General features: G+C 39.3%; 1 protein-coding gene and 1 non-coding gene across 4 annotated transcripts; both read left to right on the forward strand.

Moving 5' to 3' along the window:
- The first annotated feature begins 17 nt into the window (after positions 1-17).
- Positions 18-138, forward strand: LOC122112917. The gene has a single exon (XR_006148298.1). It is a non-coding gene; the product is annotated as a small nucleolar RNA SNORA26 (small nucleolar RNA).
- Positions 139-41,857: 41,719 nt separating this feature from the next.
- On the forward strand, positions 41,858-107,550 carry Rnaseh2b (ribonuclease H2 subunit B). 3 transcript variants are annotated; one of them, XM_042685645.1, is made up of 11 exons: positions 41,858-42,204; positions 65,630-65,701; positions 67,681-67,788; positions 71,020-71,096; positions 73,411-73,525; positions 82,604-82,668; positions 83,944-84,046; positions 88,871-88,952; positions 90,871-90,913; positions 95,020-95,100; positions 97,684-98,163. In XM_042685645.1, the coding sequence occupies exons 1-11, from the start codon at positions 42,141-42,143 to the stop codon at positions 97,798-97,800; spliced, it is 927 nt and encodes a 308-aa protein (XP_042541579.1). In that variant the 5' UTR covers positions 41,858-42,140; the 3' UTR covers positions 97,801-98,163. The 3 variants fall into 3 exon arrangements, with proteins under 3 accessions (XP_042541579.1, XP_042541581.1, XP_042541580.1); XM_042685647.1 differs by lacking the exons at positions 95,020-95,100; positions 97,684-98,163 and adding an exon at positions 105,692-107,550; XM_042685646.1 differs by lacking the exon at positions 41,858-42,204 and having other exon boundaries at positions 65,648-65,701; positions 67,668-67,788; positions 97,684-98,157.
- The last annotated feature ends 14,046 nt before the right edge of the window (positions 107,551-121,596 follow it).

Here is a 121,596-nt window from a genome sequence, read left to right on the forward strand (position 1 = left end):
AAATGCTTAAAAATGCAGTTTTGTTTTAAGGTTGACCCATGTCTTAAGAGACTAACACAGAAGGGTAAATGAAATCTCCATAAAACCCAGAGATGAGGCAGCAAAACTCCTCTTTGGATCCTGACTGGAGTTACAACTGAATCAAGAAAACCACAGTTAGCCGGGCGCTGGTGGCTCACGCCTGTAATCCTAGCTACTCAGGAGGCTGAGATCTGAGGATCGCGGTTCAAAGCCAGCCCGGGCAAGAAAGACCGTGAGACTCCTATCTCCAATAAACCACTAGAAAACCGGAAGTGGTGCTGTAGCTCAAGTGGTAGAGCGCTCGCCTTGAGCTGAAGAGCTGAGGGATAGTGCCCAGGCCCAGAGTTCAAGACCCACGACCGACAAAAAAAAAAAAAGAAAACCACAGTTACAACATATTTGTAGACGTTCCTGTTTTGAAGCAGGGAAATGTAGACGTTTAGGGTATTTGGAGGAAGAAAAATCTAGAACACATGTACATAATAAGGCTTTATCGATAATAGCATGAACAGCAACTGAAAACAGCTCTGCGTTTTTAATAAAATATTTTCATTCGTAGAAAAAAATACAGTTTTGTTGGATATGACTGGAGTTTCTCTTGTCATTAGAGGAAAACATTAAGATATTCTTAAATTTATGTTTATGTAAAAATATGTTATATATTTTAGCACAAAGGATATCTTTTTTTTTAAATCTCTTCATCTGTCTCTCAGTTGGATAATTTTTTGTTATTCAGGTGAGTCTCAGAAAAGTTGATTTAACCATAAAGCACGAAATGATCTATAGAAGTGGTCAAATTTTAATTTGTTCAAGAAGTCATATTCAAATTATATTTGGGCTATGCCCCTCATTCAAAAAAAATTGAAACCACATTCCAAAGGACTTTTTTTTGGGGGGGGGGGGTCCATTCGTAGGGCTGAACTCTGGGCCTGGGCGCTGTCCCTCAGCTCTTCAGCTCAAGGCTAGCACTCTACCACTTAAGCCACAGCGCCACTTCCAGCTTTTTTCTTTTTGCTTATGTGGTGCTGAGGAATCGAACCCAGAGCCTCAGGCATGCAAGGCAAGCGCTCTACCACTAAGCCACCTTCCTAGCCCCCTCAAAGGACTTTTTAGGCTTCCATTCAAGTATCTAAGCTTTCTCAAAAGTGTAATCATAGGCTTCAATGGATCATTCCCAGACAATGGTAGATTTGTTAAAGAAACATTGAAGGAATTATTATTGTCAAATTCATTTTACCTAAAAAAAAAAAAATCTAGTATTTCTGCCAATTCTGTTTATCAGTCATTTATTTTTAAAAGAATTTTGAGTAACTGTTATTTTAATATTAGGATAAAATATCTGACATAGAAGTCTCCTTTGAAACCTTTTACTTACTTAATACAATTTATACTATTCTATAAATTACTTTTCTGTAGCTTCCCTAAATTTCAAGCTAATGTTTTCAGTTCCCAATTTTAACCATAACTGTTTTGCAACACACTGTAGAAACTAACAGGTTCTGTTACTGTCTGTGCTAGAAATCTGTCTGAAAAATTAAAGAGAAGCTATTGAAAAATAAATGATATATACCATCAATATTTCATATAGCTTTCTTTTTTTGAGTTTTTGAAAATTTTATGATTATAAAAGTGATATAAAGAGGGGCCACATGGGCTGGGAAGGTGGCTCAGTGGTAGAGCGCTCGCCTTGCATGCCTGAGGCCCTGGGTTCGATTCCTCAGCACCACATAAGCAAAAAGAAAAAAGCCGGAAGTGGCGCTGTGGCTCAAGAGGTAGAGCGCTAGCCTTGAGCTGAAGAGCTGAGGGACAGCGCCCAGGCCCAGAGTTCAGGCCCCACGACTGGACCCCCCCCCCCCAAAAAAAAAGAGGGGCCACAATTACATAAGTCAGGTAAAGAGTGTATTTTTTGGATGATGTCACTCCTTCCCTTGCTCTCTCATTTCCTCCCATCTCCCCCCCCCTTCTCCCCCCCCTCCCACCTAAACTGTATAGAATTTTTGTGTGTGTGAAAATACCATACAGAGGAGTTACAAGTACACGGATAAGATAATGAGTACATTTTTTTATCAAGCATTGTTGCCTCCTCCTTTGTTTCCCCTTCCTATCCCTTCCCATCTCCCCCACTGCCCCCCCATATCCCCTCCTATAGCTTTCTTAAATACCATAATAACCAATAAAATATGAGAAGGAAAATGATCTAATTTGTGATAATAACAAACTGGAAATAAACTAATAAAACATTTTCATGAACTACAATCTAAAACTATGTACATAAAATTTCTAAGAACTATAAGCCAAAGACATAAGTATATGAAGAAAATATCCTCTTTCTTGTTGAATAAGCTGTTATAAAGCTATCAAAATTTCTCCAAATTAAACTAGAAAGGCAATGTAATTCCAGTGAAAGCCTAACTAAAGCTTTATGTAATGTATGTAAGCACACTCCCAAGTTCATCTAGAATTAAAGTGCTAGGGAAATTTTGAAATGAGATTAATTAGGAAGAACGGTCTCCACCATAAATAAAAATTCGTGCTGTTGTTGATGATCATGGGGAATGAACTCAGAGGCTCGGCATTATCCCAGAGCTTTTCTGACTCAAAGCTAGTGCTCTACCACTTTGAGCCACAGTGCTACTTTTGCCTTTCTGTGGCTGATTGGAAATAAGAATCTCACAGATTTTCCCGCCTGGGGTGGCTTCAAACCAAGATCCTCAGATGTCAGCCTCCTGAGTAGTTAGAATTACAGGCATGAGTCTCCAGTGCCCAGCTTGTGATAGTTAATTTTGTTTGCCAAATTAATTGAATTAAGATACCTAAGTGATTAGTAACGAACAGTTCTAGATGTGACTGGATGTTTCCACAGAGCATTAACTAAGTGGAGAAAATCTGCTCTGAATGTGGATAGTCCTTCGTAAAATAAAAAGAAGAAGATGGAATCTCTTCTCTCTCCCTCTCCCCCCTTCATCTTTCTTGGTCTCCATGAGGTGAGCTATGCTGCTCTGCCATACCCTCTCATCTATACTGGACTGACACCTCTGAAACCATGAGCCAAAATATCCATCAAAGATCGATTACATTGTTTCTCACAGATATTTGGTCATTGTGACAAAAATATTTTACAGGAAAGAAAACTGGTACCAGAGAAATAAGGTCATTACTATCTGTGGCTCCAAAGCATTTGGACTAATTTGTTGGAAGACATTTGGAGGGCTTTAGAGAAGCAGACTAGAGAAACATTAAAATGATGCAAATGGAGGTTAATGGACAGTTTTGGTGCAACTCAGAAGACCAGAATGCAGACAATAACGATTACGCTCATAAGGTTTCAAATGGAAATGAGGACTCTTGGGATTAGGACTTGAAGTCCCTTGCAAGAGGACAAGAGGAAAAATCTCTTGAGAACATCTTGTGAGTTGCCCAACTTCCAGACATCACAAGTTGAAGCAGATAACAGTATAAATTCATATAATAACCTTCCATTGTATTTTTTGAGAAGGGAACATCTTTTGAAAAAGCTCATCTGTTTGCACTGGGCCAATTAAGAAGTTTATTAACATCTTTTGAGAAAGCTCATCTGTTTGCACTGGGCCAATTAAGAAGTTATTTCTCTAGGATTCATTCTGCTGTGTTCAAGCACTCAACCAAGGTCTCTAGACAGTTAGAGTTGGTGGTGGACCTTGCCATCAAACATATGATGCTGGTTTTTTCAGGCATGCAGAGTGCAAGAGTTTTGTGGACATAAAGACTTCCACCCAAGCCGGGGGCTGGTGGCTCATGCCTGTAATCCTAGCTACTCATGAGGCTGAGATCTGAGGATCGCGGTTCAAAGCCAGCCCGGGCAAGAAAGACCGTGAGACTCCTATCTCCAATAAACCACCAGAAAACCGGAAGTGGCACTGTAGCTCAAGTGGTAGAGCGCTCGCCTTGAGCAGAAGAGCTGAGGGACAGCGCCCAGGCCCAGAGTTCAAGCCCCACGACCGACAAAAAAAAAAAAAAAAAAGACTTCCACCCAGATTTCAAAGGAAAACCTAGAAATCCAGGCAGTGATGTGTTAGAAGGTCAGCCTACCTGTAGGTATCCCTGCGAGGACACTGCATGAAGCTGTCAGAATAAAGGCACCCTTGGAAATTTCCAGTTACATGGAATATCTGCTGAGCAAAGCCATAGCAGGTGAACAATGCTGGGTCTAGAGAGAAGCAATATGAGCAGAAATTAGCAATGTGATAGAGGGGTCCCAAACCCTTGGGAGAGAGGTAAAACATGGATCAAGATTTTGATTTTTACACTGCTGAGTTTCAGTTTTGCTTTGGTGCAATTCCTCTTTTCTGGGCTCCCATTGCTCCTTTTTGAAATAGGAATTATTACTATATGGCATTATATTTTGGTAGTATGTGTTTTGTTTGTTCTTTGTACCACAGGGGGCTAAGCATTTGCCTTGAGTCTCAGAGACCACTTTGAATTTGGACTTTTGGACAAGGTTGAAAGGGGATTCGTGGAAATAGAATGAATTCTGTATTATGAGGTAAATATGAGTATTTGAGGGCAAGAGGCAGAGGGTCATTGTTTAAGGAGATGTGTTTGAGTGCATTTCTCTTCTCTTTCTCCTCTCTTTCTCCCCCTCCCCGTGCCCCACGCCTGCCCTGAGAAGTGACTGCTTGAGTCATGCTCCAGCTCTTTTTGCTTCAGTTACCTTTCAGATAAGGTCTTGTGCTGGGCATTGGGACTCACACCTATAATCCTAGATATTCAGGAGGTTGAGATCTGAGGGTCATGGTTCAAAGGCACCAGAGGCAGCAAAGTCCATGAGAATCTGATCTCCAATTAACTATCCAAAAAAGCCAGACGAAGATCCGTGGCTCAAGTGGTAGAGCACTAGCCTTGAGATAAAAAGACAAAAATGCTCATGGACATCACCCAAGCCCTGAGTTCAAGTCCTAGGACTTTCCCCCACAAAACAACAACAACCAGATAAGGTCTTGTATTTTTGCCTTGAGCTAACTTCAAACTATGATCTTCCTACCTATAGACTTTCACATAACTGGAGTCACAGGCATGTTTCACCATGCTTATTGATCGAAATGGAGTCTTGCTAACCTTTTGCCCAAACTGATCTCTACAATTCTCCAAATCTCTTCCTCCTGAGTATCTGGGATTAGACATGAGCCACCATACCTAGCCTGACTTCTGATGGTTGTTCTTGATTGTTAGCTGGATGGATTGGGGGATGCTGGGAAGATTAGAAAAACAATTTCTAGGTGTCTGTACATCATTTTTCAGAAAGGATTAACTAAGCATGGAGCCTACATTCAGTGACAACAAGACGCTCCAATAAGCTTTGTGGAATAAAGGAGGAAGAGCAGGAAGTCCATACATCCTCCCTGCCCCTGACCCCTGTGAGGTGAGCTGCTCTGACATGCCCTCACTACCATCCCGATGGTCTGCAACCATTAGCCAGAATTAGTCTTTCCTCCCTTAAGATTTTGGCTCAGAAATTTTGTCACCGTGATAAAATACTAACACATGTTTTAAAAGCTATCATAAATGCTGAACATGGGGAAATGGTACAAAAATAGTCTATATACATATGTGGTTTTATTTATAATAACTAATGGTATGATCATTGGGTATTACCTTAATCTGTGTTGCTATGACTTAATACCACAGACTGGGCAATTTATCTTAGTAAACAGTCTAAAGGCCAGGAGCCCAAGGTCAACATGTTTCAATGCTCTCACATAGCAGAGGGGAAAGGGCTGGGGAGGGGGGGGGTCACGGGGGGGAGAAAAGGGATGAATGCCCCATTCAGCTGTTTTATAATGACTCCTAATTCCATCCATGAAAGCAGAGTCTTTATCATATAAAAAATCTGTATTACATATAACACTCAAAAGTGTTATACAAAAAAAAATACAAACAAACATGCTTTCCTTTCATTTTTTGTTTGGTGCTATTTCGAGACATTAATGATTTATAAGTATAAAAGTATTACCTACCCTACACCTCAGGTGCCAGTGAAAAGACACTGCTATGGGATCTTGGAATATCCTGGTACCTCTGAAAATGCTGTGGAATATGCAAAATTAAAGTATTAAGGACATTGACATTGTCTGTGTATTCTATAGAGATACAAGGAGATTTCGGTTATAAAATTTTAGCTGCAACTTAAAATTTTAGTACTTCTTCATGGGTTTGAATATGTGGCTAGGTATTTTGTTTAAAATAAAATGTTAGCATGATATGGTATCTGTCAGATAAAAGTTAAAGTCATCCTTGTTCCAGTGGCTATAATCCTACCTACTCAGGAGGCTGAGATTATAGTTTGAAGCCAACCCAGGTAGGAAGTCCATGAGACTCTTTTCTCCAATTAATTACCAGAAAACAGGAAGTGGCACCATGTGGCTCAAAGTGGTACAGTGCTAGCCTTGAGCGGAAAAAGCTCAGGGACAGCACCCAGGCCCTGAGTTCACAGGCCCCAGGATCACATACGCGTATGCGTGTGCGTGTGCACGCACACACACACACACACAAATGCCATTGCTAAGAAAAGACATAGAAGATATGGCAAAGAGCAGAGGAGAATACAGCAAATCTATGTCCCCTAAGCCACCTTTGTCTAAGAGGTGTATTAAATAGAAAGCTCAGGGACAGCACCCAGGCCCTGAGTTCACAGGCCCCAGGATCACATACGCGTATGCGTGTGCGTGTGCACGCACACACACACACACACAAATGCCATTGCTAAGAAAAGACATAGAAGATATGGCAAAGAGCAGAGGAGAATACAGCAAATCTATGTCCCCTAAGCCACCTTTGTCTAAGAGGTGTATTAAATAGCCAATATGAAAAGACATGTTGTAAGCATTTCTCTTATTCCTCTTTGCTTAGGTACAGCCCTTGGAAAAAGAAAGACAGTGAAGCCATGGAGAGTCAATTGATTCTGGTACAAAGAAGCCCATCCTCTTCAGATACAGACACAGACATGAGTATACAGGAGCATAGTATAATGTATTTTGGTTGTTATATATGTTATATAATAAATATACTATCTGTGTTCTTATATAACATAACTCCCAAATTATTAATGGTGAGTCATTTGACAATTTTTGGTTATTATTGTCAGTATCAGAGTTTGAACTCAGGGTCTTCCTTGCTCTATTACTTGAGTCATTTCTTCAGCCCTGTTTTTTTTTGCAGGTTATTTGGAGATGGAATCTCTCAAACCTTTCTTCCTGGTGTAGCTACAAACTGAAATCCTCTGATCTCAGCCTCCTGAGTAGCAAGGTTACAGGCCTCAGCCACTGGTGTCCGGCTTTTTTTTTTTTCTGAAACCAGGTGTCACTATGTAGAACAGGCTGAGCTTGAACTCAGCATTTTTTTTTACCTTTATCTCTAAAGTACTGGGATTACAGGCCTAGACGACCACATCTAACTGGCAATTTCTTTGTAAATTCTATTCTCTTTAACCTCATCTACATAATTGGGAGGATGGATAAATATAGTATACTGTTCTAAAGAAATGCATTAAAAAGAATATTAGTGCTGACATCAAAAAATATCCAAAGCCTTCTGCACTTTTGAAAAAGTCACAAAACTTTTATAAAGTCACATAGCTGGTGTACAGTGATTCCAAATATATATTTTTAAATTATACAGAAGACAGGTACTGATTGCTACTTCTGATAATGGCAAAGGAATACTTATCATATGAACCCTCACTTTACTCAGCATTTATAAAAAGTGGAAAGCAGAATAAAAACATTTTAAGATTGTTGGTCTGTCTTCAAAGTGTGTGTGACTAAAGCTGCAGGAGAATTAAGCTCAAAACACCACAATTAGAAAGGGTAAGAATTATGCGTTGTGGCTTTCTGGCCCAAGGGCAGTGCCAATGCCTGTGGCTATAACTGTGGAAAATTGTAGAAGAAACCACATCTTTATTAGTTAAAGGTGCCAGAGATAAGGGTTGAGGGATGGAAAAGCAGCTGAAATTTTAAAGGAAAAATCCTGGCAGTGAGAAATCAAGAGGAAAAGGAAAACACAAATTCTGAACATAAGTTCAGTCCAAATGTAAAAGCTAAACTCCAAAGACTTAGAGGAGCTGCTGGGGGTTCAAAAAAATAAATACACAATGGGAAACCTACTTTTGACAAAGTCCCTTGGGGCCAGATTTTTGAATTTGTCATACAACCCTATTCCCATATACATGTCTTAACAAACAACAATACGGTCAGCAGAAAAGGAAGGCCCTTAAATATCTGAAAAATGGGGGCAGGAGGAATCTTATAGTCAAGAGAGCAGATGAAAATTAGAAGGATCCCTAAAAACAAAGAAACCACCCAGGGCAGCAGTTGGGTGACCCCCATCAATACCCAAAGACTTGGCTCACTGGTAAATGGTGCAAAAGAGGCTAGGTTAGAAAGCAGCTATGGACAAGCCTAAGATCTCAGGTGTTGTATCATCAGGGGAAGGTACAGCATTTACTGTAAATTCAAAAGATGTAACTGCCTCAGAGAAAAAAAGCCAGCCATACTCAAAGAATGCCCCTGAGATCCAGAGTGACTACAATGTACTAAAGCAAGTGTCCAAAAAGTACTTGACACTCATAGACATGAAAGCGTAGCCATTCAAAGCATGGCCATTCCAAGGAAGTAAAGATAACCCATAAAATCCACTCCAAGTATGTCTTGGTGTTGGGTTGTAGCAAAGACTACAAATAACAATTATAGATATAAAGTTTTAAAGTGGCAAAGCCTGCTATATGCAAGTTGATAATTTAAAAATTCAATTTAAAAAATGGGGGAAAAAAGAATCCTAGAAAGTTTACCAAAAAGGAAAAAAGACATTGTGAACATCTGACAACCACAAGAAAAGTAGCTGAATATCATGCGAGTCATTTGGAAAATGCAAATTAAAACCACAATGTGATAGAACTTCACACCTATGACTAAAGAGGGATGTATGTGCTCTGACAACCACAAATGAGCAGATTTAGAGTTGTTGAATCTCCTACATTGCTGGTAGAAATGCAAAAAAAAAATGGTACAAGCAACTTGGAGAAATGTTTGATAGTTTTTTTTAATAAAATCAAACATACATGTCCTTTCTGACTAAGCAATTACATTCCTCGGTACAAAACAAAAGAAATACAAACATATGTTAATAAAAGATATAAATAAATAATCCTAGCATCCTTATATACAATAGCCTAAGACTAGAAAGCACAGGTCTGTCCACTGGAACATTAAATAAATGAACTAGGATATCTTCACAGAATGGAATCCTTCTCAAAGAGAAAAGGTATAAAATGACTGCTAATTGCAAAAACTGCATGATTCTTACAGATATTAATCTGATCACAATAAATGAACAAAGAGTACTTTTCAAAGAGTACTTTTCAGATTTTCAAATCTGGTTCCTATTTCCTTAGTTATATAATGTCTGTAAATATGCTATACCTGCAGTAAAAGGAACTTTGCAGTTATAATTAAGGTTTCTTACCAATTGATTTTAAGACACAGAATTTTCAGGATTTATTTGTAAACCCAGTTAATCATAGGAGTGCTCAAAGGAGAGATGGAATAGAAAGTCTAAAGTATTTAAAGCTTGGGAAGAATAAACTAACTTGAAGATGGAAGTTCCAAATGGAAAATGCTAGAAGGATAGAAATTGTTTTTACAACCAGTTCAGAGAAAAGGATTCTGATCCCCAATCAGGATTTAGATCAGCCAACATCTTGATTTTGGTCTTACAAGACCCTGAGTCAATAATTCACCCATGCTTTGCCAGGCTTCTGGTCTATAGAAACTATAAGATAATTAATGGTTGTTGTTTTGAGCCACTAAATATGTAGCAATTGATTATACAGAAATACATAAGTAACGCACTGTATGATTCTATTTGCTTGAGTTACTGGAAGAGGCAAAATTCCATGATGATCTAAGTCAGAAAAAGAGAAAACAAGCTGAAAAGAGGCACAAGGGAAATTTCTGAGACAATAGAAAAGTTCTGTATGTTGTTTTACATGGTGATTATTTGGTTTTATAAAATTGTCAAAACCCATTAAATTTTATATCTTCAGTAAAACACAAACATACAGAAACACCACTCTATCTTCATAATAATGGCTAAAACTTTTTAAAAGACTGACACACATTGCTATGGATTAGAAGAATCTAGAACCCAAATGCACTGCCATAAAATAGTATAACCAGTTTGGAGAATAGTCTGGCAGTTTCTCATAAAGCTAGTAGACATTGTCCCCAGAAGTGAGCATTGCCACTCCCAGGAATTTATGTAAAAAATATATATATTTAGGTCCACAAAAGAACTTGGATAACAATGTTCACAACACCCTTGTTTGTAACAGACTCCAGCTGAAAATAACCTCAGATACATCAGCAGGAAGATGGATAAACAAGTTGCAGAATATCCATACAGTGAAATTAACTCTGATAAAAATGGCTCATATACACAGCAAATGGATGGATCTTAAAGTTTTTATTTTGAGTAAAATGCTCCACATAAAAGAACACATATTTAGGGGCTGGGAAGGTGGCTCAGTGGTAGAGCGCTTGCCTTGCATGCATGAGGCCCTGGGTTTGATACCTCAGCACCACATAAGCAAAGAAAAAAAAAGCCGGAAGTGGCGCTGTGGCTCAAGTGGTAGAGCCTTGAGCTGAAGAGCTGAGGGACAGCACCCAGGCCCAGAGTTCAGGCCCCACAACCGGACCCAAAAAAAAGCAAAAAAAAAAAAACAAAAAAAAGAACACATATTTATCTACTAAATTTGGATTATGTTGAAGAGTAAAACTTATGCTAGTAGAAGTCAGAGACCGGTTGCCTCTGGGTTTCAAGGATGGGGAATTAATTGGAAAAGGTACATACAGGAACTTTCTAGACTGATGAAAGTGTTTTATATTTTGTTTTGGGTGGTAATGAGACAGGAATAAATAACTGCCAAGACTCAGACTGAATACTTAAGTCCTGTGAAGGATGTCTGTAAACCACATCTCAATTTTTTAAAAAATGAAAACAAGTGTTTTAAGGAATAGGCAGAGTATTTTTTAGTCATTCTTTGCTGTAGTTGCTAAGTTCATTATTGAGAGCCTACCATGTGCCTAACCCGGAGTGTAGGCCTTCAACTGGAAGACAGTATTAGTTTGATAGTCTCTGTCCTGTATTTCAATAGATATGTTTCAAGCCATTCATGTTATTCTTTTTCTTCAAGTTCATTTACAAATAGGACTTTGTTAAATTGATAGTGGAAAGTTACCTACTATAAATACACTTACTGACCTGAACTACTTCCATTTCTAACTTTTATATAGGAAAAAATATAGTTTCTTTTCATAAAATGAGTGATAATACTCCATAGATTTGTAAAAATGTAACTTTAGGGAATGTGCGTGGAATAGATGAGGAATAGATGTGTGTGTGTGTGTGTGTGTGTGTGTGAATAGATAGGAGAGGATTTAGGGTAGAGGTAACATTGAGCAAGATGCATTGTATACACAAATAGACATGTTGAATTGAAACCTTTTTGTACAACTATTTAAAGACAATAAAACATTTAATAATAACACTTTTACTAGCATTTTTTGTCCAATTCAAATTTCGTGGGTTTGAAAGCTTTGAGTTACACTAAAGGAAGATATTGGTTTATTTTTATTTTTCATTTATTTTTATTCTGGCAGCTTTTGCTTACTGGATATATGAACTCATGCTGATAATACATAAGATTCATTTTTAAGAATTACAGTGTGGTAATTCTAAAGATCTGAAAGTTTTATGGAGAGCTGAGGGATTGCCATAGAGAAATAAAGCTCATATTAAAATTCCATTTTGCCTATGCAAAGCATTTTGCCTCAAAATTTAAAGCAGTTTACAGTTCACCAAGGGATAAATACCAATGGCCAGCAAGCATGTAACAGAAGTTATGTCATTATAATAAAAGGAAAACCAATTAAAAGTTAAATACTATGATTTTTTTGTCTCTCAAATGTTTTACAAGTGACATTATCCAGGTTTGGCTTGGACATAACATAGGTTGCAAGTGGAAATGTAAATGAGCACAGTTTTTGGATGCCTTGGAAGTTTTGTGGTCATACACATTAGTAACCTTTAAATGCAGACAGCCTTTACTTTGCATGGTGCTGTGTTAAATAGAAAAGGAGTGCTGTCAGCATCATGGAAAATGAGAGCATTTGTAATGCTTTACATCCAGAAATTTCACATATAGAAATCTATTTCAGATAATAAATAAGCATGCACAAAAAGATTAAGATGCAAGTATATTTATTAGGACATTATTTTAATTTAAAAATGAAAAAAACCCACACACCCAACCATAAGGAATTGGTTAGATAGATTATGATGTTTCTATAGAGTATAATGCTTTGCTCCCATAAAAATCGTGCTTTTTAAACATAAGCATAGATATTTTGAAATACTCTTAACATAATACTCAATTTTAAAAAGCAGGATACAAAAAATTACAACAGAATGACCTCAGTTTTATGTGCCTGTGGGCAGTCAAGCACATCCACACATGATCCTAGTTTAAGTTGAATCAAAATGTTAAGAAGGTCCTTTCTGAGTGATAACATTATGGAAAATTTGTAATTTTACTGCACAGTTTCTATACTTTCTTTTAAAAAATCAGTGATATTTATGGAGTCACAATGAAGACTCTTTGTCCAGGCCATCTTGTTAGGGGAGAGACCATGGCAATGAGTCTTGTCAGCAGGGACAGAGATTAGACAGAACTCCCAGTATAACTTGGGGAAATGGGAACTTGTAGCCAAGAAGCAGGGTATGGGCCAGTGAATAGAAATCTACCAAGTAGAAGCATTACAGGGGAAGAATTCTGACTAAACAGAACTAATAGAATTTCTGCTGAAAACAATCTGGTCAGAGCAGACATCTTTTGGGAGATGATGGACAAGGAACCCAATACGATATTGAAGTCTTGACTGATATCAAGAGTGAAAGTTCTCATCAAACTGTCTTTGCAAATATTTTTTTTGCTAAAACTAGACTTTTAAAACTACAACAACAAAACAAAAAAAGTGCTCAGATGAGAAGTTGGGGAGCCTGGTTAAAATTTGACCAAGCAAAGAATCAATGTCAACTTCTCCAAACTTAGTTATAAACTGAATTGTTGCCTTTTAGGGTTTAATCTTTTAATACATATGCTAATACAGCTTATAGCATACTTGAAAAATGTGGAACTATAAAGATCAAAATGGTAAAGTTCCCAGTCTATTTCCCTGAAAAGAAGTGAGTGCACAAACTATTTTCTATGTATTTGCATAGGTAGAAAGGCATATTCACTTTTTCATTGACATACAACCTACATGCAAAATTCTACATCCACTTAAAGTGTTTGATAAATGCCTACAGCAACTAAATCTCCACTCTAATTCAAACACAGAACATTGCTATCACCCTGAAAAGATTGTTTATGCACCTTGTTGTCCCAGCGTTTCCTCCATGAATCAGTTTTTGTTAATTCAGTTTAATCTGCTTTTCCTAGAACTATATACAAATGGAACTTATAGTATACAAGTTTATAGTATCTAACTTCTTTTAAACATCATGATTGTTTTGAGATTCACCTATGTGGTTATATATATAAATACTTTCCTTCATTTCATTGCTGTATGGTATTTAATTATATAGATATACTATACCATACATATCTATTTACCTGTTGAAACATTTGAGTTATTTCTAATTTGTTACTATTATGAATTGATCTGTTATAGTCATTTGTGTACAAGTATGTATGTGGACATGTGTTTTCATTTTTCTTGGGTAAGCACCTATGAATATACATTCATAGTCCAGGCTCTTGAGAGAAACAGAACTAATAGGATGGATGGATTGCATTGTAAGGAATTGGCTCATGGGATTACAGAAGTTGACACATTCACAATCTGGATTTGGCAAGCTGGAGACCCCCAAGAGCCAATATTGTAAATTGTAGTCTGAGTTCAAATTGCAAAACAGGAGAAAGCTGTTGTCCTAGCTTAAAGCTGTCAAAGACAATTCTTTTTTAGTCAATGTTTTACTCCACTCAGACTCTTAAGGCCCTGAATGAGGCCCATCCACTCTGAGGAGGGTCATCTACTCTACTCAGTCTATTACAATTTGAATATTAATTTTATCCAGAAATACCACCATAGACACACCCAAAACAGTGTTTTACAATATATCCAGCAACTCCTGATTTAATCAAGATGACACATAAAATTAATAATCATAGAGTAGAATGATATGCGTAATTTTTTAATGTGTCTGTGTGTTTACCTCTTTAACAAAGAATCAAAAATTCATCCCAAGGTTAAACCACAAGAGAAATGTGTGTACTCCTTATTCTGCCCAAATACCTGATAGTCTTTTATAATTTTAGACATTTTAAGAGGGTTGGAATATTTTTTCTTGAAAGTTTTAATTTGAATATTCCTGATAACTAATAGTGTTGTGTGTTTTCATATAAGCTTATTTGTTATCTGTATGTGTTTTTTTTTTTTCTTGTGCCAGTACTGGGGCTTGAACTCAAGTACTGGTCCTATCACTTAGCTTTTTTATTCAAGGCTGGAGCTATACTACTTGAGCCACAACTCCACATCTGCACATTTTTTTCTGGTTATATATAGAGTGTCACAGACTTTTCTGCTTGGGCTGGCTTTGAACTGCTGTTTTCAGATTTTAACCTTCTTTGTACCTAGGATTACAGGCATGAGCCATGGGGACACCTAGCTCTGAGAATGCTCTTTTATGAAGTATTCAGAATTTTGCCCAATTTTTAATTTAATTCTTTCTTTTACTATTGAATTTTGAAAAAATCCTTGTATATATTCTGGGTTCAAGTCCTTTTCTTTTGGTTCAGTGACAAACTTTGAATTTAGGGCCTTGGGCTTTCTTGGCTTGCTTTCCTAGCTAGCACTGTATCACTTGAGCCAAACCTCCAGCCAGGCTTTTAACTGGATTGTTCTGTCTTGTTTGGCTTTGAACCCTGATCATTTGGATTTGAACCTCTTGAATAGCTAGGATTACAAACAAAAACTGCCCAGGCTCAGCTATAGGCATAAATCCTTTCTCAGATACATGCTTTGGATGTGTTTTCTACTAATCTATGTCTTGTGCTTTGGGAAGATAACAGTGTACATTGAGGGGCTCTTCTTAGTCCTCCTATCCTGGTATGAATATACAGTGTATTTCTGCACTGGGCTTAGTAGTTACTAGTAGGTATAGATTGTCACTACAACATCTTGTGACTCTAGCCTATTATGCCAGGCCACACACAACCATCCAGATTTGTTTATAGACTGAGTTCTCCCTTTCCTTTCTGTGTTCTTTCCAGTGTGTCCCTAGGGATAAAAGCCACGGTGGGTACTTCTCTTCCAGGAAGATGTGATCCTTTCTGAAATATCATTAATGTAATTTCTTTGTGTCTCCTGGGTGGTTTGTGGGTACAACACATGTAAATAAAAATAAAATAAAATAATACAATTTTGTGGTGTTTCTGGCCTGTTCTCATTGTTAGAGAAAGTATGGCATTGCAACTCTGCATCTTATACAAAAGTAAAAAAGCCTTATTGTCTCAGGTTTTATGCACTATTCTCAGGCTATAGGTTGTGTATTTATCACTGTTGCCTTATATGCTCATACACACATAACATATCATAACATCTCTCTTTTTAAATGGCTGAGGAATGCTTCAAGGCCTATAATTTTAACATCCTAACCAAATGTGACAGAGCTTAAACTTTCTTTAGTATCCAAAATTTCCCTCCTTGAGGTCCTCCATATCTGTGATAAAATTTACATATAAATTTACATAAGCTTTCCAACCACTGTATACCTACTTCACTGGGGATTGTTGCAGGATATAGGGATAAAGCTAAGAGTCCTGTGGATGCTACACTCTAGCAGACTTCTGAAGAAACTGAGTGCTCTCACAATATGTAAGTTCACCACAGTTTAACATTTGCCACAGACATTTCAGGAGCCAAATTATTAAGGATAATTTATTCCAGATCTCTGCTGAAATAAACAATGCTTCTGAGTTCTATACAGATGCACGGCCAGCAGGGAGCTGCCTGACTCCATTAGACTCCATTTCTTTCAGCAAAATCAGAGCTCTACATGGAAAACCAAGAATCTGGGGTGCTCTATGCTGGGAGCATTCAGCTAATAAGGGGATTATGCTGATTATGCTCTTCTCTCTGTATAACTTTTTTCCATTGTTGATGCTCACTTAATAAGCAGTCCAGTAGAATTTAACAGAAGTTACTAATTCAAGTTCAAAATGAGTTTTCATCTGTAATTTTGAGAGGGCCGTGTGTGTGTGTGTGTGTGTGTGTGTGTGTGTGTGTGTGTGTGAGGAAAACCATGGGTGAAGAGCTAATCTAGGAGCAGACCATCCCAAATGACTATATAGCACTCATTTCTACTGAATCAACTGGGGCTATGAAAAGTGGAAAAATACATTTCCTAGTAGTTATCATTTGGAATCACATTAAGAGCTTAAACCAAAGAACTGTCCAATATGTTTAACATAAGACACAAAATCATGTTTACTTACACTATTTTAGTTTTTGCAGCTAAAGCAGAGGTCAGAAAATGTTCTCAGGGTCTCCTATTATTCCATATGAACTTCTGGATTGCTTCCACTGTTGGTGGGAGTGTAAACTATTCAACCACTCTGGAAAGCAGTATGGAGGTTCCTCAAAAGATGGAGAGCTCCCTTATGACCCAGCAATCCCACTTCTGGGCATTTACCCAGCCCACACTAAAGCTACCAGCACAGCTATGTTTGTTGCAGCATTATTTACCATAGCTAAGATATGGAACCAACCCAGATGCCTCTCAGTAGATGAATGTATCAAGAAAATGAGGTATATATACACAATGGAATTCTATGCTTCCATCATCTCATTCATAAGAAAATGAAAAGACTTGTAAAAATAATATTAAGTGAAATAAGCCAGACCCAAAGGAACATAGACTCCATGGTTCCCCTCATTTGTAATAATTAGTATATATCTAGGATAGTCCTAGAAGAGAATCACAATAGCTCAATAGCTGTGCATATATGACCATATAAGATGATGCTAAGCAAAATGAACTACAAGATATGGAAACAAGGTTTTTCTTTATTGTTATTGTTTTTAATGTACTATGTGAAGTTATTTCTTTTTTCTTTCATTCTTTTTTTTCCTTCCCATGGTTGTCACTGTATCTGATTTTGGTACTTTGTGTATTGCATATACACTTATCTGAATTAGGGAAGGGAAATAACAAAATGATGAGTCAAAGGGCAAACCATGCAACAGCAATTCTCACAAGACAGTATGTTGGAAATGAACTTATGACTTGGGGAGATTAGGGGAGAAAGAAAGTGGAAAAAAATGAGGGAGTGGGTAACATTGCTAGACAAGAAATATACTCACTACCTTATGTATGTAAATGTAAAACCTCTGTACATCACCTTGACAACAAAAATTTTTAAAAAACATTCCTAAAGGATTCAGATTAGAAATAATTTATGCTTTGCAAACTATATAGTCTCTGGAACAACTATTCAACTCTGTTGTCATAGAGAAAAAGCAACCATTAACAATAAATAAGTAGATGAGCATGACTGTATTCCAATCAACTTTATTTACAAAAACAGGCAGCAAACTGACTTTACCCTGTGGACCACTGTCGATCAACCTTCAAAAAAGAAGTGATCACAAATCAGCCAACGACAAATGCTGGAGGGGATATGGAGAAAGAGGAACCCTATTACACTGCTGGTGGGAATGTACACTTATACAACCACTTTGGAAAGCAGTCTGGAGGGTCCTTAGAAAGCTAAAGGTTGACCTCCCTTACAACCCAGTCATACCACTTCTAGGCATCTACCCTGAACAACAGGAACCAATATACAAGGACACGTGCACCTCCACGTTTATTGCAGCACTGTTCACAATAGCTAAGATATGGAAACAACCCAGATGCCCCACCACAGATGAATGGATCCAAAAATTGTGGTATCTATACACAATGGAATATTATGCAGCCATTAGAAATGACAAAATAATGGCATTTGTAGGGAAATGGATGGAGCTAGAAGGAATCATGTTGAGCAAGGTAAGCCAAGAGCAAAGAGACAAATGGTACATGGTCTCCCTGATAAGTGGATGCTAAATCCAAAATGTTAGGTGATACGACAAAACTAACAGGACTTAAGAAACAAAGAACTCCCACTCATCTGGTCGAACCACTACTAAATATCCCCATGCTGCTGATCACATGTATGGTATATATGTGTACACCGTTATATGTTATAGACTGAGATAGACAATTTGCTCCAGGAAAGTTAGAATGAACTTGTGACTTTAAATGAGCATCATTATTCCACAATACTGTGAAATTTGGGAAATTATGTAATCACTTAATCACAATTAAAAAAAAAAAAAAGAACCTCGGGGAAGGTAGGGAGGGAAGGGATGGTAGGGGGAAAACAATGGAGGGGGTAACAATGCTCAATAGGAAGTGTACTCATTACCTTACTCATGTAACTGTAACCCTCTGTATAGTATCTTTACAATAAAAAATTTTAAAAAAAGAAGTGATCATTAGACTTTCCAAAAGAAAGTATAAGTCATACTCAAAATGAATTGACCTAGGACTGGGCTATTCATGGAATTGACATATTTTGCCTGTGTGTAACTATAAAATATGACCTTATTTTACATGCTTTTCAAGACCTAGCTAATAAGGTTTATAAATGGCATCAAAGCAATGCATCATAGCCCTGTGCCCATATGTGGCCAGGGAGAGAAGTCTCAATAGACTGCTGTAGGGATCTATTCTTTCGAATAGAACTGATTAGATTAAGATAACTTTAAAGCTGTAGATACTTTCAATGCCATTCATTGAGTCAGCATTGATGTTTCTACATGGTGCTAACAGCTGGGAATACAAAGAAGAATAAAAAAATCTGTTCTTAAAGACTCACAGTTTAATAACTTTAATACATTTAACAAATTCCATAATAAAATCATGGAAGAACAAGGCATTCTGGTTCGGGGAAGAGATGCTCTCAACTTTGCTTGAAGATATTAAGAAACACTTTGCAAAGTTCTCATTGACTCTATTTAAAGACTGTTTACTTTGTCAAGCCATAATAAGTTTGAAAATAATTCTAGGAATTATTCTCCATTGTCTTCTGACAACAATAACTCCTTGGATAGAAAGCAAATTGTGATAGCCACTTGAGAAATTAATTTAGTACTAAGTAAAGTTGGTGGCACATATAACCTATAACTGAGGTGGTTCCACTTTTATGTACAGACCATAGAGAACCTCTCACTGTATGCACTATGGTTATATTTATAGTCATTTATCACAACGCTTTTGTAACTGCATAAAAGTACTGATCACTTCACATGTAAATAACTAAAAGAAAAAAATGTGAGTGAAGCCGGGCACCCATGGCTCATGCCTGTAATCCTAGCTACTCAGGAGGCTGAGATCTGAGGGTCACAGTTCAAAGCCAGCCCGGGCAAGAAAGTCGGTAAGACTCTTATCTCCAATAAACCACTAGAAAACCAGAATTGGCGCTGTGGCTCAAGCAGTAGAGCACTTGCTTTAAGCTGAAGAGCACAGGGACAGAGCCTAAGCCCAGAGTTCAAGCTCTACGACTGACAAAAAAAATAATAATGTGAGTGATTATAAATTAGAAGATGATGCAATACTATGTACAACTATTGGTATAGTGGTACAAAACTGAAATTCTAGCATTTGCAGGCTGAGGCAGGAGGATCAATTATCAATTTGAAAAGGACAGAGAGAATTTTTGTTGTTGTTTTTGGTCAGTCATGGGGCTTGAACTCTGGGCCTGAGCACTGTCCATCAGCTCTTCAGCTCAAGGCTAGTGCTCTACCACTTGAGCCACTGTGCCACTTCTGGTTTTCTGGTGGTTTATTGGAAATTAGAGTCTCACGGACTTTCCTGTCTGGGCTGGCTTTGACCACAATCCTCAGATCTCAGCCTCCTGAGTAGCTAGGATTACAGGCATGAGCCACCAGCGCCCAGTAAGAGAATATTTTTAAAATATTTATTTTTTAAAAAAAATTTTATTGTAAAGGTGATATACAGAGGGGTTACAGTTACATGTCAGGTAATGAGTACATTTCTTTTTGAGTAGTATCACTCCTCCCTCATTTTCTCCTCATTTCTAACCTCCCTCCCTCCAAGTTGTATAGTTCATTTCCAACATAGTGTCTAATGATAGTATCTATCACTGCTGAATTGCCTCACCCTTTGCTCTACTGTTTCTGTGCTTCCTTTCCCCTCCCCAAATCAGATAAAGTTCTATTTGTATATAAGTTTTAAAAGGGTAAAGAAATAAAAAACAGTGACAAAAGGAAATAAACCAAAGAAAAGAGAAAAAAAACCCTGCAAATGGTACAAAACAAATCTCTCTTAGCTAGGTACCAGGGGCTCATACCTATAATCCTAGTTACTTAGGAGGCTGAGATCTGAGAATCCTGGTTCAAAGCCAGCCTAGACAGGAAAAACCACAAGACTCTTATCTCCAATAAACCAAAAGAAAACTGGAAGTGGTGCTGTGGCTCAAGTGGTAGAGTGCTAGCTTTGAGCTGAAGAGCTCAGAGACGGTGCCCAGGCCCAGAGGTCAAGACCCATGACTGACAAAAATAAATAAATAAAATCTCTCATTTCCATTTCTTGGAGTTCATTTCAATAAGCATTTTATACGATCATGTGCAAAGATATCTACTATTGAGCTCTTGTGATCCTCTCCTAAGAATATCCTCCTTTGTTCTCACTGTGTGAATGTGTAGAGTGCTGTTTAATTAATCATGTCCAAGTGTAATTATTTGTCTTATACTATCCATTGGGTTTACTATGCTACTTCACTATTGGTGGGAATGTAAACTTGCTCAACCACTCTTAAAATATTTTTGAGCTGGATACTGGTGGCTCATATTTGTAATCCTAGCTACTTAGGAGGTAGAAAGCAGAAAGATTGTGGTTTGAAGCCAGCTTGGTATGAGACCCCATCTCAACCAATAGTTGGGTGTGGTAGTATGTACTCTCATCCCATCTATGCAGAAAGCTGAGATTTGGAGGACCATGGCTGCTAGTCAGCCTGGGCAAAAAATGTTTTTGAGAACCCCGTCTTAACATGAAAAACTTAGAGTGACAGCATGAACCTGTTGTCTCAATTACAAAGTAAAGTGTGAGTAAGAGGCTCAAAGTCCAGGCCTGCCTCAGCAAGACTTGAGACCTTATCTCCAAAATAAGCAGACAAACACAACTAGAGGTATAACACAAGCAGCTGAGCACCTGTCTAACAAGTGCAAAGCCCTGAGTTCAAACCCAGTACCACAAAACAAAAGAGACTGAAAATATTTTTAAATAGCATTTTTAAAAATTGGTGAAAAACATGAATTTGTGGGTCCAAGAAGCTCAATTATGTCCAGGTCGAATAAACTCAAAGATATCTATACTGAAATATATTATAACCACATACCACAGAACTATGTAAGTTTCCATACATAAAGGAACAAGAAGGAGAAGGAGGAAGAGGAGGAATAGGAGGAGGAAGAAAAGAGGAATAGAAATGCACTGGACATATATAAATGTGAAAAAAATCTTTAGCATATGGTGTATGTTAAAATCAAGTTGTACAATGCTACCACTTGGGTTTCCTGGGGAAATGGTCCCATTCACACTGAGGCAATGTTTGGGGATAGTCTGTAAGGAATGAGAGAAACAAGAGGCAAAGGGAAAATCTGAACCACAAAGAACGTCACAATAGTCCATAAAGCAAAGTTAGTTTTCATCAGCCCTAGAATTGAGGTATCCCTTGAGGACTGCTCTGAGTAGAGGCAAGGTCAGGTCTCTCTGTTGACTCTTCCACCTCATCCCATCTGGCAGACACAGGGGAAGACTTGAAGCAAGGTCTTTTGCCAAAGGGAATTCTCAGAGGAACAAGTTGTTAGACTGTTGGACTTGAAGAGGTGCAATCAACGAAGGGGGGAAAAAAGACAGAGGGAATTTTACATATTAGAAGATATATCATTTGCTAGGAAATGCATGGAACTGGAAATCATGAGGAACAAGATAAGCCAAGCTCAGAAAGACAAACATTGCATGTGTTTCTCTCAGACATGGAATCTAGAACTAAAATAATAATAATAAGCTGATCCAAGAACTGTGCAAACCACAGTGATGCCAATGGGATAATTTGAAATTGACAGTACTGACAGTACTGGAGGTATTTACACTACAGAGATGGGCAAAGACTCCACAAAAAGCCCCACACACTAAGGTAGAAAACTGTTCCTGGAACAGAAGTTACAGCCAATATAAGCTCTGTGCAGGAGGGTAGATAACACCTCACAAAGGGTGTCCCTAATCAAATGGGACCTCTACAGCCTAAGAAAATATGAAAAGGGGGCCAGACCTTTCTACTTTATTCTACATCATCTCATGCAATTTTCATCAGTAATATTTAAAAGGTAATAAAATCTGGATATTGTGGTGTCCATCTGGAATCCCAGCACTGAAAAGGCTGAGGCAAAAGGATCTTGAAGCAAGGTCAGCCCAGGAGAAATGTGACCTCAGAGCCTTTGTCTTGGAGTCTCAGCATGACAGTGCAATATATGTGTAAAAAGAGATCCTGTTTTGAATCAAGAGGAAGTGAGAGCTGGTACAATTTCATCATAGTGCAAACGACAGCTTGAAGAAGCAAGAATCCAGAGATTGTGGTGACAGCCAGGGGATGCACAAAGAATGAGAAGGGCAAGGTGATCCACAAACTTTTCCATTAATTTTTTTAAACCTCTCTCCTTATGTCAGTTATCCCTGACAGAAAGCACCGAAAAATTAAAGATCTCTTTTCTAAATTGGATACTCAACCTAAATCCCACACCTCACTTTACATGAGGGAGGTTACAAAAATAGTTTTCAAGCCGGGTGTTGGTGGCTCACCTGTAATCCTAGCTACTTAGGAGGCTGAGATCTGAAGATCGAGGTTCAAAGCCAGCCCAGACAGGAAAGCTCATGTAAATCTTATCTCCAATTAAGCACCAGAAAACCCGAAGTGATGCTATGCCTCAATTGGTAGAGTACTTGCCTTGAACTGAAGAGCTGAGGGACAACACCCAGGCCCACAATTCAGGCCCCATGACCAACCCCCCCCCCCCAAAAAAAAAAAGTTTTCAAAAGATTTGTCTGCAATCTCTTAACATCTTCCTCTTCCTCCTCCCTTCCCCCTCCCCCCTACTGAAACAGACTCTGTTCTCTGGACAGGAAACAAGGGGCAGGGGGAAGAGGTGCTCCTTTGTCTTCTGGGCCTTGGATTGGAGATAAAATACAGTTCAAATGCCATCCAAAAAGTCACTACAATGTAAGAGAAAGGAAAGCAAGTAAGGGAAAGGAAATCGAGGCAGACAGCAGGAACGTGAATGAAAGAGGAAAAAACAGAGCCAGGAAACAGAAGGTCTGTGGTTTTGAAATGCATAGCCTAGAAACAAAATAGAAACAGACTAAAGGAATAGCACTTTAAAAGCTATGAAGTGAAGTTATGAGAGAAAAATCTCAAATCTGAAAAAAATGAAAGGATCTGATTTGTAACTAATAAGAGAAGAGTAACTCCAGAGCCCTCTGAAACTCCCTTGGTTGTAGCAGAGAAGCCTGGCCTGTGGAATTCTTGGTTATGGACACCTGATGATGATAGCTGTAAAATGTAAAATAAAAAATAACCTTGCTGGGTTTGTAATTTTAGCTACTAAGGAGGATGAGATCTGAGGACTGTAGTTCAAAACTGGCCTGGCAGACAATCTGAGAAACTCTCATCTCCAATTAACCAGCAAAAATCCAGAAGTGGATGAGGTGTGGCTCAAGTAGTAAAGTGTGAGCATGAGGCTGAGTTGAAGCCCAGTACCTGCCTCCTCCTTATTCTTCTCTTCCTTCTCCTCTTTCTACTTCTCTCCTTTTCTCTCCTCCTCTCCACTTTCTCCTCCAACAGTTGAGTTTGACCTATTGGCTACTGTAAGTTCAGTACATTATTGCATTAAGGTGGCTGAGATGTTCTGTCAACTTTTTACATTCTAGAGAACAGTAGGCTTCCAACTCTGCATGGGCTCCCTGGCTTGCTAGATGAGTACCAGTATGGTTCATGTAACACAATCAGTGATGTAAAGAAAGAAAAATTTATGAGAGCAATGACAAAAAATGATGCATATACCAAAGACAAGTGAAGGAAGTTATGTGAGGTGATAAATGTGAACATTTTCTGTCATGTGACAAATTTTTGGGTTTTTTTTTGGGGGGGGGGCAGGGGCATTGGTGCTGGTACTTGGACTTGAGCTCAGGGTTTGAGTGCTGTCCCTTAGCTTTTCCCACTCAAAGCTAGTGTGCTCTGCCATTTGAGCCATTCCACCACTTCCAGATTTTTGGTTGTTAATTGGAGATAAGGGTCTTACTGACTCTCCTGTCCAGGCTGGCCAGAAGTGTGATCCTCAGATCTCAGCTTCCTGAGAAGCTGGGATTCCAGGTGTGAGCCACCAGTACCAGACAATGTGACAGATGTTTTTAAGAAAAGCTCAACACTTGCAGTTAGGAACACACTTCTAATTTTACTTGTGTTCTGGTTTCCTTTTCATACTGACATCTATCCAATATCTTCAAAGAATTTGACAGGAGAAAGTGAACAACCAATTTGGGGAGGGCTTTCATTAGGCCCACATAGCAGATTGTTAACAAAAGTTTCAAATAGCTCTCCTCAGCCTCAACAGTAATCTTACACAAATCAAATTAGACCCAAACGGTTTGATTTTCTTTAAAGTACCTTACAGGCACGTAATATAAATTTAAGCCCCACCTCCATGCCTTTCCCCACTTTTAAAGTACAAATAGCATTGTTCAATATAACTCAAATACACAGCTAAACAAAAAAGTTAGCTTTTATGTTAAGCTCATAATGACATGGAGACATGGTTTCATTTTCTTCATCAGAAAACCACACTTAAGTGCATAGAAATTCATTAGACCCCAGCCAAGCTTGCTGTTGACATGCAAAGTGGGTGCTTTGAGAAAGGCTGGGTTTCCACAGATGGTACAACCTCTAATTGGTTCAAGCAGGTTGTGTTATTAAAGAAAGGAGCCATATGTAAATGGAATTAACATGAAAATCATTCCATGACAGGCACAAAGGTTGAACTAGAATATCTGCAATTCAAACCCACCTATCAAAAAACTGATTAGATGTTCATGAGTTGAAGTATTATGATACTACAAATCAAGGAAAAGGAAAAGAAAAAAAAACACTTTTAACTAGATCTCCAGCGGTCTGTCAAAAAGCATTTCTTGAGTTTTCATTCATCCTAAATCCCAGCCAGCAGGTTCCTCATCTGTACATTTGCTGTAAGTCTCCAATGCCATGTGTATTTCAGAACTTTTCTTAGATGACTTTCTTCTAGCTGCTTGGAATACAAATTCCGGCTGAAAACTATAACTGTGAATGAGAAATCCAATTCATACAAAGAATTGAAACCATTAGATTTAGCAGACTTTTTTTTTTTTTTTTTTTGCTGGCACCAGAGTTTTAACGCAGGCCTCATGCTTGTTTGGCTTGTTTGTTCAGCTGTTGCTTTACCACTTGTGCTATACCTCCACCTGTTTTTGCTGTTATTTTGGAAGAAGGAATCTCATGTATTTTTTTCTACTGGAGCTGGCTTTGAACAATGATCCTCTAGATTTCAGCTTCCTGAATAGCTGGGATTATAGGTGTGAGCCACCAGAGCCAAGCCCTAAACTACATTCTTGTTTGATGACACCTGCCCTTCCAAACTTCTATGAAAGTATTACAATTACCATCTTGTCAATGGTTCAGTTCTCTGGTGTCCTCAGATGAGCATCTTCATCAGCTAGTAGATGCCTATCTCTTCAGCCCTCATGCCAGATCAGTCATGGAAGGTGTCCATTGCCTGAAAAATATGCATGAGTATTTTCCAGAACTAAAGTACTTTTCAAAAACCTACTTTTCCATACATCTCAGAGTCCTCTGACTCCATCAGACTAACCGGGGATAAAATCTGTATAGGCCAAATCAAAGTTAATCCCCATCCACTGAGATTTGGACAAGGGTATGCACATAATCTGAAACTATTTATATGTATATATTGTATAAACTAAAAAAACAGATTCCCCCCTTTTCCCCTACCTCCCAGCCACGGGAAGCCACATTGTGAGCAGGAGGACTAGGCTTTGAATGGAGCCAATGTTATTCTACCTTTGGAATCTAGTTGTGTAGATAAGTGTCTCAGAATCCATTGAAACTACTCAATTTAAGTTGTACCCTGATGTTGGAATTTTTGCTAAAATCCAACCACTACTCCACAGGGAATGGACCAGAAGGAGGCTCTAAATAATGAGCAATATACTCCATATTGTCCCTCCCCACCCCGCCCCCTTTTTTTTCCAGTGCTAGATCAGAATGGATGTGCTCAATTCTTAGAATGAGTTATTTCCCAAGAGAATTCCATCTATTAAAAGAGAAAGACAGACAGACAGACAGGCAGACAGACAGGCAGACAGAGAGACAGAAAGAAAGAAAGAAAGAAAGAAAGAAAGAAAGAAAGAAAGAAAGAAAGAAAGAAAGAAAGAAAGAAAGAAAGAAAGAAAGAAAGAAAGAAAGAAAGAAAGAAAGGAAGAAAGGAAGAAAGGAAGAAAGGAAGAAAGGAAGGAAGGAAAGAAAGGGTTATTTCCCAAGAGAATTCCATCTATTAAAAGAGAAAGGAAGAAAGGCAGACAGATGGAAGGAAGGAAGGAAGGAAGGAAGGAAGGAAGGAAGGAAGGAAGAAAGGAAGGCAGGCAGGCAGGCAGGCAGGCAGGCAGGCAGGAAGGAAGGAAGGAAGGAAGGAAGGAAGGAAGGAAGGAAGGAAGGAAGGAAGGAAAGGAAGAGAGAGAATAGGAAGATCAGGCTGATCTTTTATCATAATAACAAATTCATATGAAATATCTGTGTTCAATTATGAAAATGTCTTCAACACTAAGCTTTGAAACGTGATTTTCAATATATTTCTGCCTTACCCAGGGACTCACATTGGCTCATTTTGCCTTCTACTTTCAAGTCCAGACATCTCTGGCTGGATTTCAAAGCATTCTGTAACCACACTCCACTAATTATTCAACGGTTACACTTCATCACCTCCTGAGCTCTCTTAAAGCATCTGCACTAAATCCCAAGCCTCCACTGAACAATGTGCTCTGATATTCATGAACATCACTCCCTCCCTCAGATTTTCACCCATAGGTAGCCCACATCTGAAATGCTCTCTACCATCTTCCCTGACTGTTCAAGTTCACCCTCTCCTCCAGGCTCCTCATAAATCCCTCCTCAGTTGCAATGGGCCCAGCCCCTACTACTATTTTCTTAGCTTTAATAGAACTATTGCTGTGTCTCCAATTGGTCTAGTAGGTCTTTCTAATTGTTTCATGTGTATGTATCCATATGGGTTTGATTTCAAACTTTATAAAAATAAACAATGATATTGTTTCCTTATATTTATTCCACAGAACACCTTGCAGGATATGGAATTTGAGAGCTTGCCTTCAGATGATTATGTCTAGTGGATAGAGATAAATAAAGGATGCTCTTCCGATGCATCCTGCGATCCCCAAACTTTTGCTGCTTCTGGTCCTGCTGGGATACTAGCTGCTTTTCACATCAGATTAAGTTCTTGAAGTCTGAGCACCAGGCCTTCCTGTTCTGTTCCACAGAAGACTTCTTGCCTCGTCTTAGATTCTTAGTAGAACAGCTGAGATTTCAGACCTGTAGACAGAGCAGACAGAATGTCAAATATCAACAGATATCTGTGACATTGATAATCTCTTCTACTTCCAAGTTGGATAGGACCTAAGCTGCTTCAGCAATGTTCTTGTTCTCAAAATCCCCAGGCAGTCTTGAGTGTCTTGCAGAGATAGGAAGTTATTTTCAACCTCTAATCTAAAGTTCTCTGGCTGCAACTCAAGTCTATTCCCTTTATCTCATCTCTCAGGGAAAAACAAAAACTAGGGCTTTTTTTGCTGAAAACTGTGTCCACACCATAGTCTGGTCAAAATGCATTTACCAGACTATCTTCTTTACTCTTTAAGGACGAGGTGTTGTGTTTTCTATCTGGACTCACTTTTAAGGTATATGACCATCTGCAGTATTGATTTTAAAGAGGCAAGCCTTTAAATGTTCAAACCTACAGAAACAGAAGAATGTTGTGACATTTGTTTAAAAAAAATTAAGATATTGCCAGTCGCCAGTGACTCATGTCTGTAATCTGAGCTCCTCAAGAGGCTGAGATCTGAGCTATTTCCTTATTTTTCTGAAGATCAAACACAAAGCCTCACGTGTGCTAAGGCTGACAATACCGCTGAGTGATAGTCTCAGCCATATGCTTTAATTTTTTAGAATTTAGTTTAAAAGACATTTATATTTGAAGAAACAATTGTCAAACTTTTTACAAAACCATTCTTCTGATCCAGGTACCAGTGGCTCAGGCCTATAATACTACCTACTTGGGAGGCTGAGAACTGAGGATCACTGCTTGAAATACCTGGGCAGAAAAGTCTGTGAGAATCTTACCTTCAAGTAACCAGCACAAAGCCAGAAATGGAGCTTGAGCTGTGGCTCAAATGATATTTAGTGTTATCCTTGAATGAAAAAGGTAAAGGACAGCACTCAGATCCTGAGTTCAAGTCCCAGTACCGGTAATACATCTACATACAAAAATTAAGATATTGTAGACATAGATGATATACGTTCATATCATTGTCTATTCGCTTTCCTGAAGGATAATGACTACTCTGAAGCTAGGCACATACTCTAGCTAAACAGGTTTAATATTTTAAATAAATATATAGTATATAATACTACAATCATGCATATACATGACATGTTGTGTGTACTTTTTATATATACTCTAACTGGTATGTGTATATGCATGTATTATATGCATCTATTTTAAGAAATGTAGACATACATCCCATATACATTACATATCATTTTTGAGTGTTCAGATTCTTTACCTAAATAATATCAGTTTGTGGACCTCTCCAGAGTTGAGTTACATGTAGGTCATCATAACCTACATAGAATGGAGCTTCCAGCTGTTTCTGAGCCAGGGGCCCCATAGTACTGCAGTGCCAGCCCCAACTTAGTGTTTTGTATTTTCTATTTATAGTTCATAAAAACGCTTGTCTTGCTTCCCACTAAGATGATATGCCTTTTAAATTTTATATCATATCTTTACAGTTTATTTGGTTGGACTGCCATGGATGAGGGCTTGGTGTCTGAACCTGCAATGCAATCTTGAGTTAGCATACACCTGATTTCTCATTGCCAAGACGGGATCTGGAGTACACATGAGAGGAACAGTTTCGTTCTGGCTGAGTTGAATAACTAATAGGAATTTGGGCACTGGGGATGAGAGCAAAGGGATGATTGCTTCTCCAAGACATTTTGAGAATATGATGAAAAGCAACAGACTCTTGATGGTTGAACATTACCATATAAGCACCATGGGTTGTATTTTTTTGGTTAGAATCCTTCGATCTGTTTAAGTCAGAGTAAATAACTGATAATATGTTTCCATTTATACTTATACAGCAATTCTTCTATTGCATTTAGATTTCAAAAAATTTATGTGTGCATCCATTATGAAGAGTTTACCAAGATTTAAGTAACAGGCACTGGGCTTCAAAAATACAGGCAAGATACTCAGGATTCCTGTCTCATGAATAAATGTGTAATCACAAGGTAAACTTTTGCTACAGCTGTGACATTGGGGCCTCGGTGTTCTCACTCCTTTACAAATATCTTCTTCCCGTCTGTGTTTCAACGTTACTTTGAGTCTGTTATGTCATAAATATTTCATGTAACCAAATCACAAATCTTTTCTTCACTTTTGTTGTGCCAGTACTTTTTTTGTGTGTATGCCAGTTTAAGTCCTCAGGACCTAGGCATTATCCCTTAGCTTTTTTGCACACAAAGATGGTGCTCTACCCCTTGAGCCACAACTCCATCTCCAGCTTTTTGGTGGTTAGTTGAAGATAACTGGAGATAAGAACCTCATGGACTTTCCTGCCCAGGTTGGCTTCAAATCTCAATCCTCACATCTCAGCCTCCTGAGTAGCTAGGATTACAGGAATGAGCCACCACTCCCCAGCTTAGTTTTTGCTTTTTGAGTGTCACTTGAGTGTCCACCTTTCCCTCACTGAAAATGTCATATCCTCTGACAATGTCATATTCTCCTCACCTGCCACCATCCTCTGATCTAGCTCTATGCTTCATTTAAAGATGTCCATCACAAGAGGTGACATTGATCAAGATGCACTGTACTAATAAATTGATATGTTGAAAATTGATATGTTGAACTGAAAATTCTTTGTATAACAAAGATATTTATTAAAAAATTAAAGAATAAAAAAGATGCCCACCAAAGTATTTATTTGCTTTTATAATGAATATAATCTTAACTAAACTACAAACTCCACAGTACAGTGGGACTGTCTATAATATTCTGTCTATTATCTTTGCAGTTATTCCTCAGTACTTAGCACAGTGCCTGACTCAGAAGTGGAACTCAACAAATATTGGGCTGAATGAATGAATGAGTATACCAATGAGAGAAAGAGATCTAAAGAAGAGTAGGCATTGATCAGGTGATGGGGGAAGGGAATGAGAGGAATGTTGAATAGAAATACGAAGAACTTTCCTGGGAACAATTTGTAAGCTCTTGAGGGCTGAAAGAGCCTGACCTGCTGGAGGATTATGTAGAAGACCCAGAGCTCAGTGACTGCAGGGGTCAACTCACCATAGTAGAGAGGGCCAGGCTAAGGATTCGGAAGGATTATTCTTTCACTTTTAAAACTGTACTCTCCAATATGATAGCCACCAGCTCCACATAGCTATTTAAATTTAAATTAATTAAAACATAATATAATTCAATTTTATAAAAGGTATGTCTACACACACACAATCCAGGTGTTGGTGGCTCATACCTGTAATCCTAGCTACTCAGGAGGATGAGATCTGAGGATCACAGTCTGAAGTCAGCTCAAGCAGATAAATCAAAGAGACTCATGTCCATTTAACTAGCAAAAAGGCAGAAGTGGAGGTATGGCCCCAAACTTAAGCAAAAAAAATAAAAAAAATGGAGCCCTGACTTCAAGACCCTACTACTGGCATAAAAATAAAACAAACCAAAAAAGCTCATGAATCAACAATTATGTCTCTTTGTCACATCATGTCTAATGGTCAGTTCAAGTGACACCACAAATAAGGAGTCTTTTTATCACTGCAAAAAGCCATAGGAAGTACCGCCTGAAAACACTGGGCTCTGCAGTGTGGCAGGTGGGCAGGAGGAAAGGATGTTGGTATGTTCTAACACTCCAACCCACCCAGTAGTAAACCTATGAGCTTTTGACTGTGGGAAAATAAAAGATACTTAAAACTGTAATGTGATTGAAAATGAAGGTTGAGTTTTGAGAGAACAATTTAACAGGTCAGCACATTATTAGTGTTTATATACTCATAAGCTATTCTCAAACACTTAAAAAAAAACCTCTCAAAACATTTTGAAATCCAGTTCCAAAATCATCACTGTTTCCTAAAAACAAATAAATCTAAAGATAGGTCTGGAGATAATAAAGAAAAATCTATTTGCAAATTTACTAATTAGAGGCAGAGCTATTCTTTCATAGAAATGTTAAACATTTGTGTATTTGAAGTAAAATCTCTTTAGCCAACTACCTATTGGCTGCCTGTCAGAAACAAGGCACCCAGATTTCACATGTTTTATATTTCCTAGAATTGACCAGCACCTACAATATTTTCATATACTGACAGCTTTCATAAGAGAGGAATATCATATATATACATATATATATGAGATTATGATTAATTACTTCATGTTGGTTCATGTTTAAAGTCATTAGTCCTGATCTAATTTTTATCCAAAACATGCTCAGAGTTGACCATGACATTGATTATGTTATCCTCCAGTTAGGGTGTAACCAAAATGATCTCAGTGCCAATGGGAGTGATTTTTCAACTGCAGATGGCAACTCATTACTAAGTTGTGAAGTCAATGAACTCAGTTTTATTGGTGTTGAATAAAGAAACATACAGTATACAATGTGTGTAGGTTCTGGTTGGTAAAAATCTTTGTTTTCACCATGCATTTGCCTTTGTAAAACTGATGAGTCATGCAGCAAGATGTAATTAATTTATTTATGGGTTTGTTTATATTTTGGCAGTACTGGGATTTGAAGTCTGAACTGTATGCTTGCTAGGTGGGTACCTTGCCACTTGAGCCATGACCCCAGCCCTTCACTTTACTTTTTGGATAGAGGTGGGGCTGGCCTCAGTGATCCTTTTCGCTATTTCTCCTAAGTAGTTAGAACTACAGATGTGAACCATGCCCCACACTGTTGGCTGAGATGAGGGTGTCATTAAACTTTTTTTGTTTAACCTGGCTGGCCTCAAACCATAATCTTCCTGATCTCCCAGGTAGCAAGGGCTATGAGATATATTTCTGATTAGGAATTACAATAAAAATATTTTGAGAAATACTGAACCATTTTCATTTGAAACTTGAGTTTTGGGGGTTTTTTTCCTCTTGGCTAAATAAGGATCAAAATGGGTACCAGAACAAAACACAATACCTCTTGCTATCATTCAGCTTGCTCCTTTGGCTGATACCTTACCACATGGCCAGTCAAGCTTTTTGCTTGTGTCTCTTAGATTTTTCTACCTGGGCTGGTTTCAAACCATGATCCTCCAGATCTCAGCCTCCTAAACAACTAAGATTATAGGCTTGAGCCACTGGTGCCTGGCTACTTTTATGCTTCTTTAACATGCCTTTCCTGGTTAGCCCTTTGTTGGATCCCATTTTATCTCTGTTAGTGCTGTGTAAGAGCCTCTCTTCCCCAATCTCATCTCCTATTATCTTTCCTCACCTCACACTCATTCTTTAGCTGACTTTGAATACACACAGAAAGCTAAATCTGAAGAGCCTGTGTACTGCTGTTCCTTCTGCCTGAACAGCCTTCCCTCAGACACAATGAATTCTCTTCATTCAAGTCTTTGTTGAAGTCTTACCTCCTTTGTGAGGTTTATCTTGGCCACTTTATAATATTTAAAATCAACTCTTGTACTCTTGAACCCCTGGCCCTGCTGTATTTCTTCCCTCTGTAGCAATGGCCATCTTATATCAAGCTCTCAGGCTTATCTTCTCTGTGGATTGCTTGTTTGTCTCTCTCTGGGGGCAACCTCCCAGAGACTTTTTGAATGTTTTGCTTACTGATTTAATCCATACAATCAGAAAAGTGTTAATCAACATTGTTGAATTAATTAATTCAGATTGGCCAGATATTGAGAGAGACAGAGTCAGAGCCAGAGAGAAAGAGCAAAAGGAGACAGACACAATCACAGAATCACACAGGGAGACAGAATCAGATGCAAATTTGGTATTGAATTCTTAGGCTTTTTTTTTAAATTAAAAACTTGCCTTTTATTTAAAAAACACTGCTGAAGCAGCTATTATATATTGATTTTTCTTCTTCTAAGCCTAATCCTTATCTGGCTCTACAAGATTACACTAAGAGCTTCTGTTAACTCCCTGGAATCCATCTTCAAGGAAAGTATTGAGAGTTAAAAAATGGCCCTCTGGTTAGATTTATAGTAACTCTACAGCACATCTAGCCAAAATCAGCAACACATGTGCTTCTGCTAACTTAGCTATCCAACATGAGAAATGAGATGGTAAAGGAGGTCAGAGGATAAACCGTGGGCTTGGTTGGTTTGCAACATAAAGCTAAGGGCAAAAAGAATGGGCCCTGAATCCCCTCCCCATACACCTTTTCTTGGAACTACCCAAGTTTGAGGAGTAAACTATAAAGCTGGCTCTTTGACTGAGATAGGAAAGTTATGTGCCTGGGACATAGCATTCATTTCCTGTCTGACATTTTCCAAAATGACTAGAAAGAGAGCACACCACTTATACCAAATGATGTCCATCATGCCTTTGTGCATCCTTTATAATTATAGCAAGAGCTAGTGGCTCATGCCTGTAATCCTAGCTACTGAGGAGGAAATCTGAGGATGGCGGTTCAAAGCCAGTCTGGGAAGTGGAGGGTGGGAGACTCTTACCTCCAATTAACCAGCAAAAAAATCCACAAATGGTAGTGTGCCAGCCTTGAGTGGAAAAGCTAAGTGATAACACAAGGCCCTGAGTTCAAGCCCTAGTACTGGCACCAAAAGCCAACAATGAAAAACAGATAGCTGGAGCTAGATATTGTTATAAGGAGTATTGTAATAAAGTAGTGTTACTTTTTAAAGAAATAGAGCATCAGTACATAAATCATTTTTGTCAAAATGGCAGAAATAATTTTTTAGCTGTATATTGTTTTTGTAAGCATGTTATTTTATGTTGGAACACAAGATACACATCTGATAATAAAAATAACAGATAGCCTGGTACTACTCCCTCATTCCTGTAATCTTAGCTACTCAGAGGCTGAGATCTGAGATCTGAAGATCATGGTTCAAAGCCAACCCAGGCAGGAAAGTCTGTGAGATTCTTATCTTGAAATAACTATCCAAAAATAAAAGCTGCAAGTGGCTCCAGTGGTACAGCACTATCTTTAAGCACAAAAACTCAGGAACAGCATCTAGGCCTTAAATTCAAGCTCCAACACTGGCACCCAAAAAAACCTACAAATAAACAAAAAAACCAAACCAAAAAACAAAAACACCCCAAAACAAAACAATAAAGAAAACAAAGATGTAACTTTAAGTAGATTGACATGATATCAGACAAACAAAACCTCACAAAAACTCAGCAAGGGTATTTAATATTTTTCTTTTATTTCCAAACATATAGCTACATTTCCCAAACCACATTTGCACTCTAAGCAATTCAACCACAGATTCAACTGTAAAGCTTTTTAGCTCAGTGTTTAACACTGAAGCCCAAAATATTGTACCATGCTTTGCTCATACTTCTTTTCCTCAACTTTTAGACAATTTTTAAATACATAGAAAAAGGTCTTCAGGGTTCCCATCCACAATGAAGATGAAAAAGTCTGTGTTCCTCAGTAAATCTGTCAGTTTTTAGTCAATTCTGTCACAATTCAGTTTATCAATCACAAAGCTATAGGACAAATATTACAGTCTTAAGTACAGGGAAGTCCTTTCCTACTCTCAAAATCTCCTTAGTTTCTCCCCAATTCTAAAACAAAGGATGTTGGATTTACTACAAATTCTTCCCCTCTGGTATACTTTTTTTAAAATTTTCTTTCTCTCTGAGAAAGAACTTGAACTTAAGTCTTTACACCTTTTTTTTGGTGTGTATATGACAGGCTTGGGGCTTGAACTCAGGACCTGGGTGCTGTCCCTGAGCTTCTTTTGCTTAAGGCTAGGGCTCTACCACTTGAACAACAGTTCTACTTTTGCCTTTTTAGATAGTCTATTGAAGATAGGAGTCTCACAGACTTTTTGGCCTAAGCTGGCTTTGAACCATGATCCTCAGATTTTAGCCTCCTGAGTAGATAGGGTTATAGGAACCCAGCAAGACTTTACATCTTTCCTGGCTTTTTCACTCGAGATTAGGGCTCTATCATTTAAGCCATACCTCCACTTTCAGCTTTTTGCTGGCTAATGAGTTAAAACTGGCTTCTAACTTTAGTCCTCAAATCTCAGCCTCCTCAGAAATAAACAGTTGAAACCCCTTTGTACAACTACTTAAAGATAATTTAAAATTATAAAAAGAATTTTTTTTTAAATTTTGTTTTTGGGTCCAGTCCTGGGGCTTGAACTCTGGACCTGGGTGCTGTCCCTCAGCTCTTCAGCTCAAGGCTAGCGCTCTACCACTTGAGCCACAGCGCCACTTCCGGCTTTTTTCTTTTTGCTTATGTGGTGCTGAGGAATCGAACCCAGGGCCTCATGCATGCAAGGCAAGCACTCTACCACTGAGCCACCTTCTCAGCCCCATAAAAAGAATTTTTTAAAGGAAATAAACAATACTCATTTGTTCTGGGTAGAAGTTTAAATAATAAAATAAATATACTTCATATTTACAATAAATTTGGAGAAGTTCTTACATCATCAACCCAATCAAGATTCAACATGAATGGTTGTACTTACCACCTTTCTCTTTGAATAATCAGTATTTCTTAGTTTTGTTGTTGAACAAAACATTGGATGAACATCTTACATTACTGGAAAAATATGTTAACTTTTTGGCAATACAGAAGCCTTATTTAGCAGTTCAGTTCCTGTCCTCAAATGATTTGTTAAAGTGAGTCATTAAAATACTATAACTTCTTACTAGTTAATTTTAATAGTTCTAGTATTAAGGAGAAAGAAAGCAGGTATGAAGAAAGCAGCAGGTATGATTGCTCTCCTGTTATGGGGCTCTTACTTGTAGAGACCACCATTAAAAGTAACCAGATTTTGCCAAAAGAGAACCAGATTGCTATTGTGTGAGATACAAGAGGAAGCACAGAGTAAAATGAAATTATAAATGAATAATATCTCCATTACCAAATTAAAAATTAGCTTAAAAAATCTTAACAAATTAGAGAAAAAAATCAAGGGCACCCATGGTTAGGTCTTGACAGTATTTTATTTTATTCAAGGTGTTTTTTTTTTTTCCCCCTATGAGTATACTCTCTAAACAAGGTTATATCTTGATTTTTGAAAATAAGTATTTAAATAAAAAATACTCCAGCATTTCGGTGTTTCTCATCAACACTGCACAACTTGATTAACAATACATCTCAAAAGTGCTGCACAGGTAGAAAGGATTAATAATGTATATAAAAACAAATGAAGTGAAAATTGGGACACGTTAATAAAATCCTATAAAGTACATGGTAATTGTTTAGTTTGACAGGTAGCAAAATAATGACCAGATTCTCTGATGCAGGTGATTATCTTGCTCAGATAATTTAGACACACACAAAAAAATGCAATTTAGGGTATGAACTGCCTGTATTTTCTAGCTACTTTGATTATATACAAATATATGTGTAATATTCATTACTATATTTACATGTACACACATTATCTATGTGTGAATGTTTAAACAGTGTTCTATACTTCAGCCAAAGAAGAACGAGTAGTTGAACAAGTCTAATTTAGTTCTCATTGCACATAGGTGTCTCAGGAGGAAGGTGTTAGAAGCTTTTTCAGGGTTTGGGCTCAGGCTGAGTGGAGGGAGGGTGTGGGAGGAAGCAGGAATTCACTCCAGATTGGATGCTGGTAGAAAACAGGGCTATTTTATAATTTGGAATTTAGGGATTCTTATCTTGAGAGGGAAGACTAGAATGAGAATAAAGCTGTAATTGGTGGAGAACTGGCAGTCCTCATCTTGGCCAAGAGATTGGTGTCTGGTGTTTCCTGGGTGGCAGAGTGACCTTGTTTTTGTCTGAGCTCAGACAAAACTGTGATGTGGCCTTGCTTGGTCATGTGTTGCCCGTGAGAGTGAACTTGTCTGAGGTGAATGTTCTGAGATTCTTCATGTCTGATGGGAGAAGTGCAAGGTCAATCCACAAGAGCCAGGCCAGCTTCTGATGTTGTTATATGGTGAGAAAACAGAGAAGCCACATTTTTCTTTTAATTTTTTACTTCTTTTTGTAATTCATTCTTTCAGACCATGGAAACCACATTTTGAGAGGTTGAATTGGGAATCTTTATTAAAAGGCCAATGAATACAGGCCGACTCTTGTTGTAAAGACCTGTAGCCCGGTGAACACACTTAACCTTGTCAGTAAACTAAGCCACGAAAGCCAGAAGAGGAAAGAAAAAGCAGAAAAACAATACCAGCAAACCGTATCAGCTCCAATGGAGAGTGGAAGTGGGATGCAATGGTGACTGGAGAAGAGTCAGGACACAGGATAGGAAAATGGAACATGTGGTATGGTACAATGGTACCTGAACTGGTCTGGGTCTAAGTAGGGTCAGGGTCACAGGGAGCTTGAGAGTTCACAACCCAAGACTAGCAGGCCTAGTAATCTATTGTCCCAGTCCCCACTCCTGCCTCTAGGAATTCAGGCATGCCTATCACTTGGGAGGTGGGACTTTCCTGCTTCCAACATGAAGAAAAGATGGTGCCACTTAAACCCAATACCCTATTATCTACCATGGGGCCAAGATGACACTGGTTAGATTGAACATCCCTACTTCAATGTTGTGTCTGATCTTTGCCTTTTTGAAATAGTTTCAGTCATCCTGATTCTGGAGATGGAAGATTGCCTTTTTTGGATGACTCAACTTTAGGTAGGGCTGGACAAGAAAGAACATTAAGAGAACAGTTTCCCCACCCAGAAAGAACAATTCAGTACTATTCACCATTCCCCTCCTCTCTCTATCCCAGCCCTGAAGACAGTATTGCTATCTGTTATTGTCACCTGATGAATATTCAGTAATAAAACAAGAAACCTCATGTTTATCATTATAAAAATGAATGTGGGGTTTCATTTTTTATTTATTTAATTATTCTTTTTGCTGGTCTTGGGGATTGAGGCCTGTCCCTGAACCTTTGTGCTCAAAACTAACACTCTACCTCTTGAGCCACAGCTCCATTTCCAGGTTTATGTGACTAATTGGAGATGAGAGTCTCAGGGATCTCAGTCTCCAAAGTAGCTAGGATTACAGGTGTGCATGACTGGTGCCCAGCTCATTTTTTATTTTGAAAGAAATGTTGTTTCAAGTTTGTTTTTTAATAATCAAAAGATTCTTTTATTACCTTTAGTTCAGATTGTTTCTCTATGTTCTGATTACTTCTAAGCATTGCTAAGATAGTTCCCTTCCCCACTATTTTTTTCTTTTGGCTAGGAAATTAACATTTATTGTAGCTGGTATTTAAAAGATCCTCCATGATTCTCAACTTAGAGGTGTTGCGGTTGTATTCTTCTCTTATTCTCTGGAGAACACCTGAAGTCTCTGTGCATGTTAGTGTGACTAGTACAGATGAGCACACAAATTAATTTATGGGCTATTTCATCAAATATTTATAGAAATACAAAATGTTTTATCAAATTAATATAATCATTTCCTTCTAATTTATGGGATTTGGGAATACCACAGCTACCATCACCTCCTATTCGTCTATATAATCATTTACTAAAGAAGGATTAGTCCAATACATGTTATGTGCCCATGCATGTGCCCGTGTATCTTTGCCCTAGATACTAGGCCACTGAGAGGGAGGAAGATTAATAATCCGACATCTGGATTCCTAGGGCTCAGGATGAAATTCCTGCTCAGACAATCACTTATTTCTCTAAATGCTACCTTCTTCCTATATTAAATGCATGACCACAATAATATTTCTTATCCCTTTGGGCTACTGGAGAGCTAAGAGATAATAATACAAGTTGACCACTAGTTTTTGTACTCAGTGAGTCTTTATGGATTTTTTAGGATAAAGTGGTGAGGTACTGGAATGATGTCCTTCCCTCAAGAATTGACTGGCTCTTCTCTCTCATGTGATCAGTGGGAGACTGGAGACATCTCACTTATACTTGAGGTGAGCATAAGGAGGTAGGAGGGCAAAGTATGGAGAAGGCATTGACTGACAGACTTGACAGATGTGGAAAAGTTGTCCTGGTATTGGTGGAAGGTGAGGAAGAAACATTGGGTGCCCTCCTCAGCCAGAGAGGCCTCCTTTCCATTCCTATGTTCTACTATCAGCTCTTGTCTTGCTATCACAGGTACTTAGGAACTATTTTTTGCTAAAAGCATCCACTCCTCACAAAGTCCTACAAATTAACTAAAATTATGAGAATAACCAGGCATCTCAGCTTTTATTTACAGTGTCTCAAATGCTGGGTCTGCTTAACTGTGCACAGGCAACGATAATCAGTCAAGGAATGTCTGTTTAAAATGATGCCTATCTCATTCCCCTTCAAGGCTGAAGATATAAAGAGTAACTAAGGAATCTTATTGTCATTGTTCATAATGTCTTATTCTAGACAATCACAGCCCCTGGGGGGAAAATGTCTCCAAGTTTCCAGTCATTATTCTAACCTGTAGCCACCTTGATTCTTGGAACAGCAGAGCCTTACACTCAGTACTCCATGAAAAGATTACCTCAGTGCATGAGGTAATATACTAATGTCATGAGATTCAGGTATAAATAGAGGAAAAATTGGGGTGAGGCAAAAAGTATGCACAATTAAGCAGTTTTGGTCAAACTGGTCCTTTTGATAATCTCATCTTGGCAGCTAAAAGGGATTTTTGTTGTTGCTCCCTTGGGCAATGGTCGCTCATGCTGTAATCCTAGCTACTCAGGAGGCTGAGATCTGAGGATCTTGGTTTGAAGATAGCTCAGGTAGGAAAGTCTGTGAGACTCTTATCTCCAATTAACTACCCAAAGCCAGAAGTAAAGCTTGGATTCAAGTAGTAAAGTATTCCCAGTACCCAAACAACAACAACAGAAACCCTTTTCCACTAAGATGAGATTATCCCAAAAGGATCAGTTTGTCCAAAACTGCTTAATTATGCATACTTTTTGCCTTATCCCAATTTTTCCCCTATTTACACCTGAATCTTATATAAGACAGTAGCATATGCAGATGGGCTGAAGTAATTTGCCTTCATAATTTGGCTTTTTTTTTTTTTCTAAGTTGTTTGTTCCAGTCCTGTGTCTGACACTCTTGCTGAGCTTTCTTGTTCATTGGCTGGTGCTATAACTTGACCTACAGCTCCAACCTGTATTTTGCTGGTTAATTGGAGATGGAGTCTCAATGATTTTTTTTTTCCTGCCTGGATTGGCTTTGAATTGTAATCTTCCACTTCTCAGCCAGCTTGATAACTAGATATAGCTCAGCATTGCTTTTTCCTTTTTTTTTGGTGTGTGTGTGGGGTGTCTAGTTTAGGAACTCCTTAAGTCAATCCATAGGAAACAGCTAATCTACTGAAATGGAGAGCTATAGAAATCTTCAAGATTAAACATGGACTTGAATTTGCATGGGAAAATTCTGAAGAAATGTAGCCATTAAATGTGGGATCTGAGGTGCGCGTGTGTGTGGGTGGGGGATATACGTCTCTATAAAGTATAAAATAAATTATTTCTAAAAACCACGTCTCAAGGATTAAATTTTTTAATTAAAATTTATTTTTCAAAAGTTTCAAACTCTTCCAAATGCACGTCCCTAAACTTTCTAAACCTCACCCTTCAAATGGCTTGTTAACCTATTAGAATGAGTTCTCCAAAAAAATAAATTTCTACCTGGAGCCCTCATCTGTGCACCTCTCTTTGTTATTATTATTTTTTCCTGGAGTGGGACCTGAACTCAGGCCCTCTGGGCGATGTCCCCGAGCCTCTTTGAGCTCAAGGCGAGCACTCTACCACTAGAGCCCCGAGCTACTTCTGGTTTTTGAGTCTTATTGAAGAGTCTGGGGGGGGGGGGGGGCTTTTCTGCCCAAGCTGGATTCACACCACGATTCCCAGATCTCAGCCTCCTGAGTAGCTAGGATGACAGGCGTGAGCCACCGGCGCCTGGCTGTGCACCAACAATGAGGGTTCAAGACTACAGGCTCACAAAGAATAAGGCATATGCTTCCTTTGTTAAGTGTGAGAAGTGGCGGGGCCACTCGTCCTGCATTCCCCCTCCCCAGCCCCCTCAGCCTCCCACATCCCCAACTCGCAGGAGCCTGCTCAGGCGCAGGACCGCGCGCCTGGGCCCGGGCGCCTCCGCCCGCCGCGTCCCCAGGCCACCCCCACAATGCCCCGCGCCGCGTCACCCGTCACTCACGGCCCCGGGGCGCGCGCGAAGCTCCTTTCATTGGCGGGAAAACGCGGGGGAAAGGGAGGTCGGGACCCGCCCCGCTGCCGGCCGGCCACCGCCGCCGAGTCGCGCTGCCAAAGCTCGGCGCTAAATTTGAAAATAAAACCCGAGCGCGGGCGGGTCCTGGAAGCAGAACCACCCGCCCGGGAGCGGCCGGGTCCTCAGCCCGGGACAGACTCCGTTCTCGCCGTCTCCGGCAGGACGCGCGCGCGGCCCGGGAGGACGAGGAGGAGGGCGGCATGGCCGCAGGCGTGGACTGCGGGGACGCGGCCGGGGCCGGGCAGCATGTGTTCTTGCTTCCAGGTAAGCCCGGCGGGACGGCGGCTCCGAGCGGGGACGGCGGGCGTGGGTTTCCTGCCATGACCCCCCCCTTCCCGCCCTCTCCCTTCACCTCGGTGTGGGGGGGGGGAGGGAGAACCCGAGGCTCCGCTTCCTTGGGGACGTCTGGGTCACGTGGTGTGTCCCGTCGCGCGGCTTCTAACCCGGAAGTGCAGGGTGGAGCTCTCGAGTCCCTGGGGATTGGGTTGGCAGGACCGAGTTTTGGGTTTCTAGAGTGTTGCAGTGGCACTCAGGCTCCGTGTGTGTGTGTGTGTGTGTGTGTGTGTGTGTGCGCGCGCGCGCGCTGCAGTGGCACCCAGGCTGTGTGTGTGTGTGTGTTGGTCCTGGGGTTTGAATTCAGGGTCTAGGCACTGTCCATTTTTGGGGGGTGGGGTGGTTAGTTGGAGATCAGAATCTCACGGACTTTCCTGTGGGAGCTGGTCTTGAATCGCGATCTTCAGATCTCAGTTTCCTCCGTAGGTAGGATTACTACAGGAGTGAGCCACCAGCGCTTTGCTAACTCTGCCCTTTTGGGTAATTTGGTGTCCCTTCCTACCCGGCAGCTTGAAAGGGGTCTTACTGGATTGGATCTGAGGGCCCACGAAGTGGCCTGGGAGAGTGCTTTGTTGCTTTAACGTGGCTCAGGCCTGGGATAGAACTGAATAGAGATTGCTGTTAGGCCAAGAGGGGGTCAAAAAATTCCTGAGAGTTAAGACCACCAGAGCCAGGCCCTTGGGCCTCTCTGTAGGTGGTGAGCAGCCATCCAGGGCATGTAGGGGCTGGGAACATTGGGCAATCCAGTGCCACAGAGTAAAAATTTGGACTGGAATCAAGCCAGGAATGTTTGTCTTTTAGATGATACAGTTGGTGGGATCATATTGGAAGAAAGGAAAAAGAGCCTTTGCTAACTATATTTAATTTTGTATTATGCGAAGTCGACTCCAATATGATATGACAAAATTGCCCACTACTCTAGAGTGTGTGTACTGAAAATCGTTGTAGGATAGTCATGCATTTTGCATGTTTAACATCCCCACACTTTTTTTTCAGTGTATAAGTTTATTGATTTTTTTTAAACATGCAGATGACATGAAGGACCAAAATTTTTCTTTGACGTTAATTTTCTTGAAGAACTCCACTCCCATTACTTGATATCTTTGATTCTGTGTCTCATCCTCTCAAGCCAGCATTTCAGTATACCGTTTATATTTTTTTATTGTCAAAGTGATGTATCGAGGGTTACACTTAATGTAAGTAAGGTAATAAGTGCCTTACACTTTCTAGTTAACATATAAGAAAAATGAAAGGACAGATTTACTTAAACCCTTCCAACTTTTCATATGTCATGGCTTATGGCAAGAGATAGAACTTCACCCAGCAGCATTTTGTCTCTCTAAGCTGACCTCTTCTTGCACCAGAGATTAGTTTTGCGCGTTTGGATACTAACATACTCCTTGCATTGTGTCTATACTATCCATCCATGTTGCATGCAGCAATTGGTTGGTTGGTTGATTGGTTGATTTTTTTCATTGCTGCTTGGAGTTCATTATGAATGTCAATCTAATTGGTTGGTTTCAAATTTGTAATTAAGAATATTGCCACCCATTTCTCTAGGATGTCACTACCCTGGAGTGGAATGGCTTGTTACTTAGTTTTGGAAGCCACTCCAAAATGATTTTTCAAAGTGGTTATACCGATCTGCACTCTTGCCAGAAGAGCAGGAGAGTTCCTGTTGTTCCACATCCTCAATGAAGGTGTTTGGATGGAAAAACAGCTAATAAGAAACTGAGGGTTTTGACAGACTCTAGCAAAGGGCTAGCTACATCACTGCTTTTCGTTGGGAAAAAAATAATACATACTCTTTGTCATACCAGTACAGTTCGATTTTTCATAGTAGGAAACACCTTTTGGAATCAAGTTCATTGCTTTATTCAAATGTGTAGGATACCTGATGATAATTTGTGTTTCTAATTTTGTCATCTGTTTTTATCAATACTGTTATCTTCATTCTTTGTTTCATATTGTCATGGTAAATCCAAATTAAATGTTGAGTATGTCCCTGAAATCAATGAGTTTAATATATCTCTTGCACCATAGTAAGAATTTTAGGCTAGTTCTGGTGTTGAGTTGAGCTGTATTGTCACTTGCTAACACATTAGGGTGGGAAAGTGGCAGTTAAAGAACTGATAGCAACCTGTGGTCAAGGGTCAGGGAGGAGCATGGTGTTTTATAGAAGTTAAAACTTGAGCTTCTTTCTGTTCTTCCAGCTGGCCTTTAGTGCCACCTGCAGGCTCTCAGGATACAAACATGATTTGGTAGCTATGAAAGTGTGACAGTGGGTTTCCAAACTTGAAGGCATCAGTCACCTGGGAGCCAATCCTCTCTCCTTCCTCCCGAAGAGCAGTAGATCCTGAGCTAGGACTCAAGAATGAGCTTTTAAAACAAGTTCCCAGATGCTGCTGCTGTGATAGGTCTTGAGATCCACTCCTGGGAACCAATATAGTGAGGACCGGCCCTTGGGAGCTACATTAGGATGTAGGCATCCCAAATAGCCCAGGTTGGGCTGTTTGTTTGATGGCGGGCCAAAGTTTGCATGATTAGGAAGTACATGGCAGTAGGGAGTATGAGGCTGGCTTTCACAGTATTTATTGTGTTTTTCTTTTTTTCTTTTTTTTTTTGCTAATCCTGGGAATTGAACTCAGAGCCTGGGCAATGCCCCTGAGCTTCTTTTGCTCAAGGCTAGCACTCTACCACTTGAGCCACAGTGCCACTTCCAGATTTTTCTGCTTATGTGGTAGTGAGGAATTGAACCCAGGGTTTCATGCATGCTAGGCAAGCACTTTACCACTAAGCCACCTTCCTAACCTTTATTTTTTTTTATTTTTTATTTTTTTACTACTACCAGCAAGTAGAAATTTATCCCAGGTGGTTAGAAAGGCAGGAGACGTGCTGAGCTAGCAAAGTAGCTACAGTGAAACTAGGCTTTAATAAAGTAAAGATTATATAAACATTTTCAAGAATATTTGATGGAGGTAATTTGTACTCAGTTTTAGAAAACTTTTAGAATCTGAAGAACTCACTTGGTATGGAAAAGTGAGTGCATTATCCAACATTATTCACAAGCCAGTAGAGCTCTGTGGAGATTTATCCATGAGACCATCAAGACCACGTGGCTGATGATCGTCTTTTTCCACTATTTTTAATTCGTATCATAGCACTATGTATTATCATGAAGGAGTTTGGGTTTAGGTCCATTTGCCTCTAGTTTGTAATTTTGTTTAAAGTTGAGTATTCCAGTTAAACCAAAGCTGGAATTTAGAAAGGAGGCTGTAAGATATTCAGACTCAGGACCTTAATTTCCATAGGCAGGTGGAGACAGAACCACTTACAATTTAAGCAAGATAAACACTTCTTTTCCTTTGGAATGATCTTCTATGTTTCCAGCATGGCTTGGAAATATTAGGTTGTATGTAGTTCTTTTATTTCAGAGGCCATTGACATCTCTACTTTTTGGAACATGTTAGAAGTTTCCATCCCTCTCTTGACCTAAAAGGAAATACTTGAGTTGTATTTTATATAATTTTCTCTGGTTGGAATTGTGTGTCCAAGTTCTGTATACTTGTCAGTTCTACGAAGCTGGGATGGACCTGGGTATGAGGGTCAGCTGGGAACACATTGAGTGTACAGTAAGAGATTATGGGTATTGCAAGCTGAATCTGCCACAGATATCAGGGCTGAACTAATAACAGGAGTCACTTTCAGCAAATACTAAGACAATGGGAAATCCTAATGTTATTTGAGGAAAAATAGAAAGAATAGAAATGATATCAAGACCATTTTGAAACTCTCAAACCTCATTTGGGTCCATTTAACCTGATCATAAAATGACCCCGAAGCAAGAGTAAAAAGTCCCTAGAAGCAACTGAACTTTCAGTTATAGACAAGTTTTGGTGTAAAATTCTCTCTTTATTTTTATTTTATTTTTGCCAGTCCTGGGGCCTGAACTCTAGGCCTGGGCGCTGTCCCTCAGCTCTTCAGCTCAAGATTAGCGCATTACCACTTGAGGCCAGAGCCACTTCTGGCTTTTTCTGCTTATGTGGTGCTGAGGAAATGAACCCAAGGCCTCATGCATGCAAGGCAAGCACTCTGCCACTGAGCCACCTTCCCAGCCCTTCTCTTTATTTTATTTTAGAAAAATATGTGTTAAAAGATATCTTAGGAAAGATCATACTTGTTATTTATTTCCCTACAGGGAGCACAAGTGATAGTTTCTTGTGGGTGGAATATGGTTAGTTTTGGGGAGATAAGGCTCCCAGGTCTGAGGACCAGAGACATTTCAAATTCAGTGGCATCTTTTAAGATGGAACATCCTGATAATCACAAGTACTAATATGAGAGTTGCCTTTCCAAATGCACATTTACACTTTAGAACTATATTCTCATTAAAATATTTAAACAATGAAATTTCCAAATTAATTTTCCTGTTTATAGTGATGGAGGAAATTTATGTTGTTGTTGTTCTGATTGTAGTCTTGTTGCCTTAATATATATATATACACATATATACATATATATACGTATATACGTATATATACGTACATATATATATATATATATATATATATATATGCCTAAAAGAAGCACCTCTTGTTTGGGAGAGGATTTTTTAAAAAGGAAGGAAATGTGTAAAAATTTAGAGCAAAAGAAGGACTACTGTAGACACCCTTGATTTTTCATTGGCCCTAAAACACAAAAACAACTTTTTTTCCTCTTTAACCTGAGGATCAGGCATGTGGATAATAGCAGAAGAAAAGTTGAAGCAGGTTGCTGTTTGTATATGTATATGTATGTTTGTGCTTAGAAATATTCCTCATGGCTGAATCTTGCTTTATTTTAAGAAGAGCTTATTCAAATGGAAGAAGCTGCTCTTCCCTTGGCAATGTGGCCAATCCAAGCTCAAAGTTGAGACAAGCTGTGTAGAGCTTGGCTGAGCTTAGAAGATAGGCCATTTACTCAATGGTTTCCTGTAGGCAGTCTCTAACATGGGACATGTTTGAACATTTTCCACGTGATTCCTGAGCCTGGCTTTGTCTTAACAGAATGTGTTTTGGTGGAGCCCTGCCTTTCTCATATGGCCCCTGGATCTGCTTATCTGGCTGGTTGAGCACACTCAGAGTTGATGGACCAAATCCTTTGCCAGCTGGTATGATCAGGCTGTATCTGAAACCTGATCCTAGTGCTCAGTAATTGTTCCAAAAGACCTGGAACAAGTAAGAATTAGCGACTCCTATGTATTTATCCCTCAGGACAGAAAAATATTCATAAAAGGAATGCTAACAGTGTTATTGATTTTTTTTTTTTTTTATTTGAGTAGCAGGATGTTTTAAGCTCCATCTCTATGTGTTGCTGGTCATTGTGGCTCTGGGCTGGTGGTGAACCTGATGTTTTCTCCAGCCACTTCCCAGTGACAAGCCATTTCTAAAAGTTTGGCTGTTGATTGAGACATCTTAAAAGAGTGGAGACTGAATTCCATGGTCTTGGTGAAGGCCAGTTGTTAGTTTTCCTCTAAAGCTTCAAAAGAAAGTTGTATTAGTCGCTTGGAAATCATTTTCCTAGTGTATACTTCTCTCACTCCTTTTTGATTTGCCTCTTAGTGGCCTTTGAAGAAACAGAGAACTTCAAAGTCAGGAAAGTCTTGAGAAATGAAGGCCTATAGTTATTACTGAAATTAGCATTCCTGAAAACATCAGGAACTTGAAAATCATGCTGATTCGTCTTGTGTGCTTTATATTTGTGTCCTGGCAAAGTATTTCCAAGGAGGTCTTTGTTTATCAGGCAAGAGGAAGCCTAAAGAAAATGAACTGGAGCCTGTGTAGGATGCAGTGTTATGAGGATAGAACTAATCTCATCCTCTTCTTTTCCTTTTAGATCTTCTTAAGAACCCGAATAGCCTTGATGTAATATCTAAAAATAAAGTGAATCATGCTTTGATGTCAGTCTTTTTTTTTTTTCTTGTAATGAGGTGTTTCTCAGAGCTTATCTTGTCTGGGACAAAAATCTGACGGTCCTGAACAATGTCCAGTACTTCCAAGTCATAAGACTATTTGGCAGAAAGTTGATTCTCCCTCCTGTCTTTTGTCTTTGAAGTTTGACCAATAGGAAGAAACATGTCTTAACCAAGAGAGGGATAAAGAAGAGCTGCCGAGTTTAAAGGACTGGTTGATAATTTCTTATCAACTATGTGTGTAGTGACCAGGCCATATAGTCTGCAGATGAAAACTGTGTAATATACTTTGTGATAAATTTTTCACAATTACAGAGTCATTATGTCTGTGCATTTATGCATGCTGTGTTGTATGTTTTACACATTAAGTCACAGACTACTAAGGAGCATATACAGCTATATATACAATATTATAATCCTGAATGGGAAGATCAGTTTCCTTTACTTCACATTAACCAACCTGAACTTTGTCTGTTTTGAGATGTTTTGTATATCTCATACTAAATACCTGTTGTTCCTTTTATGTATTTTTTTGATCTTGCCTTGAAAAGGCTCCCCCTTCCTTCCTTTGCTGTCCCTGGCACTAGATTCTACTGGCTGGATCACAGTAGGGTCAAGATGTTCCTTGAGAAGGACATCAGGGAGGAGAGATAGTTTGAGACATTTGCCTCACAGGAGAAAGTCACATTGAGATACTTATTGTGCAGTTTGTGTTTTTTTAATTAGGAAGGAAGGGTTTTAAAATGAAGAGAATCTCTAGGATATTACACTTTAAAAATGTTGCCTCTGCAGTAGTACTTGCCTGAATTTCAGTCCTAGCTGTCCATTTGATTAGTACTTTGACCTTGCTACGAGTCTTTCTTATAAAAAGTGAAGTTTAAGATAGTACCTGTTTCATAGAGATGTTATAGGGATTGCATTATGTTACCTATATAGAGGATTTACATAAAGCCTAGCAGATAGTAAAGGACCAATGCATATTACCTATTATCTTTTTTCTTTTTTTAGATTGTATATTCATTGGACACAGTTGTCACTTTATCACTGGTATGTGTTTGTTCAAGTTCAAATGACATCTGGAAAGTAGCAGTTTACTGCTTTGTGGTACTGAGATCAGGGGGAAATAAATCAGAAAGATTTGCTTCTAGTCATTAGCGGACCCCCCCCCTTACCCCCCCCCCCCCCCCCCCCCCCCCCCCGCAAGTGGAGCATTCAGTTGGCCTTTAAGAGATCACAGGCAGACTGCTGTGAAATCAGTTAGATATAAGGAAACAAACAGAGTGGCATGCTTGAGATAATTGGGAAATCCAACGTATTGAATCTAAAATGGCCAGCAAAACTGATAGCTACTTCAAATTTGTCTGAACTTTTTTCTATTTTTGCAAAAAAATACTACTTTTATCCAGCATTTTTGTCATCTTTTCCATAAAAGTCAGAAGGAAAAAGTGTAAAGCTGAGTCTTTTTAAAATAGAGCATGAAGTCTAGTGTGTCAGTACAATTTTGGAGGAAGGTGCTTTACGTAAGTTTTCTATATAATGAAGTTTGACTTTTTAAGGATCAAAATTTGTTCTCATCATTTCTTTACTTTTTTTGGCTTGTCCCAAAGCCTGAACTTGGTCTGGTTACTGTCCCTGAGCCTCTTTGTGCTCAAGGCTAGTGTTCTACCACTTGAACCACAGCATCACTTCCAGCTTTTCCTGAGTAGTTTATTGGAGGTAAGTCTTAGGTGGACTTTTCTGTCTGGGCTGGCTTCAGCCTCCTGAGTAGCTAGGATTATAGGTATGAGCCACTGGCAGCTGGCTCATCATTTCTAATTGAGTTTTTCCTAGAATTGAAGTACACATATTAATTTATTGAATACGTCCTATGGAGTTCTGCTGGGCATTTTACCATGTATTATCTTGGTTTTACACATTATGTTCTGTTCCCTGCCCAGACAACTGCCCCTGCCCCAAATCAGGAGAGCCTTGTAATCTTTCTTGCTCAGCTTTCTTACCTATCCGTGGCACTTGAGCTGCACTTCCACCTTTTTGTTAATGACAAGAGTATGTCTACCCAGGCTGGCTTCAAACCATTCAGCCTCTAAGTAGCTAGGATTATAGGCATGAGCCAGTACCTGTTGATTGGCTTATTTTCTTGTTTGCTTCCAAACTTGCTTGCTTACTTGAAAGAGGAGCCCACACATCCATCCCAGCAGACCACACAGAGGCAGGCAGGCACAGGAGAAAAATTATTATAAGGTTTATTAGAAGAACCATATTTCCCCCAAGAGGGAGCACATGGCTTCTGCCACCATCCATTAATAATAGGAGGGTCTGAGGGATAGGAAGTGAGGTAGATGGGAGTTCAGGTGGGTCTGGGTGGAGAGAGGGAGGGGCCAGCTGTATGGAGGGAACTCCAGGAATGGGAGGGGGGCCCAGGTGTGGGTGGAGCATAATACTAATATTCCCAGCTCTGTTGTTTAATAAGAATAAGGGGTACCAGGCGGGGGGGGGGGGGGGGGAGTGGCGGGGTGGCCGCAGGGGCAATAGGCAGAGGTCATTTCTTCTGGAGCTGCTTCCTGCTGCCAAGGGGTCTCTGCTTTGTTGCTTGGCCTGGTCCTCCTTTTTCCATGACAGTAGTTAAATGTAAGACACAATTAATAAAAGGCAAAAATTGTTGTTAGTACCCCAAGAGAGGAATATGCCATGGAGGAATTGATTTCCAGAAGGGGCTGTCAAAGACCTGAAATTACCTTTTATGTCTCTTATTGGAGACAGAATGGTCCTGACTCCCAGCATCCTGGAGGAGGGGGTAGCAGAAATATTTAAAGGTACCACAGCCAAAGGGTGTCTTGGGCTCTTTTGACTACTTCCTCCTGGACTGGGGGCATGAAGGAATCCCTGGAACTGGGATCTTTAGGGTCTGGGTCTGCACTGGGCAAGGCAGGGCAGTGTAAGTGATGTCTCTGGTTGCCTGTAGGAACAGGATGGCCTTGACTTGTTTCCAAGTGGTATCCTGAGCAGGGGATATTATCCTGTTGAAAGAGACTTTGGGAAAGATCAGGCAAAAAACTAACAAAAGATCAAGCAAAAAGCTGACAGGGTGACAAGGTCAATTAACATGAATGACATAGAATATACATTGGCCATGAGCCAGAAACGTTTCATTTGGAGTATAAAGCCCAGTTGTAGCCCATTACAGGGAAGGTAAAATAACTGGATTCGGGAAAAGAAGGTAGAAAGGAGTGTCTAAAGTCTTTTGAGTAACTGGGTTGGGGGAACATAACGGACTGTAGAGTACCAGTCAGAAGTTATAGCAGGTAACAAAGGCAAGACTGTTAACTTTCTGTCCAGTTAGAAGGTAGACAGGTATGGACATTAAGTGGGCAAGCAACTCTTTTGATCTCCTGGCTCTGATTAATTTTGAAAGGGCGAGCATAAAGTGACTCCATTTAGAATGTCATCTCTTTACTCCTCTCCATGGTTTTCCATTGTCAGGACTGACTTTGTCCTGGTGGGTGTCACAGTGTCCATTGCTGGGATAGCTTGTCTTAGTTGGCATTTACAGTTTGGACTCAAGGCCTGGGCACTGTCCCTGAGCACTTCTGCTCAAGGCTAGTGCTCAGAGTCAATGCCACTTTCAGCCTTTGGCTGGATACTTAGACTTGAGTCTGGAGCCATGCCTCCAGCCTGGCTCTGTGCTGATTAGCTGGGAGATGGGAGTTTTAGAGGGATCCTTTGTGCCCAGGGTGGCTTTGAACTGTGGCAAAAGGAGTCTTTGTTACAAAAGCCCTTTTTATTTCCAATAAAAACAACAAGGAGATCAATGAGATAGAGCTTACCTATAACTTGTTAACAATTGACTAACAATTACTTGTCAGATTTTTAAAAATAAAACACAGTAGATGTTTTTAACCTGGGACTGATTGGCACTGTAAATACTGCCCACCGCCTCTGGGCAGCCTGTTTAAAGTGGCTTACATACAACATTTAACCTTTAACAAACATACAGGCCTGTCCTTGGGCTATAGCAGCTGAGCCTGTTTAACACCTTGATTTATAAAAGCATTTTTCTGGCTGGTGGGAGGAACCTGATTTCTAGTGGCCCCAACAATGCCTACCTATGTAGGCCTTTAGACAGATCTCAACAGGGACATAATCTCAGCTCTACAAGTTTTGTGTTTTTTTTGGGGGGGGGGGGTGGGGAGGGGTCCAATTGTGGGCCTGAACTCTGGGCCTGGGAGCGCTATCCCTCAGCTCTTCACCTCAAGGCTAGCGCTCTACCACTTGAGCCACAGCACCACTTCCAGCTTTTTTTTTTTTTCCTGCTTATGTGGTGCTGAGGAATTGAACCCAGGGCCTCATGCATGCAAGGCAAGTGCTCTACCACTGAGCTACCTTCCCAGCCCTCTACAAGCTTTTTAACAGATGAATTTAACCAGCTCAAAAGTTACTGCCAATTAGGACTTTGAGCAGATACAGTGGGTTTGGGATTTACATTTTACAACCTTAACTTTTACTGCTGTCACAGATGACTGGCAAGTTTTGTCCAGTTAGACTAACATGGGTGTTAGGCATGCTTACAAAGTATCTTTCCATGACCTCCTGCTTTGCCAAGCTCAAGTAACTCAGGATCTGATACCATTTTTGTCATCCAAGCAATTGTTTGTAATTGCCTCTGGATGTTTTAACATTGTCAGGGTCCCTGGAGTGCCTTTTTTATGTTGGGATAAATGCACCTTTGGCATTTTCCCTGGTCAGTTGCTGGATTTGAGCTCAGGGTTTGAGTGCTGCCCCGCAGCTCTCCAGCTCAGGGTTAGCACTTGGCCACTTTGAGCACCCAAGCAACTGGGGTTTTGAGCACGCTGCTGCTGGCAGATTAGAAATGACAGTCTCACAGGGACTTTTGTCTGTCCAGGCTGGCTTTGAACTGTAGTTCCCAGATCAATGAGTTTTTACAAACGGTCCCTTTTACTTCAATTAAAAATAACAAAGGTGATATTGGAAGTAATTTATAAGCATGGTTTCACCTGGAACTTATTAAGTTACATTTGACAAACTTGTCTGGTCTTTTACTGTGGGCCTGCAGGAAATGGTTACAAAAAAAGCTTTCAGGGCAAACTGGAATAATCCTAATTTATCCTTTCTTACTTTGAAATAAACCTTCAGGAAAATTTTATCTTTTAAACTTTAGTCTGGGAGGCCAGCTACTCTCCTCACCTTCCCAAATTTTTACAAAGGAGATGCCATTTTAATCCCTTTTTGTAAAGTTACTGTAATTTGCATTTAAATGCCTCATTGAAACATTGGGCTACACCCTTTACCTCTTGGCAGAAGCTTTAACGTTCTGGTGCTGTAGCATCTCTCTCTTTTTTTTTTTTTTTTACAAATACATCCAATTGTAAAATAGTATGGAAGTCAACTTATATCCTTTGCTCTTACACCCCTTATGGTCTAACTAGTGGGAATTAACATTTACAGAACTAAATAGCTGAAGTGGCTTGTGTTTTACCCCAAATCATCAGCCTTTCGGTCATGTGTCCTGGAGCAAGGCCGGCTAGGTCTGGGCAAGGCTGTGGCATCTCCCAGCGTGTATAGACTGTTGCAGCTCCTGTTGGTTACCTGCAAAATTCTATAGATATTGGTTAGAGACCTGGTTTACACCAGCTTTTGTATGTTGGTGTCACTGGCTTAGGCAGCTGTGACAACTTTGTTTTGTTTCCTGGGCATTTCCCATTCACCACCACACTGTTGAGTTACCTTAGTCCCTTGATCTTAAAGGGAGTTGATTGGCGCTCATGGGAGAAAACAGAATTAAACCTTAGCCTTAGTTTACTAGCCATGGTCAGAGGTACAATATTTAACTCTTATCATAGATGGACATAGGAATGACATAAATCTCAGCCAACTTACTTACTTTGTAAAGGAAACCGTCTTTTTTTTTAAACTCCTTTCCAAAAGCCTTTTAAAACTGCCTGTTTTTTCTTTGGCTTATAGTCAGTCAGGTCACAAAGTTTTAAAGCAATTTAGATGAAATCACACCTTTCATTGACAAGTATCTTTTAGTACATAAAATACTTGATAACCTTGAAACCATAACCACTTACATATAGACAAATAGACACAGACAGACATGTCTGTGTACAGATTATAGTGTGCTTAGATTTTAAAATCGGCCGTTTTAAAGTTTTGAAATTTTAGTGGTATTACTTTTCCTAATTAGGATGGAACCACGTGGTCAGTTTAAAATACAAAACTTTGCCAACAAGAAACTTAGTAAACTAGAGACAAGACACAAACAGACAGGTGGCCTAGCATAATGGCGCCGCAGGTCAGGTGGGGGGTAGGTCACAGAATCAAGTAGAGTCGGTTCGAAACAGCAGCTGAATTACCAAGATGGCAAATCCACCACATGCTCGATGCTGGAGAGATTTAACAGAATTTAATACACTTTTGGTAATTGTTAGGTTTTTAAAAAGAGGTAGCCGAGTAAGAACTGCACCACGCACGTGGTATTCAGGTAAGGGGTAGGTTTATTCAGTAGACCTGCTGGGACCAGGCAAGGTTGGCACTCCACGCGGCTGGCAAAAGGGAGCGAGAGAGCGTCTGGCCCCGGGTTAGGCCCTATATAGGGTAGGGGGCAGGGAAGGGTGTGTCCAGGTAAAGGGAAGTGGGATCAGGTGGGAGAAAGGTGTGGCCACATCAGATTAAGATGTGACCTCAGCGGATGTGACCTCTTCCAAGTGTCCCAGTTGCCTAGGTACTGCAGGTACTGGGCGAGGTCTGTTCGGCGTCCAGGAATGGACCTTACAGTAATGTCCAAACTTGTTGACCTTTTTTTCTGGGGGGGGGAGGGGGGATGAATTTAAACTTAAAACTCATCCATTCTATTATCTCAAGGAATATAAACAAGCCATTATTAGCTACCTTCTTCCAGGGCTTTACCAAGGATTTAGCATATTTGAATACCTTTAGTTGGAAGAAGGGAGAGGTTACCAGAAACTAATTTTGAAATAGCAAGGGGCCGAATTTAAGGGGAGAGGGAGAGAGACAAAGAGACTTTTATCTGCCCGAGTGCTCACAAAAGTGGAGTTTTAAATTTGGGGCCAAATTTGACTCTGATGGGGGCTCAGCAGCCCTCCATGGCCCAGGTGGCCTTAATGTAAAGAAATTTAGTGCCCTTCCCATGGTAAGTGACCTGAAGCCATGCGCCTACTGTAGAGCGTTCTCTACAGTGTTGGTTGGCTCCTAAAGAGGGGAGGCCCCGCCAGTGGAGAACATCACGTTTGTCCACTGGGGGGTCCTTGGGCCACGGTAAGACCCCTTGCAGCTAGGTCTGGGCACTTGGCCAAGATTTTGCCCAGACTGGGGCTTGGTTAGCCCACAAAGGCCCAGGTGGCCTTACCACTGAGATATCGGAGTCAGAAACCCAGACCTTGGATAAACTGGACACTTACCTGGAGTAGGACTTAATTAAGGGAGTAGGACTTAATTAGCGGTGCTGGATGGGCTGGTCAGGTCACTTGGTGGTCCTCTGGCGACCAGAGTGTAGGATCTCAGGATAGGTCCCAGGACAGCTGGTTAAACCCCCTTCTTAAGTGGATTGGGGAGCAAATCCACTGGGGAGCCTATCCTCGTGTACGGGCCACCAGTGAAAGAGGAGCCCACACAACCATCCCAGGAGACCATGCAGAGGCAGGCAGGCACAGGAGAAAGATTATTATAAGGTTTATTAGAGGAGTCATATTTCCCCCAAGAGGTAGCACATGGCTCCACCAACCATCCATTTAGTAGGAGGGTCTGAGGGATAGGAAATGAGGTAGATCGGAGTTCAGGTGGGTCTGGGTGGAGAGAGGAAGGGGCCAGCTGTTTGGAGGGAACTTTAGGAATGGGAGGGGGGCCCAGGTGTGGGTGGAGCTGAGGACCAAAGGTGAGCATAATACTAACACTTCTAAGCTTGGTAAAGGTGCCAGCCTTTGGAATAATTCAGGATTTCCCAAATTTAAGTGAAAACTCTAACTTTGATAGAGCTTTTATTCTTTAAGCAGAAGTAATATTGTGTCCTGATGTGAAAAGCTCATTCACCTGTTCAAGCTCCAAGTACTGACTCCAAGACAAGAAGTACAATAAAAGTGAGACTTAAATGGTAATCTTAGAAGATTGAGTGTCTGTATGATGGTAGGCATGTGCTCCAAGATTACAACAGCAATTTTATATCTAGTGCTGAGAGCTCCTTTCCCCCAATTAGTCTGAGAAATATGGGGTTCACATTCTTTCTCCTAAGTTACATTACTTTCTATTGGGTAATTTGAATACATGTACCATGTGAGACTGGTTAAAATTTAGAAAGGAGCTTTTGGCTGTCTTTACTTACCTTTGTTCTTTTGTGGTGGGAATTCTTGTGTGTTTGCTGGTACCTACAGTTTCTACCCATTTTCTCATTTTATTCTTCCCCTTGCTAATCAGCTGTGCCCTCTTCTAATTTTGTCTGTTTATCTACAGGCTTTCCAACACATCTGAAAATAGCTATGCAAGCAATGTACTGCTAATTTTCCACTCAAAATCAAATGTCTTAAAAATGGACCACCACTCACTTTATTTTCAACACTAATACCAGGTACAGATTAAAGAACATATCAGTGGTATTATAGCAGTTTTTCATGCTAAGCTTTCAAAATGCAATGAGAACAAACCCACCATTCCATAAACACAATGAAACATGGCAAGACAGTCAATCCAACTTTTCCCAACTCTTGAAATAAGCCAAAAGCTTCCAACAGTCTAAAGAGTGTTTATTCAAGGAAAGCTGCTGAATTTCATTAGGAACAGCAGGGTTTGTGGCATTGTAACTTGAACTATTCCGATTTCCCTCTGCACCATTCTGTAGTAGGCTTGAAACAGCAGTTTGCAATGTTGGTACGTGTGAAAACCAGCAGCCTTGCAAGTGCTGGACAGGACAGACTGGTTTGGTACTGTTAAAAAAAAAATCCCTTTCCCACAGCATTGTCCCTATTTGACCAGTCTTCCAATTCCCTGGAAAATCCCATATACAAGGCTGTGTTGTTATTTGACCTGACTTGGAGCCAAAGCTTACTCTTTGAGAAAAGTGCTCTCCCCAGGGCATTTGTCAAAAACAATGGCAGTTGTTTGACACTATAGTTTCTGAGGAGCAATACCGCTTTAGCAGATTACAATATGGCTAGAAACTTTTTTTTTGTTTTTTGGTTGTGGGGCCTGAACTCTGGGCCTGGGCACTGTCCTTCAGCTCTTCAGCTCAAGGCGAGTGCTCTACCACTTGAGCCACAGCACCACTTCCGGCTTTATTCTGTGTCCCGACCCGCAGGACGTCAACGAGGGCAGTGAACCTAAGCGAGAAGGAATGAAGGGACAAGAGACACGAAGAAGGACAGCAAGACAAGGATTCTGATCAAGCTGCCAAATTTTTATTTTTCACACAGGGGTATTTATATGCTTAGAATAAGGAAGCTTTTTCATTGGCCGTAGCAGCTGCAAGATGTTTGCTTAGGGCAATGTGAAAAGGTGGTCAATAGCAGCTACCTGGTCTTTGTTTGGGGCAGGATGCAAAGACCAGATTCTGTAAATAGCCTCCAGAGATGTTCCAGAGAGATAGTCAAGCTTATCTTGCGGAGAGACTCCCTGCAGGGCTCTCGACAATTCTGCTTATGTGGTGCTGAGGAATTGAGCCCATGGCCTCATGCATGCAAGGCAAGCACTCTACCACTGAGCCACCTTCCCAGCCCATGGCTAGAAACTTAAAGGGAAGATACTGTGGAGCAAGATATCCATAGGGAACTTTGGAAAACTGACAAATTCCCAGGGAGTTAGAAAGTTACATGTATGTGGGCATGCTTAGGAAAGACTTGAGAAAACTTTAACCTCTCAATGACTGATGATGAGGCTCTGAAGACCTGCTTTATTTTCTTAGCAAAGGCTGAGAAACTTATCAGTTCAAAGCCACTAAGATAACTGAACAGAGGTATCAGTGACTCCACAACACAGAGAATACAGACTTTACAGAATTGGTATAGGAAAGTCACTAAACAAGCAAATAGCAACAATTGCAGTGACATTAAAAAGGGAAAAAACAGTCTAGGTGCTAATGGCTCACATCTGTAATCCTTGCTACCTATTTAGGAGGCTAAGATTTGAGGATTGTGGTTCAAAGCCAGCCCCTGCAGAAGAGTCCCCTGGAGACTCTTATCTCCAATTAACCACTCAAAAACAGGAAGTGTTGCTGTTGCTCAAAGTAGCCTTGAGCAAGAGTTCAGGGACAATGCCCACGCCCCAAGTCAAGTCCCATGACCTACAAAAAAAAAGGGGGGGGGAGAGGGGACAACAACAAAAACCCCAAATTAAGTGTGGTAGCCCATGACTATAATCCTAGCTACTTGAGAGGTAGCCATAGGAGTAATGTGATTTGAGGCTAGCATGAGCAAAAAGTTTTTGAGACCCCTCATTTCAACCAATAAAAAGCTGAGCATGGTGGCATATTGAGGAACCTAAGCAACTCCATTTCACTTAAGACTCCCCATCTCAGTTCTGCAGCTTAACCCTTGACCCACTTCAGCCTCAATGCTAGGAATTAGGACAGCAGCCTCGCACAAACAATTCTCGGAACCAGAGATGGTGTTTTCTCAAGACTGTATGTCAAGGTATCTGAAATTCCAGAGCTGCCCCTCCTGGGGTCTGGTGACCAGGCACCCTGCAGTTTAGCACCTATCCTCTTGAGCCTCCCTTGTGGTGCAAGCCAACCAGTTTAAAGTACCTAAGCCCCCTTGATCTAACCAACAATTTGTTTCTGGTCCTTTCCCGCTTTGTATAGTGCGCCAATCATACTATAGAGTTGTTTTATGATTTTCCCGCGGTTTGTAGCCATTTGTTACAAGAAGTTATGATGTATGTAAAGCCCCTGCCTTCCCTAAAAAATGTATAACAAGTTACTGTAACCCTGGACTCGGGGCCTCTCAGCGTCATGGGCTGCTGCCATGTATCAGGGGGACCAAGCTCGAGCTTGCAATAAAGACTCCTTTGCTTTTACATTGGTGACAGTCTCTGGTGGTCTTTTGGGTAAGGATTTCTGAATTCGGCTTTACCTTTGTTGCATTGGCCGGGAATTCCCCCCAAGCCCACCCAGACGCCTTAAGTTTTTTTTTTGTTTTGTTTTTTTGGGATCCGGTTGAGGGGCCTGAACTCTGGACCTGGGCGCTGTCCTTCAGCTCTTCAGCTCAAGGCTAGCACTCTACCACTTGAGCCACAGTGCCACTTTTGGCTTTTTTCTTTTTGCTTATGTGGTGCTGAGGAATCGAACCCAGGGCCTCAGGCATGCAAGGCAAGCGCTCTATCACTGAGACACCTTCCCAGCCCCAGCCTTAAGTTTTTGAGACCCCTCATTTCAACCAATAAAAAGCTGAGCATGATGGCATATATCTGTCATTCCAGCTGTGCAGGAAATATAAATAACAGGATCACAGTCCATGCTGGCCTGGGCCTAAATATAAAAATATCCAAAGCATAAGAGGGAGTACTGCCAAGACAAACAAAAATCCTGGGGTTCTAGTGAGTTAAAGCAGGGGCATCTCATTTCTAGTAATACCACAGAAATATCCCCCATAGTCTTCTGTGTAGAATGTTTTGTCCCCAGATAGTGTGGAGGGCCTTAAAAAACGTTAGGATGTGGAACTTTGCAGGATGACGTATGCTACTAGGGGACTATGTCAATAGGGGTATATCTTTTTCTGGGCTTTGCATGTGTTAAAAAAATAGAGAATGTCAATATGGATAGTGGAAATTACCAAAGAACATATAGATTCTGAGATTGAAAAATATATCAGATATGAAAAATTCCCTGATGTACCCAACAGCAGGTAAGAGCTGGTAGAGCTGGTAGAGGAAAACTTTAGAAAATCTGAAGATAAATTAATCCAGATTATCTAGCCTAAGGAACAGAAAAACTAAGAAACTGAGTAGGTTTGTAGGACACCATCAATCCTATCAACATATGCATAATAGAAATCTCCCAGAAGACTAAGACTATTTCAAGAATTAATGTTCAAACACTTACAAAATATGATTATTGTTAGCTTTTTAAAAAGAGAGCTGAGTAAGAACTGCACCACGCACATGGTATTCAGGTAAGGGGTAGGTTTATTCAGTAGACCTGCTGGAACCAGGCAAGGTTGGCACTCCACGTGGCTGGGAAAGGCCTGGGAAAGAGAGGAAAGAGCTAGAAAAGAGCAGAGAGAGCAAGAAAGAGCAGTGAGAGAGCAGAGAGAGAGAGAGCAGTGAGAGAGCAGAGAGAGAAAGGGGAGGGGAGGGGAGGGGAGGGGAGGGGAGGAGAGGAGAGGGAGCGCCAGCAGGGAGAGCTAGAAAAGAACAGAGAGAGACCTCTGGGCCTGGGCTAGCCCTTATCTAGGGTATGGGCGGAGAAAGGTGTGGCCACATCAAATTCAGATGTGACCTCAGCAGAAGCAGATGTAACCTCTTCCAGGTGTCCCAGTTGCCTAGGTAACGCAGGTACTGGGTGGAGACTTTGCTGCGAGGAGGGTGGAGTCTGCTGACCTTACAATTAATAATCTATTCAGCTAAGAAGTGAACAAATTCTAAACAGGATAAAATAAAGGAGATCCATTTCTACAAGTATCAGATGGTCAAAAGACAAAGAATCTTGAAAGCAACATCAAAAAAATGAGTTATCAAGCAAAAGGGAACTCAGTGAAGTTAACAGAGTCTGGAATGGTATGCTGAAGATAATGAAAGAAAATAACTCACAATAGAAGGTTCAGTGTCTGTCAAAATTATCACTGAAAAACAAGAAAGCAACAAGATATTCTCAGATAAAGAAAACAGAAAATTCATTGCTAGAAGACCTGCCCTAATAAATCAATAATTATACTAAATGTGAAGCATTAAGCACTTCTATTAAAAGGTTGTAATTGGCACATTGTAAGGAAATATTACAAACTACTGTCTGCCAGTGAAACAGACAATTCAGAAGAAATGGAAAATTTTCCAGATAAACTACAAAAGATAAAATATAAAAGAAGATAAACTCCAAAACTGACTCAAAAATCAAAATCTGTGCCGGGCGCTGGTGGCTCACATTTGTAATCCTAGCTACTCAGGAGGCTGAGATCTGAGGATCATGGTTCAAAGCCAGCCAGGGCAGAAAAGACTGTGAGACTCTTTTTTTTTTTTTTTTTTTGTCGGTCATGGGGCTTGAACTCTGGGCCTGGGCGTGGTCCCTCAGCTCTTCAACTCAAGGCGAGCGCTCTACCACTTGAGCTACAGCGCCACTTCCTGTGAGACTCTTATCTCCAATAAAACACCAAAAAACTGGAAGTGGCGCTCAAGTGGTAGAGTTCTAGCCTTGAGCTGAAGAGCTGAGGGACAGTGCCCAGGCTCAGAGTTCAAACCCCACCACCGACAAAAAAAAAATCAAAATCTGAATACAACTATGGCAAGTAAAGAAATTTAAATTATCAGATTTCCCTCCCCCCCCCCCCATGGTGCAGGGGAGGGCATTTAAACAGTTTCACTGTAGAATTCTATTGAACATTGAAAAGCTCCAATCCTTTACAAACTTTCCCACCAATGAAAAAAGAAATACTTCCTAACTCATTCTATGAAGATAGTTTTTCCCTGAAACCCAAACCAGACAAAGACATTTCAAATAAAGAAAATTTATCCAATATTCCCTATGAACATGGATGTAAAAATCTTCAACAACAACCAGACTACATCCAGGAATATATAAACAGGATTATTTGCTATGACCAAGTATGATTTATTCTAAGAATGAAAATTGGCTCAAACATGTTAATACACTATATTAATAGAATAAAAGCTAAAATCCATTTAATCACCTCATTAACCATAGGGAAAAACATCTTACATAATTAACATTTTTTCACTCTTAAAAGAAAAACCACTTAACAATTTATTAATAGAAACTTTTTCAATCTGATAAAAGGCATCTACAAGAAACTCAGATAGCATGCCAGTGAAATTTTTTACATGGTGAAAATATTTTAGGTAGACTAAGATAAATAAAATATATTACTAAAATTTCTTTTGATCATGTTTAATGTGGCTTGTAGAAAAATTTACATATGAGGTTCAGGTTTGTGGAATGCATTTTATTTCTTTTGGTCAGTGCAATTCTAGACCAGGCCTCCCAGGCTCCAGTAGATCTGGGTCCTCCACTTTGTTGCCCTGTAGGGACTGAGCGATGGAGAGGTGAAGGCAGATCAGGGTGATCCTTTTGGTTTGGAGTTGTAGAAACCAGAGATAAAGAGATGCATTATGCAGGCTTTCTATGAGGGAAAGAGCTTTGTTTTGTTCACAGCAGAATTCCTAGTTCCTGGAACTGACAGTCAGAACTGGCAGCATGAAATTGGTAGTATAAAAAGGTTCAGCAAGATGTAGTGGTGTTTATGGCTGAGTGGTTGTTTAGCCACCTAATGTTGAATATTTAACCAGTCCTGCTGTGAGTGCATAGAATGTAGGAAGCAAGGTGTGTGGGGGTGGGGGCGGGGAGGGCAGACATAGCATTTGATAGTCTAATCATGAGATGGTATAGGAGATACTGAAGGGGACCAAAAAGAACTAGATCCTGGTGGTTGCTGTTTGTCAGTGTGAGTTTCTTGTTGCCAGGGTTTTTAATTGTAAAAGTCAAAATCTTTACTCAGTAACATTTTTTATGTATAGGGGAAATATTTATATTTGAAGTTTGTGCTGAATATAAAACGAGTTGGCTTTCAGATATCAGCATCTAACTCAAAAAATTTAAATGAGCATATCAAAACCTTCCACCCATTCCACAGACTTTCTCTTCACTCTTGTTTCCTTTCCTGTGGAGAAACTTCAGTTAATATATCCCATTTGTCTATTTTTGGCTTTGTTGTAAACATCATCTTATTCAGAGCAAATGCCCACATTTTCTTCTACTAGTTTCATAGTTGCAAGTTTTTTATTTAAGTCTTTATTTTTAGTTGATTTTAGTATATGATGAAAGCAGTTTAGTTTCACTCTGAATATTCTTGAGCATATTCCGTTTTCCCAACACTGTTTATCAAAGAGATTAGACCCTTTCTGACAAATGTTTTTGACACCCTTGTCAAGTCAGTTGGCTGCCTGGTATACTTCTGTGGATGCTAAAACAGATTATCTCATGGAAATAGAGTAGAAGTGTGGTTACTACTGGAAAGGGTAGAAAGGGGTAAGGGAGTGGTTGATGGAGTGAAAATTATAATTAGATAGCAGGAAGGTCTAGTGTCTCACAGTGGAGTTAGTAGTTAATAATTTACTGTATTTTTCAGAATAGAAATGTTTGAGGTAATGATGGGTATACAGTCACACATTGAACATATGTATCAAAACATACTATACCCCATAACTACATATTTCCTTAGCTATGAAAGTAGACAACGTAAGCAGTTCTAGCATTGGAAGCTTGCCAAATCTCCTTGTTTATGTCTTCTATCGTAAGGTTTCATATCCTATTAAACTATTTCTCCTTCTTAACAGTTGTACACTTACACTCTGCATTTGTGAATGCAGAATGAATTTGTGAACGTTTAAAATCTGTCTCTTCTGTAGAGTTTCCATGAACTCCATGTGAACAATGCTGGATTTATTTTGTACTAGTCAATACTCGGTGAATGAATAAGTGAAATAGATAAGACAAAGTAATCTTGAAACATATTCCATAGTAAAGAGGTTAAAAACCTGATTCCATCATCTCACTTGAAATTAGTGTTGAAACATTCAGTCCAACAGCAAGTTGTGTTGTCTTATTCAGTGTAAAGAAAAATTTCAGGTAGGCGCTGGTGGCTCATGCCTGTAATCCTAGCTACTCAGGAAGCTGAGATCTGAGGATCATGGTTCAAAGCCAGCCCAAGCAGGAAGGTCCATGAGACTCTTCTCCAGTTAACCACCAGAAAAACCAGAAGTAGCACTGTAGCTCAACTGGTAGAATACTAGACTTGAGCAAAAGAGCTGAGGGACAGTGCTCAGGCCCCAAGTTCAAGCCCCACAACTAACGGAAAAAAAAGAAAAAACATTTCCCCTACTAAACAGACATTTTAGGTCTGTCTACATTTGTATATCCCAGAACACATTTCACAATGTATTATGCATAATACATTGATACAGTCAGTAGTAGCTTATCCTCTGGACTTACTGCTTTCATGGGAAAAATAAAAACAGTTCTTCCCTTGGACAGCTAATATAGATATATACTTTTTCAACTTCTGGAATTTAAATCTTGTAATTCTTTTAGGCTATGGAAGAACGGAAGGCTGAAGGATAATGTGTAAGAATCACTGGATCCAAAGTTCTCTATTACAACACTCATCAAGGGAAATGATAATAACTCGTCAAAAATAATATCTCAAGCCAGCCACCAATGGCTCATGCTTGTAATTGTACCTACTCAGGAGGCTGAGATCTGAGGCAGAGGATGAGGAGAATCAGATTTTGCTTTGTGCATTTTGAAGTTCCGTATTTGATGCATAAACATTTAGAAGTGTTGTATCTTCTTAGTTAATTCACTCTTCTATTAGTATAAAATGATCTTATATTACATGTAATTTCCTTTGTGGTGAGTATAGCCTCTTAAATATTTCTTTTGATCTATGTGTAGAAGAAGCTTTCATTTTACTCTATTCTACTTGTGTCTTTATATTAAACATGTTTCTTATAAATAATAGACTTCCAAGCCCTGTGCCCTATATGCTTTGAACTGGAAAGGGAGTAAGCTAGGAAGCATTAGGGTTCACCTTGTTTGTTCCCATCCTTCAGAGATTCCATGCCCAGCATGGCCCAGTGTCTTGAGGACAGTGGTTTTATATATTTAATTGCTGTTTTATTTGGGTTATACATGGACAAAGATAAAGGTTAACAGAACATTCAGAGTTTAAAAAATATAAATATCCCATGAATGTATATTTTTAAAATGTTTTACTTCATGATAGTAGTGGTAATATTAATAATCACAATAGCTATCATTTTTTTTTTGGTCTAATTATCTAAGTGCTCAACAAATTAATTAGTTTGATTCTTTATGAAGCAAATGGGCAATTATTATCAGTATTTTATAAATGGCAATTGAGTCAGGAGACTATGACCTTTGTCAGGGTGACAGATTATAAGCCATCAGAATCTAGAGCATTGCTCCTCTATAACTTCTCAAAGAAACTACTTGAAACTACTTAAAATCCACTGCAGATTTGCCAAGAAACTGATCATTTATTCCAGACTACACAGCCTATAAGTGATACATTGAGTTAAAAATTGTGGAAAGGACAATTGTGAGGTTGAAGAGAGGAAATAAAAATATGGTAACTAAAGTGAACATCAGAGAAAATGCCTTTTAATTTTTATAAATCAACCTTTTTTTTTCAGAATATTTAAAAGATACTTCAAAGAAAATGAAAAGTGGCCTTATGTTTGTAAAATTGATTAACCCATGTTCAGGTAAGTCTCTCCACACAGTATCCCTTCCCATCTCCTTTCTTCCTTGTTGAACATTATGGCCAATGCACATTTGGCATTTGATTTGCCTGTGTCTTCTTTGTTTTAAAGTGAAGGTGCCATCATGAAGTGATGAAAGCTGATGGCATTAAGACCCTTCCCAGATTATTCATTTGACTTAAACTTTAAAAAATTCCTATAATTTTACTTCACAGAACTTGTCAGTCATCAGAACTATTGGCATAACAAAAAAGTAGCATGCTTGAATTCTCCCTGAAAACAGATCGACTTTTTTTTGGCTTCCCTACACTAGCTTCTCTTAAAGTAGTTTTCTTAACGTTAGTTCATTTTATGTTAGGAAGTAAAATAGACAACTAAAATAAAAGCAGAAGGTTTTTATTTGGCATGCTGAGATTTTGATTAGTTTCATTTTTAGCTGTACTTTCCTCCTTTTATTCTTACCAAAAAGCGGTACATTTTTTCCCAATCAGGAATGATTAAAAAAAAAAAAAGCATTGCATATTACAGAGGCATATAGTTTATTGGAAAAGTTTTAACTTTATATTCAATACATATTCAATTTTATCTCCTAATTTTTTTTAGAAATAGTACTCAGCTACATAGTGATATTAGTGATGTCATTCATCTCTGTGCAGAATTGTTTTTCCATTAATTTGTAAGGTTTTGAGTAGACATCTGATATTTAGCAAGTTAGAAATTCCCTAGTGACCATATAAGTGAAGGTAAGGGAAAGGCAATGGTAGTACCTTTTTGGAAAGATTATAAATACAACAATGAGAGAGGAAAACTTCAATTAAATTGAATGTAATTGGTTACTTATTTGAAATTTTTAATTATGCCTGAATATAAGTTAAGATAAGAAAAATTTCTTCAAGAAAAGTTTTAGGTAATAGTAAACTATCCAAAGCATTTAACAAAAATATAGGTACAAAAGAAAGCAAGCCTTTTTCCAAAGTATCTAAATGTGTAGAGGCAACACAGGAGCAGGTGTTTTTATTTTCTAGAATAGCAATCAAAACATAAGGGTGAGCTAAGCACTTACTATGTTTTAAGTAAGATATTTACATGTTTATCATAATCTTTATAAAAACCTTTTGAAATAGGCTTGATGTTGTCCCATAGACAGATGTAGAAGCAGAGGCACATAAAGGTTATATAACTTCCCTAGTGATACTGAGAAAGTGATGGACACAGAGTTAAACTTAGGTCCTTGATTCTAGAGGTCATCCTATAATTGGGGAGGAAATTCATGAGTTGAGGAGGTTAAACATAAGATATGCACAGGCTTCATTCCTTCTACCCTTTCACTTTTTTTAAAGAAAAAAAATGGAAGCATGGAAGTATGGCTCAAGTGGTAGAGTACCAGCTTTGAGTGTAAAAGCCAAATGAGCATGTAAGACTCCAATACCAGCACAAAAAGGAAGGAAAGAAGGAAGGCAGGAAGAGAGGGAGGCAGGGAAAAATCCATCCCCTTTACTGGGGCTTTACTCACTTGCTGTGTCCTTGCATTTTTTACCTAGTTTGGCCCTTGGAGTTTAGAGCTTGGTCCTCAGCGTAGTTCCTGTGTATGTGTGTGGAGGGTGGGGGAGAACACATGCTGGTCTGGAGAGGGAACCCATATGCCAGCTCAGAACATCTGGCTAAATCACTAGGGTTTGGGAGTTTAGGTCTGTTTTTCCCTCTTGATCTGATGGCAGATTCAATGAGAGATTTTGTAGCAGTTAACATAAATGACTTGTACTTTTTACTTTTATGGTTTAAATTCAGTGAGGTTTATGGAGCTGGAAAATAAGCATCTGGGTATAATAGCCATAAGCTTTCTGTGGAGTCAGTTTGTATAGAGAATATCTATATATGTTTATGTTTATATTAGGAACATTCTTCAGAACTATGTCTAGGCTTTTGATGTGTGTGTATATGTGTGAGAAAAATTACAAATAAAAAACAGATTTGTCTTGCAGGGGAAGGGACCATTTACTTGTTCAATATGTGTCTACAGCAGCTGTTTGAAATCAAAGTTTTCAAGGAAAAACATCATTCTTGGTTTATAAATCAGTCAGTTCAATCAGGTAAGCCACTGGCGCACGTATATATGTATATATACCTAATATATACATATATATACATAATACATATACATAATATATATACATATATATTGTATATATACACATTAACTAAACACATGCTTTAGCTTTTCTGTGCTTCTCACATGGGGTTGCAGTCAGTGGTAGAGCTTTCAATGGCATCAGAAAGGGTTTAGTACAGAAGAAAAGAAAGACAACTCTAGCATTAAACAAAAAAGCCAAGTGAAAACGTAAGACACTGAGTACAACCCCAGTACCAGCACACACAGAAAAAGAAAGAAATGGAAAAATCCATTCAATTTACTGGGACTTGGGTCTCCAGTGATGTGTGTCCAGATAGGAAACTTTAACAACTCTGATTTGTCTCCTAACACATCAACACATACTTAGGCAGAAGTGAGATTACCTTTGTACAGTGAAGTATATGTTGAGTTGACTAGAAATTCCTTCTCCTGAAGATCTCCAAGTTTTTAACTTATTCCCTTGAGCATCCTAATATAAATCTAAAATATATTTGAATTTAACATCCTTTGTCATGTGAATTACTGTCCACTATGATATATAAATGATGATATGAGAAATAAATAAGTTGATATGAGATATAAATTACTCTCTGCTATGATAACAAGAACCTGAGAATGCCAACCCTACAAGAAAGAATATTTATGTAGGTTCTCAGTTTTGGAAGTTTCATTCCATGGTTCATTGGCTCTCTTGCTTTGGAGGCCTGCACTCTGTGTCATGTTAGTAGTGTGTGGTGAAACCACTCACCCCATGGCCAGGAATTAAAGACAGGAATAGAAAGAGATCAGAGTCCCACAGTCAACTTTGAGAGCACACCTTAATGACCCCAGACATCCCACTGACCCTCACCTCTGAAAGGTTCTACAATTTCCCAAAATATCACTCTGGAATAAAAGTTTAATATATGGGCCTTTGGGGGCCATTCTAGATTCAAAATATGATTCTCCTACCCACCCATATATATATATATATATATATATATACCCATACACAAAAGCCACCACCACCAAAATTCTAGGTGAAGAGGGGAAAAAAGATTCAAGAAAGCCATGTTCTCATCCAGGTTTGGAGTGAGTTGGGGTTATGTAGCTGGTAGATATCTGAGGCAGTCTGCATTCCCACTGCTCACACCTGCATTGTTGTCAGAAAGCGCTTTGCTGTCATTTCTCAGCCTTTTGAATATGATCAAGTGCACAACAAGTTTCCTGCTTCTCCCTCTGTCCTCTGTCTGTTGGCTCCATGTGTAATGCTAAGGTACAAAGGCCACTTTGATTGTCTCTCTGGACAAAGGATTGCTGCTTGTAAGAAATTTTTTTTTTTCTTTTTTTTTGTGGTCATGGGGCTTGAACTCTGGGCCTGGGCACTGTCCCTCAGTTCTTCAGCTCAATGCTAGCACCCTACCACTTGAGCCACAGCACCACTTCCAGTTTTCTGAGTGGTTTATTGGAGATAAGAGTCTCACAGACTTTCATGCTCAGGCTGGCTTTGAACCATGATCCTCAGATCTCAACCTCCTGAGTAGCTAGGATTACAGGCGTGAGCCACTGGCGCCCAGCTAAGAAATTATGTTTTCATATTTACTTATTAACTAATATATTTATTTTAATGGGATTGGGTTTTTGAACTCTGGCCTCATGCTTACTAGGCAAGTATAATACCACTGACCCTTACCTCTGGCCCCTTTTTGGACTGATTATTTATGAGATAAAGTCTTTTTTCCTGCCCAAGTTCATGCTTGAACCTTGATCCTTCTATTTTAGGTTTCATGCCATAGTTCCATGCTATAACTCAAACAGTAGAGAACCAGCTTCTTAAGCAAGCATGAGGCTCTGAGTTCAAACCACAATACTGGCAAATTTAATTCTAAAGAGAAAAGTATTTTAAAGTATAGCCACCACAAAGGTGGACAAATATGGTCGTGGTATTAAGTATACACAGTGGGAAAAATAAACTATGCAACTTGTGGGCAAGGATGATGGGAGGGAGAAACAGGGAAAGTGAAGGAAAGGGTAACATTGTCCAAAAAGAAATGTACTCCTTATCTGACTTATGAAATGGTAGCCCCTCTGTGCAACACTTTAATAATAATGATAAAATTATATTTAAAGAAAGAATAGCCACCACCATAATACTATTGTTAGACCTAAAAACCTATTCCTAGTTTCTGTGTATAATAGAAACTTAAAATTAGCTTGAAAAGCTTTTGATAGGTTATTTTTACAAACTTCATCCTTTTAAAAATAATTAAAAGGCATCATAATATAAGATTATGTTTTTCTTAGAATACATATAATTTAGAGTTAAGATATCTATCTTTCTTCTATATGTAGGTTGGTCTGAGAATAGAAATAAGTACATGTGTTTCCTGAAACTAAAATAAAGTTTGGATGAGGCAAATGAAGTGTTTATTGTTTTATTAATGAAAATACCTCCTGTGGTTCAGCTCTATAAAAAGAGGAGCCCAGGATGGGGTTGAGGACGCTGGGAGTCTTTTTTGTGGTTGCCCTTTTTCCCTTCCACCCAGAGAGCAGAGTTCTCAGTTTGCTTGGTTAGACACTGCTCATTTGCCTTTTTCCTCTTGAGCAAGCATTGAGGTGCAATAAGGAGCTAAAGCAGTGAACTGAATGATGACCCCCAGGCCACAGGACAGAAAGCCAAGTCAGCTTCATCCTCAAAGGCACATGAAGTTACATTATCCTGTAGCTTAAGGCAGACTTTTTCTTTTTTTTTTTTGTGGGGGTGGGTGGGGGGCTTTGGGGGGATGGGAAGGAGGGTGAGGAAGGGAGAAACTATAAAAATGATTTCTAAAGAAATGGAAAGTTAAAACTGTATTCTGGTGTTTAAACTCTTTTTTTTCCACATGAGTTTGGGTAATCTCAGAGCCCACAATAATTTTTGAGAGAGATTTACCAATCATGAGAAAACCTTACCTAAAGACAGTAGGACCTGAGATATCTGATTTGAAAGAAAACGAGTGCATTTAAATGAAATAATTTCTTGCCACTTATTAACCTAATGGAAGCATGACAGACTGTCACATAAGCCACAGAATGAGATTTCTTAGGTCTGTATAAAAGCTGCTCAATTTGATATTTCGTATGTATTTTTCAACAAATGTTTGTTACAATGAGATTAAGATGCAGTAGCCAAGTTGTCCTTCTAAGCAACTTTGTTCTTTTTCATTCACAGGAGGCCTTCTTCACTTTGCCACCCCTATGGACCCTCTATTTCTGCTCCTCCACTACTTCATAAAAGCTGACAAACAGGTAAACTGTCCCCTTGACATGTTGGCAGTGAAGTGACAGAAGAGACTGTTTTTTATGATTGTTTTGTTTATTTGTGTATATTAACTGAACAAAGTGGTTTTATTGCGATATTTCCATCCATGTATATAATGTACTTTGATAAAATTTTCCCCCTCTATTACTCTTTCTCATCCTCCTTTGTTACTTTTTAAACAATTTTTAACTGGCTTCACTATCATGTTTTTCATACATGCATGTAAGTTACAAGAAGAGACAATCTTGCTTGACCTCCCTTCTCCACTCATGTCCGAGATGATATCTCAGGTGCCTGTAATCCTAGCTACATAGGAAGCATAAGTAAAAGGAACTTGGTCCATGCTAGTCCACTCAAAAAGTGAGACCCTATTTGAAAATAACCAAAGCAAATGGTTCTAGAGGCATGACTCAAGTGGAGGGTACCTATCTAGGAAGTACAAGGCCTTGAGTTCAAACCCCGTACCAAACCAAACCAAAACAAAGGAGAAGGCAACAATGCTCCATAGGAAATGTACTCATTACCTTGCTCATGTAACTGTAACCCCTCTGTACAGTATTTTTACAATTAAAAACATACAAAAAAAAAAAAAAAAGAAATGCTAACATCAAACACACACACACACACACACACACACAAACTACAGAATATAGTTTAGGAACCACATAAAACAAACTTACAAGCATTTACAATTTTTAAAAGAAACCCACCAGTCTCATAAACAGTTCAAATAATTCTTTTATTCAAAGTTTCCAACACAAGGTCTCCATACTGCTGTTGACGAATCCTTGAGGATTCCTAATTCCCTTTCCTGGGATTCTCAAGCTCAAAACATTATTATTGTCATAAATAATACTAAGATGCTACTGGCTTCTTCACTGTGGATATGATACTAATCATTCAAAATCTAGAGGATTAAACTGCCAGCTCCTCAGCTGAAGTCAGGGCAGTGACATCAACTACCCTAGCTGCCACTGTATTCTCTAGCACCATATACTTGAAGTTTAAAAGATAACAGTTTTGCCAGGCAACAGTGCTCACACTTGTAATCCTAACTATTCAGGAGGTTGAGATTTGCGAAACACAGTTCAGAGACAGCCCAGGCAGGAAAGTCCATGAAATTCTTGACTCCAATTAACTAGCAAAAAGCTGAAGTGGAGCTGTGGCTCAAGTGGTAGAATGCAAGCCTTGAGCAGAAAAAGCTAAAACACAGTGGCCATGCCCCGAGTTCAGGCCCAAGTGTCTGTGCAACAAAAAGGCCAAAAAAGATACCAGTTTTGCAAATTGCTTCCTGTATTTTCATTGTGTGTGTGTGTGTGTGTGTGTGTGTGTGTGTGTGTGTGTGTGTGCATGTAGTTGCATAATAAAGAAATTCAGAAATACTAATTTTGAAGCTATTTTATATTGTGACTGTGTGGTGGTCCATTATGTGCTAAGTATTGCCTTGGGGTACTAAAATATTTAAAATATTAGCTGATCATAGAAGACCATAGTTGTAAGGTAGAAATCTACAGACAGCAAGACTTTGGGGATGTGTGGTGGGAGGAATCTGTGATTGGAGGGAAAATGAGAACATTTCTTAGCACTTGTTAACCTGATAGTGTGGCAAGCTGTCACACATGCTACTGAATGAATAAGATTTCACTCTTAAAATTAAAGAAAGCTGCTCTTGCAGAAAGAAAACTGATCAGATTTTCTGTCTTCTAAAGCTTGGTCACAGAAACCAATGATCAGAGTTAGAACCTGGGCAATCTCATACCTGTTAGAGGCCTGGCATCCCTAAATCAGGGCACTGATATCTTTGCTTAGCCAAACTTTGTTTCCCTTGCAATTTGTAAGATTAAGAGAAGCTAATCATAACTGAGAAGAATATGGTTCTGAATTTTGTGGTTTACACAGCGCATGCTTAGACAGTCCTACCTAGCAGAAGCTGGTTTAGAATGTCTAAATGTGCTGATCCAGACTTCTCTGTGACCATAGTGGGCCCTTCTTCAAATTGAAAGGTTGGGTCACTTTGGGCAATCTCAAGATCTTGGGGCTTCCTAAACTTACTAGGGGTTTTGTCCCCTTCTTCATTTGGTGCCTACTGTGTAAAATTCTTGCTTACAAAAGCTTCCTAAAGTGAATAGAGAGTGAATCTAGTTCTAAGCTCATCCCATTTGAATGATTCCTTGGATAGAACAAGGGGGTCTTATCTAAGTTCAAAGGACTAGCCATGTGGTGATGTGTCTTTTTCTCTCCTTATGTGTAGCTAATCCATGAGAGTGTTTGCATTCTGATTGATTAATGTGTTTTTTTCAGGGCAAGTTTCAGCCCCTAGATCAAGTTGTGGTGGATGATGTATTTCCAGATTGCATCTTGTTGCTGAAACTGCCGGAACTTGAGAAGTTACTTCACCATGTGACAGAGGAAAAAGGTACAGCATGTGGGCCTCTGAGATCAGGCTGATTGAAAGGTCACGCAGCAGCTGCAGAAAACTCCCTGGTGATGCTTATTCTTCATCGGTGGAAGGGAAAGCTGTTATGCAGGGTGGCTCTACTTGTCAGTAGATTGCCTACTTTGGAGCTGCACACAGTGAAATCTGCTGGTTATCCACAGAAAGGAGTCATAGAACATGGCTTTAGTCTCAGTATTTCTTTGACTTTAGGCAACTGACTTTATTGCTTTAGTCTTCAGCTTTCTCATTTGTCAAAGTGTGTAAAACTGTACTTACATTGAATATCTTCTGAGGTCCAGGCTTTGGGGATAAATAAGACACTGTGCATTTACTTACTTTGCTTTGAGTTTGACTGAGGCAAGTGACAAGCAGTGCACAGGTATGACAGGTCGAAGTGATCCCTGTATTTCTAGGGATGCATAGGATGGGCTTGGGCTGGGTGTGGATGGGGTGAATTGGTGGATATTGTGTTGCTTTCTAGGGGGTGGGGAGGGATGACTTCTGAGTAAAGCCTAGAAGGATGAGTCAAAATAGCAGCACAACAAAGGCATGGGCATGTGCAAAGGTGGTCATGGAGGAAAGTTCTAAGAGTGCCAGCAGTAAGGTTTTAGGGAATTGCACTGAATTAAGGCAGGAAAGCTGGGCAAAGGTTCAGAATGGGGGGTGGGGGGGGGGCTTTTATGTACCTGGTCTTGTCCCAAGAGTCATGGCATGCCTGTGAAAGTTTCATAAGGACATTGTGACTATGTGAAGAATGTACTAGAAAAGCCAAGACCAGGAGCAGAGAACTGTTACAATAATCTAATCTGAGCTTAAGAGATGGAGCTAGAAGCAAGAAGCAATTTAGACCCAGAACTAATCACATGAATGGTCCAATGTGGTCAAGGAAAGGGAGGAGTCAAGAATGATTTCTAGGTTAGCTCCTTGACCCAGAGGATATGTGGTGGTGGCATGGAGGAGCGAGCAGGCCAGGGAGAGAAGTAGATTGTAGCATTTATTTATTTGATTTTTTTTTTTTTTTTTTTTTGGTCAGTTGTGCAGCTTGAACTCTGGGCCTGGGTGCTGTCCCTCAGCTCTTCAGCTCAAGGCTAGTGCTCTACCACTTGAGCCACTGTGCCACTTCCGGCTTTTTCTGCTTATGTGGTGCTGAGGAATCGAACCCAGGGACTCATGCATGAGAGGCAAGCACTCTGCCACTGAGCCAACTTCTCAGCCCTATTTATTTGAATTTTGAAAGGAGGAAGCGAGACACTGTGGATGGATGTATTTTGACAGGTTAGAATCACTGAAAAGAAAACTTTACATCAGTGTCATTAAAAAAACCACCCCAATAGTTTCAGGGTTAATCTGGAAAATGGTGTGGGAATGAGAACAGGCCAATAAGCTGAAGCTGTTGGGGTCATAGATAGTCTGGCCAACTGACAGTTCTAAGACTTAAGAAAGCAGTGATTCCAGTAAGTGTAAGTTTACAGTGGGAAAGGGAGAACCTTGCTGGTTGCATTTCATGTCTACTAATTCTTTCTTGGCCACACTTACGGCTCCACTTTGGATCTAGGGGGTGCATGGCGCCAAGATCTTATCAAAGCAGTCCCATTAAAGGCATTCCCTGATTCTGAGTTTGTAGGAGACAGGAATCTTTTTGTGGGTGACAAATGAAATAGCCCATAACCACTTTTGAAAGCTATAGTAATGAAGAATAATTACAAGTCATTTTAATTTCTGTCAACTTAACATGAGTTGAAAATGCAATTAACTTATCCAGAATTCTGCCATTAGCTATATAAAAACAGTCATCTTAAAACAAAACTCAGAAACCCAGATGCCAAAAACAGGACTAAAGCCTCCTGCTTGCTTGCTTCAAGTCTGTGTCTTAGAACAGGCCTTCTCTCTCTCATTCCTTCCTTCCAGCTATCTGTTGTGTCACTGAATTTCTGTCCCAGTTCCCTTTACTTTTCCACATTACCTAATACTCTTAGAAGATCTGCACTTTCTTTTTTGAAAGTAGCTGTTACCAGCTTTTATGTGTGCTGTGTTTGTGTTGTGTTTGTGTGTGTGTGTGTGAGTATGTGTGTGTGTTATATAATTAGGTTTCTAAAACCTAGGCCTGATGTTTTTCTTTGTTTTGTTTAAATGATAGTAAGTGAAAGAGAAGTCATTCAGAATAAGTGTCACATGCAACAGACATGTACCATAGAGGTTTTGGCAATTTTCTCAGAATCAATTTTTTTCCATGAAAGAACAATAGTCTATAAAGTTGAAGTAAAGAAAGGTTTAAAAACAAAATCACATAGGGTTAAATAACTCATGCCTGTAATCCTAGCTACTCAGGATACTGAAATCTGAAGATGGTAGTTTGAAACTAGCCTGTGCAGGAAAGTCTGTGAGACTCTTATCTCTAGTAACCAGTAAAAAGCCCCAGAAGTGGAGTTGTGGTTCAAGTGGAGCTGTGGTTCAAGTGGTAGAGAGCCAGCCTTGAGTGGAAAAGCTAAGGGACAACACCCAGGCCCTGAGTTCAGATACCAGTACTGATACAAAAAAATGCATACACACACAACCAAACACGTGTGTGTGTGTGTGTGTGTGTGTGTGTGTGTGTGTGTGTGTGTGTGTGTGTGTGTGTGTGTGTGTGTGTGTGTGTGTGTGTGTGTGTGTGTGTGTGTGTGTGTGTGTGTGTGTACTGGTCCTGGGGCCTGGACTCAGAGCATGGGTGCTGTCCCTGACCTTTTTTCCCATGTCTAGTGTTGTACCACTTGAGCAATTGCACCACTCCAGTCTTTTTGCTTGTTAATTGGATATGGGAGTCTTACATACTTTCCTGCCCTGGTTGGCTTCAAACTACTGCCCTCAGATATCAACCTTCTGAGTAGCTAGGATTACAGGTGTGAGCCACTAGCACCTAGCCCAAACAATAAATTTTAAAATAAAAAAGAAGGGAAGGAAGGAGAGGCTTCAGCCTCTAACAGATTCTTTATCAAAATGTGTATAAGCAATTCTCCATTACTTGCTTCACCATTTTGCCTAAAATATATGTGAGCTGTTTTTCTGTATGTAAGGCCTGTGTAGTAATGTGGACATCTTTTTCTATGAAAATCTGCAAGGGAATGTTTATCATTAGGGGCTTATAATTGATTATGAGAGCCTATCAAACAAGAAAAGTATTAGACAGGCTTCTCCATACAGCAGCATTTATGTACTTACTAATTTATGTCTGTTAACAGCCCTTCAGTAATTCCCTTTCATTGCTTTTGTAATCTGCATCTTTACAGATGAGGAAACCAGGACTCAAAAGGTTTAACTAAGCTGCCTGATATCCAAGAATGTGAAGTAGTAGATCCAGCATCTATCCCCAAGTCTGTTGATAGCGACTCTTGCCCTTCCTTTTTTAATGCTCTGAATTACTTCCATGATATTCAGATATTCAGATTTTAGGTGGTATCTAAGGTTAAAATAGAAACATGCTTTACTTTTGAAATCTTGGGGAATCCCCATTAATTATTGTCTTTTGTATGGAAGATGGAGGCAGGAAGGGAGACAGTGCTGAGACAGCTTCAGAAGCAGACACTTACCTATGCAGAGAGTGCCCAGGCCATCATTGAGTGATTGTGTTGAGTATATCAGTTGCTTATTTGAATTTGGATCATTGTCTTCTTAGAAATTAGTGTTTGGCTCCATCTTGTCAATTTTTCTGCCTACTAAAGTGGGATCAGAATACATCTATAAGAGGGAGCAAAGGTATAGAAAGAAAAGCTGTTTTTTTTGGACTTTTTTCCCCATGGTCCCTTGAACAGAGAGTAAAATCTGAAATATCCCCTGGCTCCCCTGCTAGTTGGATATTAGCATAATAAACTCAGCCCAAGAAAGGCCGCAGTGGCTGTGGCAATAAATTTGAGTCCTGTCCTGATCTCCAGGTGTATGTAAGCCTTCCTTTTCCTCTGCCTTCTCCCTGATGCAAGCCCTGCCACTATCACTGGGTGATCTGAATGAACGTGGCTATGACCTTAGCCCTGACTTCTTTATTACTGCTGAAAATGCACTAATAAATAAAGTCTTCATTTGCTTACTCTGGGGCTTAGAGTACATTTCTGGCCAACAAAGCTCACATTCAGTGGAGAGGTGACCCCAGGAGGGAGTAGTAAAGAGTCACGAACTTTGCCTTGCCTGTAATAGTCTGTTTCATGGTACAAGCCAAAGCTGCACCATACTGTCTGATGTGATTAACAAGAAGAGCCAAGAAAACTTACCTGATTAAAATATCCCAGTACAATTGCCAAGATTCTGTCCCAGGAGACAGAGAAACAAGCGACTATATGAGTTTCTCAGTTATGGAAAACATTGAGAAAATAGAAGTGAAAATGTGCTCTAGGCAGTTTATTCAACGATACATTGGGGAAATTCAAGTTTGTGAACCGATTACTCGATTGCTGAACATGCAATTAAATTGTGGACTCACATTTATTCCATCTTTATTTTGTAAGTCCAGACTTTCCAGATGCTTCAGGCTAGTTTTATAGGCACCAGAGACATAGGAGGAAACCCTCTAGAACATACACATATTGTCTAACCCACTGACTCTTATAGTATGAAATTTAGGACATGCTGTAATGTCATGTTTTTCATAATTACCAATAGTTTGTGTAGTCTTCATGAATATTTTAGACTTTCTTACTTTTCAGAATTTATAAATTTCAAAAATAACCTATAGTTTATTCACTGGGCCTTGTGTAGTACCTGCAATAACGTGATTACTTTATTTAGGCAATGTTTAATTTAAAAATAAGGTACAATTTTAAAATTTTCTAGAAAGAAAACTCCAGGTCCAAATGGCTTCACTAGTGAATTTTATTCTACCTTAAGGAATAAATAATACTCAAAGCAATAGTTCTTGTCTAACTCTTTTGGCAAATAGATGAGGAAGGAATTTTGCAAAACTAATTTTATGAGACTAGAATTGCCCTGCTAACAAAATTAAAATTGTTATAAAAAGAAAATTAGATCATCTTATTCCATCATAGCTTGAAACATTCTTTTTTTTTTTTTTTCCTTTTTTTTTGGTCGGTTGTGAGGCTTGAACTCTGGGCCTGGGCACTATCCCTCAGCTCTTTAGCTCAAGGTGAGCGCTCTACCACTTGAGCTACAGCACCACTTCCAGTTTTCTAGTGGTTTAATTAGAGATAGGAGTCTCACGGTCTTTCCTGACCGGGCTGGCTTTGAACCACGATCCTCAGATCTCAGCCTCCTGAGTGGCTAGGATTACAGGCGTGAGCCACCAGCACCCAGCTAAGCTTGAAACATTCTTAACAAGGTATTATTAGATTATTAGAAAAATCAAGTCTAGAATTTCTTATTTCTCACCTTAAAAGCCAAGATAAATGCAAGTATATTGTCACAAGTTCCTATACTGTTCCTGAAACAATCTGTTAACTAAAAGTAGACCGTGATAGCTTAAATACATGTAAGTACCAAATGAAGTAATTAACAAAACAAAACAACAAAAAAAATCATGTCTACAAAAATCAAATACATGAGCTCTAAGTGGGATTTATTATAGGAATGCGAGGTTGTTTGAAACTTAGAAATTTAGAGTAATTCACAAATTTATACATTACCAAAAGAAAACTACTTGGTCAGATCTAATAGTACAGAAAAGGCAATAGACAAAATTCATTCCTGAAATAAATTCTCAGCAAATCAAGAACAGAAGAGCACTTTCTAATATGCTAACATGTATCCGTGGCAAATTCCTTAGGTTATCTTATAAATGACTGAATGAAACATATAGTTATATGAACATGTTTTCTTTATATCCTTGTTCTGTAAACTTTTTCTTATTCTTTAAAAGTTTGTTAACAAACACACACATGAGCTTAGGCTACACAGAATCAGGATCTTCATCACTGTCTGCCACTTGCACATTTTTGGCCCACTGGCAGGACTGCAGGGGCAGTCTAACTCATGGGGCTCTCCTTTCCTGTGATCACTACAGCTTCTTTTGGAACACTTCCTGAACTACCTGTGGAGGCTGTTTCACAAATAGGAGTACAGTCAGAAAGGACAATAAAAAGTAGTGTACTTAGCACCTAAGCGAATAGTGTAATTTTTTTTAGCATAATTAAGTCATTTTGCTGTACTTAATTGTGCGGGCTAGACTTTTATACAACTAACAGTGTAGTAGGTTTATTCACAATAGTATCACCACAAAGATATGTGTGATTCCTTGTACTCCCAACATTACAATACCTACAGCACTAGATGCAATTCTATTAGAATCTTACAGGACCATTGTTTTATATATGATCGAAAATGTCATTCTACAGTGTGTGACTACTAGCATTGAACAACTGGATAGTAGAATCCAGAATTGGGGCTGGGAAGGTGGATCAGTGGTAGAGCGCTTGCCTTGTATGCCTGAGGCCCTGGGTTCGATTCCTCAGCACCACATAAGCAAAAAGAAAAAAGCCAGAAGTGGCGCTGTGGCTCAAGAGGTAGAGCGCTAGCCTTGAGGTGAAGAGCTGAGGGACAGTTCCCAGGCCCAGAGTTCAGGCCCCACGACCGGACCCCCCCCCCCAAAAAAAAAAAAAAGAAAAGAAAAAAAAAGAAGAGAAAGAGAAAAAAATAGAATCAAAATATAACATTTATGTGATCTTCAAAAATTATGAAGTATTGAGGGGTAAATATGACCCAGTATATGTAAGATCAGAATAAGGAACACTACAAAACATTGCCAAGAGAAATCAATGAAAAACTAAATAGGTAGAAATACAACACATTCATATATTGAAAGATTCCATATTGTTTAGTAGATTCAATGTTTAGCAGACTTTCTTTTTTGCTAGAAGTTGATAAACTGACTCTAGAATTTATATGACTCAAACAGTATGGAGGTTCCTTAAAAGACTACATGTAGAGCTCCCCTATGACCCAGTAATCCCACTTTTAGGCACTTACCCAAACGATCACAAACAAGGCCATACTAAAACTACCAGTAAAACTATGTTTATTGCAGCATCATTCACCATAGCTAAGATATGGAACCAACCTAGATGCCCCTCAGAGATGAATGGATCAAGAAAATGTGATATATACTCCTGGTTGGGTTTGTATTGTAATTCTGAACCGTATTACCTCAGGAAAAAAAGGTTCAGTTATGGAGGAAGCAGAGCTGGCAAAAGAATCAGAGAAGTAGTCAGTCTCATAGAAGCCAAAAGAGTGGCATTCACATTCATCAACGTTCCCCTTAAGAGCAAGGTAGGCAGAGATACCTAGAAGAGTGCAGATCTTTATACTTTTTGTTAATGAACATCAGGTCCATGGCTAGGAAGTCAGCTTGGGTGGAAATGCTGAAGCTCCTACTTACTTGCCATTGCCTCTGGACGATTTACTTAATGTCACTGAAACTCAGTCCTCCAACATGGGATTTCTAAGCTCATTTTCACTTGAGATTTACTCTCACCATCAAAGACAAGATGTAGGTAAAGTGCCTGAACAAACATTAGTTTCTGATGCACTTAACCAGTATCACTGTCCTCATTTTTTTCTTAGTTAATATGAAGTATCTTCTGTTGATAGGCACTGTGCGATAGGATTTGTGTAGATTATCCCACTCATTTCATGTTCAAAAGAGCTTCCTAGGAAACTTCCTTCACTCACCAGGAAACAGGTTTCAAGAGGGTGGGTGTTTCCCCTAAGAGAGGATGCATGCTAGGGTTCACATGGACTCAGGGAGAAGGCTCACTTTGTTGTTCACATCTTCAGCAAGAGCATCTTCAAGAGATATAGGAGAGTCCCTCCCCCTGGCCCAGGGGATTCAAGGAGTGGGAGTTCTATCAGAAAATTTGGAGGTAGGTGCTAGAGAGGCTAACAACAGAGTCTTGGACTTGAGTTCTGAACTTTTTTGGAGAGTCTGATGGGGAATAGAACCTAAACAGTGGGACATTGTTTCCAGAGAAATGGAATCGAGTCTTCTGGGCTTTGCTTCTACAATAAGCTATTTTCCCTATCTGGCAATAGAAGAGCAGTTCTCACACTTCTGATGGATGTCATATGCAGCCATCCTTCCCCATTACTCCAGCATCCTCAGAAGATGGGTGCTAGGGTTCTGTGCCCACTCTATCCTGTCTTTTCCTGTCCACTGTGTTGTCAACCATTGGCTCAAATGAGGTAGGGTGTGTATGCAAATGCACCAAAACTAAGATTGAGGATCTTTAGTACCTTTCTTGGGGATTCTTTTACAGACTGCAGAAAACTACCCCTGAATAAGCAATGTCCATTTCCCATGATATAGAGGGGAGGAGGGAAAAGGCTATCCTGTTTACTTCACAGATGGTTAGTTTGCATTGGCTTTCGGTGGTCATAAAGGTGACTTCTGCTAAAGTGGGATTGTGGCCCTTGCTAAGTAAAAGAAAAAGAAACTCCATGAATGAAAAGCATTGCAAAGGAAATCCTGGCTTAATCACATGGCATATAAAGCTATGTGCATTGTAAGGAAAGGAAGTATAATTTATAAGAGGTGAAACTTTAATCCCTGTAAAGGGCTCAGTTGAGCCCACCATAAATCTAAATTCCCCTGAAATAGCTATGCTTATATTGGTAATACATTAAAAGATCTCTTCTTTTTACTCCACTAATCCCACCAGGGCAGCATTGAGTAGTTAATAAGATTTCTTTCCCCCTGAATATATGCAGTGAACTTCATAGGCACCTGCCTTCAATGTTATTTTTTTCCCCTTGTGACTTCCGTTTTTATTTTAGAAAGGAAGTCTTTCATTGAAAACATTAAGGTGAGCTTAAATTCTCCAGAAGAAATAGATTGCTTAGTGTGTTAGTTGGCTGAGTTTTCAAAATTACTTCTAGAGAGTTGTTTCTATAATTTGAGGGCTTTCTTACACCCCCATTCATTTCATGGTAGAATGACTTCTAACATTTTTAAAATATCTCATGATGTTTCTCAGGTTTATGAGGGTCTTTTAGAAATAGAAAATATTATAAACTATTTTTAAATTGTTAACTTGTAACTGATGTATGTAGTGTTTTTAACTTACTGTACTACTTTTAATTTAGAAATAGACAAGAAGAAATATTACAAGTATAGTGAAGAAAAGACATTGAAGTGGCTGGAGAAAAAGGTATAGTACCTCTCTTCTGCTTTTTTTTTTTTTAGTATTTTTTTATTGTAAAGAGACTGTACAGAGGAGTTATAATTACATAAGTAAGGTAATGAGTACATTTCCTTTCTAGCATTGTTACTCCCTAACTCTTGTATCTCTCCCCCACCCCCAGTTTGTAAAGTTTGTTTTCAACAAAGTGTCTTGTATGTCTCATTGTTAAAACAGGTCAATCTGGGGCTGGGAAGATGGCTCAGTGGTAGAGTGCTTGCCTTGCATGTCTTGAGGCCCTGGGTTCGATTCCTTAGCACCACATAGCAAAAAGAAAAAAAGCCAGAGGTGGCGCTGTGGCTCAAGTGGTAGAGCGCTAGCCTTGAGCTGAAGAGCTGAGGAACAGCGCCCAGGCCCAGAGTTCAGGCCCCCTACCGGACCCAAAAAAAAAAAAAAAACAAAAAAAAAAAACAGGTCAATCTGTATCCTTGTTTCAGCATTTTGTTACTTCCTTTCCCTTCCCCAAATTAGAAAAATGTATGTATAAGATTCTTCTGCTGCTTTTTGATTAAAAGAAATAGTAATGTTGGTTCTAAAAAAAAATCCTTAGCTAAGGCAGTAAGACTGGGTCCAAAGGCCATCCTGTATATCCTTTATAAAGAGAAAAACTGTATAAAAAGATAAAAGGCTGGTCCTACCACTGAATGCAAGGATTTTCTGCTGTTGGTTAATGCAGACTCATATCCCTAAACCACATCATGCCAGGCCTGATGTTGTTGGGTGTGGTAACCCCACAGCTACCTCCAGAGATGTTGTTCCTCAGCTCAAGAAGAAAAGGGACGAAGGAAGGGAGGGAGGGAGGGAGGGAGGGAGGGAGGGAGGGAGGAAGTATTACATGTAAGTTTTGTGCTAGGGTTTGTTCTAAGGCTTTACATTGGACTCATAGGACTCATTGGACTCATAAGACTCCTGTGGAAATAGGTACTAGTTTTTTTGCCAATTTCACAGAGAGGTCAGAGAGATGTAAACTAACCAATGATCACAGAGCAAATCCAAGCAGCCTCATTACAGAGTCAGTGTTCTCATTCACCACAACATGCCATCTCCCCTACTGTGGAGACCTAAGCAAGTCCATGTATTGAGAGCACCAGCATTGATTCTCAGCATCTCTCCAAATCCTCAGCCATCCCATCTTCTGATAGCTGGCTCTCAGGTACTTCTTAAATGGATTGAGGGCTATCTGTAAAGTCAAGGAGTTCTAGAACTAAGGTGAAAGAATCCTGATTCCCCTGTGGTTGCTTCTAGGTTCATCAAACTGTGGCAGCTTTAAAAGCCAATAATGTCATTGTTGGTGCCCGGGTCCAGTCATCTCTGTTCTCTGGTGACCAGGTTTCTAATGACAAAGAAGGTAAGTAAATCAGAAATTATTTTTGTTTGGAATAAGTTCTTTTTTGTTGTTATTGTTTCTTCAAATGCTTATCTAAGGAGTTAACAATCTTACTGTCCCAGAATTAAGATACTGTCACTCTTCGTATTCTTGCCAGTATGCTCATTGGTCTTGCCAGTATGCTCAGTGTGTTCTTTCAAAATTCAGCACTATTTCTATCTCACATCATGACTGCTACTAGTTGCTACTTGTGTCATTTCATTCAGCAAATGGCTCTGTTTTTTAAAAAAAATATATATTCTTTTGTTTTTGGGGGGGGGGGGGTTAGTCATGTGGCCTGAACTCTGGGCCTGGGCATTGTCCCTCAGCTCTTCAGCTCAAGGCTAGGGCTTTACCACTTGAGTCGCAGCACCACTTCTGGCCTTTTCTACTTATGTGGTGCTGAGGAATCGAACCCAGAGCCTCATGCATGCAAGACAAGCACTCTACCACTGAGCCACCTTCCCAGCCCACAAATGGCTCCTTTAGATTAATAATGAGAACAACCTTAGGGACCCTTGCTATCATTTATTGAGTGTGTGATGTGCCAGGCCCATGGCTAACTGGCCTATATAACACACATTTCTCATCTGACCTCACAGGAAGGCTCAGGAAAGTTGAGGCTCACCCTAGAGTTGCCTTACTAGCAAGTGGCAGGGCTGAGCTGTGGATGGTTCTTGGCATTCTCTATCCCCACTCTTCACCTTGTTGTTGGGCGTACTGTACCCACACTAACATAGGAAAACCGCACATAGACTTCATCTTTGCTGCAGTTTGTTTCCATGAGGCATATTTCCTTAGATAGCTCTCAATGTTTTGAACTTAGATGAAATTGATTCACTTGGCAGTTCTTTTCTTTTGGTTACCAAGGAACTTTATTTTGCTCTTTTCAATATAGTGTCCTTTTATTTTTATATTTACAAATACATGAACAATTATGTATTGCAGTTAACATTCCCAAATGGGTGGTGTAGAAATTATTCTAATCTTAAGCTCTAATTTAGTATTTTCTTAACCTGGTTATGTGACTCCTAAAATCTGACTTCAGCCATTAAAAAGCAAACACACACATGCATACAAACAGAAAATAGACTGAGGAACAGTGGCCTGTTTGTGAGTGGTAGTGATTCAAGTAGTCTTTGATTTGCAGTAATCTATTTTTAACACCTTGTTTGTACATATAGGTAGCTACTAGGAGTAGCAGATGGCATACCTGCTAAAATGAGTTTACCAGCAGTTAGGGTCCTAAATGGCTTTAAGAAAAAAAGAGGAAGAATTAAATCAAGTGGATGGATAGGTGGATGGATGGAGCTATCAGTTGATAAAACCATATGGTCATTTTTCTAACAAAGGAGAAAGGATATTAGATATTTTTCAGGCAGATCTTACTTTAAGAATGGGAAACTATGATTCTAGAGAGATAGATGACTTATTCTGGCTGGTAAACAAAGTATTTTGCATTGAGTCCAGTGCTTCTGCTAAGATTCCCCATTTGAGGATCTCGGCTGGGCTGTTCTGCCTTTTAGTGTGTCCAAGAAGCTATTACACCTTACATTCTTCCTCTTATAGACCATTAACTTCATGTGGTAACAGCCAACGAACCGTATGTTGGCTTTCTTAAAATAGTTTTCTTTATCTCTTCATGGACCCTGGCATAACCATGAACATATTTTAAGAAGGGTCCAAACATAACTTCCACTTACACATTGACAATATAATCTGCCAAAGACCTTTTGAAATCAGGTGATCATCTGTAGAAAACTAAAGCTAGATCCTTATATATCATCCTGCACCAGAATCAACTCCAAATGGATCAAAGACCTTGGAGTTAAAACAGACACCCTGAAAACATTGCAGGAAGGAATAGGAGAAACCCTATATCTCCTTGGCACAGGCCTAAATTTTCATAATAGAGGCCCAGGAAACACAACAAATCAAAGAAAGGTTGGACAAATGGGATTGTATGAAGTTGCAGAGCTTCTGCATGGCAAAGCACATAGCTAGCAAGATCAATAGAAAGCCCACGGATTGGGAGAAGATCTTCACTAGCCATGCAACGGACAAGGGTCTCATATCTAAAATATACATGGAAACCCAAAAATTAAATCTCCCAACAACAAATCCTCAAAGAAACAACTGTGCCCGATAAATAAGTGGGCTAAAGAAACTTCTCTGAAGAGGAAATACAAATGGCCAATAGACATATGAAGAAATGTTCAACCTCTCTAGCCATAAAAGAAATTCAAATCAAAACTACATTGAGATTCCACCTCACCCCAGTTAGAATGGCTATAATCAAGAACTTTAATAACAACAAATGCTAGAGGGGATGTGTCCAAAAGGGAACCCTACTGCATTGTTGGTAGGAATGTAAACTTGTTCAACCACTTTGGAAAAGCAGTATGGAGGTTACTCAGAAGACTCCACATAGAGTGCCCCTGTGACCCAGCACTCCCACTTTTGGGCATTTACCCAAGTGATCACAAGCAAAGCCATACAAAGGCTACCAGCACAACTATGTTTATCTCAGAATTATTTACCTAAGATATGGAACCAACCCAGATGTCCCTCAGTAGATCAAGAAAATGTGTATATATATATACAAAATGGAATTCTATGCCTCCATCAGAAAGAATGACATCGCCCCATTTGTTAAGAAATGAAAAGACTTGGAAAAAATTATATTAAGTGAAGTAAACCAGGCCCAAAGAAACATAGGTCCCATGGTTTCCCTTATTTGCAATAACTAGTACATGTATAGGACAAGCAGAAAAGGTCAAAAGCTATGTACATATAACCATATAAGATGGTGTTAAGCGAAATGAACCCCAAGATAGGGACACAGTATCTTTTTTCTTTCTTGTTATTGTTTCAATTTGATGTCAGTGCTTGTATCTTGTATATATACCTCCTTAATTCGGGAAGAGGAAGGAAAAAACAAAATGGTTAAATAAGGATAGAGATTGACCCATTGTAACAATGAGATGTACAAAACACTATGTTCAAAACGAACTTTACAACTTTTGGCAGAGAGGAGGAGAGGAGGGTGGGAGGGGAGGTAGTTGTGGAGGTGGGAGGGAAAGGATGGTAGAGGGAAAACAAAGGAGGAGGCAACAATGCTCAATAAGAAATGTACTCATGGGCTGGGAAGGTGGCTCAGTGGTAGAGTGCTTGCCTTGCATTCATGAGGCCCTGGGTTCAATTCCTCAGCACCACATAAGAAAAAAGAAAAAAGCTGGAAGTGGCACTGTGGCTCAAGTGGTAGAGTGCTAACCTTGAGCTGAAGAGCTAAGGGACAGCACCCAGGCCCAGAGTTCAGGCCCCATGAACCGGACCCCCCCCCCCCCAAAAAAAATGTACTCATTACCTTGCTCATGTAACTGTAACTCTTCTGTATAGCATTTTTACAATAAAAAAATGTACAAAAAAAAGAAAAAAAATGAAATCAGGTCATCACCAGATGGCAGTAATTTTCTAAATAGTGTTGAGCCACATTGAAAGTAGAAGAGAAAAGAAGGAAGAAGAAAGTAAGTGGACATCCCAGCAGCAAACCTGAGGTCAACTGTTGGTATTTTATATAGCCCCTGTGCTTATCCCATTTGAAGGTTAAATTCAATTGTTCATCATATTTTACACAAAATACTGAAGTAGGAAAGAGGATTTGGAGACAGATTTCGTTGTAACTATTTAATGTGATGTCAGTGTTAAGGGTCCAGATGCTAGAAAATAAATTATTAATTATATATTCGGCTGAGTAAGTTTTTTTCATTTTTTTGAAAAGGTTTTATTTTTTTAATTTGGGAGTGTATATAATGCTGTTAGGAAGCAAATATCTAACAGGCAACTCATAGAGATGATTTTATTTACTATTTTTATTTTATTTTGCTTAAATCCTAATACTCATTACTGCTTAGTTATTACATTTATTCTATATGAAAACATTGTAGAAAAAAGTTACCTTAAAAGAAATGCATATGCCTTAAAAGAAATACACATGTAGCCGGGCACTGGTGGCTCACGCCTGAAATCCTAGCTACTTAGAAGGCTGAGATCTGAGGATTGTGGTTCAAAGCCAGCTCGGACAGAAAAGTCTGTGAAACTCTTATCTCCAATAAACCACCAGAAAACCGGAAGTGGCGCTGTAGCTCAAGTGGTAGAGTGCTAGCCTTGAACTGAAGAGCTGAGGGACAGTGCTCAGGCCCAGAGTTCAAGCCCAATGACTGAAAGAATAATAATAATAAAGAAAGTAAAAAGAAATACACATATAATCCTAGCTACTCAGGAGGCTGAGAGCTCAGAACTGTGTTCAAGCCCATCTTGGGCAGGAAAGTCTGTGAGACTGTCCAATTAACTACCAAAAAACTGGACTTGGAGCAGTAGGTCAAGTGGTAGAGTGGTTGCCTTGAGCATAATAGCTCAGGAACAGTGCCTGGGCTCTGAGTTCAAGCCCAAGGATCAGCACAGGAAAAAAAAAAAAAGACACATGAATATCTTGTATTGTTACAATTGGCTTTTCATATTTAGAGACCTTGACTAAAAGCAACCTTGAATTTTAGTTTAGTTTACTGGCATCTGGTGGCCATCTAATGTTCAATATATCATATTTTTGGAATTATCTTCTGTATTCCTTCATGCCCTTACATATACGTATTAGTATCCCTAGTTAACTAATGAGGAAACTGAAGTGAGAGCATACATGAATTTCCTGATAAATCCAGATATACGAAGAATTTGAACTGAAGTCAATTTGACTATAAAACTATCATAATCTTACTAATTTTTTCTTTCATCATTTTTCTCTTTCAGAGGATTATGTTCATTATGCTCATGGTCTGATCTCTGATTACATCCCTAAAGAATTAAGTGATGGCTTATCTAAACATTTAAAGTACGTGTCTTTCATCTTTAGTTGTAATTAACAAGTCTTCATGCCTCTTGGTTTCCCCAGCAATGGCTTTCCTTGGTGGATGTGGGCTATGTCATACATGGGTCAGAGTTGATTTCTAATACAAATTAACTGACTGGAATGAATTGATTTGGAGAAATCTGCAGCAACTAGTGTGTGTTAAAATTAGAATCATTGCTTTGTATGATTGTAGAGGATGAGGTTTATTAAAATTTTATCCCGTACTGAGACTCACCTACTTTGGTTCTTTATGAATATTTTGAGAGTAAGAGAAGCTAGGCACAATGACTCATACCTGTAATCCTAGCTACTTGAGAAGTTGAGAGGATCTCAGTTAGAGGCAAGTCCTAGCAGAGAAGTTTGTGAGGCCCTCTCTCATCTGGTAGGTATGCATGGTGACATGTGTCTATTATCCTAAACTGTGTGGGAAGCTGAGATTGTGAGAACTGAGGTTTCAGGCCAGCTGAGGCCAGAAAGCGTTCAATACTTCTATCTCACTGGATACAGTGGTATGTGCCTGTTTTTCCACCTAGGAATGGAGGTCTGAGGGTAGGTGGCACAACGTGAGACTCTTAAAGATAATAGCACAGCTATTCACAATAGCCAAGTTGTGGAAACAGCCCAGATGCCCTACAGCAGCTAAGTGGATTAATAAAATGTGATACAGATACATAATAGAATTTTACTTATTCTTTAGAAAGAATAAGAGTATATCATTTGTAGGAAAACGGATGGACCTAGAGCAAATTATGCTAAGTAAAGTAAGCCAAGCTTAGCGACAGGAATGGTACATGTTTTCTCTCATATGTGGAAGTGAGAGCTAAAATATAACTGGGCATGTTAACCTAGGCATTCATACTAATGAATGGAAGGATACCCTTAGGAGAGGAATGCAAAGATATAACTTCTCTGAACATTTAAAATATTATTTATTAAAATAAACTCCGGGAAATGGAAATGTAGGGATTTTGTTTTTATTGTTGGTAGTAGTGGTGATGGTATTTGCTTTTTTTGTGTGTGTGTGGTTTTTTTTTTGGGGGGGGGGGTCCGGTCTTGGGGCCTGAACTCTGGGCCTGGGCGCTGTCCCTCAGCTCTTCAGCTCAAGGCTAGAGCTCTACCACTTAAGCCACAGCGCCACTTCCTGCTTTTTTCTTTTTGCTTATGTGGTGCTGAGGAATCGAACTCAGGGCCTCAAGCATGCAAGGCAAGAGCTCTACCACTGAGCCACCTTCCCAGCCCTGGTATTTGTTTTTGCTTTGGGTTTTTTTTTTTTCCTTTGGGGGTGGGGGAGAGGATACAGAGAAGGGAGAGAGGTAGGTTGAATAAATGCATTCATATTATTTAGTATACACTATGTGAAAAGGGATGGAAGAAGGAAATGGGATGGAAGGAAGGGATGACATTCTCTAAAAAGAAATGTTTGCCTGGATTTCTTAGCTGCTTGTCTAGAGACTTTATGTCTTGGAACTTCATTATTTGTTTAGATCTTTTCAACTGAAAATTTTAAATTTGGGCTAAAGATTTGGGAGGCAGAAATAATGGAAATAGAATTTTTGTTTAATAGAAGAGTTTAATAGAGTTGTGTGGCTTTTCTGAACAGTATAATAATTAGAATAATTTGTACTTGCAAATGAACTATTTATGAAGACAAAACACTCCAATGTCAAAATGAGAAATTATGGAGGCCAAAGAAAAAATGAGTTCCAATTTTATTTCTTAGACAATTCCCATATATGGAATTAAGTAGCAAAATAAAGATTCATTCATTTAAACAAATTGCATTCTTCACTCTGAAAAGACATGTGGAGGTAAAGCTATAATAAGGACTACCTAAGTCTTAAATTGGCCCAGATTCTCTATGAAAAACCATGACTATGATTCTTATTTTTAACTTCCTTAGGCTTCCAGAGCCTTCAACTCCATTGCCAAACCCTCCATCAAAGGTAAGAGACTGTGGCCAAGCTATCTCTAGGGGCTTGGAACAATATAACACGTTTTACCACACGAATTTAGCTTGTCCTCATGTATTTTAAAGCATACAAAATCCATCTTGCATGGAGTATTGCAATGTGGAATGTAGACTGTTCTCCAGTAGTATTTCTTATGTTTTTAGACTTTACCTGAATACTAAAAACTAAATTCATTTTAGAAAATACTTCTCTAAAAGTATTATAAATATATCTTTATTTATTTTTTAAAGATATGGTCTCACTACTTAGCCCAAGCTGGTCTCAAATTCACGATTTTCCTACTTCTGCTTTTGCATGCCAGGTATGGGCCATCATGCCTAGCTGAAGTCTTTTTTTTTGGGGGGGGGGGGAGGGGGGTATCTGGTTGTAGGGCCTGAACTCTGGGCCTGGGCACTGTCCCTCAGCTCTTCAGCTCAAGGCTAGCGCTCTACCACTTGAGCTACAGCGCCACTTCCGGCTTTTTTCTTTTTGCTTATGTGGTACTGAGGAATCGAACCCAGATCCTCAGGCATGCAAGGCAAGTGCTCTACCACTGAGCCACCTTCCCAGCCCTAGCTGAAATCTTAAGGTAGATGGATCGCTAGTTTTACTAATCACCCAGAATACGCTACACACAATTTAAACATAGTTTGCTGAATATAATTGTTAACACAAAGGTATACAGAACATGAGTTTTGTAACAAAGAATCCTTTGAAGAAAGATAACCTGGCTTTTATTCAGAATTTGAAATGAAGAATCTGTATGTAAATCTCATCTGTTAGTGGGAATCCATTTCCTCTTCTAGACTTCTATACTGCCACCCACAACTCCTCTACAAATTGTGTTAATTGCCCAGATACTAAGACTAGAGGAGCCAGTCAGTCATAAACCACACTTGATGGCAATCTAGCATGTCTCAGACTAGGCTACATCTCAGCTAAGTATAGTGCTGCTCCAAGCCAGGAAAATAAGCACATGTACCTCTTCTATGTTTGGTTGGTCCTTGCTCAGTTGAGGAATGGATGCCTTGTGAATGTGCAGTGCCCACATTGTTGATGCTAAATAACTTTCTTTTACTGTTCATTCATTCATTCCTTGGGCTTCAGAAGGACCAACATACTCTGGATTTTTTTTGTATCATGTCCTATATAAAGGTAATGGTGGCAGCTCTGAAAAAATTTATCACCTTGAGTCTTACTAGAAAATTGAACATGTATTCATTTAGAGCCATGTTTGGTAGATTATTAAAGCAGATATATCTTTTACTCTTCTGAAGAATAGCATTGGATGGAAATCAATTGCTCTTAGAAAAACTAGGAATTAATCTCTGAGAATAGCTTGGGGAACACAGAAAAATAACCGTCTTGCTATAACTAAGAAGGTAGGCGCTCTAAAAGTAATTGCTTTTTATCTCTCTCCATCAGAAAAATTAGGAATGTTTCTTTTCCTCCCCAAATATATCCACTGATTCATCTAAACTTGTTCTTGAAGATTTTAACCTCTGTTATTTCCTGGAGTAATGCATTCCATCGTTTATTTTTCTCTTTTCCACTTTTATTTCTAAAATTTAGGTCATTTGTATTTTGTTTTAGATTTTGACTTAGATTCAGGGTCTGTTTAGATTCTGGTTCCTAAAGCATAAGTCTCTGCTAAACTCTTGTTTTTGTGGTGAGAAAACATCCCAGACAACACATTGTAAGTGAACTAGTATGGCCAGGTTCCAACAAAATTACATTTATAAAATCCAGGGCCAGCTGGATTTGGCCAATGGGGGCATAGTTTGTCTCTTTTTCTTTTCCTGATTTAGAGCTCAGAATACTGTCACTGAACCTCAGCCTCACTTCTTAGGTTGTATTAGTTGCTTTTCAAGGCTTTCTTCTCTGTACGTTTTCCTGGGATTCTGGGGTACACGGTATATATTGTACTATAGGTTAAACAAGTGTAAGCTAAGTTTCTACAAGTTTACCTGTGTGTGCCCTGGATTTGACTGATTTTTTTTTTTTACAGCAACATCCTTGATTATTTTCAGGAAATACCTTCCGACAGCCATTGGGCATCTCTGTCTGTATTTGTAATGGATAGATGGAGTTCACTCTCCTTATTTTTTACCTCATTGTCCCTTATTATCACATATCTGTCTGTTCTGAAGCTGGACTTCCTCCATTCCCTTCTTTAGTTTTTTGAATTTGTCATTGTCAACTAGCAGAGCTGAATGCAGTCAGGGGTTTGGAGACGTTCCCAATCTCTTTCTTGTTAACTATCTGCAAGATGGTAAGTCCAGGCCTGACATTAGTCTCTGTGGTGCTCTTCTGTTCTCTTCCAGAACTCTCTCCCTTTGGTGGTTATGTCCATTGTACTGGCTTCTGAGACACTCATCTCTTTCTGCTGAAGTATCTCCCCAAACTATAGGGTTTTGGTCTTTTAAATAACAAGAATCTCAATAAATATGACGATCCTATTTTTCAAACATTTCCAACAGTGTGCTGGGAATAACAAAAATTAGTTATGGGCAGAAAGTGTAACAATTATTTTTTTTTTTTGTTAGATGCACTTGTAACTCATGTCTTGTTTGAATATGTGCTATTAAAAGATCTGACCAACTCCTTGCCCTTAATAAACATTTCATATTCATCTGGAAATATATTTGTCTTAGGTTCTAGCCATGAACTTTTTACAACTTGAACTGTCAAGTTGCAAAAGTGAATAATGTGAATAATGTCCTATAATAATGTCCAAGTATTTATAATGACTTATCTGTGAGATACAGTTCATTGAATATATCCTCATGTCTTCAAGTTCTGAAACAGTTGTGGCCTTCAGCATTATAAGCTGTAAGTTCCACTTTACTGGTTGATGATAACTTTCTAGTTAAGATAGGCATTCCCTAACTGCGATTTTCTTTTAAATATGAACATGTATTCATGAGATACATCCATTCACTTTGTGTTGGTGAGTCATTGATTTGTGGTAAATTAGCCTTTTCCTTTTAATGATTTATTTGCTAGAGATTGCTTTGTGGCGAAGGGAATTCTCCTTTTTTTTTTTTTTTAATGGCAAAAGCTTTTGAAAAACTTTAATAGTTTTATCTCCACCTGTCATGGAGGCATTGACATCTGTTAGCACCACCTGAACTGGTGCTTTGGTTAACAAGGCAGGGGTATGAAGAAGAGATCTGGAGACTAATCTCTCTTTCCTAGGGGAAATCCGTGTTGACTCTTGCTGCATATTTCCACTAACAGCTTAAAGGTCTTTAAAACTCCAAATTATAATTACCATATGATCAATCCTCCATGTCAAACAAGACTAATCTGCCCTGCTTCTTACCTTTTCCATGAAGTGTGGCCATTCTATATTATAATTATTAAGGCCATTATTCATTATTAAGGTCTGGTTCTTGCTAGGATTCTCACATGCATTGGTGCAAAACACTCTAGTGAAAGATGAAAATACAACGATTCAACTTAGCTACATTGAGCCTAATGGGAAGGACACTTTTATAAAAATTAACATCTCAATGAAGCCCTCTACTAGGTGCTATTAATTTAGGTTTCCTCTCTTACCGGCTGATTGTTGTATATAGCCATTCTCATGTGGATAAATTGAGATAGTTGAATTAAAAAAGAGGGAAGGATATGAAGCTACTCATAGATGGTAATAATAGAATAATGCTGCCCTATATTCATTTTGAGCATAAATCAGCCCCAGATGTGGAGATTGCAGCTGGACACCTGGCTCCCTATAAGGGAATTCTCATCTTTAGCTTTCATGATTTGCATTTTGCCTCTTAACATCCTTTAAGTCTACAGCACCCAGATGCCCACTGAAGCTGGTATATACAAACCGTTTATTTTGTTAAGGGGCTGAGGCCAGGTTGTGTCATATCCCATCATCACCATGGATTCTTTCTGGAAGTGATGTGCGGCTTCCTTCCCTAGGGATTGGTCCAAATAAAAAGCAGCTTATAAAAGTAAAATCATTGCCAGCTTTGTGCTCCTCTGTGTAGGTACAAATTTGCACATTTAGTTGCATGGTTGTTTTTAATGGATTGGTATAAGTGGCAGAGTGATATTTGATGCTCTTCACTGCTCTAACATTGCAGAAACAAAAGTTATCAGATGAGCCTATAGAAGCAAAAGAAGATTACACTAAGTTTAACACTAAAGATTTGAAGACTGAAAAGGTATGTTTGTCCAGGTGTAGTGGCTACTGTCTGTCCTCATACCTCAGTGAGTGATACAGTACACATCCAGAAATAATTGCATGCTTGATTGTGGATACAGTTTTGACTGGGGAAAACTATTCACTTGCATTTCTGTAGCTTAATAGTTCATTCAAAATAGTGTATGGTAGTGAAAGCATTAAGGCATTAAGACCTTTTACACACCAAAGAAAAGCATTCTGCTTAGCAACAATGCCCTGAAGTTTTGCCAGGTTTGTTGGTAGGTGGGAAGTTTCACTATAGGTAACTCTTTTGTCACCCTAACTTCTCCAGAGCTTCCCAGAAATTAGAGTGATAAAAATTATTAATAATAATTCCACTAGTCAGCATTCACCTTACAAATGTGAGTTGGATAACATTTTTTACTTAGTTGTACATGCTTTATAATAACAGGTAGCCTTTAAAATTGGCATTGTAATACTTACATAGTTTCTGGTTCTGCCCCTTTCAGTTATTGGTATATTGTGGAAAGGTTCATGTATCATTATACATTCTTTGAAATCATAATCATGGTTTCGTGATACCCAATCATAAGTCTTTATTCCATCATAAGGGATTTGGCATTTAATCAGTCTTCTGCATGTAGACATACAGATTACTTCTAGATTTTTTTTAATGAAAGGATAGATAATTTTTTTTACAGCCTGCATTTCTGATTATTTCATTTGACACAATTTAGAACTAAATTGGGGACCATGAGCTTTGACATAATTGAAATTGTGCTCAAGTCTCATCCCGTCCAGTCATCCCCACACCCCCCCCTCCGTCGTGGGGCCTGACCTCTGGGCCTGGGCGCTGTCCCTCAGCTCTTCAGCTCAAGGATAGCACTCTACACTTGAGCCACAGTGCCACTTCCGTTTTTTTTTCTGCTTATGTGGTGCTGAGGAATCGAACCCAGGGCCTCATGCATGCAAGGCAAGCGCTCTACCACTGAGCCACCTTCCCAGCCCTGGAAATTGTGAATGTACATTTATTTTGCTTATTCATTTACTTTTTTTTAAATGTGTCAGTACTTGGGCTTGAACTCAAGGCTTGGGTACTGTACTGTAGCTTTTCTAGTCAAGGCTGGCATGCTACCACTTGAGCCAAAGCTTCACTTCTAGCATTCTTAACAGAATTAAATATTGTTTTTATTCTTGAAAATGTTTGCCTTTCAAATAGAAGAAGGTTTATTAGTTGCTCATTGTCTATTTGCATTTTTGCATAGTTATTTTTGTCCCTTGCCTATTTTTTCTGCTCAAGACTAGTGCTTTGCCACTTGAGCACAGTCCCACTTCTCCTTAACTATTTTTATGTTGGGATAGTACTAAAGCCATTTATTTATACCCATTTATGGTACCAACAATTTTCTGGTGTGTTTTTAGCCTTTTCAATTGATTTTTTTTAAACAATTAAACTTTCTGAAGTTAAGTCTAGAGATGGGGTTTTTTTTTATTGTGTTTATGCCTATTTCAAGATAAGTTAACTTCCTCTTAGATTTGAATAGTGTTCAATGTTTGCATAAATGTCATTCTTTTATTCATAAGTAGATATCAATCTGAGAATGAGCCAGTTTAAGACTGACCTAAATAGCTAGCTCTCGACAGAGACATTTCATTTTCTCAGAGAATCTTTCTGCCCTGCCTTCAGGAGAAATAACACTTCCCAGTATTTTCACTTGGCCAGCCACCAGTGCTAGAAGAGGGTTGGATAAGAATTATAGTTAAATGCGGGAAAACTTGTCTGAAAGAGACTGTCACTTTTCACCATCTAGTCACAAAATAAGCCTACCAAAGGTAGGCAGATTGAGAAGCAAAATGGCAAAATTATACAGTGTCCTTAAAGGATCTGGTCTTAGAGTTCCTAAGGAGACAAATCTTTCTTTTTCTTTTCTGATTTCCATTATTGATTCTTGTTTTAAAAAGTTGTAATGCCTCCTAGTGAACTCAGTTGCTATTTACCATCTTCTAGTGTATTTTACAGGACATAATAAAAATATATACAGTGACCAGGAAGAGAGAGAAATGTACAGGGCAGAAATATTGGAGGCAGCTTTATGGAAAGCATTTCTTTTAGGAGGAAAAAAACAGGACAGCTATCCTGCTGGCCTGGGATAATTGGCAATACAGGTCATCTTTTGAATATAGGCTGTCCTTGGTTTCCCATAGAGTGGGTGAATAAAATCAGATTGTAAATTGCTGTGAATTATTCATCATGTGGTAATACAAGGCTGTAATTCCTCCCCCTGACAATTGCCGCCTGTGGCAGTCCCATTGTTTGTGTTATTACACTTAATGCACCCTCCAGAATTACTCCCCCAAAGTAAACCACCACTTGTAACATTCCTTCTTGGAAGGTGGCAGTTTTGTCTTAACATATTCCATCTCTGAAGTCTGAATTCTGAATAGATATCAGAACTTGCTTCACTCCTTTATGAAGCTGTTAGCAACAGATGCTTACCTCCCGGAGAAAACCTTGAGGGTTGCACGGTCTTGTCTGATTTGCATGTTTAATTTACAAATGTTGTACATTCATAACAACTTTTCTCTCTTATCTTCACAACAGAAAAGTAGCAAAATGACTGCAGCTCAGAAGGCTTTGGCTAAAGTTGACAAGAGCGGAATGAAAAGTATTGAAACCTTTTTTGGGGCAAAAAGTAAAAAAAAAATCGGGAAGATCTGAAACTTTAGAAATAAAATCTCATAAAGCAAAACAAAATGTTTGTTTCCTACATGTTCCATTTTCATTCTTCTTTCATGTTGATCTTTAATCACCACTTTGGCAGCAGGGAGAAATTTTCATCCTTCAATGTTGCTTTGGATTTAGTATTTCTGAACAAAATATGGAAACTAATTGTATAGCTTCACGATCATGGTAAATTGAGGTAACTCAAGCCTCGAAGTATCCTCATAAATCAGCTATTTGAGGGAATGGCTTGCTAGTTTATGCTCCTTTGCATAAACTTTTATAAACATAGTTTTCAGAGTATTGAAAGAAATGGAAACAATACTGTACATTTTAGTAAGCTTATATTTAAAAGTGCTTTTTTATTTTTATAAATACGTTTTTCAGAAAATAGAGATAAAAATTTTAAAAATTATAATCTCCTACCTTTTCATTGCCCAAAGATAATTTGGTGTATTTTCTTTCAATAAAATGTTGGAAAAAAAAATTGAAAGAATAGCAGCTTTAGTAGCTTTCTTTTTTTTTTAATTTAATTTAATTTTTTTTTGTGTGAACAAACTGTACAGAGGGGTTACAATTACATGGGCAGGATAATGCATACATTTCTTATCAAGCATTGCAGCCTCCTCCTTCGTTTACCCTTCACATCCCTTCCCAGCCTCCCCCCTAGTAGCTTTCTTTTTTTGGAATATCATTTTGTGAACATTTTCCCAGCCTCTTAGATATTCTTCATACAGATATTTCAGGGCTGGGCTATAGGTCAGTGGTGAAACACTGTTGCTAGACTAGCATGCTTAAAGCCTCAGGTTCAATCCCAGTTCTACCAAAATTGATTACTATAAGTGAATAAATGCCTTTATGACAATATAATTTTCAGGTGTCTAGATACTTGGTTATTTTGTCCTTAGAACAGATTTTCTAATGTGGATTTACTGATTTCTGTGTAACTCTAATCCAGTTCTGTAGGTAGTAGAGGTAGGAGGATTATGGTTCCAGGCTGGCTTAGACAAAAGTTCAAGACCCAATCTTAAAAATAAACTAAAGCAAAAGTAACCTAGGGGCATAGCTAAAATGGTAAGACATTCGCCTAGAACAAAGCTCTGAGTTCAACCTCTAAAATAAATAATAATATGAAGATATATCTATATCTATCCATATATATGCTTATATATGTGGAAATATATTTCAAAGAAATTTATTGTACTTGATTAGTAATGACATTGAAATATGTTTCACTTAAGTGTTTCCTCTATAGAAAACTTAACTAGTTGCTTTTATTTTCTTCTAATATTTTGGTAGTTTTTTATTTTGTATTTAATTAAATCACTTAGGTAATATTTTTAAACAACACATGAGATAAAGCTATGGTTTGGTTATTTTTCTTACCATTTTTATTTTCCATTTTGCCTGTGGGATTAATTTCTTGGGTTTTTTTTTTTAATTTAATTTTATTTTATTTGTGAACATACAGTACAGAGGGGTTACAATTACATGGGCAGGATAATGCGTACATTTCTTACCAAGCATTGCAGCCTCCTCCTTTGTTTACCCTTCACCTCCCTTCCCAGCCTCCCCCCTCCCCCCCCAATCCCAATCCTTCTTCTTCCCCCCCCCTCCCCCCCGCACCGACGTTGTAAAGCTCGTTTTGGACATGACAACTTGTACTTCTCATTGTTGTAACAGGTCCACCTGTATCCTTAAACAACTGGTTTTTCCCCATCTCCTCCACAAGTTATACTGACATCAAATATAGTGAAAGCAGGGGTTATACTGTGGGGGAGGAACATACAAAGCAACAAAGAGATAATCTTATAAATGCGTTAGAAACACATGCATGAAAGAAAAAAACCTTAAAATACATATCTAAGGGTTCATTTTCCTGACATCACATTATCTGTCCTTTTCCGCTTGACCCATACATATACTAGATATTGCAAATAAGGGAAACCATGGGGATTTCTTGGGTTTTAAGAGTAAGTTCTGATGGGATTTACATTATGACTTTGTTAGACTCATAAGTTATTCTGAGGAAATCAAATATTTTCTTATAGAATTCATTGTTTTCATTCAGAAACACAGTATTTCTCTATATTCAGATCCTAAACATTCCTTTCACTGAGATTTTGTTCATCATCTCTCAGAGATAATTCTTTTTAGTAGAATGTCTTGGCATTTTTCTTTTTTAATGGGATCTGTTTTTTCATTTAGGCTACTAACTGGTCATTTTATGGTAAATTTTAGATTTTTATATGTGTATTGTTTAAATAATCAATTAAACTCAATCTAAAATATTTCTGTTTTTATTTATCCTGAATATTCAACTCAAAATAAGGTCATGAATTCTAAAAATTTATATGTAATTCTTTTTTTTTGTGGGGGGAGGGGGTCCGGTTGTGGGGCCTGAACTCTGGGCCTGGGCGCTATCCCTCAGCTCTTCAGCTCAAGGCTAGTGCTCTACCACTTGAGCCACAGTGCCACTTCTGGCTTTTTTTTTTTCGCTTATGTGGTGCTGAGGAATCGAACCCAGGGCCTCATGCATGCAAGGCAAGCGCTCTACCACTGAGCCACCTTCCCAGCCCCTGTCTGTAATTTTTTCTAGTACCTATACGTGTTGTTTTTTTGTCTTTTGTATTCTTATGTATGCTAGGATATTCAAAGTGGTGTTAAAGAGTAATAATAATCATCTTTGACTTCTGGTTTTTTTTGGGGTCCGGTCGTGGGGCCTGAACTCTGGGCCTGGGCGCTGTCCCTCAGCTCTTCAGCTCAAGGCTAGCGCTCTACCACTTGAGCCACAGCGCCACTTCTGGCTTTTTTCTTTTTGCTTATGTGTTGCTGAGGAATTGAACCCAGGGCCTCAGGCATGCAAGGCAAGCGCTCTACCACTGAGCCACCTTCCCAGCCTCTGACTTCTGGTTTTATTGATGTGCTTTACCATTGATTTTTGAAACTAGCCATTATTACTACAATGACTGTCTTTGGTATTTGTTTATTATGTTGTGGATGTGCCCTGGCTGGTTAGTGTGTATCAAAACTCATTTTCCATTATTATCTCTAGGGTTTTTAAATTTTTTATATTTTTAATGACAGAGTTTCTGGTAGGACTTAAGTGTTAGACATACACTAGCTCTCTACCTTTTTCCAGTGTTCTCTAGAACACTGGAAAACACTTTTGCAAGGAGTATTCTATCTCTGGGAAACTTAAAGATTACCAAAAGTACAAGGGTCTAGAACTGAAGATTTTTTCAATTTTGTTGTAGTTTTTTTGCTTGTTGTATTTTTTTTCTGTAATTGGGAAGAATTTCTTCTGTTTTTTTACTTGTCATTTTTTAAGAGTACAGTCCACCTATTTGTCAGAATGATTCTCAGTTTTTGTCTAACAGTTTTTGTTTTTCTCTTGATTAAATACTGTATACTTTGGATGGACACCAGAGGAGTGATATCATTCTCAGTGCATCCTATTGAGATCAGTATTCCCAATGCTAGTCAGATTAAGCCCAGTCACTCAGAATAGTGTCCACTTCACACTACTATCAACTGCCCTTGAAATTAACAAATAACTTGTGGGTAAAATGTCTAAGACATTATAAGTATCCTATTCCATATCCAACCCATTTGTTTTACGATCTACTCATGATTTTTCTATCATATCTTCTGTATCCATTGGCATCCTTTTGTATGGAACAGATTTCCCTTTCTGCTTACTACATAAGCATTTATAAATGTAGATCAGGGGCTAGGGAATGTGGCTTAAGGGTAGAGAGCTTGTGGAACATATATGCAGCCCCAGTACCACATAAAGAAAAAAAGTCTGAAGTGGTGCTGTGGCTCAAGTGTTAGAGTGCTAGCCTTGAGCAAAAGAAGTTCAGAGACAGTGCCCATGACCTAAGTTCAAGCCCCAAGACAGGCAAAAATAAAATAAAAAATAAAAGAAATGCACATCAGAATGGGTTTGTAGATGTTTATTTTATATAGTGAGCTATAATATAGTATCTCTATTAACTTTAATGTACATATAGTTCCAGAAACTTGCTGCAGTATAACTTTCATCTGTGTTCATATTTCCTTACTTCTGCTGCAGGGTATTAGAGGCCCTTTCCTTTCCCTGTCTATTACTTGAATGAATCTTTTCCCCAGGGAACACTGTTCCTTTGTAAAGCTTTAGAGTAGGTAGTAGTTATGTTCATTACTCTTGGCATGTTAATACCTAATAGTGTCCAAAGCTAGGAATTGTGTGTGTGTGGGTGTGTAAGTAAGAGAGAGAGAGACAAATTATATAGTCATTAGAATTTCTAAATCTTCATGTCAATATTTAGGTTGAAGAAATGGTGTTCTATTCCTTTTACACCAGGAGTTTTTGTTGTTGTTATTATTTTGTTTTGTTTTTGTCAGTCATGGGGCTTGAACTTTGGGCCTGGGTGCTATCCCTGAGATCTTCAACTCAAGGCGAGCCCTCTACCACTTGAGCCACAGCGCCACTTCCGGTTTTCTGGTGGCTAATTGGAGATGAGTTTCACGGGCTTTCCTGCCCAGTCTGGCTTTGAACTGCGACTCTCAGATCTCAGCCTCCTGAGTAACTAGGATTACAGGCATGGGCCTGCGCCCAGGTACACAAGGAGTATTGAATTTTGTCAAATTTTTGTATCTAATGAGATGGCCCTAGTTTTCCTTCAATAAAGGAATATCTTTTAATGTTTGAATCATAGAGAACCAATTTTCTTTCCCTTCACTTAAAATTTTGTTTTAATTTTATAAAATGATGATTTTAATGTGACATTTGCATTCTTGAATACTATGCACTTTAGTTGTAGTTATCTTCTTACCCTCTCTTATTTCTCTTCTTCCTCCCACTGGTTCCCTCTCTCCTCCAGTAGTCTCCCTTCTGCATAAGCGATTGCTTTTTTAATCTTCAATTGACCTTGCATTTTTTGGGAAAAACTATGTTTTCTCAGTGTATATATTATTTCTTTTCATATACAGCATTAACTTTTATTTCCTAACATTTTGTTATGGATTTTTATGTATCTACTTATGAGGGATGTTGCCTTTTCATTTACTTGTTATAACTTTGTCTGGTTTTGGTGTCAGAATAATATTGGTTTTATAATGAATTGGGAATATCAAAGCTTGTATTCTGAAGGATCTTGTGAGATTGGCTTTGTTTCTTCTGTATAAGGCAGACAGATTTACCAGTGAAGCCATTTGGAATTTTCTTTACAATTTCAGTTTTTGTGGTAGCTGTATAGCTATTTCACTTTTCTTCTTTCTTTTGTGTCAGTTTGATTATTTATATCTTTTTAAATATGTCTGCTTTGTTTAGGTTTTCAAGTTCTTTGGCATAGGATTTCATCTTTGCATTACTCTTTTACTATTCAAATGATACTTCCCTTTTTATATCCATATCAGACATTTTTGTCTTTGTTTTCTTGATTAGCACAGGCAAAGTTCATCAATTCCTTTTATCCATCCAAGGAACCATTGCCTTCTGGATTGCATAATTCCTAATGAGACATCTGTGATAATTCTTAAGATTCCTTCCACATTATATAAATGCATTCTCTCCTTGGCTTTTTATGTTTTTTTTGTTTCATAATACTTTTTACAAGTTATTTATATATTAATGTTGTTTTCTTTGTTCATCTTACTTGAAAATTGGATAAGCATGGATTTGAGTTTATAATTTTCATCAGACTTAGAACATTTCTGGCCAGTATTATCAAATAGTCTTATGTTCTCCCCAGGCTCTCCCCTCAGTTTCTGGAACTTCAGCTATATATATGCTTGACCACATAGTAGTCCTAATAGTCCTGAGAATAGAACTGAGTTTCTGGTTTTGTTTTTGTTTTTCTTCTTTTTCTACTTTTAGATTTTCTTTTGCTGTATTTTCAAGTTTGCTTTCTCTAGGAGTTACCCAAATTTGGTGATCATGCAGAAAATCTGCTTCCTAAAAGACAGGTTAAGGAGGTGATGGAAGGGTATCCTTATTAGTGTTTGGAAGATGTCCAGCAACTTTGCCCTGTTTGAATAACTAAAAGAAGTGACTCCGTTTTTACACCTTTTTTATGTGCTGTAATTTACACACTGTCTTTGGGGCCTATCAGAGTGACTGGGATGTTTCCTAGCTTTATGTAAAATCTCTTCACAGGTTTTACAGCAATCACATAACAGTATTAATTTATTCATTCATTTATTTACTTAGTGCCAGTACCAGAGCTTGTGCTCTTGCTTGTTTTTATTCACTTGCAGCTGACAATCCACCACTTGAGCCTCATTTCAGTCTAGCTTAGTTACTGATTAATTGGAACCAGAGTCTCTCAGGGATTTTTCTGCCAAGGCTGTGAAGTATGATACTGGAGATTTTAGCCTCCTGAGTAGCTAGGATTATAGGTTTGAGCCATAGGAGCCCAGCTATAATTGAAATTCATCTTTATAACCCTCCAAGGTAAACCAGAGGGGTTGGCCTCCCTGATTTTTAGACTGTAGGTGGCAGTACCCAGATGCCCTCCTTTCTATACCGAAGCTCAGGCTTTTCCCTTTGGCTTCCCACAGATCTTTCCTCTACCTTGTCTGTGTAGCTTATAACCACTCATCCTTAACTACTCTGTTGTAAGTATAAATTTCACTTTAAAAAAGGAAAAATCAAATCTATTTTTCTTTGTCTTCTCTATATATTTTTAATGAATTCTGCAGGTCAGTTTGTTCCCAGAAGGCCACACCAGAATTGAGGGAAAGCTTTACTTGCTTGCACATTTGCCTGTCAAAGCTTTAATTCAACTGCCAGCCTTTTGGCATTTACTGTACTCTCATTAGTGAATGATATTTTGATCGTGTCATACTAACCAAGCCTATGTGAGAGAGGGGAAGCACCAGATATTTACAGAGGCATCAGAAGCTTCATAATTACTAGAGGAATTGTTACCTTACACATGTATTTTAGTTAGGATGTGTATAAAAGTAAAATCATGCTCTTGAAAAAGAAGAAGCCAAGGAATATGCTTAGATTCTTTCATCTCTTTAAGAATATGTTTTGAACACCCATTGTGTTTCAAACATTGATTTAGGTGTACTATTTGGTGAAACTGACAGTGTAGAAGATTGAAATCTCTGCCCTGGAAATGTTTCCATTCTAGGATAGGAAGACATGTCAGATAGTGTGAGAGGCTATGGGAAAGGCTGAGCAATCAGGAGGCAGGCTCTGGAGAGAGAGGGTCAAGGGAAGCCTTCATCACCTTTACTTCCTCTCTACCTTCCACCAAAGAAATCTGATTTATAGCAACTTGGTTTTTTGTATTGTATAACTTCAGACTAAACCTTTTTTTTTTCTTAACATTGTGCCCAGTAAGAAACCAACTTGTTCAATGACATTTGTTCAATTTCATTTTTTCCCATTTTTTTCCTACAAGTCTATGCTTATATGTTTTTTTGTTGTAATTTATATCATAGTCTACATGTTTTGTTTTTTTAAAAAGATCTACATTAAAGGAAAAAAGAGCAAAAAACATGCTAGAGAAAGACAAAATTATTTAAGAATTTATCTCAGCAACTTGTCTTCATGCAGTTCTTGTAGTTTTGGGGTAGGGTTCCCCTAAAATAATGGTGTCCATACCATAAGTTTGGGTGATTTTGTAATTCTTTTGGACATTGGAAGAACTCTTGGAATTCTTTTGGAAGAATTCTTTTTGGTATTACAAGAATTGTATTTCTTCTCTATCTGGCCAGAAGCCTGGGATTAACCTGGGAAAGACGTGGCCAAGGCTGGTGGCATCAGGGTACTCTTAGAAGTATAAATGTGCAGCTGCCCATACTCAGGACAAGCCAGCCTTACCTTTCTGTTCTAGAAGCTACAGATAGTGCTTGGGCTTTCAGGTAACTGTTTTCCTTTCATCTCTAGACGGCAACACAAAGACAGAAAAGGGGCAAATGACACGTGACACAGCTCCACACAAGGCTTGGCTGCTTCCTGGGTAACTTCCAACTCTGCAAAAGTCTAAAACTCTGCTGCACTTTCTAGAAAACCACGAAATGCCATAGTGTATTTTGAAGAATCGGTGATGGATGCTGTATTTCTTTGATCAATTATGGGTATTTCCACCTGGAGCCTTTGGCAAGGTAGTTTTATCTTAGGCTTGAAGGTACCTAATGTAGATTTGAGTAATTCGGTTCACTTACCTTCTTCCCCAGCCCCAGCCTCCCATAACAGTGTGGGTCTTTGCAGTAGAAAGCTTCAGATTGCAAAATATCAAGAGGAGAAGGCCTGTTGGGAAATCTGGGTCACTTCTTAAATCTGACCTGGTTGACCTGTCCTACTTGAGTAAAATCAGCATGGTTTAGACCTACAGATGGTGACATAAGCCCTTGATTAATTTTAAAGGCTCTGCTGAACCAAGTTTCAACCCATACTTTAAATATTTACCAAAAACTTGACCCTTCTTTCCTCCTTACCAACTTGGCAGCTTCTAACACCTCATGATATTAACATGTGCATTTTATGATCTTACAGAGTTATAAACATTTCTTCATTTTTATAATAGATTTGCCGAGTGTATGTATTATTGTTATTTTTAGAGTGGGAGTATAAGCTGTGAAGGAATGCTGTAAGTAAGTGCCAAAAAGTAATTAATTAAATGGGGAATGTTGTAGGAGGTAGTGGGGGTCGTATGCAAACATGTCCTGGGATTTAAGCAGGGTCATGTACTAGACCTGCAGGAAGAATGGGTGGAGTGGCTGCTGTTCTTTGATCTGCCTGCATCACATGGACCCCCAACATCATCTGCAAGAACTGAGTTTCTAAATTTCTAAATCTACACCAAGTAAGTTGAACCCAGTTCTGACAGGTAGTCTGTTAGTTTTTCACATCTGCTTTTATATGTAGAATTATTTTTATAACCTCAGAGAAATTTTAACATTTCTATGCTTACCAAAGTTGAGATGCAAATCTTTTCCCAAACCCTAGCTCTACAAAGTCAGTATAGAACTCTGGATATATTACAGACTTCCAGAAAGGGGTGCTACACAGAAATGATCCACTTGAAACTCATGCATGCCATTTGGGTAAGGTTAATGAGCCTTACCAGTTGTGCATTTATGGAATTAAACAATAAGGCTTTCCCTATCCTCGTCTTGTACAATCCCAAGCACTGCCTTTGGCCCAAAGCAATTGCTAACACTAGAGTGCTATTGCTGAGTAGATGCTAAGTCCTTGACCTAATAGTTTTGTGGAGCTAATCTCTGAGCAAGAAAGCCTAGCACAGTGGCTAGTGAAGCCCTACCCTTGTATATCCTGCAAGACACTTACTCTGAAACTGGGTTCCAAGTGTGAGGATCCCCCAGATTGTGAATGGCTGGTTGGTACAGTTCTATCACTGCCTCATATCACATATCACTCCCAGCTTCAGCCTAGTGCTTCTCTGTTCTCTGTCTTCCTCCTTCCCCTTTACCTTCCCAGTCACACCCTGCCAGAGCTACTAGATATGCCCAACTTGTTCCCAGAAGCCCTTTTCTCTTATTGTGACCTATGTTCATATTCCACTGGCCTCTGACCTTTGAAGAACTGTCAAACTTAGCACATCTAAAATTATAAAAACTCATTTTGTTCCCTATGTAACATACATTCCCTCAAAAAAATCAAGCACAAACAAAAGTGATCTACAACTTCCCCCAACACCAAACAGGTTCTTTGGCAGTTGTAAGCTCTGAATTTGCTCATTTCCTTAGTTTACACAATGCCCAACGTCCAGTTTCTGTCCTCTTTTTTTTTTTTTTGTCAGTCATGGGGGCTTGAACTCTGGGCTTGGGCAATGTCCTTGAGCTTTTCAGCTCAAGGTGAGCATTCTACCACTTGAGCCACAGTGCCACTTGCAGTTTTCTTGTGGTTTACTGGAGATAAGAGTCTCACAGACCTTCCTGCCCAGGCTGGCTTTGAACTGCGTTCCTCAGGTCTCAGCCTCCTGAGTAGATAGAATACAGGTGTGAGCCACTAGTGCCTGGCTTCTGTCCTCTTTTTAATAAGTAGCCAGTGGTCACTGTTTATGCAATTCACTTCTGTCATTTTATCCAAGGGTCAAATCTTAACTAAGTCCTTCAGAAATCCCATGGGAAATTTTAAATTCAAATACGTCAACACATATAAGAACTTAAAAACTGAGTTGAACCTCAAGTCTCACATATGCCAGACATGTCCTCTACCACTGAGCCACACTGGCTGCACCAGCCCTTCCCACTGCATACCTATTGCCACAAGCCCAAGGATGTTTCCCACATGGATATCTAGCTTTCTCGCCAGCAAAAACCATCTGGCCTGGGTCTCAAATAGAGGTGCTACCCCAGTGATGAGCTTTCCATGTCTTCCCACATAAATGTGAGTCACTAATGGACAGATTAATATTCCTCCTCTTTCCCAAGTTATGGTGTTCTTTTAGAAAACAATCGTGCTTCAACCAGAAGAGGAGGTGGTCGAGGCTGCTGGAAGCCAATGTGGAAATAAGCATCCTGCATCTCTTTTAGCATCAAATCCTGCATCCCTGAGTCAGCAATGCTCATGGTTAGAATTACAGTCTTAGGAGAAGGAGGAACCTTTATTGTGGGGCTGCTAATAGAAAATGGGGGGAAAAACCTAAATTGAAAGATAAGGGGAAATATTTTGGTATTGAAAGTACAATGATTCCCTGTTTTTCCTTTTCCGATCTTTTCTTCTCTCCCCCTCTTCCTCTTTTAGAAAGTTTCTATGATAAACATGTATTAATTTTAAAATACCATACACTGGTGGCTCAAGCTTGTAATTCTAACTACTCAGGAGACAAGAGATCTGAGAGTCACAGTTCAAAGCCAGCCCAGAAAAAAAGTCTGTGAGACACTCCAAGGTGTGATTCAGGTGGTAGAGTGTCAGCCTTGAGCAAAAAAAGCCAAGCCAGAATGTGAAGCTATGAGTTCAAGGCCCAGTGTCAGCACAAAAAAAGGGGGGGGGGGGGGAGGATACCTAGTGATATTAAAAAATAATTAATGTATACAATTAGTTCCTTTCACAATCATAAATCTTTAAAAAAAATTTTTTTTCCAGTCGTGGGTCTTGAACTCAGGGCCTAGGGCACTGTTCCTGAGCTGCTTTTGCTTAGGAAACTCACTGTACCACTTGAGCCACAGCACTACTTCTGGCTTTTTCTGTGTATGTGGTGCTAAAGCATTGAACCCAGGGCTTCATGGTGCTAAAGCATTGAACCCAGGGCTTCATGCATGCTAGACGAGCACTCTACCACTGAGCCACCTATCCAGCCCTAAAAAAAAAAATGAGTGTTAATTAATTTCTTAGAGAAAGACTCAGCATGGAAGAGTGAATATTCCATCGTTCTATGTTGACTACTCATATGGATGCATAGCAAATACTGCCAGGAAGCAAATAATGGCTCTTCTTCTATCCCTAGACTTACAAGATTTCTCTATGGGATTCCCTGCCTCCCTCCCCTAGTCAAAAAGATGATGGGCTTTAAGTTGTGTGTTTGGAATGTGTACATGGATGACAAAATAAACTATTTCTTTTTCCTTGAAAAAGTTTCCTTGAAAGTTTCCTAGGGGTCCTGGAAATAATTGTAAATGCCCTAGGGTCTACCACAGCCTGAATGAAGAATGACTATTTCTGTCTCCAGCACAGTAAAGAGAACAAGCATCCCATCATTGAGGACAGAAGAGAACATTTCACACTCACTGACAGCCACCATCTTCTTAGTTTTTTCCCTTAGAGACAGGAACCAAATTGCTCAGCCTTACTGGGAAAGCTTTTGAGAACCAGTTCCTGAATGCTACTTACTGGTTCTTCAAAAGGACTTTATAAGGATGAGTCAAGATGAGTGGTGACTGTACTTTTAATGTTTTTGAAATGATTTGGACCACTTCTAGGAATATGTGAAACTGGATGATCCTAAATTAATGTTGCATCTTTTCCCCTCATACTTTGCATGATTTGATCATTTAATAAAATTATGAAACATTAATATTATTGAGACTTTTTTGAGATTGAGAGTTTTTTGGTATGGATGTTGACCTGAGAGGCGTACAATAAATGTCTTTCCCAATTGAGTGTGGATCACTTATCTTAACACATTTTACATTGTAAAACTCCTAGAAATACATATATTTTTTCAGTATGATGGAGGGATCAAAGAAGGAAGAGAGGAGAAAGAAGAAAGAGGAAAGAAAAAGAAGGCGGAGAGGGAGGGAGGAATGAACATTCCGTATCTAAAGTGGTAGTAGTGGGAGATGGATCTCCAGAAGGTTTCCTCTGGCTCAGTGGCTGTTTTACAAACTTACTGTCACCTTCTTCCCCACTGTGTGTTTGGGTTGATGACCAATTAGCCAGATACCATGAATGGTTTACAAAGCTTTAACAAGTCCTGATGCCAGCCCTGACTGTAGACATGCTGCTTTAGTTGGTCTAGGAGTGTCTGGATACTGGGTGTTTACATGTGGCCCCTAATGGTGTTTCACTCTCCTCTTCCTCCTCATCCCTACCCCTGTCAGTTTTCACAAGGCCCTCACTTTCACCAAGACAAGTGTATTCTTTTTAATTTTGCTGTTGTCTAGTTTCCTAGCACACAGCCCAGGCACACTCTAATACCCCAAAAGCACAAGAAGTCTGAAGTAACTGGGACAATAAGGTAGAATTTGAAGCCAGGTCCATTAGAGCTACTGAAAGTGAAATCCCTCCTAAAGTGAAATGATCCTGGGACAGACTCATTCAGGAGAGGTATGTTTCTCAAAGGGGGATGAAAGTAATTAATTTATATTGAATGTTTGGAGATAACTCATTATTGTAACAAGGATGCATATAAGGAAAGCTATTTCTCCTGTAAATCTATCCTCCATTTGTCTTTTTTTCCCCCAATGCTTCTCTAGGCAAGACAGCCACCATGAGATAAATCAGGTGTTGATGGACAGGCTGTGATTTCTCTTTCCTGTATAACACTCATCATGGCTGCCCATGAATGAACTGTGTGCCTGGAGTAGTGAGTAATAAACTGGGTGAGGGATGGCTATTCAGTAGACTTTGGCTTTGAAGGGGATGGACATGGGAAATTTTTTAACAGTGTAAAAGAGACAGAAAAGAGATCTACAGGATTTCTAGATATGGGTAAGAGGTAGACCTGGGCAAGAATGAATGAGCATAGGGCAAAGGCAGGCAGCCTTGTCAAGACATCAAGACAAGAAGGAATTAATATCACATTGGCTTAGGGATATAATTTCACTTATTTTCTCCCTGGTGCTTTAGTCTAAAAGCACAGTGAAAATTCCAGTTTAAGTTGTGGTTAGAACCACAAGAGCCAGCTAACCTGCTGGCAGGCATACAACCTGGAAGGGCAGCAATTGTGTGAGGGCCCTGGGGCTGGACAAGTCCAGGCAGAGTAAGTGCAAAGTCAGGAGATTTCCTTTGCCCAGGTGTGAAAATAGGTGTCAGCTTTCAGAGCTATTCAAGTACCTTTCCATGCTTAACAAGCAGACCAGAGGCAGCTAATCACTCAATGAAAGCTAATCATTTTGCTGCTCATTTATTTTCCCAGTTAATGCTTTGCAAAATAAGTGTGTACCTTTCCAAAGAAGAAAGACTTGTAAAAAGGGTAGTGGAGTTCATGACTTCAGAAAACTGGCTCCCGCTTTTCTCTAACGACAGCTTTATAAGGCCAAGGAAGTTCAAAAGGTAAAGTGCATTGGTAGGAAATGAATTTTTTTTTACTTGTGTAAAAACATAGAGATATTGCTGGGCGCCAGTGGCTCATGCCTGTGATTCTAGCTCTAGCTCTTCATGAGGCTGAGATCTGAGGATCACAGTTTGAAGCAGTCCGGGTAAGAAAGTCTGTGAGACTTATCTGTAATAAATTACCCACAAGGACAGAAGTAGAACTGTGGCTCAAGTGGTTGAGTGCTAGCTTTGAGCAAAAGAAGCTCAGGGACAACACCCAGGCCCTGCGTTCAAGCCCCAGGACTGGCACAAAATTAAAAATAAAGATATTTATATTGATTCATATGCATATATAGTATGTGTATAATTATTTGATCAGTGAGCCATAACTAAAAATACAGAGAAAAATGAGTGGGATTTTCTTTGTTTACCCAATTATTTAGGTAAAGAGTTTATTTTCAAAGATATCTTCTTGTGGGGCTGGGAAGGTGGCTCAGTGGTAGAGCGCTTGCCTTGCATGCCTGAGGCCCTGGGTTCGATTCCTCAGCACCACATAAGAAAAAAGCCGGAAGTGGCGCTGTGGCTCAAGTGGTAGAGCGCTAGCCTTGAGCTGAAGAGCTGAGGGACAGCGCCCAGGCCCAGAGTTCAGGCCCCACAACCAGACCAAAAAAAAAAAAAAATCTTCTTGTGCTCTCTCTCTCTCTCTCTCTCTCTCTCTCTCTCTCTCTCATTAGTCATGAGGCTTGAACTCTGGGCCTAAGTGCTATCCTTGAGCCTGTCAGCTTAAGGCCAGTACTCTACCTCTTGAGCCACAGCTCCACTTCCAGTTTTCTGGTAGTTTATTGGAGATAAGAGTCTCACAGGGCTGGGAAGGTGGCTCAGTGGTAGAGCGCTTGCCTTGCATGCTTGAGGCCCTGGGTTCGGTTCCTCAGCACTACATTAGCAAAAAGAAAAAAGCCGGAAGTGGCGCTGTGGCTCAAGTGGTAGAGCACTAGCCTTGAGCTGAAGAGCTGAGGGACAGCGCCCAGGCCCAGAGTTCAGGCCTCACGACCGGACCCCCCCCCCCCAAAAAAAAAGAGTCTCACAGACTTTACTGCCTGGGCAGGCTTTGAACCATGATCCTCAGATCTCAGCTTCCTGTGTAGCTAGGATTACAGGCATGAGCCACTGGCACCTGGCTTGGTCTCTTTTGAGTGAGTAGTTTTAATGAAGTTTTAGTAAATGAGTACCCTCCTGTAAGGCACACAGGCCCCAGAGAAAGGACCCATGCAGGTTGAATCCAGTTACTTTTAGCACAGCTTGGCTCTGTGCTAGAAACTATGTATGGCAATATTCTTTACATACTGATACTGATAATAATGTTATTATCAGATCTGTTTTAAGGTCATACAAAATGAGGAAGTAAGTGGATGGGGGAAGCTCCTGCCAATTGAGGTATATAAGACTTACAAAACCATTTAGTACATGACAGGGCAGACATATGTTTCTTGTATGCTTGTCAGCTTCCCTAGTCTGTCTGCTTGTACTGATAATTTTGATAGTTCTCTAGTAGTGTTATAATTCCAGTGGCCCCAAGAAGAAAAATGTTTCCCACTCCTGCAAGAGGTTAAAAGACTTATGATGACAGTGTAAGAACTGAAGTCCTGGTCTTTCTGGTTTTGGAGCTCAGAGTTGTTTCCCAGAGGAAAAGAGTGAGGCCCATCCCACCTGAAATCCACCAACAGCGCTCCTGTTTGCAGCTACACTGTCCTCTTTCCCATCCCTGCTCTCTATTCCATCTTCCCACCATATACTCCACCACTCCAATACTCACCAAACCAGTTCATTCTGTAAACCATGAACAACAAAACGATACAGTACTACACAACGTAGGAAGCATCCAGGAGAACAAGGAAGGAAGAGTATGGCTGAAGAAATCAGAACAAGAAAAACACATCTGTTACTAGGAAGGGGTAAGGCAAGGGGAAGATCTAAACAGAGGGGAACATCATACATACCAGGATAGCAAGAACTTTCCGGAACTCAATTTAGTTGTGAAAGACAGAGGGTGATAGGGTTATGAAAGTTACTGATAAAAATGAACATTTTCTTGTCAGACCAAACAAAACTGAAGCCAAGAAATCAGGGAGGAAGAAGGCTCATGCCTTTCTGTCTGGGATAATCACTGCCTCAAGGACTTGAGAAGAAAATCCACAAGACATTCCATCACATTCTATACACATCCATGTTCGTCATGCCTCTCACCTAGCATGGATTTCTATAACCTAAGTTTATCTTCACATTCTTTAAAACTATAGCAATTCAGATAAAATGCCCTGGTAGAACCTTTGTTAAGAAATGGCACCTCTAAGCAATAAGCAGATGACAACTCCAGCCTGAAGTATTCAAAACCAGTTAAATTATGTGCCCAAGTGTCTTCCATGAATGTCTTTCCATTCACTAATAAAAACTCTTTTTCTCTGACATCTTTGAATATACACATAGTTTACCAGGTATGTGTCACCCATTGCAAGGACCCTCACAGATAGGTAATAGATCTGTTATTTAATTTGACAAGAGTTAAAAAAAAAAAACACCTATAGGAAGCACACTTTCAGGAAAGATGTTCTCTTAGTGGCAGTAGAAAAGAAGAGAGACATTGCTCTTCAAAGCCCCATAGCAACCTTTATTTACTGGAAAGAAATAGTCCTAAAATATACACAAAAACTGGTTCATAAAATTCCTACAAGGTTGAGATGTGACCCTACAAATATCAAAGAAATACTCATCTGTCTCAAAAGTGAGAAATCTCCAAGAATTAACCCAAGTTAGGTCAAAGAGAAGGACATGAAATAAGATATCAAGAAAAGGAAATGAAAGATAAAATGTTGTCAAACAGCCAGTGAAAGTAGTAAAAATAGTAATTAACTACAAAACATAGTAATGAAGCCATTCACACACCCAAAAAATAAAAAACCCTCAAGCACACAGTAGGGATAAAAGAATTCACAGAAATTACAGAAGGCAAGACACTGCATTTGGCTGTATAATAATGCACACCTGTGGGCTGGGAAGGTGGCTCAGTGGTAGAGTGCTTGCCTTGCATGCATGAGGCTCTGGGTTCAATTCCTCAGCACCACATAAGCAGAAATAGCCGGAAGTGGCACTCTGGCTCAAGTGGTAGAGCGCTAGCCTTAAGCTGAAGAGCTGAGGGACAGCGCCCAGGCCCCATGACAGGAAAGAAAAAAAAATAATGCACACCTGTCATCGGGGAGGCAAGAATACCATGAGCTCTAGGTCAGCCTGGTCTACATGGTAAAACAATGCAGTAAAACAACCAACCAACCAAAAAAATATTTAGGGTTCAGATAACTAGGAATACATGTAAGAAAAGTTATAGATCTATATTAAGAAACTTTAACTGACAGAAACAAAGCAGTCTTGAAAAATGCAGTTATACTATATTCTTGAATAAAAGGAGTAAACATCAGACTGACACTAAAACTCCCTAAACTAAGTCATTTATAATTATAATAAATACTCTGCTAGGATAGTGTTATGGCCCAACAAGTTGATACTAAAGTTCCTTGAGAAAATAAATTAGGATAAAATATTCAGAAAAGTTCTTCAAACTATCAATAACTAGACCTGGCATTGGTGGGTCACATCTGTAGACCCAACTACTCAGGAGGCTGAAATCTGAAGGAGTGAGGTTCAAAGTAACCCAAGCAGAAAGTCCATAAGATGCCATTTCCAAATAACCAGCAAAATGCTTGGATCTAATAGCATGAACACAAAGTCCTGAGTTCAATCCCTGTTACCATAACACACGTTTGTGCTCATGAATGCATGTGTGTGCGTGTGCCCACACACACACATAAAGGATAATAGGAATACTTTATCCATCTCACAGTGAAATCTTAAGTTACAAAAATTAAAAGCATGATATAAGTTAAATAGAAAGATAAAACAGAGTAGAAAGACTATAGAAAGCTATAAATGCATTCAAAGATCTAGTGTATAATGAAAGTTTCATTTTACATCTATAGCTGAAAGAAAGGGTCATAAAAAATGATTTGGTACAATTTAGTAATTTCTTAAAAAAGTAGATTCAGGGGCTGGGAAGGTGGCTCAGTGGTAGAGCGCTTGCCTTGCATGCCTGACGCCCTGGGTTCGATTCCTCAGCACCACATAAGCAAAAACAAGCGCTCAAGTGGTAGAGCACTAGCCTTGAGCTGAAGAGCTGAGGGACAGCGCCCAGGCCCAGAGTTCAGGCCCCATGACTGGACCCAAAAAAAAAAAAGTAGATTCAAATTGCAAATATGAAAAATTCCAAAAAGATCAAATATTATAAAAGATAAAAAAGGCACAAGTGAACAGAAAATGATGTGGAGAAAGACAATTAATGGAACAAAATGAACCCAGTGACAAACTGTGACTCATTGATTTCAGTTCTGGGCATTTATATATGTAGACTAGATGGAATAGTTGTGTAGGCAAGCTTATTCATTATGTTGTTGGTTGAAATAACGAAAGATTGGAAACATCACTGCTCATCTGTAAAGGGCTAAATTACAGTGTCTGAATGATGGTTTCGAGTTATCTATCATTACATGACAAATTTCCTCGAATTTAATGGCTTGAACCACAATTCATTATTCTCTCTCACTATTCTGTGGGCTGACCACACTCAGCCTGGCAGTTCTCACTTAGCTGTTGACAGGGCTGGAAGCCTCCGGAGGCTCCACCATCCTCATTTCCATGTCTGCTGTTTGTCCTGGTGTGGCTGAAGAAGTGAGAGAGTGGCTGAGCATCTCTCCCCAAGTGGTCTCTTAAGTAAGGCTAGCCTGGACTTCCTCACAACAAGGCAATGTTACAGGGATCAGACATCTGACTACACCAAGGGCGAATGTCCCCTATGGCAGGAGGCAGAAGCAGACCTTCCTCATGCCTGACTTGCAACTGGAACAGCCTGTCAATTACACAGCATTCTGTGGGTCAAATCTCTAAAGCCAGCTCATATTCAAGGGGAGAAGAACTATAATCTACTTCTGAATGGAAAGAGGAGAAAATAATTTTGGACCATCTATAATGTACCTCATAATGAAAGTATATGCAATTGTAAAAAAAAAAGAGAGAGAGAGACAGAGTGAGGAGGTACTCTATATACTAACTTGGAAACGGTTTTAAGTGAATAAAAGCTAAACATAGGGCAAAGTAAATAATATGACATGGTACTAACCACCATTTATAGTTTCTCTCTCCCTTGGTTTCAGTTACTTATGATCAGCTGAAATCCAAAATTATTAAATGGAAATTTCTAGAAATAAATAAGTCGTAAGTTTTCAATTTCATGTCATTCTGACTATCATGATTGCATGCTATCTTGCCAGGTACACAAATCATCTCCTTGTCCAATGTATTCACACTGTACATGCTACTGACCCTTAGAAGCCATTGGTTATCATAATGACCCCCAGCAGTTGCGCTATTACCTTGCAGTATTAGCATGTGGCTCAAGGAGAATCTATAAAGATCTTCCTTTAAGTGAGAAGATATGTATAGTGGGTGGGGGGACTTAAAGACTACATATAGAATTCTAACCATCCATGGTTTCAGACATCCACTGGGAGTCTTGCATATGGCCTGGTCTGCCATGGATAAGGAGGTGACTACTGTATAATTTGTTTAAGAAGATAGGAATAAGGAAAAATACCTATGCATATATTTGGGTGTAAAAATAAAACTTTTTTTTCTTGTTGGTCATGAGGCTTGAACTTAGGGCCTGGGCACTGTTCCTGAGCTTTTTAACTCAAGGCTAGTAATCCACCACTAGTGAGCCACAGCTCCACTTCCAGTTTTCTGGTGGTTAATTGGAGAGAAGAGACTCATTGACTTTCCTGCTCAGGCTGGCTTTGAAGTTTGATCCTCAGATCTCAGCCTCCTGAGTAGCTAGGATTACAGATGTGAGCCCCCACCGGCACCCAGCTAAAACTTCTTAATGTATCTATTTTTATTTTTTTTCAAATTTTGAAAGGAAACTACTTGTATTTTAAGAAAGCTAAAAGACGTTCAAACCTCCTTTCTCATTTCCTCAAGGTGATGAACTTATTTGGGAGAAATAATAATAGGTCCTATACTGCTGACAAATTAATCATCCTATTTGCATTCAGCTGAGGGTAAAGAATCTATTTTCCTTCATTGTCAAACCCAAAGCTTCCATTTCATATGCAATTTAAATATTTGAAACTGATGCCTTCCTTTCAACCAAGGTAGCATGGAAGGTCCAATAGTAGAAAATGGTTTGCAGAAGCCAATGAGCTACAAAGCCTAAACCTTGTGGCTCAAATTCAGTGTCATACACTTCTGCCCCATGCCAATACTATCATTTAAAGAAGCATAAAAAGAAAGAGGAAATTACCCATAATCCCAGCTCCTGTGATGACCACCTTTTAGGTTCTTATCTACATCAGCAGTTTTCCACTATTTCTCCACCCCAATTCATCGAACCCCTGTGACACTTCCATGAGTAACCATGATTCATTTGGAGTTGAGTTTCTGGGTACAAAGCATGCAATCTGAAAAACCCTATGTGTGTGTTTTCTATGGTCTATTGCTCATAATCAAGGGTAAATGAAGATGATATGTCAACTAGCTGATATGGGTTGACCAGTAGACAGTATCTTGATAATCCTATTGATTTCTGTGGGCCCTCTCTGCCAGGCATCTGCTTTACTTTTCCTAAGATGCTAGAGTTTTATGATAGTATGAAGACAACAGTAGTCACCTGTGTGGTCACAATATACATTGAGAGGCTGGCTGCTGTTCACATACATTTACATACAATGTACACACACACACACACACATATATATTGAAATAGCTATATCAAAAACAAATTTTGATGCTGCCAATCATAATCTCTCAGTCACTATAAGATTACTTTTTAAAATACTTTAAAGAAAAACAAACTTTATTTTTAATTAGAGGATTTTAAAGACATATCACAAATAGCCAGAAACTTTTGAATTGTTTTCTAAATGATTTTCTATATTCTAGAAGTAAAAGTGACTAAGGATAGTGTATGGATAGGTATGTTTATCAACCACAAAAAAATAGTTGACACCTCTGGTTTTGTATCTTTCTGCCATAATGTAGAAAGTATTACTTGTTGACTCTGGAAAAGTGTTAGAAGCTGCTCCATTAAATTATTTTTAAAATCAAATGCTCAATCAAAAATGCTTTTTGAGAAGGTGCTAATAGCAAACACCTGTAATCCTAGCTACTCAGAAGGTAGCAATCGGGAGGATTGAGGCCATTTTGAGGCCAGCTGAGGCAAAAAGTTCATGAGACCTCCCCTAACCCCCAACCACCTCAACCAAAAACTGTATTGTGGTTCATGCCTATCACCCAAGCTACACAAGAGTCTAAGAGAAAGAAAATCAGGGATCTAAGCCAGACTAGGCAAAAAATTTTCATGACACTCCCTGAAGGACTTGCCTCTCCTCTCCTGGCCCAATCATTTTATGTATCTAAAGATGGAATATGAAGAACTGACCCCCACCCTATTGTTCCAGGCCCATACAGATGCCAGGCAAAATCCCAGGTATGTGTCAACTTGTTTGAACCCACCTAAGCCCAGCTATAAACATTCCATTGTGTACCCAACTGAAAGGCCCCCACCTTCGTTGACCTAGTGGCTTTTTTAATTAACCTCTGCCTCCTTGCTCAGACCTCCTAAAAAACCCAGCTCCCGTCCCAACTCTTCGGCACAACCTCCAAACCCACGGGAATGTCTGTAACCCTCCTGTTCCTCAATAAACAGTCCATGCCTGTTGATCTGATCGCGACTGGCCTATTCCTTTTCCCTTTTCCATTCCCCTCCATTTTCCTAACACTCCCCACTCCCCTCCCCACCCCCACACACATCAAGAAAAAAAGGCTAGATGTTATGGCATATGCCTATCATTTCAGCTACAATAGAGAACATAAAAGGGAGATTAACATCCAGGGCAGCCTGGGTAAAAAAGTAAGACACTACCACAAAAAAAATAACCAGAGGAAGAAGAACTAGAGGCATAATTCAAGTTGTAAAATGCCTGTCTAGCAAGTAGGAAGCTCTAAATTCAAACCTCAGTTCTTTTGAGAGAGAGAGACAGACAGACAAACAGAGAGGAAAACTGGTTAAAAATTTTGTGATGAAGATATGAAATAAGTTATTTGTAGAAAATTGTTCTTTAGTTGATAACATTGTGGACATTAACCAGTTGAATGACATGAGTTATGACATAATTTGAGGGTGATTAACTGCAATTGTGGTTCTCCCTGATTCTAAATTGTTATGCTGTATTTTTCAAAACTTGGTTTCTTGTGCTCTACAACTTCTTTCTTCTTCATTCTTTAAACCTACTTTAGAACTCATTAACTGACAAAATGTTCTGCATGTTTTTGGCTCCAACTTAATGAGCTTTTAAACAGCTTTGTATTCTAAGGGGAAAATAAGGTTTAACTTAATTATAATTTAATAAAATTAAGTCTTATTTAAGACTCTCCTGTTTAGTTGACTTCAATACATGTTATATGTATGTGAGTGAGTAGATGTTTTTTTTCTCTCTCTCTGGCTATTAATGTATTAGTGAGGGCTTACACAGTGGCTGAAAGCAAAGGTCCGACAGAGATGGGCAGGACTAGAGCTGTGCCTCAGTTTCCTCTCTGTGAAATGTATTTAGAGCGCTTAGTCTCTATCCCTTTGAGAGCACTCTTACTCTGTTAGAGTAGGTCCCCTGTTTGCTTGTCTGTCTCTTTGTTGGCTCATCTGCTTGCCTGCTGGCTTACTTACTCAATAAAGCTCTGCCAAGTTTTCTTACCATTATACTTGTCCAGAAATTCGTATCCTGATATCGAAGTCAAGGACCCTAAATGAAGACTCCTGCTTTTAGAAGGAAACTTTACAAACCTTCACCTGCATGGGTGACATAACTGCTTCATATTCACAAGATTATAAACCAGGGCCAACACTTAGCTGGGTACTTGGCATGTGATGGGTGTCATTTCTAGCATAACGTGATGATGTTGTCTAGTTTTGTTGATGGCTGAGTGGGTGTTATGGTCTTAGACACCATTAAGAGTCTACAGAAACACTGATTAGACACCAGTGAATACAGCTATAAAGCTGGCCCATCAGGTAGACTTCAGATTGCTACCATTTCTTCCTCTTCTCACAGGAAATGGAGCCCCCTGTGAGAGGGGAAACAAAACCCCTTAAAAACCCTCTGCTTACAAAACCCACAGAGCAGTTTCACAGAGCCCATCTCTACCCTCTATTCTAAGGCACATTGTAACCAGTGTTCTAATGCTGCCTTTTGTAAGGATGAGTTAAGCAAGAGGTTGGTTGACATATCATTATCATATTTTTGAAGTTAAACAGCCAGGGAATCTATGAACTCTCATCACAGTTAATTATTCCTGAATATCTCTGCTTTGTTGAAACATATTCTATTTATTTAGCAGCCCCTTGGGAACCCTGGGCGCCTTTGTCCCTGAGACACGGCCAGTGGTGTAAAACCTCTGCATCTGTCAGATTTCTCCATGTGGAGCATAATTGCCTGATTTCCATTTGAAAGTACAACCCTGACATTAACGCCACATAAACCCACCAAAGATAACAATGGCTTCCTGACACCTACAAGGGGACAGGAGGGAGGGGGGGAGGCATAATGTGGGAATAAACACGTATGCCAAATGAACAGCTTTACTGGGACCAGGTCTGAACTTACAGCTGCAGATGAAGTGCTCCTCAGAAACAAAAAAGAATAAAGAAAAAAGAAAACCATAGATTAGCATCAGTGTGAGTCTGCTGGAGCCAGATGGCAAGAGGAGGAAGGAGAGAGAGAGAGAGAGAGAGAGAGAGAGAGAGAGAGGGAGGGAGGGAGAGAGAGAGAGTGTGTGTGTGTGCTCTCTGCTTTCTTCAGGCACCCATCTAGCAGATGCAATGACAAGAGATAGTAGCGAGCTAACTTCTTAACCAGGCAACGAGTTTACCCTCTTTCTCTCTTTTTTCAGAAAAGAGAAAAATAAAGATGAAAAAGAGAGGTACAGAGGCTGGATGATTGCTCGTAAAGATTGAGCAAGTTGTGACGCAGGGAAGGCAG

The sequence above is a fragment of the Dipodomys spectabilis genome, unplaced genomic scaffold (assembly GCF_019054845.1).
Source record: "Dipodomys spectabilis isolate Male_0828 unplaced genomic scaffold, ASM1905484v1 ptg000095l, whole genome shotgun sequence".
Lineage (NCBI taxonomy): Eukaryota > Metazoa > Chordata > Mammalia > Rodentia > Heteromyidae > Dipodomys > Dipodomys spectabilis.

What these genes read in the sequence shown, in the direction of transcription:
- Rnaseh2b (XM_042685645.1), top strand. Translation starts at nt 42,141, where the DNA reads ATGGCCGCAGGCGTGGACTGCGGGGACGCGGCCGGGGCCGGGCAGCAT. An exon ending in GCATGTGTTCTTGCTTCCAG is followed by an intron (nt 42,205 to 65,629) that starts GTAAGCCCGGCG and finishes TTTTTTTTTCAG; the next exon opens with AATATTTAAAAGATACTTCA. An exon ending in AAATCAGTCAGTTCAATCAG is followed by an intron (nt 67,789 to 71,019) that starts GTAAGCCACTGG and finishes TTTCATTCACAG; the next exon opens with GAGGCCTTCTTCACTTTGCC.